Raw genomic sequence first — 144,179 nt, forward strand, 5'->3', positions numbered from 1 at the left:
AAACTCTGTAAAGAAAATTCCAATTAGCCTAATCAAACGTTTTTTCAGCGTCCACGTTTATCACTATTGTTTCGATTTTATTTTCTTCGTATATGATCCATTCGTATATTGTCTTGTGTCTGGTGTTGTCGTATAAAACCTGTCTGATCGTTACGTATCAGTATGGGTCGAAACTCCTCTAATCGTTTGGCCAAGATAGAGATAAATAATCCATAACCTACATTAAGAACGGATATTGTTCGAAATGACCCACATTTTATCTTGCCTTCTTTCGGTATAGCTGAGATTATCGCTTCGTTCCAACAAGGTGGTATCTGTGCCTTTTTTAAGAGCTCAGTTCAGTGCGGGGAGTAAAACTGGAATTAACTTATTTTTAAATTCTTTGTACCACTCTGCCGTATACCCATCTGATCCTATTGACTTGCTTAATTTAAGCCTACTAATTGCAGCTGTTAATTCAAGTTCAGTTATGTCAGCAGTCATCGTTCTATTTTGTTCTTCGCTTAAAATGGGTAACTCTAGAGAATTCAAGAAGGTGTCAGTTTGGGTTATGCTTCTCCCTGAAACTTTGGAATGTAGAGTATTGTAAAACACTTCAAAAGATTCTTGAATTTCACTTAGCTTTTTTTTTATCGTTTTCGTTCTTGGGTCCCTAATTCAATGAAATGTATTTTCTGCTATCTTTTTTTTCAGTGTCCATGCCAGTATTTTCATAGATTACGATCCACTTTCATAATGTCTGTGTTTCAGTTTTTCTGGATTTCTTGCGTAGCCATACCATTTTTTTCATTCCTAATTCGTTTAATTTCCCCTAATGTATCCTCTGCCAAATTCAATTTGTGTTTTTCTCTAGTTCCTTCAGCCTATTTTCTAATTCCTCTAATGCTTTATTCCTTATTTTTTTCTTATATGAAAATATTGCTATAATTTTCCCTCTTAAGATCGCCTTCAGAGTATCCCATAAAATGGGAGGTGAAACTTCTCCATTATCATTAATTGCTAAGTAGAGATCAATTTCATTTTAATTTGTTCCTTCAAGTACGGAACATTGGGTAGACTTGAATTTAGTTTCCAAATAGTATTCTTTGGTTGTCGGTCAAAATCAACAGATAAATATATAGATGTATGGTCACTTACATTTATTGTCCCAATTCCCGTGTACAGGTCGTGGGGCTCAGAGGGGAAAAAGACCTGCCCTGTCCCGAGTTTGTTGGCTACGTTGTCCGGAGCTTACAGCAATTGTCATTCAACTAGAGTCGAAAAAGTCCACCCAGCACCCGCTCTTACCTCTCCGATCCTCCCAGGCCTTTTATGTACTGCGAGCACGCGTAATATCCGGAGCCAACCCTGATGCCTGTGCATTTGATCAGTGCTTCAAGCGACAGCAAAAATTTAAATGCAGGGCTTTATGGGTAATCATTGTGCCATTAAAAGTTTCTGCAAGCATCGGTTCCATCTCCATACCTCAGTTTTTTTGTGTGTAGAAAACTCAGCAGCTTTTTTAGCGCAAAGCGGCTCCCATAAACAATACACTCAATATCAACAGGCATTTCATGCATCTAATGTCTAAATACAATCCACTTACAAATGCGGATATGAAACACGCAATTCTGCAGTTGCTGGAAAACAGCGACGCACACACACACAATGCTGAAGGAGTTCTGCAGTTCAGGCAGCAACTAAGCAGAGGAGTACACAGTCCAGACATGCTGAAGGGGCTCGGCCCAAATGCTGTCTATTTATTCCCCTTCACATTTGCTGCCTGATCTGCTGATTACCTGCAATATTTTGCAGAAATTAACCAATTAACCAATGTTGCTCATCTTTTATTCATAGCCACATCCTGCTGGTCTGGTTCCTCTTCCTCCTCCTTGTAACCTCCAGACTCCATCTCTTTCTGGAGCCCCAAAGCCCTGATTGGTTCTGACTCTGCTCCATCGAGGATTTACTCGCTAGTCTGCTGTCAGACTTGAGAGATGCATTGCAACAACACAGCTGTCTGAGGCACAGTCCTTTGAAATGAGTGAAAGTAGTTTAAGGTGCTTGAAGTGGTAGAGGCAGATACAATAGCGTCTTTTAAGAGAATTGTAGATAGGTTCATGGAACTTAGAAAATTAGAGGGCTCTACGGTAGGGTAATTCTAGGCAGTTTCTAGAGTAGGGTACATGGTAGGTACAACATCGTGGGCCGAAGGGCCTGTAATTTGCTGCAGATTTCTATAGTTCTATGAAAATCAAGGGAAATCTCTTCTCCCACGGAGTAGTGACTATTTGCAACAGGGAGTGTGAGAGATAAACGGCAGAGATACACTTTAAAATACTGATATGGAACAGAAACATGGGCTGGGACCAGATGGATTGAGTGGCCTCTCTAGTGTACATTGTGAGTGTAGTAGAGAGTGAGCGTATCATTAAACACCAGTCGAGTTTAAGGCTAACATCAGCAGAACAAACTCCATCAATGCTCAGTGACCAGGGTTCAGTCCTGGGTGCGATGAGCAGCCGCAAGAACTGCAGAATCTGACAGTAACAGTCCCTCATGAACCTGCAGCTGCCTTCAGTCACCGTGATGGTTAAACATTTAACACGGAGCTGATTGGAACTTCCTCCCTGATGTGAAGTTGCTGGTGTTGCCGTAGCTGGGAAGATTGAGTAAATCTCTTTGCTCACTCCGGACAGAAATGTGGCCTCTATTTATTGTGAACTCACCGGAGCATCACAAGGTGGGTTAACTGAATGAGTCTCTTTGCACTCAGGGAGCAGGTGAACGGCCGCTTCCCAGTGCGAAGCTGTTTGTGTATCTGCGATGGCCGATTGAATCCCTTCCAAAATGAGAGCCAGTGAATGACGTCACACTGCTATCAACGCCATGGGATATTTCAGGTTTTTTCACTTATTGATTTCAGCGTGCTGTGTGTGTCGGAATGCCTGTATCTATTCAGTAAATCTAATTTGCATGTTTATCCTGTGATATTATATCCGGACGGGATCATGTATCGCCCTATCTCTAATAACGGATCGGTAGCAATGCAATTGTTTGACTCCGACTCTAAAACTGGATCAGATTTGTATTGATTGTCCTCTATAGTATCTTTCATGATCGTCTCTTAAAGCAGGATTTTGGTGAATGCTGCTTGCCACTTGATGGCGCTGTGTCAGCAATCAAACGGCATATTCTGCTTCAGAGCCCGAGAGAGGCACAACACTTCGTCTTGAGTTTGTGACTCTTTTAATGTGCATTTTTTGTTATTTCTGTGTCAACCGCCTGTTCCTATATTGACACAAGGAACTACGCAGTTTCTGGGAAGAGGTCTCCAGCTTTGAGCCTGACGTTGGACGCTTTCCTCCTTTGCTCACATCGTGGGGATCTCATCCATGGACGATTATGCTGATCTATTGGCTAACTCTTTCTTCTATAGCAGTGTTTCCCAGCCCTAGTGCCGCAAGTCAAGGCGAAATGCCGAGCACCCTCGTTGCTTATCCCCAACGACGTCTGTTAGGCTGGTTCAGTCGGACGAGATCGCCAAGTGTCAGACCCGTTGTGACGACGAATGCTCAAGGCCTGCAGTGCGATGCTTCTTCCTTTATTCCAGTGCCACATCCTTTTTGGAAGTACCTGCTCTACTAACGGTCGATCAGGTCTGATACCGCAAGTTAGAGGCAGCATTGCCCCGCCAGGAATCTCGAATGCCCCCCACCCCCGGCGAGTGCTATTTGCTCCTAAAGCCATCTTAGGACACGTAACTGCCCCCAGAGGGGATCACTGTTCCATTGTGATAATTTCTTCATCTTTCTGGGTTGAGCTTTCATTTCAGTTCAGAATAGCACACGCTCACATCGTGTTGAATCCTGCTTTTGTTGATGCAAATACATCCTTAGAAGAGTTACTGAGTGGGGCAGAGGAAATGCAACTTCCCCAACACTGAGTGTGTGCAGCTCCCTCAACATCTTGCTCCTTCCTCTCTCCATAGTGCGCTCACCAAATCTGTCAGTCCCTTTCTCCCTACCCCCACCCTCCTCTCAATCCTCAGCACACATTCCTCTCTGCTTCTCTCCTCCATCTACTCTCACTCTCCCTTTCCTGCTCTCCACTCTTATCTTATTAATACCTCTCCCACTTCCTCACCTCCCTCTCTTACTCTGCTCACCCCAACTTCCTCTCACACTCACTTCTCTACTCCACTTTCTGTCTACAAACCACACCCCACCTTTACAGACCGACCCGGATCCTCAGTCCATGTTCACTCCATAATAGCACCTTTCAATGTGCAACGGTGACATCGGAACTTACTGGCACTTGGAGTTGGATGAAACAGAGGAGGGAAAGGAAGAGACAGAGAGATAGAGGAAGAGGGAGAAGGAGAGAAGGGACAGTGGGAAAGTGAGAGGTGGAGGGAGAGATAGAGAGAGTGGGGGGGGAGAGAGAGAGAGAAGAGAGAACAGGCTGAGTGGTGGTATTGAAAGAGAGGGAGAGAGAATCGAGAGACAGTAGGAGTGTTAGCGAGACAGACTGAGGAGAGATGAGAGGGAAGTGGCAGAGGCAAGAAACAGGGGAGAGAGATGGTGGCGACAACCAGTGAGGGGAGAGAATGGCGGGGAGATGGATGTGGGTGAGAAATAAACAAGGAGCGAGTGAGGGGGCAGAAGGAGGCGTGGGAGAGAATGACTGAGGAGAGAGATTGGAGGGAATACTGGAGGGAAGAGAGATAGAGAGTTAAACTGGGATAGAAACCAGGGATTGAGCCGCTGGAGATATACGAGGGAAAGGGGCGGGCCTTTTGATATCTCTTGTTGATCAGTGAGAGAGAAACTGACAGGGATCGAAAAGGGCCACTCATTTTAAATGGAGACATATGGAATTTTCTAAAATTCTAAATCTTCCATGTAAATTCCTTTAGAATCAATGAAGTGTCTATCTATCTGAGTGTAGGCGGGTGGCTGGGTACATTTGAGCTGGAGATACAGGGGGAAGGGCACAGAAGCATAGATCAGACACGGCCATGCTGAATAAACATGATATCGTAAGACTTCCTCCTCATCTGAATTGATTTCCCTGTAGTCTGAGGGTGTATCCCTGGACCTGGGCTCCGTATTATGGGAAACATCCTCTCCGTATCCTCTCTGTCTCGGCTTTACAGTATTTGGGAACCCCGCTCCCGCAACTCTACACCCCGCCCATAATTCTAAACTTCAGCGGGAACAGGCACAGAGACATCAAATACCATGAACTGGTGTCTTGTTAAGCAGCTTCAGGTGCAGCACCTTGTTCAAATCCATCTGAAAATCCAAACAAACAACACACACCACCTTCCTCATTTCACCAAAGAATTCCAACAGATCTGTCAGGGAAGATTTCTCCTGAGGAAAACCATGCCAACTTTAGCCGTACAGGGGAGGATTTAAAAGGACTGTCAAGGAACAGAATCACTGGCAGGGTCCAGCTGGCCAGAGTTGACTCTCTACTGTTCACTAGGTGTGTTAGAAATTCACTTAAGTACCAGAGACAGAGTTTAAAATAAACTGATTTATTTGTTTCAGATTCAGAATATTAAACACCAGTCCCATTAAAGGTGAAATAAGAAACTCCTCCCATTCCCAGTGACCAGGGTGCAGAACTGGGTGTGGTGAGCAGCAGCAATAATTGCAGAGTTCAGCACCGACAGTCACTCTCGAAATTGCATTCAGCAACGGTGACGGACAAATATCCAGCATGCACTCATTGAAACTTTCTCCCCAGTGTGAACCCGGTAGTGTGTCACAAGTGTAACATGCTGCAAGGTTTCACTGCTCATGTAATGGCCTCTCTGTAATGTTTCACTGCTCATGTAATGGCCTCTCTGTAATGTTTCACTGCTGAGGTAATGGTTTCTCTGTAGCAGCAATGTTTATGTTATGACCAGACTTATGGGTTATGGAGTGCGGGGCTATCCGATGATAGAAACGTTCTTTCTTGTGAGTCTGGAAGAGGGAATTTGTGGCCTTTCGCGAGGGAGAGATGAGAAGACGCGAATGGAGAGTGCAGGCCATTTTTCTTTGTTTACTTTACTAACCCTATAGTCAAAGTAAGAATTATAAAGCTCAATAGTTTAATCGGATACTGTGTACTGTTTGTTATTTCAGGGAATTGATTTGTAACAGGGGACACATCACACAGCATCCACCCAAACGAGATTTCTCTAGTTTGGCCGGGCTGGGGGGCTATCACCCCCTATAATAAGCTGCTAACCGAAGCAAGAGTTACATAAGCCGAGATGACCGAGTGAATCGCTACCCACATTCACAGCAGGTGAACGGCTACTCTCCAGTGTGAACTCGCTGATGTACCTTCAGTTTAGATGAGCAAGGGAATCCCTTCCCACAGTCTGAGCAGATGAATGGCCACTCCCCATTGTGAACTGACTGGTGTACCAGTAGGTCAGATGACCAAGTGAATCCCTTCCCACAGTCTGAGCAGGTGAACGGCCACTCGCCAGTGTGAAATCGCTGATGTACCTTCAGTATAGATGACCGAGTGAATCCCTTCCCACAGTCTGAGCAGGTGAACGGCCTCTCTCCAGTGTGAACTCGCTGATGTACCTTCAGTTGGGATGAGCAAGTGAATCCCTTCCCACAGTCTGAGCAGGTGAATGGCCTCTCCCCAGTGTGAACTCGCTGATGTACCGTCAGGTCAGATGAGTAAGTGAATCCCTTCCCACAGTCTGAGCAGGTGAATGGCCTCTCTCCAGTGTGAACTCGCTGATGTACCATCAGCTGAGATGAGCAAGGGAATCCCTTCCCACAGTCTGAGCAGGTGAATGGCCTCTTGCCAGTGTGAACTTGCTGGTGTACCTTAAGGTTAGATGAGCAAATGAATCTCTCCCCGCAGTCCGAGCAGGTGAACGGCCGCTCCCTTGTGTGAACTCGATGGTGAGCTATTAGGTAAGACGACCGAATGAATCCCTTCCCACAGTCTGAGCAGGTGAATGGCCTCTCACCAGTGTGAACTTGCTGATGTGTCTTCAGGTTAGATGAGCAAATGAATCCCTTCCCACAGTCTGAGCAGGTGAATGGCCTCTCCCCAGTGTGAACTCGCTGATGTACCTTCAGTTGAGATGACCGAGTGAATCCCTTCCCACAGTCCGAGCAGGTGAATGGCCTCTCTCCAGTGTGAACTCGCTGGTGTACCATTAGGTCAGATGACCGAATGAATCCCTTTCCACAGTCTGAGCAGGTGAATGGCCTCTCTCCAGTGTGAACTCGCTGATGTACCTTCAGTTGGGATGAGCAAGTGAATCCCTTCCCACAGTCCAAGCAGGTGAATGGCCTCTCTCCAGTGTGAACTGACTTGTGTACCAGTAGTTTAGATGACCGAGTGAATCCCTTTCCACAGTCTAAGCAGGTGAACGGCCTCTCCCCAGTGTGAACTCGCTGATGTACCTTCAGTTGAGATGACTGAGTGAATCCCTTCCCACAGTCAGAGCAGGTGAACGGCCTCTCCCCAGTGTGAACTCGCAGATGAGCCATTAGGTCAGATAAGCAAGTGAATCCCGTCCCACAGTCTGAGCAGGTGAATGGCCTCTCCCCGTTGTGAACTCACTGGTGAGCCATTATGTCAGATGACAGAGTGAATTTTTCCCCACAAATTCAGCAGATGACCAACTTCTGCCCAGTGTGAACTGACTGGTGTGTCCATAAGTGGGAAGACCGACTGAATCCCTTCTCACACACAGAACAGGTGAATGGCCTTGTCCCAGTGTGAACTTGCTGATGTACCTTCAGTTGAGATGTCCGAATGAATCCATTCCCACTGTCTGAGCAGGTGAATGGGATCCCCCATGTAAAATAACAGGCGTGCCAGTCCGTCAAATGATCGAGTGAATCCCTCCCCACAGTCTGAGTAGGAAGGAAGATGAAGTGATCCCTTGCACCACTTCTTAAATATCTGGTCAGAGACAGCAAAACTGGCGTGTTCTGTTTGCGATTCCAGTAGACAAATTCCTCATCATTTTCAACCTGTAAAAAGATTTACAAAATCCATCAATGGGTGTAGGACAACATTTCAGATGAGATCACTTGACTCGTCAAGGTGTGATATGGCTTCACACTATTACAGTGAGGTTCAACCCAAGTTGGAGAGAGAAATCATCTTCTAATTGGGCACCTCTGGAATGACCCTCAAATTCTCTGATGCTCCTCCTGTCTCTATGAGAATGGGGCATTTCTGCCATCTTCAATCTGTGACCTGGCTCAGTTTGACTCTCTCCATTGGTATTATTCCCTGTTCCCACTGAGCTGTATGGGTTCCTGACCCCACAGTAACTGAAACACTCTCACACAAATAGCCAGCAGTGCATTCCACACACCCACCACTCTCTGTGTGAAAAACTTACGCCTGACATCCCCTCAGTATAAATTTCCAACCACCTTAAAACTATACCCCTCGTGTTAGCCATTTTAGACCTGGGAAAAAGCCTCTGGCTATCCACAGGATCAATGCCCCTCATCATCTTATACACCTAAAATATGCTCTAAACATAAACAAGGGAATCATACATTGCTTTGAGGTTTTATTAGAAGTATACAAAATTATTAGGGTACAGATAGGGTAAATGCAAGCAGCATTTTCCACTGAGGTTGGATGCGATGATAACCAGAGATCATGGGTAAGTGGGGAAGGTGAAAATTTAATGGGAGCATGTGGAATAGCTCTTTGCTAAAATGGTTGTGAGAGTGTGGAGAGAGATGCCAGCACAAGTTGTGAATATGAGCTCAGTTTCAGCATTTAAAAGAAGTCTGGATGGGAGCCTGGATGGTAGGGGTATGGAGGGTGAGGGTCCTGGTGCAGGTAGTTGCATTAGACAGCTTAAATGCTTTTTCAGCATTGACTACATGGGCCAAATGGCCTGTTTCTGTACTGAACTTGTCCATGATTCTATGACAGAAAAGCTGGCCAAACTTGTTTGGAAGGGAAAAGGTAGGAGTGACAACGGAGCAGCAATGGCTGGAGTTTCTGGGAGCAATTCGGGAGCTGAGTGATCGATACATCCCAAAGAAGGGGAAGCACTGGAAAGGCAGGACACAACTGTGGCTAAAATGAGAAGCCAAAGCCAACATAAAAGCCAAAGAGAGGGCAAACAAAAGAGCAAAAATGATTGGAAGCTTTTAGAAACCAACAGCAGATTACTAGAAAAAAGTCAGATGAGCTCAGTGCGTGGAATCATGATATTGTAGTCATTAATGAGTCTTGGTAGCACCCAACAGTCTGAGGCATTTAGAGGAACAAAATATCTGGGACCGCAATATCTCTTGAAAACCCAGGTTCTCTGCACCAGTTACCTTTCAACTTTTCTTTTGGCAGACACATACAAACTGTACACCCTCAAAATTTCACTTCTGAAGGCCTCCCACTTACCAAGTACTCCTTTGCCAGAAAACAGCCTGTCCCAAACCACACTTGTCAGATCCTTTATGATAACATTAAAATTGACCTTTCTCCAATTTAGAATCTCAACTCATGATCCAGATCTCTCTTTTTCCATATTTACTTTGAATCTCATGGGATTATGATCACTAATTGCTGTCACCATATAACCATATAACCATATAACAATCACAGCACGGAAACAGGCCATTCCGGCCCTCCTAGTCCATGCCGAACTCTTAATCTCACCTAGTCCCACCTACCCGCACTCAGCCCATAACCCTCCACTCCTTTCCTGTCCATATACCTATCCAATTTTACCTTAAATGACTCAACTGAACTGGCCTCTACTACTTCTACAGGAAGCTCATTCCACACAGCTATCACTCTCTGAGTAAAGAAATACCCCCTCGTGTTTCCCTTAAACTTTTGCCCCCTAACTCTCAAATCATGTCCTCTCGTTTGAATCTCCCCTACTCTCAATGGAAACAGCCTATTCACGTCAACTCTATCTATCCCTCTCAACATTTTAAATACCTCGATCAAATCCCCCCTCAACCTTCTACGCTCCAATGAATAGAGACCTAACTTGTTCAACCTTTCTCTGTAACTTAAGTGCTGAAACCCAGGTAACATCCTAGTAAATCGTCTCTGCACTCTCTCTAATTTATTGATATCTTTCCTATAATTCGGTGACCAGAACTGTACACAATATTCCAAATTTGGCCTTACCAATGCCTTGTACAATTTTAACATTACATCCCAACTTCTGTACTCAATGCTCTGATTTATAAAGGCCAGCATTCCAAAAGCCTTCTTCACCACCCTATCTACATGAGACTCCACCTTCAGGGAACTATGCACTGTTATTCCTAGATCTCTCTGTTCCACTGCATTCCTCAATGCCCTACCATTTACCCTGTATGTTCTATTTGGATTATTCCTGCCAAAATGTAGAACCTCACACTTCTCAGCATTAAACTCCATCTGCCAACGTTCAGCCCATTCTTCTAACCGGCATAAATCTCCCTGCAAGCTTTGAAAACCCACCTCATTATCCACAACACCTCCTACCTTAGTATCATCAGCATACTTACTAATCCAATTTACCACCCCATCATCCAGATCATTTATGTATATTTCAAACAACATTGGGCCCAAAACAGATCCCTGAGGCACCCCGCTAGTCACCGGCCTCCATCCCGATAAACAATTATCCACCACTACTCTCTGGCATCTCCCATCTAGCCACTGTTGAATCCATTTTATTACTCCAGCATTAATACCTAACGACTGAACCTTCTTAACTAACCTTCCATGTGGAACTTTGTCAAAGGCCTTGCTGAAGTCCATATAGACTACATCCACTGCCTTACCCTCGTCAACATTCCTCGTAACTACTTCAAAAAATTCAATAAGGTTTGTCAAACATGACCTTCCACGCACAAATCCATGCTGGCTACTCCTAATCAGATCCTGTCTATCCAGATAATTATAAATACTATCTCTAAGAATACTTTCCATGAATTTACCCACCACTGATGTCAAACTGACAGGTCTATAATTGCCAGGCCTACTTCTAGAACCCTTTTTAAACAATGGAACCACATGAGCAATATGCCAATCCTCCGGCACAATCCCCGTTTCTAATGTCATCTGAAAGATCTCCGTCAGAGCTCCTGCTACCTCTACACCAACTTCCCTCAAGGTCCTGGGGAATATCCGGTCAGGACCCGGAGATTTATCCACTTTTAAATTTCTTAAAAGCGCCAGTACTTCCACCTCTTTAATTGTCATAGGTTCCATAACTTCCTTACTTGTTTCCCACACCTTACACCATTCAATATCCTTCTCCTTAGTGAATACCAAAGAGAAGAAATCATTCAAAATCTCTCCCATCTCCCTCGGCTCCACACATAGCTGACCACCCTGATTCTCTAAGGGACCAATTTTATCCCTCACTATCCTCTTGCTTTTAATATAACTGTAGAAGCCTTTCGGATTTACTTCCACCTTATTTGCCAAACCAAACTCGTAACTTCTTTTAGCTTTTCTAATCTCTTTCTTAAGTTTCCTTTTACATTCTTTATATTCCTCGAGCAATTCCTTTACTCCATGCTGCCTATATCTATTGTTGACAACCCTCTTCTTCCGAACCAAGTTTCTAATATCCCTTGAAAACCATGGCGCTTTCAAACCTTTAACCTTTCCTTTCAACCGAACAGGAACATAAAGATTCTGTACCCTCATAATTTCACCCTTAAATGACCTCCATTTCTCTATTACATCCTTCCCATAAAACAACCTGACCCAATCCACTCTCTCTAAATCCCTGCGCATCTCCTCAAAGTTGGCCTTTCTCCAATCAAAAATCTCAACTCTAGGTCCAGTCCTGTCCTTCTCCATAATTATATTGAAGCTAATGCTATTGTGATCACTGGACCCGAAGTGCTCCCCAACACATACATCTGTCAGCTGACCTATCGCATTCCCTAATAGCAGATCCAACACTGCCCCATCTCTAGTCGGTACTTCTATGTATTGTTGCAAAAAACTATCCTGCACACATTTCACAAACTCTAAACCATCCAGCCCTTTTACAGAATGAGCTTCCCAATCTATGTGTGGAAAATTAAAATCTTCCACAATCACCACCTTGTGTTTACTACAAATATCTGCTATCTCCTTACACATTTGCTCTTCCAACTCACGCTCCCCATTAGGTGGCCTATAATACACTCCTATCAGTGTTACTACACCTTTCCCATTCCTCAATTCCACCCAAATAGCCTCCCTAGAGGAGCTCTGTAATCTATCCTTTCAAAGCACCGCCATAAGATTTTCTCGGACAAGCAATGCAACACCTCCTCCTCTGGCCCCTCCTACTCTATCACACCTGAAGCAACTAAATCCAGGACTATTTAGTTGCCAATCACACGCTTCCTGCAACCATGTTTCACTAATAGCTACAACATCATAATTTCAGGTATCAATCCACACTTTAAGCTCATCCACCTTTCTTACAATGCTCCTAGCATTAAAATAGATACATTTAAGATACTCTCCACCTCCTCCTCTCTTTTCATCCCTAGCAATGCATTCAAATTTTATTATCCTTTTCTTTCTTCTCCCCTACAACTTCGGGCTGAGCGCATCCCTTCTCCATCACCTGCCTTTCCTCCCTCACACAGTCTACTTACTTGCTCTACTGGTGAACTAACCTCCTCTCTCATAGTTTCCTCAAATTGATTTCCGCCCCCCCCATCTTACTAGTTTAAAGTCTGCCCTGTAGCCCTAGCAAACCTCCCCGCTAGGATATTGGTCCCCCCAGGATTCAAGTGTAACCCGTCCTTCTTGAACAGGTCACGCCTGCCCCAGAAGAGGTCCCAATGATCCAGAAACTTGAATCCCTGCCCCCTGCTCCAATCCCTCAACCACGCATTCATCCTCCACCTAATTCCATTCCTACTCTCACTGTCACGTGGCACAGGCAGTAATCCCGAGATTACTACCTTTGCGGTCCTTCTTCTTAACTGCCTTCCTAACTCCCTATACTCTCGTTTCAGGACCTCTTCCCCTTTCCTACCTATGTCATTGGTACCTACATGTACCACAACCTCTGGCTCCTCACCCTCCCACTTCAGGTTATCTTGGACGCGATCAGAAAACCAGGACACCAGCCCTGGATCATTTCCTAACAGCTTATTGCACACTTCTACATCGGGAAATCTATTCACTGATTAAGGGCACGTTTGACAAACTCTACCTCATCTAGTCCTTTTGCAGCATGGGAGTCCCAGACAATATCTGGAAAGTTAAAATCACTTACTGAATCAACTTCTGTTTCTTGGCATGGTCTGCGACCTCTCTGGAAATTTGTTCCTCTAAATCCCTCAGACTGTTGGGTGTAAGCAAGTCCCAGTAATGGCTACAATATCATAATTCCCTGTCCTGAGCTTATCTGGCTTTCCTACGATGCTTCTTGCATTGTGATATACACAGCTCAGCACATTCATCACACCATGCTCAACCATTTGATTGCTGACTCTGTCTGAGGTCTGAACAACATCTCACTGGTGTCAAGAAAACAAACTCTCCCTCATTGGCACAAAAAAAAGGAGCAGATTGTGGATTACAGGAGAAATGGAGAAAAGCTAGCCCCTATTTACATCAATGGATCTGAGGTTGAGAGGGTAAATAGCTTTTAGATCCTCAGCACAAACATCACCAAGGATCTCATATTGTCTGTATATACCGGCTGTGTTGTGAAAAGAGTATAGCAACCCCTTTTTCACCTCAGATGGTTGAAGAAGTTTCGTATGGGCCTCAAATCCTAAGAGCTTTCTGCAGGGAGACAATTGAGAGCATCCTGACTGGCTGCATCACTGCCTGGTATCTGAACTTTACTTCCCTTAATCACAGGAACCTGCAGAGAGTGGTGCAGACAGCCCAGCACATCTGTAGATGTGAACTTCCCATGATTCAGGACATTTACAGATATAGGTGTTTAAAAGTGGCCCAAAGTATATTGAGGACCCAATTCACCACAACCACAAACTGATCCAGCTGCTACCATCCAGGAAACGGCACCACAGCAAAAGGACCAACAGGCTCCGGGACATCATCTTCTACCAGGCCATCAGACTGATTAATTCATGCTAATATAATTGCATTTCGATGTTATATTGACTGTCCTATGTACAAATGATTTATTAGAAATTACCATAACTTACACATTGCACATTTAGATGGAGATGTAACGTAAATATTTCTACTCCTCATGTTTATGAAGGATGTACGTAATAAAGTCAATTCAATTCAATTCACCCTCTCCACTATCTGTTCTGTCACTCTGGCTCCAATACCCCCTACAACTTATTTTAACCACATCACCTCTCCCCCCACACTAGCTCTAGCAAGCTTTAACACTAGGATATTAGTCCCCTTCTTGTTCCATTCCCATAACAAACAAATCCCCTAACACCCCCTTTGACTTTCCACTGCCAGGTAATCCCCCCCAACAGTTTCTAAAGTGGTCTACCTGGTGTTGTGTGGGATGGCCACAAGAGTACTCTGCGACGGCTCTTTAACCTCATTCCCCTTCGTAACTGTCACCCAGTTTCCTGTGTCCTGCACCTTGGGAGTAACTCACGTCTCTTCATGTCACTCACATCTATCACCCCGTCCGACTCCCAGCTGGTCCAGAATTCATTCATTTCAAGTTCCAACTCCTTAAAGTGCAGGGTTACAAGCTGCATTTGAATGCACATCTTGTGTGAGGGCATCAGGGACACTGGAGGTCTCCCCACCTTCCCACCAATGTTCCCTCTAATTTGTAATGACCAGTGTGCACATAAATCATGTATTGTGCATATGTGACAACATGTGCACAGTGATTTTTATATAGTGAGGTATTCATTTTCACAGCTAGCAAATCACTGTCGATAAGGACTTTGATCTCCTCTTTGTGTGGGAGTTCATCTGCACTCTCACACAAACTACGTAGCAAGACTGTAACAGGTAATGAAGGATTTTCTCACCAAAGCTTTTGCATGTTGTCCGTAAGTGGTTTGTTTGCTAAATTACCCTTTAAAAAGTCAGAGTTCCAAATATCCCTCCACTTCTTCCCACTTGTAAACTCTACAGCAACTTTTGCATCACCACAATACACACAGGTAACATAAGTTTCTATAATGGACATAAATATTTACTGTGAACTCTCCTGAGGAATTAAGGATATATTAAAAAAAAACATTTTGAACCTATGTAATCTCTGGCTAAAAGAATATTTGGGACTGAATAGGAGTTTTTGAACTGAAGTAAACTCTGTTTTCAGTGGTTTGCTAAGACAGGCTCATTACCAGTTCTCTGCGGCTTGCAGAGAGACACACTGAGAGATGATAATATTATACATTGTACCCTCGTTAGCTGATAACATTATGCATTCTATCCTCATTAGTTGATAACATTATACATCTACCCTCGTTAGTTGATAACATTATACATTCTACCCTCATTAGCTGATAAAATTATACATTGTACCCTCGTTTGTGTAAAAGGAGGAGGACTCGCTGATTAGGACAGGAATGAACACATCTGTAATTAAGTCAGGGCCTTGCAAAGGTAACAACTGAAATGGACTGGACAGTACATCCATCTGTAATTAAAACCTTCATTTAGTGAACTCTCTTATCTAAGTAATTAAGTTTTGCGCCTACAGACTTGGTGGGCATACCAGTTCAAATAACATCTTGCAATAGTAATGTAGGGGCTTACTATGTATAAATACATGGCTGTAACCTGACTAAGTCAGTCCACTTGTCAGATGGTGGCAGTGCTTACGTGCCTTCCCTTTGACAACTGGGTCTCAAACTCCTACAGGAGAATGCGCAATAAACTGTGGTGACGATAAGAAGCTGGTCTCCCAAGTTTTATTCAGATTCCACTTTAACGTTTAGCATCACGAACAGGATCCCAAAATAGGGAGTGCCAAGCAGATGGGCTGACTAAGCGGCTGGACCACTCTGGGGATGGCGGAGACTGAGTCCAATTGGTATTTTACTTTTTGTTAGGTCCTTTCAAGGTAGGGACCCTCGCCCAAGGCTGATTATGTACCTTGATAGGATTGGGAAAGAATCTGTTGGGAGACTCGTATAAGGTAGGCCCCATAAAGAAAAGAAAAACCAGCACAGTTTGCTCAGTGTGTCCGCAGTACTATACAAATGTTTAATGCGACCACGCAAGACTTATTCGGTCTCTGCCGCATGATTCTCTCAGCTGATGAGGGGTGGAAATGGAAGGCAGAACTGAGATATCAAAACCTATCAGGAGTTACATAATGAGAATGAACAGACAGACCAGATCATTCAAGCCTTGGAAAGGGCTCTCCAGCAACCTGTAAACATCACTAAAGTACTTCAATGCAAACCTAAGCCTGGGGAAACAGGACCACACTATCGGGAGCGATTTCTGGCCTGCTACGGCACTTTCACTGAAAACCAAGTCTTTACTGATGGGAATCTGTTCCCCCCAGTTTATTGTCTTACTGCTGCAATGCGCACCAACTAAGTTAGCCAACATGATTAAAACAAATAAAATGGATTGGCCTGACAATGACTGAAATCGAATGTGATGAGCTTTGACATATTATTGGGACCCTACATTCGCATCCCGATCAAACCCAAAGGGAACTAATATTAAAGGTGAATATGTTCGGTGGGAAAAAAGACATGAGTGTGCTATATCTGGGGATAAGAAATGAGAACAAAAACCGACCTAGGGACAGGTGGGGACAGCAACCTGTTTAGAAATTGGCAATCAAGGATGCTTCCTACCGTGAGTACCACCCCTCAGGAACAGCCCAATGCAATGTTGCAAGTTGCTGAAATTCCCCTTCTGTTTCTGATTGATATGGGGGCATCCACAACCTCTCTCGGAAAAGGATTCCAGCTATCAGACGTTACAATCACCATGTCTGGGTTCGAAGGGACGGAGCATATGTATTCACGTACCCAGCCACTGCAGGTGGAATTCCAGGGGACCCAGTGTGAGGTTTCATTGACAGTCACCACCAGTCGGGGGTGCAATCCAGCAGAGAGAGACTTGCTCTGTCTGTTGGAAGTTGAGATAGTCTGCGTGGACAAGAGTATCACTCTGGGACTAGTGAACAACCGACAACATCCCCACTTTCTGAACACCAAGTGGTGGGCACTTAATCTGGACTCCACTGCGTTTGAACCCCTTCTGCCAGCGGGCGACCCTCATGTGACTCTGTGCTATGCATTCCTTGAGGGACAGAAGTTCCCAGTCACAAAGATTGGAGATTAAAGGAAGAGAGGGCAGTGCATTACTGGCCGAAGTTCCGGATTTCCTTTGGCGACAGATAGGACTGGTGGTTCCCCATACCACCGTGAGGGTTTGCCCTGGGTTCAAGCCAAACAGCCTGGGTTCCTTGCCTACATTTTGATGTAACAAGCCTCCAGCAATGAGGGAGACTGGCAAAACTTGGTCGCGGGCCAACTCAAATACTGGAAGGACTCTGATCCAAAGGCGGGACATCTGGTAAGACACTCTTTTAATATTGACCGAACCTTAGATGTTGTACTCCGTCTCTGGGCAACTTCAGGCCATGAAGTTGGCCTCACCAACTGCTCCCCCTGTCTGGATCACCATGAAAGAAGGACAGACTCTCCCAGCCATTCCGCAATACGCCCTCAAGCCCGAGGCAACGTTTCATGAGGATGGAAGCTCTGTTGTGGATCCAGTAGGAAAACAATATTCTGACTATGCGATAGTGATGGACAGTGAAGTAATTGAGCAGGCCTCTTTTGAAGCAGCTGTCTCCACCCTGAAGGCTGAGCTGTTTGCTTTGACTCGTGCCTGTATCCCAGCAACAGACTAAAGTGCGAACGTTTACACAGACTCCCCTTATGCATTTGGAGTTGAACATGACTACGGGGCTCTCTGGGAACAGGGGGATTTCTGAATTCTTCTGGCCACCCCATTAGTAATGTCACCTTTGTAAACAACTTACTCACTGTTCTACAGCTACCTCGAGTTTTGGGTATTATTAAATGTGCGGCCCACACCCACATGTCTGACCGGGTCACTAAAGGCAATGCTTTAGCAGATAAGACAGCGAAAAGTGCGGCACAATCCTTGGTAGTTGTAGTCCCCTCGGGTTCCCATCAAGCAATCCTCCATGACTTAAGCAGAATGGGTTTGCAGACATACAGGAGGTACGTACTTTTCAGGGGGATGTCTCTGAGGAGGAGCGCAAACTGTGGTCCCAGATGGGGTGCCAGAAAGACCCTGACCTTGGTTTTAAGATTACCCCAGCTGGACAGGTTTGTGTTCCTACACAGTTTTTACCAATATTGGTCAATTATGTACATAATTGTACACACCTGGGAAAGGAAGGAATGGTTGGTAACCTGTACCCTGCACTCCGGGTACGACTCCCTTGACAGGTGGACAAGTTGATTTTACTGAGTTGCCTAGAGTACATTGCTATAGATACTGCTTAGTTATTATAGATGTGTTTAGTAGATGGATTGAAGCTATTCCAAATACCAATAATAGCGCTATGACTGCTGTGAAGGTATTAGTACGGGATATAATTCTCAGGTATGGCCTGCCAGAGATGCTGAGCTCTGACAATGGCCCACACTTTGTGGTGAAAGTAAACGAAGGGGTATGTAATCAACTAGCTATCAAGCAATAGTTCCACTGTCTACACCACCCACGGGCCACTGGCATAGTGGAAAGAGTCAATGGTACTCTGAAGAGGAAATTGGCCAAACTAACAGTGGAGACTGGGCTCACTTGGTTGAAGGTCCTGCCGTTAGCCCTAATCCACATGAGGGTTACCCCACAGGGGTAAGCAAGGTTATCACCAGCTGAAATCATTTATGGATGGCCCATGAGGACACCCTGTGGACCTAGACCATTGCTCCCAGAAAGTCTACCAGCAAAATTGGATATGCATAACCCCGGAGAAGAGATGGGGAAATATATATGTCAACTAAAAAAGATTTTCCAAGCATTACGTTCACAGGTATGACAGGCTTACAAGGAAGAGAACTACCCCGCAGAGAAGAGTGACTATCCCACCATAGAACCTGGGAATTTTGTCCTGAACAAGAACTGGGATCGAGGAAAACTCAGACCTCGGTGAAGAGGAACATATCAGGTGTTACTGACCACTTCCACGGCTGTGAGACTGAAGGGGCAATCTCGGTGGATACATTGAACAGACTACAAATGTGTTACTGAAGGAACTAAGTAGAAGGACCATCTCAGACTAAATGAAAATGTATTGGTTGATAGTGTGTGACGAACCTCTACGTTGCTTGCCGTGGACTGTCATTTTAAGAGAGAGTGCCTGAGTGATGTCAGCCGCTGGCTTTCTCAGCTCTTGTTTGATTCTTACTGAGAGAGAGAGAGGGGCAGAACTATTTGACTATGCAGCATGTTTACACTTGCTGGTAGCTTGTGTTTACATAGCTCGTAGTTTGTTTTATTTAAGCAAGGACAGTCAGAGACAGACAGTCAGACGAAGAGAAAGAAAGGAGATGGAAGGTTCGAAACAAAGGACCTAGTGGCCAAAGGTCACTGTTTGAACTCTCCTGTGCCCACAAGAGCGGGTTGATTATTGATCCGGCGTATACCGAATGTGTGATTGTCAATTTGTTTGATCCACTGGAGTGGATCTGTTGGTTTGGAAGTATCCTGTGAAGACCACTTGTACTAACCCTTGCCTGGGGGTGGTAATTCACTTGAAGAGGGTACCCTTGTGACAAATCACTTTTGGTGATAATTCCTACAATCCGTATGTGGATTTTGATGGAGTATCCCGTGGCCACCACTTTTGTTAACCCTTAGCTGGATTCGGGTGTGTTATGTGGTAACCACTTGTGAGAGGGGATATTCTGTGGAAATCACTGTTGGTAATTTGTGTGTTGGATCTGGCTTGGGAGTACCTTGTGGAATCTGCCTGGGTGGTAGTTCCTTTTGAAGACGGTACCCCTGTCATAAGCTACTTTTGGTGATAATTCGTATGTGGATTTGGAATGACAATGAATATGACCTACGGTGAATGTTATTTTGTTTTACCAGCGTGGAATTGTAGAATTCGATGTAATTGCCTTCTCTCGACATTCACCCTGGATTACAAATTTTTCTCTCTCATCATTGATTTCGTGAATAAACTGAACTTTCATACTTTACCATCTCAAGTCTTTAAGCTTGGTATTGCCTGAGCTCAGTGGTTTGGGGGTTATATTTACACATATGTATACTCATAACACCATTAATTTTTGATTATTTTGCTTGTTGTTATATTATAAGTAGATACTAATAAAGATAGTGGTTTTAACATCAAAACCAGACTCCAGGTGTGGTCTATGGCTGCTGGTTTATTTAAACCATTACGGGTACGTAACAGTGGTGTTCGTGTTTATGTCTTTGAGAGGGATTACCTCAGCATCCAGGGGTCCCCATGTTAACACCTTTCTGTCTCTCTGTCTCACCTATGCCAAACCGGTAGAACTAGGGTCTTGCTGGGTTTGTGCCGAAATTCTGTAGCATGGTAAAACTATGATTCCAATGTCAGTAATTCCGTTCAACCAGAGTGAGGAACTCTCAGCCTGGGCTTTCTCAAATCAGGGAAGAGAAGTGAGGAACTGTGATCCAGTCAGAGATGACTGTGACTGTCAGTGTTTTGAGGGATGGTATCTCAGGCCCACACCAAATGGAGGTTCCTTTACTGGGAAACATGCATCCTGACCATACTTGCAGGTGCCCAACAGCGAAGAGGAATAACTGAGACTGAGCGATTTTGGAAGATCACTTTTCTGTCCTATGGAGTAGCCAGGAATTCATGAGAAATAATTAATTTGGCTACAGCACTTGAGGAGCCGGACACAATACTGCAGAGGCCCTGACAGAAACACAGGCCCAAGTAACAGAAATATCCACTGAAATGATTGCAATCCAGCAAACTGTCGTACAGAATCGTATGGCTTTAGATTTTATCCTCGCTGAGAAAGGGGAACCTGTGCTATTATTGACACAGAATGTAGCACCTATATCCCTGATGATTCTAACATTACATCCCTCTCCAAGCACACTGCCAAGGAGATTGACAGCATCAAGAAAGTAGGGCAGGATTTACACCGGTTCACTGAAGGGTCGAAATGCTGGTCTTTGAAGGACTGTTCGGTAATATGTGGGGCATGATATTGCATTATGGTCCAATAGTTGTGCATATCATTGTTATAATTACTGTTGTACACTGATAAATCAATGCTATACTCGGTTGCTTTCTCTGTAAAAAATTACCGTTTTGTTGATCATGTAATGATCAAAAGGAGGGAATGATAAAGTATGTAAAAGTGTTAATAGTTTGTTAAAAAAAAGCAACCTGTTTTTCTGAAAGAGACTGCTAGTGATCAACAGATGTGCTAAGCCATGCTGAGCCATATTTCTGCTTGAGGGTAGCTGTCTACGGTTTCTAGATGCTTATCTACTTGTGCATTCACGTGTAGAGATAGGACAGCTTCAGTCTGTTCTGTGTGTGTAAGCCATTATGACTGTTTTGTAAATTGTCTTTAGGGGCTGTCATGTATTAAATAACTTTGGCTCCAGCCTGTCTTGTGTGGGGGATATCTGGATGGATATATCTGTGGTGTAAGGGAAATTGTTAGTCAGTTAGTGGAAAGGTAGGAGCAGTGAAAAACTGTCCCTGTTTGAGCGACTAACTGAGTAAGCCCCGGGTGCTTAGAATAAAGTGTTTGTACTTATACGGTCTCTGAGTGACTTTATCCGGATTCAACTTCTACACAATGGGAGTGGTTTTAAAGGGGTGGGTTGCTGGAAGCATGTTACCAGACCTGGAGTGATTGCAACTCCGTCTGACAGAGGCATAACTGGTTCTTCTGAGCACATTCAGTCTCACACCAACTATTTCCTAACTTCCTTTGTACAGGTATGTAATATCTAAAGGACCAGTGTTTGAGTAAATCAGACTCACCAAACTTTCTCCTGACTAAATCACTGGAATCCGCAAGTCTGTTGGGTCCTCTCCAATTGATGCTCTCAATCCTTTGGTTGGTTCACTTGTTGGTGGTCCCTCGTCTTCAGTCGTGGTTTGCTTCCAGTTGGGGTTTTTCTTCCAATAAATCCCTCACCGCAGGTCTAACTTTAACATGAATGATAATGAAGCACATTAACAGTAAAAAGAAACAAACATTTCTGCTTAATTTCTGCTAAGAACAAAACTAAGATGGAAACATCCTCTCCATGTGCACTGTATCCAGGGTTTTCAGCATTTGGTAGGTTTACTTAACCATACATCCCTCCACCACCCCCACTGTCCCTCTGAACTCCATTGAGTACAGGTCCAGAACCAACAAATGCTTCTCATACATAAAGCTGATTATTCCTGAGATTATTCATGTAAACCTTGTTAGCAACAACTGTACTGAATACATTTCCAGGAATAAGAGACAAATTGATACCAGGATAATTTACAGGGAAAAGTTGTGGTTTCTTCACTGTTCTACCATCACAGAGTGAGCCATTTCCTTTTCCAGATTAAAACAGATCCATTTCAGGAAATATAAACCATTCCAGGGTGAATGTAATAAAAAGAAACTGGAATTACCAGAAACACTCAGCAGGTAAGGAACAGCTATGGGCATAAGAACAACTTTACAATTCAGGCTAATAGCGTTTTGTCAGAATGGCTTCAAACATTTTCAGTTTTTAGTGCAGATGTCCAGCAACTTGAGTTTCTGTTTGATTCCCACTGCCTGACAGCTTGATCCAGGCAGCTTGGTCCCCAAGGGCATTTTACTTGGATCTAAAACTGAGATATCCAAACTTACAGACTCACACAGCTGAACCTGCCACTTACCCACCCTGAGAGTCTCACACATCATCAGCACATCTCAGACTGGGTAGTGCAATCCGGGATTTCCCCACAACCAATGTCCAGCTTCTCGAGATATCTTCTTCATTGCAGAAGGACGAGCATCCAGCTCCATCTGTAGAAGCACTAACCAAAGTCAAAGCCAAAACACCGACAGTTCCATATGCCTGGAATGCCGATCGCAGGATTATAGCCCAAGCACCAACTCTCCCAGTACTCCTTGCTGCCAGTAAAATGCTGTAGGGTGTCAGCCCATCACTGTTCATAAACTAGCACCTCCACACCAATGCACAACAGAACTGGGACCTGATGACCCTCCGTCATTCCAGCTAACAAAAACCGATTCTGGAAATAACTCAGCAAGGCCAAAGGTGCAAAAGAACACTTCACAATGAAAAAAAGTTTAGAAGAAAGATTGCTGATATATAACATTGCGGAGGTGGGATACAGGGTGGACCGAGGTTGACCCAGATGGTTGATGTATATCACTGAAGTGGGGGTGATGAGACTGGACAGAGGCTGAACAAGATAGGCAGGGAATGACCAGATGGAACCAGGTGGGAGAAGGGATCAAGGACAATCAGTGATGATCCTCCAGCAATACACAGATAGTGAATGAATAGTACATACTACTGTATAAAAAGATTCTAAAATGACAAAGTTAGAACAAAACAAACAACAAGAACTTTGGCATTTACACTTTGACCCTCACCAAATTTTTATCAACACACCATAGAAAGTTTCCCATCCAGACACTTCACGCTCTGCATCGTAACTGCTCTGCCTGTGACTGTGAGGAACTGCAGAGACCTTTGGATACAGATCAGCACATCACAGAAACCACTTTCCCCCCCTAGGCTTCCCAGTCCCTTGGTAAAGCAGGCAGTGAAATCAAAGATCACACAACATGGGACATTTTCCTTTCTCACCCACCCCAGTTCGGGAGAAGACACAACAGCCATAAATCTCAAGGACAAATGTGAGGCATTTTGAGGAAAGTTAAAGAGACTTCGTGGTCAACATCAGACATCCCAACACAACATGGCGAAAGCATCACCACCCATCCAGGGACTATGCGCACACACCACGTGATCTTATGTCACAAAGCAGAGGGCAGGCCGGCTCTGCGGTAAACAGCTTCACGTGACATTTTGGTGGGTCTTCAATTTCAAATCTGCAGGAATAGACAGTCTTGACTCCCGGTTTGGATCATTCAATGCAGATGAAGAGAAGTCTACACATTTTTAATGAGGCCAGGTAACTGGGTACTAAATGAGCAATTAGCCCTCAGTTCGGGGCTCATGGCTGAAACCAGATCTCCCCGCTCTGGATCGGTCTCAATACTCCAAGGGGAAAGTGATATCATCGGCCCACTGACAGCGATCCCGACCCCTGGCTCCCCGGCCCCGGAGGCATGGACACTTCCCCAATCCTGAAGACAATCCACTTGAACACTGAGCGAAAAGGAAAAAAAACACCAATCATCCGGAGACACAGCATGCGTGAAGTGATTGTTACATCTGCGGTTGAAAGGGAGAGGCAAATGGTAGAGTCTACCATCACTGCTGACAGAGCACTCCAGCTACCCACCACTCTGTGGAAAGAAACAAACTTGTCTCTCACATCTCCTCTCATGTTAACTGTATCAGACATTTCAACCCCCAGGAAAAACATAACGTCTGTCTACTCTATCTATTCCTCTCATAATCTTATAAATGTCCATCCAGTCTCACCTCAGCCTGCGTCGCTCTGAGAAAAAAAAAGTTTGTCCAACCTCTCATTATACCTCACACACTCTAATGTCGACAATATCCTGGTAAACCACTTTTACACCCTCTTCTATTATTCTGACATTTCACATTCTTAAAATAAAGCAGTGATCCCAACTGATCTAAGACAGGGAATGTTTTCTAGAATTAAATGTCAGGAATTGTGAAAAACTGAGTTTAAATGTATTTGGCTACAGTGTATGTAAACTTCTGACTTCAACTGTAGCCACTAATATGAAAAAAAGAAAATTTGCCAGTGTATCAAGCAGATAAATGGCAGATTTTCTGTTCTCATGGATGAATCAACAAGCATTAATAGATTATTTGAAATGTGAAAGTGACAAGGCAGGTGATCCCCATTTTATGATTTTAGATCTAATTGAACTGCCTGATCAGAAAGCTGAAACTATTGCTGAGCATCTATTGAACTGTCTCATTAACCATGGGTTTGATGACTCTTACTTGAAACAGAACCTTGTAGCATTTGCTAGTGATGGGGTGAGCATAATGCATAGTGTTAAATCTGGTGTTGCTACAATTCTCAAGGAACATTACCGTGATGTGACAATTTGGCACTATCTTAATCACAGATTAGAACTTGCAGTAGGTGATCCAGTTAGAAAAGTTCACGGAATAAATCATTTTCAATCATTTACAGACAATTAGTACTCTGTTCACAGTAGATTACCTCTGAACTCTCTGAATGTGCCTCTCAGAATCAGAATCAGGTTTATTATCACCAGCATGTGTCATGAAATTTGTTATCTTTGCAGCAGCATTTCAATGCAATGCATAATACAGAAGAAAAAAAACACAATAAAATAATAAAAATAAATAACTATATTAATTACAGTATACATATATACTTGCTCATCGTGATTTTTATAAATGACCTGGATGAGGAAGTGGAGGGATGGGTTAGTAAATTTGCTGATGACACAAAGGTTGGAGGTGTTGTGGATATTGTTGAGGGCTGTTAGAGGTTACAGTGGGATATAGTCAAGATGCAAAACTGGGCTAAGAAGTGGCAAATGGAGTTCAACCCAGATAAGTGTGAAGTGATTCATTTTGTTAAGTCAAACATGATGGCAGAATATAGCATTAATGGTAAGACTCGGCAGTGCGGAGCATCAGAGGGATCTTGGGATCTGAGTCCATAGGACACTCAAAGCTGCTAAGCAGGTTGACACTGTAGTTAAGGTGGCGTACAGTGCATTGACCTTCATCAATCATGGGACTGAATTCAGTAGCTGAGAGGTAAAGTCACAGCTATATAGGACCCTGCTCACACCCCACTGTGCTCAGTTCTGGTCGCCTCACTACAGGAATGACATGGAACCTTAGAAAGTGTGCAGAGGAGACTTACAAGGATGTTGCCTGGATTGGGGAGCATGCCTTATGGAAATAGGTTCAGTGAACTCAGCCTTTTCTCCTTGGAGTGACAGAAGATGAGACGTGACCTGACAGAGGTGCATAGATAGTAAGTGGTATTGATCATGTGGATACTCAGAGGCTTTTCCCCAGGGCTGAAATGGTTGCCACAAGAGGACACAGGTTTAAGGTGCTGGGGAGTAGGTAGAGAGGAGATGTCAGGGGTAAGTTTTTTTTTACTCAGAGAGTGGTGAGTATGTGGAATGGGCTGCCAGCAACGGTGCTGGAGGCAGATACGATAGGGTTTTTTTAAGAGACATTTGGATAGGTACATAGACACATCAGAGAAAAATAGAAAACAAACTAGCTTGGAAAAATAGAGGGCTATGGGTAAGCTGAGTAATTTCTAAGGTCGGGACATGTTGGCACAACTTTGTGGGCCAAAGGGCCTATATTGTGCTGTAGGTTTTCTATGTTTCTATGAATAGAGTAAATATCGTGCAAGAAACAGAAATACTATATATTTTAAAAGTGAGTTAGTGTTTCTGGGTTCAATGTCCATTTAGCAACTGGATGGCAGAGAAGAAGAATCAGTTCTTGAATTACTGAGTGTGCGCGTTCAGGCTTCCGAACCTCCCTATCTGATGGTAACATTGAGAAAAGGGCATTCCTTGGGTACTGGAGGTCCTTGATAATGGACGCTGCCTTTCTGAGACACTGCTTATAATCCTCTGGTAATCTTATAAACGTCTACCCAGTCTCACCCCAGCCGGCACGGCTCCAGAGAAAACAACACAATCTTGTCCAACCTCTCGTTATAGTTCAGGTCCTCTAATCCAGGCAGTATCCTGGTAAACCTCTTCTGTGCCCTCTCCAAAGCCCCGACATCCTTCCGAGAATGAGGGCGACCAGAACTGTCAGAAACACTCCAGATGTGTTCTAACTAGTTTTATAAAGCTGCGACACTACTTCCCGACTTTTGAACTCAATGCTTCAACTACTAAAGACAACCACGCTATTTGCCTTCTTAACCACCCGATCAATCTGTGCAGTCTCTTTCAGGGAGCGATAAACTTGGAGTCTGAGATCCCTCTGATTATCAACACTGTTCAGCGTTTTGCATTTAACAGTATACTGTCTCATACATTCGACCTACCGAGCTGCCAAGATGATCATCACTAATCAAATGTCACAGTTCTCCCAGATCCTGCTGAATTTATTGCCAAGTGCACAAGTACGGGTAGGTACAGGCACAGAGAAACACTGACTTGCAGCAGCATCACAGGCAAGTACATTCAGATAACACACGCGACATAAATTATACAATTCTCCCTCAGTGTCAATATAGAAACATGTTTAACGTCATCCTGCTAACAGGACCGGAACAACAGGGGCTGAGCGGCGACTCATCTCAGACGGTTCGGTGTGAAGGTCTCACAACCCGGACCGACCCCGGCAGATTCTGTGAAGGAAGCGAGGCGAGGCCGCCAGTTCGGGAAAGTTCATCCCCTCCCTCTCCCTCTTCACCGATCACCTTGAGTTTCTCTGTCTCTTCCTCACTCGCACCTTTTATTGTCAGGTCCTGCCGAAGGGTTTCGGCCGGTAACGTCGACCGTACTCTTTTCCTAGATGCTGCCCGGCCTGCTGAGTTCCCCCAGCATTTTGTGCGCGTTTCTCGCATTTCCAGAATCTGCAGATTTTCTCTTGTTTGAGTTCGGGAAAGTTAACTCACCACCCACCGTCAGACCTCTCCGCTCAGAACCGGCTTCAATACTCACCGAAAGGAAATTGTTGGTGTTGCCCCGCAGAGAATAATCCGTCCCAGCTCCCCGCCCCAGGAGGGAAGACCCCTCCCGATACCGATCCCACCGCCGGCCCGCTTCCACAAAGGACGAAAAACAACAGGGCCCATCTCGGACTGAGCATGCGCGATGCGAAACAGGCGTCATGAGGCAGTGGGCGGGACATCCCAGCCAAACCTGCAGATGCTACGGATCTGCGATAAACTGGATCACGTGACGGTGGAGCGCCTCCCACGTGACCCGGAGTCTTCGCTCCTCGCCCCTCACACGCTGCCGGACCCACCGCCGCCTTTCCCACATTATTTCAATATTTCCCTATATAATTTCCATATTTACACCAGATATGTATTTAGTTTTTCCCTCCATATCTTCTCCGATCCATTTCCCTCCACCCCCAGGTCACAGAGTTCTTATAGTTAGAGTTTCGATTCCCATCTCGGTCAGACACACAATTCACACCACACAGGAAATTTGCTGGTTTCATTTAAATCAGCCTATGTTTATAAACACTAATTTCTATTCACATTCCTCTGGCCTCACTGGATAGGAACACTGAGACATCAAGTGAGAAACAGGTGGGACTTTCAGCCCCTCTAACCATCAACAAGATGAAGGCTGTTCACCCATCACAGTTACATGTTTCTGCCAGATCCTCATTTCCTCGATCCCTTCAGTCTCCACACATCTGCCGGCCTCTGCTTTATGTGAGGACGATCACCGAGTCTTCACTGCCCTCTGTGGTGGGGATTTACAGACATTCACCACCCGTGGAATGGAGACATTTCCCCTCATCTCAGTCCCGGACAGTCTACTCCCTTTTCAGAGACTGGGATCCCTGGTTAAACCGGTAATAATGTTGTGCATTTCAATGTGTTCACCTCTCAGTCCTCGATTCTCTAAATGAAAGGGTTATCGCATTTGATCTTTCTTCATATGATGACCCCACCACTCCAGGGATCAGTCTGGTGAATCTTCATTGCACTCTCTATAATAAATACTCTCTAACCTCTTTGTAAATCCTCTATGGAATTAATTTTCATCTTCTGCAGCCCGGTGTTGCCCCAACCACTCACCTCCCACCCCTGTCACTATTTCCACCTTCTCACCTCCCCCTCACCTGGATCCACCTCTCACTCCCCAGCTCGTGCCCCATCCCAACCCCTCACCTCTTTTCTCTGAAAATTTCCCGTCCACTCTCAGTCCAGAGGGAGGGTCTCGGCCTGAAATGTTGACGGTCCATTTCCCTCCACAGATGCTGCCCGACCCACTGAGTTCCTCCGGCAGTTTGTTCTTTGGTCTGTATAACCCGTGTTAGTATGGGGAGCGGGATTTTACACCGTATTCCAGAGACAATCTCAACAAAACACAAATTGTCACTTTGCCTCGGACCATTGGCCCCGCTTGCAGGGCAACAGTCTGCCGGTGTTTGCCCCCAGCGCCCTCTGCTTGCCACCACCGTGGGCTCAGACATTTCCACAGATGAGCCCGTCCTGTCCCCACCGGGACAAACATCCTGTCCGCCCCCTCTCACACCATCTTCATCCTTTCAATAAAATATCCCTCTTCCTCCCTGGGGAACCGGCATCAAACTGACGGGTCGAGCGGTCTTCTCCTACCTCTGAGCGATACATCAGTTTCCGGCCGCAGGAGACGCTTCACAAACGCCCCAAATTCCCTCGGAGGGAAATGGAGACAAATCAGTAAACGGGAAGATCGAACCGGAGTGGGAGACGATGTCAACGGGGGTAACGCCCATTGCGCTGGTCCGCCTCCTCTATTGGATGTAACCAGTGATTGACAGTCCTGCGCACCAATGGCAAAAGCGCAGCACCTGAAGCGTTTGTTGTCTGCGGTGGGGAGTGGTCACGCGATTAGCAGACCAGCCGTTGAACCGACCAGGCTCGAGCACAGCAGCGCGTGGGTGACGTAAGGCGCGTGGGGTGGGGGGGGGGGGGCTGTGTGACGTCACCTGCGGGACCGGTCGTATTTAAAAACATCTTAATGCACGTGAGCAGTGATTTTTTTACTGGAAGGATAAATCGCTATTCATGCCTTCAAGTTGGAGCTACGCAGTGGAATATTTCTTTTCAACCCTGAGACTGTCAAGTTCATCAACACCAGCCATCGCTATTCTGCCATCACCCCTGCTAGTGTCCCCTTCCAATCAACATTGGTGAACTCTTCTCCCGTGTCTCCATAGTTCCCCTCACTGTACTAATACTGATGCATTTTGTACCTTTCCCCTCTCGAAGTGCAGGGTGAATTCTAACCTATTGTGATCACTGCGTCCACATGTTTCCTTTCCCAGAGACTTCCTAATCAAATTTGCTTCTTTGCACAAAACCCAATCCAGAATTATCTTTACTCTAATGTGCACAATTACAAGCTATTCCAAAAGCATCTCACAGATATTTCCAAACTCCCTCTCTAGAGATCAATCCGATTTTCATTATCAACCTCCACCCATCCCGCTCGTGAACTGTTTGTCCCACTCCCATCGGGGGTGGTTGGGGGGTGGGGGTGAGGGTAGACTACGCAGCATCCTCACCAGAACAACCAGACTCTGGGACAGCTACTTTTCCCAAGCAGTTAAATACCCCTAACCCCTATCTCGGGAGTGATATCCTTCCACATGACCAAACACCTCTACTTTATAATTTTCTGTCTTTCATCTTATTTGCAGGCATCCTATGCCGAGAGTCACTTTATGGCCATAAAATCAATCCATGCACATTATATAAGCTGTGGATATATGTTTTCACTATCATGTTTTTGTACTGCATTGGAGACGGAGTAAGAATTATTTCCATCTCATTTAGACTTGTCTTCTGGAAATGGAATTAAACAAACTTGAATCTTGAATAAACATTTCAGCAGGCTGCTGCGTCACATTTCCGTCTCTCAGCGTTATTGAGGCAGAGCGCCACCTGGTGACAATGGAGTCCACAAATCGGGGGTCCTGTTACAGCGGGAAATCACCACCAGGTGGAAGTGTTGTCCTCAAAAGGGAGAGGTTTACAGCGATAAGGAGGGGTGTTGGGGCTGGAAGCCAACTCTGCAAGTGGATGAAGTGGTATATCTGCCCCAAACAATTCCCCCCCATCATTAGTCACCGTCCCGAACGGTCCTTGCACATGAAGCAACTTTTCAACATCGTGCCTGTTGGGGTCATCCACTGTTTCCAGTTTTCCAGTTGTGGCCTACTCGACATCAGTGAGACCCGATGTAGTCTCTGCATTCTGCACTCTGTCCCGATGAGATTCGGCAGATGTTGGAGATGCAGAGTAGCATACACAAAATGTTGGAGGAAGACAGGAGGTCAGGTAGCTTCTATAGAGAGGATAAAGCAAAACAGAGATTTCCTGCCGAGACCCTTCATCGGGACTGGAAGTGAAGAGAAGCCGGAATAAGATGGCGCGGGGAGTGGAAAGAGTCCAAGCTGGTAGATGATCGGTGAAGGCAGATAAGAGTGAAAGTGAGTGGGTGGGGGAGATGGGAGATGAAGTGAGACGTTGTGAGGTGGTAGTTGGAAAATCAAAGGGCTGAAAAGAAGGAATCTGATATGATAGGAGAGCGGACCATGGGAAAAAAATTGAAGTAAAAGAGGAACCAGAGGGAGACGATCCGCAGTGGAGAAGAGAGAAGTGGGGAGACAGAATGGAGGAGACGGGCGTATGGGTTGATGAAAAGAAAAGGTGGAGGTAGAAATTAAAGATATCGATGTTCATGCCATCGGGTTGTAAACTACCCGGATGTAATATGAGGTGTTGCTCCTCCAACCTGAGGGTGCACACATCGAGTTAGTTAAACAGGAAGAGAGAGTGGATTAATAATTTTCCCCTGGGATCCCTATTAAATCAACACTCTCTCACCTTAAATCGGTGCCCTCTGGTTGTTGATTCCAGAAAAGTGGGGAAAAGGACTGCGCACATTCCCCATTTCTGTACACTCATAGTTTGGAACACCTGAATAATGTCAGCCTCAATCTCCTGCACTTGAAGGTGTTGATGCACCATCAATAACTCTCGGAGACGTGAGGCGAGATATAGGCTTTTATTAGCTGGAACAAGCAGCAAATGACCACCACCCTACATCCTGGAGACTGAGGCCGGGGCTGTGTCTCCAATCGCCTTTATACCGGAGTCCGTGGGAGGAGCAGTCAGCAGTGGGGGCGTGTCCAGACAGGTAAATGTAGTTCACCACAGGTGTGAAATCCCAACCTGCCAAACCTCTCTCCAGAACTCAGCCCCTCGAGTAAATCGACACTGTACTCACTGCTTGACGTCCTCTCTCCGAAAGCAGCACGACCAACAATAACCTTACCCTAATGCAACCTTACTAGCCTCTTCTCTTCTTCAGACCATGAGATATGAGACAGAGGCTGCTCAGCCATTCCTTTGGGTCCAATTGATCATCTCTCTCAATCCCAATCTCCCGTCTTCTCCCCATAATCTTTGCACATCCATTTAAAATACACTCAATGACTTGGCCTCTACTCCGTCCGTGGCAATGAATTCCAAAGATTTACCAGTCCCTAACTGAAGAAATTCCTCCTCATCTCTGCTCTCAGCGGATGCCCTGTATATTGAGGCCGTGGCCTCTGGTCGCAGACTCACACAGTATAGGAAACATCTTCTTCATAGCCACTCTGTCGAGGCCTTTGAATATTAAACAGGTTTCAATGAGATCCCCTCTCTTTCTTCTGGACCAGAGAGTACAGGGTCAAAGCCATCTAACGCTGCTCTTACGTTAACCCTTTCATTCCTAGAATCATTCTCGTGAACTTTCTCTGGACCCGCTCCAATACAAGCACATCTTTTTCTCAGATAGGAGGTCGGAAACTGCTCACAATACACCAAGAGCGATCTGACCAATACGTTATAAAGCTACAGTATCACGTCCTTGCTCTTACATGCTGATATTACAGTTGTCATCCTAACTCCTGCTCAAGGACTCCGAAGTCTCTATACACGTCTGATTTTTGAATTTTCTCCATTTTTTTCCCTACGCCCTTATTCCTTCTACCAGATGTCCATGACCGAACACTTGCATACACTGTATGTCATCTGCTACTTCGTTGCCTGTTCTCCAAACCTATCGAAGACCTGCTGCAGACACTCACTTTGCTCTAAACTACCTGTCCCGGACCTAACTTTGCATCAACTGCCAAGTTCGTCACCAAGGTATCAAGTCCGTCATCAATATCATTCATAATTAGCATGAAAAGTTGCGGTCTCAATACTGACCCATAGGGAACATCATTAGTTACCAGCAGCAAAACAGAATTCTCCACATTATTCTGACTCTTTCTCCCTTGTCAGTCAGCCGACGTTCGATCCAGACAAGCATCTTTCCCGTAATTCCATGAGCTGTGATCTTGTTAAGCAGCCTCACGAGCAGCACCTTAGAAGCATAGAAAACCTGCTACAAAATGCAGGCCCTTCGGCCCACAAAGCTGTGCTGAACATGTCCTTACCCTAGAACTAGCTAGGCTTACCTATAGTCCTCTATTTTTTTTTAGCTTCATGTACATATCCAGGAGACACTTAAAAGACCCTATCGTCTCTACCTCAACCTCCGTCGCTGGCAGCCCATTCCACTCACTCACTACTCTCTGCATAAAAAAAAACTTACCCCGATATCTTCTCTGTACCTACTTCCAAACACCTTAAAACTGGGCCCTCTCGTGTTAACCAATTCAGCCCTGGGACAAACCCTCTGTCTGTCCACACGATCAATGCCTCTCATCATCTTATACAACTCTATCAGGTCACTTCTCATCCTCCGTCACTCCAAGGAGAAAAGGCTGATTCTACTCAAACTACTCTCATAAGGCATGCTCCCCAATCCAGGCAACACGACTTGTATATCCCCTCTGCACCCTTTCAATGGTTTCCATATCCTTCTTGTAATGAAGCGACCGGAATTTAGTAAATAACTCCAAGTGGGGTCTCACCAGGACCCTATATATCTACAACATTACCTCTCGGCTTTTAAACTCAATCCCACGGAAAGCCAATACACCGTACGCCTTCTTAACCACAGGGTCAACCTGCGTGGCAGCTTTGAGTGTCCAATGGACTCGGATTCCAAGATCCCTCTGATCCTCCACACTGCCATGAGTCTCACTATTAATGCTATATTCTGCCATCATATTTGACCTGATAAAATGAACAACCTCACACTTATCTGGGTTGAACTCTATTTGCCACTTCTCAGCACAGTTTGGCATCCTCGCAAAAACCCGCTGTAACCTCTGACAGCCCCCCACACTATCCACAACACCCCGAACTTTGCATCATCAGCAAAATTACTGTCCCATCCCTCCACTTCCTCATCCAGGTCATTTATAAAAACCACAAAGCGTAGGGGTCTGAGAGCAGATCCCTGAAGCACACCACAGGTCACCGACATCCATGCAGAATATGACTCGTCTACAACTACTCTTTGCCTCTGTGGCCAAGCCAGTTCTGGATGCACAAAGCAATGTCCCCTTGGATCCCATGCCTCCTTATATTCTCAATAAGCCTTGCATAGGGTATCTTGTTAAAGATGATCTGAAAATTGGAGCAAACAACAGCCTCTGCCTCTGCTTTATCTATCCTGCCTGTTATTTCCTCAAAGTATTCCAAGAGATTTGTCCGACACGATTTCCTGTAAAAGCATCATGCTGACTTTGTCCTACTTCAACATGCATCTGCAATTACAGTTTCCAAAAAACTCACCCTTAATACACTCGAACATATTCCTGACCACTGAGGTCAGACTAACTGTACTATAATTTTCATTCTTCTGCCTCCCTCTCTTCTTAAAGAGTGGGGTGATATTTGCAACTTTTTAGTCCGCCAGAACCGTTCCAAAATCTAGCGATTTTTCATAGATCATTACTCACTACTTTAAGAGAAAACTTAGTGCTGTCCAGTAGGAAGTTGTTGGAACTCGGCAGATTAATGCTTTGGCTCTGACTAGATTGGCCGAGTGGCATTTCCCTGTGTTGTAGTGTTCTATGACTCCAATGCCTTCACAATTTCTTCAGCTACCTCTTTCTGAACCCTGGGGTGTTCACCTACTGGTCCAGGATTCTTATCTACCTTCAGGCCTTTCAGCTTCAAAACACGTAAAAGCATGTATCCCCACTTCTGCCCCAGGTACTCCTAAATGTTTGGCATTTATGTAATAAATTCAATGACACAATTGTAGTAAGTGATTTCAATCTGCAGGAGAATAGGGAAAGTCAGATCTCAAGAGAGGGAATGTATTGAATGCTTAAAAAATGGCTTTTTAGAGCAGCTGATGGTTGAGGCTATTCGAGGAACTGCTATCTTACATAGGGTTTTGTGTAATAACACAGATATTATTAGGGAGGTTAATGTAAAGGAAACTAGAAGGCAGTGATCATAATATGGTTGAATTCCTACTGCAATTTGTGAGGGAGAAGCATAGGTCACATGTGTTGTATCGCAATGGAATAAAGGGAATTATAGAGGCATGAGAGAGGTGATTCCCCAAGTGGATTGGAGAAGGATACTGGTGGGGATGATACCAAAGCAGAAATGGCTGACATTACTGGGAATAGTTCATAATGTACCGGATAGATATGTCCCGCAGAAGTAGTTCTCAAACAGTGGGGCTAGGCTACGGTGGCTGACAATATAAGTTAAGGACTGTGTAAAACCCAAGGAAAGTGCATATAAGGTAGCAAAAGTGAATAGGAAGTTCGATATTTGGATAGCTTTTAAAATCCAACAACAAGCAACTAAAGGAAAAACTATATGAAGGGGAAAGGTGAAATTCTGACAGAAACTAGACAATAATATAAACTATTATAAAAATGCAAAAGTGAGGCGAGAGTTGATATTGGACCACTGGAAAATGATGCTCATGGGGTACAAATGAGAAAGAGATGGTAGATGAACTTGACAGGTACTTTGCATCCGACTTCTCTGTGGAAGACACCGCCAGTGTGCCAGAGATCCGTGAGTGTCAGGGAGGAAGAGTGAGTGCCATTGCGATTACAAAGGAAAACGTGCTAGGCAAACTCAGGTTCTTAAAGTGGATAAGTCACCTGGACCAGACGGACTACATCCCAGAGTCCTGAGACAGGTTGCTGAAGAGCTAACAGATTCATTGGTCATGACCTGTCAAGAATCATTTGTTTCTGGTGAGGTCCCGGAGGAAAGGAAGATTGCAAATGTCAATCCTCTCTTTGAGAAGGGATGAAGGCAAAAGAAAGCTAGTTATAGTCCAGTTAGCCTAACTTCAGTGGCTGGGAAAGCGTTTGAGTCTATTACAACAGATGATGTTTCGGGGTACTCGGAGAGTAATGATAAAATAAGTCAAAGCCAGCACAGCTTCTGTACAGGGAAATCTTGCCTGAAAAATCTGTTAGAGTTCTTGGAGGAAGTCATAATCAGGATGGACAAACAAGAGGCAGTGGATGTAATTTACTTGGACTTTCAGAAGGCATCTGATAATGTGTCACATATGAGACTGCTTAAAGGATAAAAATCAGAAGAAATGCTGGTGTGGATAGAGGAATGGTTGACAGCCAAGAGGTGGCAAGTCGGAAGAAAAGTTGCCTTTTCTGGATGGCTAACAGTGACTAGTGGTCTTTAGGGGTCAGTAATCGGTCAGCTACTTTTCCCATTGTTAGTCAGTGATTTGGATAATGGAACTGATGGCTTTGTGGGAAGTTTGTGGATGATTCAAAGATAGGTGGAGGTGTTGGTAGTGCTGGGGAAGCAATTCGATTGCAGCAGGACACAGACAAATTTGAAGAATGGGCAAAAAAGTGGAAGATGGAATACAATTTTAGGAAATGTACGATAATGCATTTTGGCAAAGGAACAATAGTGAACTATTATCTGATCAGGGAGAAGGTTCAAACAACAGAAGTACAGAAGTATATATGAGTCCTCAGGTAAGACTCGCAGAAGGTTAATTTACAGGTTGAGCCTGTGGTAAAGAAGGCAAATGCAATGCTGGCATTTATTTAAAGTAGAATCTATAAGCAAGAAGATAATGCTGGTACTTTATAAGACACTACTTAGGCTGCACTGAAAGTATTTGGGACCCATATCTCAGAAAATGCGTGTTGTTATTGGAGAGAGTCCAGAGGATGCTCAAGAAGATGATTCCGGGAATGAAGGGGTTAAGATATGAGGAGCGTTTGCCAGCCTTGGGCCTGTACTCCTGCACTGACCTATGTTTAATAAATGTGGGTGGTGGGGAGAGGGGTGTTAAATCTCACAGAAATTCACCGAATTTGGAAAGGTGTAGATAGTGTGGTTGAGGAGAGGACTTCTCATATGGTGGGGGTAGCCATAACAGAAGGCACAGCCTCAAAACTCAGGAGCAACCTTTTCGAGTAGTTAAGGAGGATTTTATTTAGTCAGAGTAGTGAATCTGTGGAATTCTCTGAAATAGACAGCGGCGGGAGCCAAACTGTGGGTACATTTAAGGCAGAAGCTAATAGTTTGCTGATCAGTCAGGGCATTACAGGACATGCTGAGGAGGAAGGTGCGTGCGGTTGAGTGAGAACCGGGATCAGCCATGATAGAACGCTGGAGCAGACTCGATGGGGCTGAATGGCCTAATTCTGCTCCAATGTCTTATGGTCTTATACTGCTAGTGTCTTACACAGTGAAGACTTTCACAAAATACCTGTTACGTTTGGCCGCTATTTCTTTGCTCTATTACCAAATCACCAGCATCATCTTCCAGTGGTACAATATCAACTCTTGCCTCTCTTTTACTCTTTATATATCTAAACAACTTTTGATACTTGATATTATGGTTCACTTACCTTAATTTTTCATCTTGTCTCTCCCGTGTGTGTTTTTTTAAGTTGTCTCCTGTTGGTTATGTAAAAGCTTTAAAATCGTCGAACTTCCCACTATTTTCTTGCAATATTATATGACCCCACTTTTTCTTTTATTTCTTTCAAATTCTGTGGATGCTGGAAATCCAAGCGACACAAACACAAAATGCTGCAGGAACCTCGGAGGCCAGGCAGCATATATGGGAAATGGTAAACAGTCGATGTTTCGCACCGAGACTCTTCATCAGGTCGGGGTGGTGGTGTGGGGAGATGAGACGTCAGAGGAAGCAGAGTGGGGGAGAAAGGGGTGGAAGAAGTGGTAGGCGATAGGTGAAACTGGGAGAGGAGGATTAGTGAAGGAAAAAAAAACTTCTTAGGATATAATTTCCTTAACGATTCTCGGAAGTTCATTGCTGATGCCTCCACATCTCTTCAGCCACAACTTTCAGTTGTCTGGGGTGTACATCATCTGGTCCAGTGACCTATTTACCTTCAGACAATCTCTGTTTCCCAAGAACCTTCTCCCGAGAACTTTACAATTCTGACCACTGACAACTGTGACTTCCATATTCCTGCCAGTGTCTTCGATAGGAGTGATTTATAATACTTATTCGGTTCACCTGCCATCACTTTGTACCCCCACCCCATTACTACCTCTCCAGCATTATCTTTCAGAGGTCTGATATCCACTTCCGCCTCTCTTTTACACTATATGTACCTGAAGAAAAATGTGGAAACCTCTTTAATATTAATGGCTAGCTCACCTATGTATTCCATCTTTTCCTTCTTTAATTATTTTAGTTGCATTCTGTTTGTTTTTAAAAGCTTCCCAATCCTCTAACTGCCAAGTAATGTTTGCTCTAAGCCCTCTGGTTGGGTTTTATGTTGTCTTTGACATCTGTTATGAGCCATGGTTTTCACACCTTACCTTTAGAATACCATTTCTTTTACCAAGATCCTTCTTCGTTGATACCCACATATCTGGAGAATTAACAAGCAAAGACAATAGAAAGTAGTGCAAAATCAGGAAAACCTTTGCCAAAATTTAGTTCAAGGCTGAAACCTGTCAAACAGAGCTCAATAATTAACAAATACAACAAAGGCAATAAACACTTCCATCAATACCAACATTGACTTTTTAATGAAAATATCGCTCTCATTTCATCAGTAAAATTTACAGAGATAAATAAGAAATGACAACATTAGAGAACTCTATTTACACTCAGACCCACGTAAGATTAAACTACCTTGGACAAAAGGAGGAAGAGGAAAAACAAACGAAAAAAAAAATCACACAACAGTCAGATAAAACTTCTGTAGCCTTCTGGTAAGCCTCAGGCTCGCTCAGCTCACTTTCTTCTAGGAGGAGCAGTCTTTGCCCCTGCCAAGGTGTGTAATCGAGTGTGTGTGGATGCTGTGTGATGTACCCCACACTGCAAAATAACAGACAGTACACCATATGCAATTAAATAATTACACTTTATAAGTACTTCTGGGTGATGGGTTAGTAGAAATAAATGCAATAAAGGCACCAAGACAGTAACTCTATCAGTTCTGTGCACAAATAATTCGTTGCTCATGAATCAGGTATCTTTTCCTCCAGACGATGTCCTCCAAACTCCACCGACCCTCGAATGGGACCACCCTTAGATGTCGACCAAAATGCTCCACACAAGTCTGTCCTTGTCCCCTCTCCTCACTAAAGACCCTGGGCCTCGGACTGCCACTTGGGGTGGGTTCAGTCAGCCAGCTTACAGAATTTCTCGGGTCGTGTCTCCTCCCTCTGTCTCCACTGTGCCTTCTGACCAAAGCCTGCGAAAAACAATAGCTTTCACACGCAAGAAAGAATTACATCTATTCAGTTGCTTAGCAACGGCAATCCAAAGTCAAGTAATCTATGGTTAAAACCCAAATATGCTGCTATAGAGAACCCTTTACATCAGCACTTAATATTACAAAGAAGCCATTTTATTAGCCATAGCAGTTAACATGAAAAAGAAACCCCTTACACTTCTAACTATATACTTTCATCAGAAATGAACAGGATTCAACGCTCCTTGTGTGTATATGCAATTGCAATCAGAAATACAGACCAGAAAACTTAAATGAGAGTCTAACTCAGAAAAATAAATTATCAATATGAAAGAAAACATTAACCAGTGGAATGAGTATGACCCTCCAAGGGAGACATCTCAACGATCTGAGCAGACGAGGTGGTGACGAGGAAGCATCGAGCACCTGACTGAGATTTGGAGACCTCTTCCCAGAAACAGAGGGATTCCTTGCAGAAATACAGGACAAGGTGGTTAACAAAACAAATAAAAAAATCAGAAATACATACAATACAAACAAACAAGGCAGCAAGTGCAGAAAATGCCATGAGAAACCAGACACAATCTAACACATTCCAGGATCCTGCAGCAGTTTAACTCAATCGGATTACTTATGCAGGTACAATCAAGTGGCATATATCATTCACCAAAATCTTGCTTTAAAATATAAACTCATGAATCACAACCATAACTTCATTAAGGCTCCATAAATTCAAGCCTGATCTAGTTAGGGACAGAATCTCACAATTTGTATGATCATCAATAAGTTAATACAGATAGGATAATCTACAGTAACCACCCGGATATAATATTAAAGGATAAACAAGCAGCAACAACTCCCTCAATGGATATAACCATTCTGAACACATACATCTGCCTCGACCAACGGGGCATCTCACCACAGACATTGTTTGTGTTGTTAGTCTGACAACCAAATTATTTTCCATCAATCAGCTTCCAAATGTTGCTAGTCTATCATTTGTTGCCACGCCTTGCTGCTGAATCCTTTCTGCTCATCATACGTTCTTACCCCGACCATCATCCAGAGCCCCAAATTCGGCCCTGAGTGGACCCGCCTGTGGTTTCTCATCCTGCTCCATTGAACATCCAACTAATGGTTTCCTATTCTGCTTTCAGTCTCTAGAGGACAATGGTGTTTTCTAACAACCCTTTAGAAGCAGGGAAAATGACCCATAATATTGAAATGAACCCTGATTAAGGAGGTTAACTCCCAATGTCATTTTTCCTCAGCCCAGAGATTTGAGGAGCGAAGAACATCTCAGACAGAACTGCAGTCATCTCGACTTCTTCAGTCTACAGAAAATTCAAGGGAAACCTCTTCACCCACAGAGTGGTGACTGTTTGGAACCCATCACCACAGGGAGAGCAAGAGGGGAACAACAGGGGAGGATTTAAAAGGACTGTCATGGAACAGAATCACTGGCCGGGTCCAGCAGGCCTGAGTGCACTAGTTGTGTTATAAATTCACTAAGTACCAAAGACAGAGTTTAAAATAGAACTGATTTATTTGTCATAGATACAGAACAATAGAACACTACCTCACAGTACAGGCCCTTCAGCCCTGCGATGTTGTGCCCACCCATATAATCCCCTAAAAAAAGTACTAAACCCACACCACCCTGTAACCCTCTATTTTTCTTTCATCCATGTGGCTGTCCAAGAGGCTCTGAAAAACCACTAATATTTTATCCTCCACAAGTCATACCTGGCACCCACAACCCTCTGTATAAAAAAACTTACCCCTGATGTCTCCCCTAAGCTTCCCTCCTTAACTTTGTACATATGCCCTCTGGTGTTTGCTATTCAGATCCTGGCTATCCACCCTATCTATGCCTCTTGTAATCTTGTAGACCTCTATCAAGTCCCCTCTCATTCTTCTACGCTTCAAAGAGAAAAGTCCCAGCTCTGATAATCTCACCTTATAAAACTTGTTTTCCAATCCAGGCAACATCCTGGTAAATCTCCTCTGCACCCTCTGCATAGCGTCCACATTCTTCCTATAATAAGGTTACCAGAATTGATCACAACACTCTAAGTGTGGTCTCACCAGAGATTTGTAGAGTTGCAACATGAGCTCTCTACTCTTGAACTCAATCCCGTTATTAATAAAGCCTAGCATCCCATAGGCCTTTGTAATCTCCGTATCAACCTGTGCAGCGACCTTGAGGGATGTATGGATTTGAAACCCAAGGCCCCTTTTTCCATCCACACTCTTAAGTAACCGACCACTAACCCTGTATTCAGCCTTCTATTTTGTCCTTCCAAAATGCATCACCTCACACTGATCCGGATTGAAGTCCATCTGCCACTTTTCTGCCCACCTCTATATCCTGCCTATATCCTCTTGTAACCTTCAACAACCTACAGCTCCATACACAACTCCTCCAATCTTCATGTCATCTGCAATCTTGCTCACCCATCCTTCCACCTCTTCATCCATGTCATTTATAAAAATCACAAAAGCAAGGGTCCCAGGACAGATAACTGCAGTACTCCACTAGTCACCAACCTCCAGGCAGAATACTTTCCTTTTACTACTACACTCTACTTTCTTCCTTTAAGCCAATTTTTATTCAAACAAATAAGTTTCCATTGATCCCATGCCTCTTGACTTTCTGGATGAGTCTCTTGTGAGGCTCCTGTCAAATGCCTTACTAAAATCCATGTAGACCACATCTTCCATGCTACCCTCATCAATTTCTTTTGTTCCCTCTTCAAAAAACTCAATTAGGCTCATGGGGCAAGATCTTTCCTTCACAAAGCCATGTTGACTATCCTTGAGTAGACTGTACTTCTCCAAATACTCATAGATCCTACCCTTAAGAATCCTTTCCAATAGTTTGCAGACCACGAACATAAGATTCACTGGTCTATAGTTCCAGGATTCTCCCTATTACCTTTTTCAAACATGGGTACTACATTTGCCATTCACCAATCCTCCAGCACCTCCCCTGCAGCCAAAGAGGATTCAAAGAGCAAAGCTACTGCTCCAGCAATCTCTTCTCTCACTTCCCACAGCAACCTGGGGTATATCATGTCCGCAGTCCTGGGGATTTATCAATCTTGATGTTCTTAAGAAGATCCAACACTTCTTCTTCCTTAATGTCCACATTGTCCAGCACACAGGCTTGTTCTATTTCAACCTCAGCCTGACCAACATCATTTTCACTTGTGAATACTGAAGCAAAGTATTCACTTAGGACCTCCCCAACCTCCTCCGCCTCCAGGCACATGTTGACATCTTTATCCTTTATTGACCCCACCTTCATTCTTGTCATCTTTCTGTTCTTGATATATGGATAGAACACATTGGGGTTCTCCTTAATCCTACATGTCAAGGTCTTCTCATGCCCCCTTTGAGCTCTCCTAAGTCCGTTCTTACTCTCCTTCCTGGCTACCTTAAATTTCTCATGAGCCCCTCCTGCTTCCTGCTCCACATATCTAACATATGCTTCCTTCTTCCTCGATGTGTTGCCTCACGTGTTTCATCAGCCACGGTTCCCCTTTCCTACCATTTTTCCTTGCCTCAGTGGGACATACCTATCCTGACCCAGCACAAGTGTTCCCTAAACTTCCTTCACATTACTTCTGTGCTTTCACCTTTGTACATCAGTTTCCAATTTACTCTCGCTAGTTCCTGCCTCATCCCTTCATAGTTAGCCCTTCCCCAGTTAAGCACTTTCCCATTTTGTCTGTTTTCACCCTTTTCCATAGCTATGCTAAAGCTAAGGGAGTTGAGGTCACTCTCACCAAAATGCTTCCCCACCAAGAGGTCTGTCACCTGACCAGGTCCATTACCCAGAACTAGATCCAATATAGCCTCTCCTCTCATCAGCCAGTCCACATACTGTGTCAGGAATCCTTCTTGAACACACCTGACAAATTCAGCCCCATCTATCCCCCTTGCATTCAGGAGGTGCCAGTCAATATGAGGGAAGTTGAAATCACCCATAACTACCACCCTGTCTTTCCTGCACCATTCTAAAATCTGCCTCCTTATCTGCTCCTCGCTGTCCCAAGGGCAATTTGGGAGCCTACAGACTACTCCCAGCACACGTGATTGATCCTTTCCTATTTCTGACTTCCACCCAGACCGACACAGTGGATACTTCCTCTCCATTTCTATAGCCATGATACTATCCCTGACCCCTGATAGTAGCCATGATACCAGCAATGCTACTCACCTCCCCCTTTGCTACCTCCTATCCTATTCCTTTTAAAACACCTAAACCCCGGTACCTGCATCAGCCAAGTTTCAGCAACAGCCACAACGTCATAGATCCACGTACTGATCCATGCTCTAAGTTCATTCCGTTTATTCCTAATACTCCTAGCATTGAAATACACAAATTTCAACCCCTCTGTGGCTACATTTATGTTTTATCGCCTGCCTGTCCTTCCTCACCAACTCAGAACACACAGCATCATGCCCTTGTCCTTCTACTCTAAACTCTACACTCACATTCTGATCCCCCCCCCCCCCCCCGCCAAACTAGTTTAAACCCTCCCCAACAGCTCTAACAAACTTGGCCGCCAGGTCCCTTTCCAGTTCATGTGCAGCCCGTCCTTTTTGTACAGGTCAGACCTTTCCCAGAAGAGATCCCAAAGTTCCAGAAATCTGAACTCCTGCCTAAAGCATCTACTCTTCAGTCACACATTCATCTGCCGTGACTTCCTGTTCCTACCCTCTCTGTCTCATGGCACAAGTAGCAATCCTGAGATTACCACCCCTGAGGTCCTGCTTTTTAACTTTTTTCCTAACTCCTATATATGTCATTGGTCCCCACATGGACCACGACATCTGGCTGCTCACCCCCTTTCCTGAGAATGCTGAGAACTCGATCCAAGATATCGCAGACCCTGGCACCAAGGAGGCAACAGACCATCCGGGATTCTCAATCTTTCCCACAGGACCTCTTATCTGTCCCGCAAACTATCGAATCCCCGATCACTACTGCTCTCCACTTATCACTCCTTCCTTTCTGAGCTGAGGGTCCAGTTGCGGTGCCAGAGACCCGACCACTACAACTTGTCCCTGGTAGGTCACTCCCAACTGTATCCAAAATGGTATACTTATTATTGATGGGAACGGCCACAGGGGTGCTCTGCTCTTTCTGTCTATCCTCCTTCCCTCTCCTGACAGTTAACCAGTTACCTGCCTCCTGACTTTTAGGGATGATTGCCTCCCTGAAACTCTGATCTGCTGCAGCTCCAGTTCCCTAACTCGGTTTGACAAGAGCCACAGCTGGATGCACTTCTCTCAGGTGTAGTCATCAGAGACAATTGCACTGTCCCTGACTTCCCACATTCTACAATCGGAGCACTGGACTGCCTTATCTACTGCCTCCATTACCAACTCCAAAGATAATGAAATTAATTAAAGAAACCTACCCGGCCTTACCTTACTGGGATCAAACTCGTCCTCCCCCTCTGCTCGCCAAAACCTCTCGAGCCAAAGCCTCATAGCTCCACTCCTTCACTGGCCGCTCTCCACTCCAGTCCATATTAAATTCAAGTCCCATTAAAGGTGAATATGCAGCAGAAATTCCTCCCATGCACAGTGACCAGGGTGATAACTGGGTGTGGTGAGCAGCAGCAATAATTACAGAGTTCAGCACCGACAGTTACTCTCAAAATAGTGTTCAGCAACAGTGATGGATAAATATCCAGCGAACAGCTTATTGAAACCTTCTCCATGGTATTGTGTCACAAGTGTAACATGTTGCAAGGTTTCACTGCTCTTGTAATGGCCTCTCTGCAATGTTTCACTGCTGAGGTAATGATTTCTCTGCAGCAGCAATGTTAAGGTTATGACCAGAGATAACAGGGTTTTGGAGTTCGGGGCTATCTGATGAGAGAAATGTTGTTCTTTCTTGTCAGTCTGGAAGATAGGTTTTCGTGATCTTTTGCCACGGAGAGATGAGAAGACACGAATGGAGACAGTGGGCCCTTTTTCTTTGTTTTTAGTTTACTTCACTAACCATATAGTCAAAGTAAGAATTATAAAACTTAATCATTTAATCACATTTTGTGTACTGTTTGTTATTTCATGTTACTGATTTGTAACATCAAGCAGCATCCACCCAAACAAGATTTCTTAAGTTTGGGCGGGCTGGGAGGCTATCACCCCCTATATTAAGCTGCTAGCTGAAGCAAGAGTTACACAGGGGTTCAATGACTGAGTGAATCCCTTCCACAATCACAGCAGGTGAACGGCCTCTCCCCACTGTGAACACAATGATGCACATTTGGTTGAATTGGCTGAGAGAATCTCTTCCCGCAGTCGGAGCACGTGAATGGCTGCTCCCCACAGTACCTCGCTGGTGTGTCATTAGGGTGGATGACTGAGTAAATCACTTCCTGCAGTCTGAGCAGTGAATGGCCTCACTCCAGTGTGAAATTTCTGATGTACCTTCAGTTGGGATGACTGAGTGAATCCCTTCCCGCAGTTTGAGCAGGTGAACGGCCGCTCCCCAGTGTGAACTCGTCTATGTACCTTCAGTTTGGATGACTGAGTGAATCCCTTCCCACAGTCTGGGCAGGTGAATGGCCTCTCCCCAGTGTGAATTCGCTGGTGTACCTTCAGTTCGGATGACTGAGTGTATCGCTTCCCACAGTTTGAGCATGTGAACGGCCTTTCTCCAGTGTGAACACGCTGATGTAGCTTCAGTTCGGATGAGCAAGTGAATCCCTTCCCACAGTCTGAGCAGGTGAATGGCCGCTCGCCAGTGTGAACTGACTGGTGTCTCAGTAGGTGAGATGATTTAGTGAATCCCTTCCCACAGTCCGAGCAGGTGAACGGCCTCTCTCCAGTGTGAACTCGCTGATGTACCTTCAGTTCAGATGACTGAGTGAATCCCTTCCCACAGTCTGAGCAGGTGAACGGCCGCTCCCCAGTGTGAACTCGCCTATGTATCTTCAATTTGGATGAGCAAGTGAATCCCTTCCCACAGTCTGAGCAGGTGAACGGCCTCTCCCCAGTATGAACTCGCTGGTGTACCTTCAGTTCTGATGACTGAGTGAATCCCATCCCGCAGTTTGAGCAGGTGAACGGCCTTTCTCCAGTGTGAACTCGCTGATGAACTTTCAGTTCAGATGAGCAAGTGAATCCCTTCCCACAGTCTGAGCAGGTGAACGGCCTCTCCCCAGTGTGAACTCGCTGGTGTACCTTCAGTCTAGAAGAGCAAGTGAATCCCTTCCCACAGTCTGAGCAGGTGAATGGCCTCTCCCCAGTGTGAACTGACTGGTGTCTCAGTAGGTAAGATGATTTGGTGAATCCCTTCCCACAATCTGAGCAGACGAACGGCCTCTCTCCAGTGTGAACTCGCTGGTGCACTTTCAGTTTAGATGAGCAAGTGAATCCCTTCCCACAGTCTGAGCAGGTGAACGGCCGCTCGCCAGTGTGAACTAACTGGTGTCTCAGTAGGTGAAATGATTTGATGAATCCCTTCCCACAGTCTGAGCAGATGAACGGCCTCTCTCCAGTGTGAACTCGCTGGTGCACTTTCAGTTTAGATGAGCAAGTGAATCCCTTCCCACAGTCTGAGCAGGTGAACGGCCTCTCTCCAGTGTGAATTCGCTGGTGCACCTTCAGTTTAGATGAGCAAATGAATCCCTTCCCACACACTGAGCAGGTGAATGGCCTCTCTCCAGTGTGAACTCGCTGATGTACCTTCAGTGTGGATGACTGAGTGAATCCCTTTCCACAGTCTGTGCAGGTGAATGGCCTCTCTCCAGTGTGAACTCGCTGGTGTACCTTCAGTTCAGATGACTGAGTAAATCCCATCCCACATTTTGAGCAGGTAAACGGTCTCTCTCCAGTGTGAACTGACTGGTGTCTCAGTAGGTGAGATGATTTAGAGAATCCCTTCCCACAGTCTGAGCAGGTGAACGGCCTCTCTCCAGTGTGAACTCGCTGATGGACCTTCAGGTTAGATGAGCAGGTGAATCCCTTCCCACATTCAGAGCAGGTGAATGGCCGTTCCCCAATGAGAACTCGCTGGTGAGCCATTAGGCCAAGTAACCGAGTGAATCCTTCCCCACAAGTTCAGCAGATGACCAGCCTCTGCCCAGTGTGAACTGACTGGTGTGTCCACAGGTGGGATGACCAACTGAATGCCTTCTCAGCCACAGAACAGATGAATGGCCTTGCCCAGCATGAACTTTCTGATGTACATTCAGTTGAAATGACCGAGTGAATCCCTCCCCACAGTCTGAGCAGGAAGGTTGATCCAGTGAATCCCTTCCTCCTCTTCTTAAGTATCTGGACAGAGACCGCAAAACTGGCATGCTAGGTTCAAACTTCCCATAGACAAATTCCTTGTCATTTTTAACCTGTAATCATATTTACAAAATCCATCAGTGGGTGTAGGACAACATTTCAGATGAGATCACTAGAGTTGTGAAGGTGTGATCTTGCATCACACTGTTAACAGTGAAGTTCAATCCAAATTGGAGAGAGAATTCATTTTTAACTCGGCACAGTGCTGGTATCTGGAATGACCAACAAATTCTCTGATGCTCTTCCTGTCTCTATAAGAATGGGGCATTTCTGTCATCTCCAATCTGTGACCTGGCTCAGTTTGACTCTCTCTATTTGTATTATTCCTTGTTCCCACTGAGCTGCCTGGGTGCCTGGCCCCACAATAACTGAAACACTCTCACACAAATAGCCGGTAGTGCATTTCACGCACCCACCACTCTCTCAGTAAAAAACATACCCTTGACATCCCTTCGGTATCTATTTCCAAGCACCTTAAAACTATGGCCCCTTGAGTTCGCCATTTCAGTGCTCAGAAGAAACCTCTGGCTATCCACATGATCAATGCCCCTCATCATATACATCTAAAAAAAAGGCTCTAAACATAAATAAGGAAATTATACATTGCTTTCAGGATTTGTTTGAAGTCTACAAAATTATGGGCGTATAGATAGGGTAAATGCAAGCAGCTTTTTCCACTGAGGTTGAGTGGGATGACAACCAGAGGTCATGGGTAAATGGGGAAGGTGAAAATTTAAAGGGAACATGTGGAAAAGCTCTTTACTGAAATGGTCGTGAGAGTATGGAATGGGATGCCAGCACAAGTGGTGAATATGAGCTCAATTTCACCATTTAAAAGACGTTTGGATGGGAGCCTGGATGGTAGGGGTATGGAGGGTGATGGACCCGGTGCAGGTAGTTGCATTAGACAGATTATATATTTGTTCCGCATTGCAAGATGGGCTAAATCACCTGTTTCTGTACTGAATTTCTCCATGTTTCTATGACAGAGAATCTGGACAAACTTGTTTGGAAAACTGTTTTGAAGGGAAAATTGGTAGGAGTGACAATGCAGCAGCAGTGGCTGGTGTTCTGGTAGCAATTCGGGAGATGAGTGATCGATACATCCCAAAGAAGTGGAAGCATTGGAGAGGCCGGAGGACACAACCGTGGCTGAAATGAGAAGTCAAAGCAACATAAAGGCCAAAGAGAGGGCAAACAAAAGAGCAAAAACTATTGGGAAGCTTTTAGAAACCAACAGAAGTCGACTAAATAGAAAGTCAGATGAACTGAGGGCTTGGAATTATGATATTGTAGTCATTAATGAGTCTTGGTAGCACTCAACAGTCTGAGGCATTTAGGGAACAAAATATCCGGGGCCTCAATATCTCTTGAAAACCCAGGTTCCCTGCACCAGATACCTTTCAACTTCTATTTTGGCAGGCACATACAAACTCCACACACTCAAAATTTCCACTTCTGAAGGCCTCCCACTTACAAGTACTCCTTTGCCAGGAAACAGCCTGTCCCAAACCACACTTGTCAGATCCTTTCTGTTACCATCAAAATTGACCTTTCTCCAATTTAGAATCTCAACCTGTGCTCCAGACCTGTCTTTTTCCATAGTTACTTTGAATCTCATGGCAATATGATCACTAATTGCTGTCACCAGCCCTGGATCATTTCCTAACAGCTTATTGCACACTTCTACGTCGGGAAATCAACATACTGGCTAAGGGCACATTTGACAAACTCTACCCCATCGAGTCCTTTTACAGTGTGGGAGTCCCAGTCAATATATGGAAAGTTAAAATCACTTACTGAATCAACCTTTGTTTTTTGGCATGGTCTGCAATCTCTCTAGAAATTTGTTCATCTAAATCCCTCAGACTGTTGGGTGCAACCAAGTCCCAATAATGGCTACAATATAATAATTCCCTGTCCTGAGCTCATCTGGCTTTCCTACGATGCTTCTTGCATTGTGATATACACAGCTCAGCACAATCATCGCACCATGCTCAGCCACTTGATTGCTGACTCTGTCAGAGGTCTGAACAACATCTGACTGGTGTCAAGAAAACAAACTCTCCATCATTGTCACAAAAACAAAGCAGCTGATTGTGGATGACAGGAGGAATGGAGACAGGCTAACCCCTATTGACATCAATTGATCTGGGATTGAGAGGGTGAACAGCTTTAAGTTCCTCGGCATAAACATCACCAAGGATCTCACATTGTCTGTACATACCGACTGTGTTGTGAAAAGAGCACAACAGACCTCTTTCACCTCAGATGGTTGAAGAACTTTGGGATGGGGCCTCAAATCCTAAGAACTATCTACAGGAACAGAATTGAGAGCATCCTGACTGGCTGCATCACTGCCTGGTATGGGAACTGTACTTCTTTTAATCTCAGGACCCTGCAGAGAGTGGTGCAAACAGCCCAGTGCATCTGTAGATGTGAGCTTGCCACTATTCAGGAAATTTACAGAGACAGGTGTGTAAAAGGGGCCCAAAGGATACTGGGGACCCAATTCATCACAACCACAAACTGTTCCTGCTGCAACCATCCAGGAAATGGTACCACAGCAAAAGGATCTACAGGCTCCGGGACATCATCTTCAACCAGGCGATCAGACTGATTAATTCATGCTGATGCGATTGCATTTCTGTGTTATGTTGACTATCCTATGTACAAACTATTTATTATAAATTACTATAAATTATACATTCCACATTTAGAAGGAGATGTAAAGTATCATAAAGATTTCTACTCCTCATGTATATGAAAGATGTATGTGAGAAAGTCAATTCAATTCAATTCACCCTCTCCACTATCTGTTCTGTCATTCTGGCTCCCATTCCCCCTACAACTTATTTTAACCACATCACCCTCCTCCCCTACACTAGCACTAGCAACCTTACCACTGGGATATTAGTCCCCTCTTGTTCTGTTCCTGTAACTAACAAATCCTATATCAACCCTTTGACTTTCCTCTGCCAAGTTATTCCCCTGCAACAGTTTCTAATGTGGTCCACCTGCTGTTGTGTGGGACAGCAACAAGAGTTTTCTGCAATGGCTATTTAACATAATTCCTCTTCCTAACTCTCACCCAGTTTCTTGTGTCCTGCAACTTGGGTGCAACTCACCTCTCTTCCCGTCATATCTGTCATCCCCTCCATCTCCTGGATGATCTGGAATTCATCCATTTCAAGTTCCTACTCCTTAAAGTGCAGGGCTACAAGCTGCAGCTGGATGCACACCTTGTAGGTGAGGGCATCAGGGACACTAGAGGTCTCCCACCTTTTCACCAATGACCACACTAATTTTTAATGACCAGTGTGCACATAATTCTTGTACTGTGCATTTTCAACCCAGTGACAACATGTGCACAGTGAATTTTATATAGAGACGTATTCATTTTAACAACTAGCACATAACTGTCGACAAGAACTTTGATCTCCTCTTGGTATGATCAAGTTCATCTGCACTCTCACGAAACCTATGTAGCAGGCCTGTAACAGGTAATGAAGGATTTTCTCACCAGAGCTTCCGCACACTGTCCATATGTGGTTGTCTTGCTAAATAATGCTTTAAAAAGTCAAATTTCCAAATATCACTCCACTTCTTCCCATTTGTAAAGTTTCCAGCAACCTTTGCATCACCACAATACGCACAAGTAGTACAAGTTTCTATATTGGACATAAGTATTTCTCCTGAAACCTCCTAAGGAATTCAGGATATATTAAAAAAAATCATTTTGAACCTATGTAACCTCTGGCTAAAAGAATAATTGGGACTGAATAGGATTTTTTCAACTGAAATAAACTCCCGACTTCTCTGGCTAGCTAATGCAGGCTCATTACCAGTTCTCTGCGGCTTTCAGAGAGACACACTGAGAGATGATATTATACATTGTACCCTCATTTGAGTAAAGGGAGGAGGACAGGAATGAACATCTGTCTGTAATTATGTCAGGGCCTTGCAAAGGTAATAACTGATAAGGACTGGAAAGTACATCCATCTGTAATTAAAACCTTGATTTAGCGAACTCTCTTATCTCAGCAAACATGAGGAAATCTGCAGATGCTGGAATTTCAAGCAACACACACAAAATGCTGGTGGAACGCAACAGGCCAGGCAGCATCTATAGGAAGAAGCAATGTTGATGTTTCCAGCCGAGACCCTTCGTCAGGACTAACTGAAAGAAAAGATAGTAAGAGATTTGAAAGTAGTGGGGGGAGGGGGAAATGTGAAATGATGAGAGAAGACTGGACGGGGTGGGATTAAGTTAAGAGCTGGAAACGTGATTGGCGAAAGGGATACAGAGCTGGAGCAGGGAAAGGATCATGGGACAGGAGGCCTCGGGAGAACAAAAGCAGGAAGGGACATGGAGAACAGGCAGAGTGATGGGAAGAGAGAGGAAAAAAAGGGAGGGGGGAAATAAATAAATCAGGGATAAGGTGGAGAGGCATTAACAGAAGTTAGAGGTCAATGTTCATGCCATCAGGTTGGAGGCTACCCAGACGGTATATAAGGTGTTGTTCCTCCAACCTGACTGTGGCTTCATTTTTACAGTAGAGGCCATGGAAATGGGAATATCAGAATGGGAATGGGACAGGGAATTAAAATGTGTGGCCATTGGGAGATCCTGCTTTCTCTGGCTGACAAAGTGTAGGTATTCAGCGAAACTGTCTCCCAGTCTGCGTCGGGTCTCACCAATATATAAAAGGCCGCACCTGGAGCACCAGAAGCAATATACCACTCCAGCTGACCCACAGGTGAACTGTTGCCTCAGCTGGAAGGACTGCTTGTGACCCTGAATGGTGGTGAGGGAGGAAGTATAAGGGCAGGTACAGCACTTGTACCACTTACAAGGATAATTTCCAGGAGAGAGATTGGTGGGAAGGGATTGGGGGTGGGGGAACAAGTGGACAAGGGAGTCTCATTGGCAGTGATCCCTGTGGAAAGCAAAAAGAGGCAGAGGGAATGATGTGCTTGATAGTGGGATTCCGTTGGAGGTAGTGGAAGTTACGGAGAATTATACAGTGGGAATTTCCATTTTGTAGCATATGAAGTAAGTCGCCTTCCTAGCAGCTCTCTCTTTTAATATATTTTATATCCCACTAACAGATCCCTTTTAGCTTTGATAATTTATTACTTCTACTGAAGGATCTATTACTTCTATTGAAGGATTTACGACTGAATTACAATGGCCGAAAAAAATTGTTCTGGTATTGAACTGAGATGCGGCAAAACTTCTCCTGAAATGGAGCAAACGGAACAAACCAAGAAAACGGAGGAATCTGTTACATTAGCAGGAATATTTTCTTCAATACAAGACATGAAATCATAATTCAGATTGCTTAATATTAAAATTGATCATCTGGCCAGTTCAAATGAGAAGCTTGAAAAAGCTATTTCTACGATTCAAGAATCTGAAAAATTTGGACTCTCAGCTTCTAACACTTCAGCAGACTACAACACGAATTGAGAACGAGCATGATTTATTTAAGCAAACTATTAAAGAACAAGGAGTGGTGATATCTTCGATGGAAAAGAAAATCAATGAAGTTACCTCTGAACTATCCAAAACAAAGAAAAGAATGGTTGATTTAGATAGTAGAGGGCATCAAGGTAATTTGCAAATTCTGGGACTGCCTGAAAATACTGAAGCAGGTGATCTGTTAAAATTTGTCTCAGATATGTTGTACTCACTTTTTAATGTGATCCTCAAAGCTAGCCCCTTAATAGACATCCCCTTAATGGTGGATATGTTGTATGCTCTGCCCCAGAAGGCAGTGGAGGCTAAGTCTCTGGATGCATTCAAGTTAGAGTTAGATAGAGCTCCTATAGATAGAGGGGTCAAGGGATATGGGGAGACAGCAGGAATGGGGTACTGATTGTGCATGATCAGCCATGATCACAGTGAATGGGGGTGCTAGCTAGAAGGGCCGAATGGCCTACTCCTGCACCTACTCTCTATTGTCTATTGACAGAGCCCACAGATTTCCATTTTCTCGGCGTTCATCCGAATTACGTCCTCAACCAGTTGTACTTTCTTTGCATTATTATACGACTAAAGAAGCTATTCTTCAAGAAGCCAGAAAGAAGCAGAAATTAATCTTTAATTCAACACAGATTCATATAGTCGAAGTCTATCCTCCTGAAATCTTTGCTGAAAGAAGGAAATATCGAGAAGTTATGAGTGAAATGTATAGATTTATACCGATCCCTTCGCTTTCCAGCAAAGCTGCTAATTTTTCCTGAAAAATCTCAGTCACTGAGAATCTACTCTCCTCAGGAGGGATGGGAGTACATTAAAAATCTTAAAGTTAAGCCTACTGAATAAAATATTAAAGTCATTCCAATTATTCAATATGCAATTTTGAAGTATTTGCTGTATGTTGTTTATGGATCTTCTGAGTTAAGTACATTCTATACCTTTTCAGTCTTTGGTATGGGACATGGCTGATCTACTTTTTTTTACCTTATTAGTAATTAGTACATATGTAACTGTTTTGTAGGGTACCTTTATAGTATTGTACACTAATGGTTTCTGTAGGACCTGTTGTGTATTATTTTTTTAATTTATTTTATTTGTGTCAATACTTATAGCTTTAGGTCTGTTATATATATACTCATTTACTTTACTTTTTCGAAAGAAAGAATAATGTTTGTAATATTATTTGATCAAATTTATTCTCTTTTTTTGAATATGTGTTTAAGCTACTTTAGCTGATTCTAAGATGGCCGTTGTTGATTATGTTTTTATTACTATTAGACATAACATTATAGTAGTTGAATTCTGCTTGTGCCTTTTATTATGACTATTTCCTGTGGGATCCTTGCTTTATTTTAATATACAGAGCTGCAAGATGGAGAACAGGGTCAAGGGTTATTAGTTAGCAGGGGACCAACCTGTCGGTCTCTTAGTTCTTATCTTTTGGAAGGCGGGTGTGGGCGGGGTCTATTAGAGTAGGATTTTTTTCCTTAATTGGGCAGTTCTTTTGATGGATTTCTCTTTTGAAAATGCATCATTCCTTCTGGTTATACCCGCGCATTCTGGTTTAATCTGCACTTGTGTAACATTTCTTTTATATATTAAATTCAATTTTAAACATGGATGTTAATAAAATCAATATAATATCTTGGAATTGGAACGGTGTCAATCACCCCATTAAGCGTAAAAAGAATAAGAAATTAAAAACTCTTAATGCAGATATTATTTTTGCGCAAGAAAATCATATACGAAAACAGGATGAGGACAGCTTTTTCCGCTTTTGGAAAGCGCCTTTGTTCCACTCGCTATCTAATTGTAAAATAACAGGCGTTTCTATATTTCTTAGCCCCAAAATCCCTTTTGTACACCTCAATACTACTACTGATTTGATTGCAAGATATTTAATTGTTACTGGTTTATTATGCGAGCAAAAGGTAGCTCTGGTGCGTGTATATGCACCTAATGTACAAAGTGTAGACAATTCTGATTTTTTAAAGAAACTTTTTTCTGAGTTACCGAATCTCAATGAATATAAATAGATCATGGGTGGTGACTTTAATTGTTGTTTAAATCCAGCGACTGACAGGTCATCAACCAATCCGTTGCTTCCTAATAAAGCGGCAGCTTGTATTAACTCTTTTTTATTAGAATATGCCCTCGTCGATATTTGGAGATATAAACACCCCAATGATAAAGATTTCTCTATTTCTCACACATTCAGATAGATAGATAGATAGATAGATACTTTATTCATCCCCATGGGGAAATTCAACTTTTTTTCCAATGTCCCATACACTTGTTGTAGCAAAACTAATTACATACAATACTTAACTCAGTAAAAAATATGATATGCATCTAAATCACTATCTCAAAAAGCATTAATAATAGCTTTTAAAAAGTTCTTAAGTCCTGGCGGTAGAATTGTAAAGCCTAATGGCATTGGGGAGTATTGACCTCTTCATCCTGTCTGAGGAGCATTGCATCGATAGTAACCTGTCGCTGAAACTGCTTCTCTGTCTCTGGATGGTGCTATGTAGAGGATGTTCAGAGTTATCCATAATTGACCGTAGCCTACTCAGCGCCCTTCGCTCAGCTACCGATGTTAAACCCTCCAGTACTTTGCCCACGACAGAGCCCGCCTTCCTTACCAGCTTATTAAGACGTGAGGCGTCCCTCTTCTTAATGCTTCCTCCCCAACACGCCACCACAAAGAAGAGGGCGCTCTCCACAACTGACCTATAGAACATCTTCAGCATCTCACTACAGACATTGAATGACGCCAACCTTCTTAGGAAGTACAGTTGACTCTGTGCCTTCCTGCACAAGGCATCTGTGTTGGCAGTCCAGTCTAGCTTCTCGTCTAACTGTACTCCCAGGTACTTGTAGGTCTTAACCTGCTCCACACATTCTCCATTAATGATCACTGGCTCCATATGAGGTATTCATCACAAGTATTCTTGAATTCATTACTTTTTCTTCGCTACAAGTCTGTTAAATTCCGTTGTTGAATGTGCGTATGACATCATTGTGCTCTCAGATCATGCGCCTTTAATGTTAACCCTTAAGCTTTCCGATAGATTCTTGAAAATCTCACAGTGGAGATTGAATCCCGAATTGGTTCAGGATCCAGCTTTTGTTAATTTTATTAAGGAGCAAATTTCAATATTTTCTGAATTTAATACAACTGAAGGAATGTCAACTCTGGTTCTATGGGACATGCTGAAATCTTTTCCTAGGGGACAGATAATCTCATATTCAGCAGCCTTGAGAAAGAAAACCAAAGCGGAATTGTCAGAGTTTGTTAATAAAATTAAACAGACAGATAAAGCGTGTTCAGTTAAACCTACTGAAGACCTATATAAAGAAAGGGTCGAACTTCAATCACAGTATGATTTGCTTCTGACTTTTTACATTGAACAGCAAATTTTTAAATCTAAAAATTTATTTCATATTCATGGGGAAAAATCTGTTTTAGCGGGTCAGTTAAAGGCCGAGATGGTCAGAAGACAGACTCTAAAAATTCATCGTCCAGATAGAACAGAAACTTTAGATCCTTATGAAATTAACAAGTTATTTATGGACTTCTATTCTAATCTTTATAAATCTGAATTCTCCGATAGCACTATTATTATGAATAGATTGTTGCAAAGGTTAAACATACCTCAAATTTTGATTCAAGATGTTGATATGTTAGATGCACCTTTTTAACAAGAGGAGATAGCCAAGGCTATATCCTTTATGCAATTAGATAAAGCTCTGGGACAAGATGGTTATACGGTAGAATTTTAAAAGACTTTTCATGAAATGCTCATACCACATCTTCATCAAACGTTTACTGATTCTACATCCTCTGGGAACCTTCCTAAAGCTTTCTATGATTTCATTGATTCCAAAAAAAGGAAAAGACCCAGTGGATTGTGCATCCTATAGACCTATTTTTTTTACTGAATGCAGATTTTAAACTTTTCTCTAAGATTCTAACAAATAGGCTTGAGAATATCCTGCCTAATGTTATCTCAAATGATCAAACAGGATTTATAAAAAATAGGTACTCACATTTTAATATTCGAAGATTGTTCAATATCATTTATTCTCCCTCAGCCAAAGAATCTGAATGTATTGTATCTTTGGATGCAGAGAAAGCCTTTGATAGGGTGGAGTGGCCTTCTCTATTTCATGTTTTGAAGAGGTTTAATTTTGGTCCAGGATTTATTTCCAGAATTAAATTGATTTGACAGGCCCCGGTAGTTGCGGTTATAACTAATAATCAAAAGTCTCCTTATTATAGATTATATAGAGGTACCCGTCAGGGTTATCCCCTCAGTCCTTTATTATTTAATTTTGGTTTTAGAACCACTTGCTATTGCTCTTGGGGATTCTAATTCTGTGCAGGGTATTAGGAGAGGGGATAAATTACATAGGGTTTTGTTATACACAGATTATTTATTAGTTTACATTTGAAATCCTAGGAAATCTATTCCTTTTATGTTATCTATATTTACGGAATTTGGTATCTTTTCTGGATATAAACTTAATTTACATAAAAGTGAATTATTTCCCATTAAAAATTATTCTGATTATTATGATCAAATACCTTTAATATTGCCAAAAACCATTTCACTTACCTTGGTATCAAAATTACTAAAAATTTTAAAGACCTATATAAGTATAATTTCTCCCTTTTAGTGGAATATACGCAACAGGTGCTTTCTAAATGGTCACCTATGTCGATGTCATTGATAAGTTGGATAAATGTTATAAAAATGGTTATTCTACCAACATTTTAATATATATTTCAAGCAGTTCCGTCCTTCATTCCAAAAAACATTTTTTGATAAAATAGATTCTCTGATTTCTTTTTATGTTTGGAATAATAAAAGCTCTAGAGTGAGTAAACTTTTATTGCAAAAACCAAGAAGAGATGGAGGACTGGCCTTAACAAACTTTAGATATTCATTATATTACTTTTTGGATTTATGATATAGATGACCAAGTTCGCCCTTCATGGTTGCAGTTGGAGGAAAAGTCAGTAACGGGGTTTTCGTTAGCTTGTTTATTAGGAGCTCCCCTTCCGTTTTTGTTCTCCAGAATAGGTAGACGAGCTCTCAACGCTATTGTTAAACATACTCTAAAATTTGGTTTCAGTTTCTTAGATTTTTTGAATTAAATTATTTTATACTTTCTAGTAATATTTATTCTAATTTCTTTTTTAAACCATCAACTTTGGATAAGGATTTTTTAACGGAAAGTTAAGGGAATAAAAACTATTTTAGATTGTTTTTTACAGGACTGTTTAATCTCCTTTTCACAGTTAATGGATAAAGATGATATGTCTAATACACATTTTTTCAGATACTTACAGGTTAGGAATTTTTTACGTGATTTCTTACCGAATTACCCTCTGGCCTGCTCATTAAATTTGGCATGCTATTTTTCAGCTTAAACCTTTTCAAAAACGATTAATAGCTATCATTTATAAACAGTTAATGAGTGCTCGCGTGTCACCTAATGATAGGGTTCAACGCATCTGGGAAGTAGAACTTCAACATTCACTTTCAATCAATGGAGTAAAATTTATTATCTATTCAATAATTCATCTATCTGTGCAAGCCGCAGCTTAATTCAGTTTAAGATAGTACACAGGGCCTATTTATGCAAAGGTAAATTGGTGCATATTTTTCCTAATATAAGCCCTATTTGTGACAGATGTAACACAGAAGTGGCTACTCTAACTCGTATGTTTTGGTCATGTGTAAGCTTCAACAATTTTTGGAGGGATGTGTTTGGAATATTATCTAAAGTTATAGATGTGGATGTTCAACCTAATCCACTTACTGTAATTTTTGGGATTATTCCAGAGGAAGCAAGCAAAGTGTTATAGCCTTTTCAACTTTACTGGCTAGGAGAGCTATCTTGCTATATTGGAAAGAATCTAATCCACCTACTGTTTTTTATTGGCTCTCCTCCATTATGTTGTGCCTAAGCTTGGAGAAAATTAGAAGCCAGACATTTGATATATCCTTTAATTTTGAACAAGTCTGGCAACCCTTTATTCAATACTTCCACATGATTGATTGATCGATTTATTTATTTATTTATCTATCTATCTATCTTTGTTCTCTTTTAGGAAAATCCTTATCCTCGAAGCATCGGAGGATGTTTTTTTTCGTTTTCTTTTTTAATTTTTTTTTATCCTCAATTGGACTGCTCAATGTTCCTTTTTCTTTCTCATTTTTTTTTTTGTTTAGTTAGTCTTTTTTTTCATTTTATTAAATAAAATTTCCAATCTTTTTTTATGATTGCTATGAGGAGTTGTAGTTTTTTTTTTGGACTATGTTGTTGTTGTTTTTGTTCGTCCTTCGGAGTCGAAGATGACCACGACTTCTGTCAGGTGGAGGGTTTGTGACTGTGGATCCGGAGGTGACTGATGAGGCCAATCCGGGCCCTGAAAGCTCACCCACATGTGGGGCACATGAGGGTAGGTGCTGCAGTGGAAGCGGAGGTAGCTCGAGCCTTGCGCGTGGTGCGTTTCCTCTGAGCCTCTGCGGTGCGTCTGATTTCTGCTGCATACACACTTTTAGTGGTCCTGCTCCACCAGGTTGGGCGGTCCACAGCCAGCGATTTCCAGCTACCGAGATTGATTTTGAGGTCTTTGAGCGAGACTTTGTCTTTGAAACGTTTCTTCTGCCTTCCACCTGAGCGCTTGCCCTGGCTTAGCTCACCATACAGCAGCTGTTTTGGTAGCCGACTGTCAGAAATCCTGACGACATGGCCAGCCCATCTGGCTTGGGCTTTCTGTAGGAGGGTGTAGACACTGTGGGTGCTAGCCCGCTCAAGGACCTCCGCGTCTGGGACTTTGTCCTGCGATCGTACGTGGAGAAGTGGTTCTCACCACCCTCCTCTATGCCAGCGAGACCTGGACTATCTACAGCACACAGTTCAACCACTTCCACTTGAGCTGCCTCCGCAGACTTCTCCACGTACGATGGCAGGACAAAAGTTTTTTGACTATATTTTATATCTAAGAGCATAACATTTTACCTATCTGATTTTGACATTATATACTTCCTGCTTTTTTTATTGTTGTTTATATGTCATTTATATTATCTGTTTGTGAAACTCCTCCTCTGATTTGTATATTCTTTATTTGAAAATCAATAAAAAGATTGAAAATTGAAATGAATTATATGTTGGACCCAGAGGCTGGTGGGGTGGTAGGTGAGGACAAGGGGAACCCTATCTGGAGTGGGGTGGCAGGAGGATGGGTTAAGGGCAGATGTGTGGGAAGCGAGAGAGATGTGTTTGAGAGCAGAGTTGAAGGTGGAAGAAGGGACGCCCCAATGTTTAAAAAAGGAAGACATCTCCTTTGACCTCGAATGAAAAGCCTCATCGGGAGAGCAGATGTGGTGGAGATGGAGGAATTGCAAGAAGGGGATGGCATTTTTGAAAGAGACAGGGTGGGAAGAGGAATAGTCCAGGTGACTGTGAGAGTCAGTGGACTTACTTATATCTTACTTATATCAGTAGATAAGCCGTCTCCAGAGATGGAGACAGAAAGATCAAGAAAGGGTAGGGAGGTGTCGGAAATGGACCAGGTAAATTTGAGGGCAGGGTGAAAGTTGGAGGCAAAGTTAATGAGGTCAATGAGCTCAGCATGCGTGTAGGAGGCAGCACCAATGCAGTCGTCCATGTAGCGAAGGAAAAGAGGGGGATGGATACCCGTATAGACTTGGAACATGGACTGCCTCACAAAGCCAACAAAAAGGCAGGCATAACTGGGACCCATATGGGTGCCCATGGCTACACCCTTGGTTTGGAAGAAGTGGGAGGAGCCAAAGGAGAAATTATTAAGAGTAAGAACTAATTCCTCTAGATGGAGGAGAGTGGTGGTAGAGGGTAATTAGCTAGGTCTGGAATCCGAAAAGAAGCGGAGAGCTTTGAGACCTTCCTGGTGGGGGATGGGGGTATATAGGGACTGGACGTCCAGGGTGAAAATAAGGTGGTGGGGGCCAGGGAACATAAAATCATTGAAAAAATTCAAAGTGTTGAGAAGTGTCACGAACATAGGTGGGAAGGGATTGAACAAAGAGGGATAAAACAGTGTCAAGGTATGCAGAACTGTGTTTAGTGGGGCAGGAGCAAGCTGAGACAATGGGTCTACCTGGACAGGTAGGTTTGTGGATCTTGGGTATGAGGTAGAAACGGGAAGTTCGGGGTGTGTGAACTATGAGGTTGGTGGCAGTGAATGGGAGATCCCCAGAGCTGATAATGTTGGTGATTGTGTGGGAGACAGTGGACTGGTGCTCTTTCATAGGGTCATGATTGAGGGGTAAATAAGAGGAGGTATAAGTTTTATTAAGTCGGCAGGAGGCCGTATCGGGCAAATTTATCAATTGAGTAGGTGGTGCCGGCTGAGTAAATTTATTAAGTGGGCAGGAGGTGCCAGCTGGGTGAATCACTTAGAGAACTTGGGTCAATTGCAGTCGATTGATACAAGTGGGCTGGGAGCAGCTCTACACAATATGAGTGAGAGTTTTCCAGACAAGGAAAAAGATTTGCGAATGTTGAGTGCAGCGCTGAATAAGAAATTGGGGAACCAAATGTGGCCACTGGGGGTGGGGGTGGGGGAACCTGGGATATTATCTCCTGAGAACAAGCAGTAAATTTGATAAGGCAAAAGAACTGTGGAAAGAAGTGGAAATTGTTGAAAAGGGAATGGAAGGAAAAGACAGACGTAAAGTGGAACAGTATATTATTAGCAAGTTGGAGGAATAATGCATGTGAAAAAGGGATATAAGTATGTACTGCAGATGAAACACCAAAAGGCTGGGAGGTGGTAAAGGTGGAACGCGAATGGATGGATGGGCGCCGAAAACGAGAGCAGGAAAAACAACATAAGCAATCCAAGGCTGGCCTAGATAGGAGAGAAGTGCAGGAATGTCAGCGTAATAAGCTGGTAAGGAAGGCGGGCTCTGTCGTGGGCAAAGTACTGGAGAGTATAACATCGGTAGCTGAGCGAAGGGCGCTGAGTAGGCTACGGTCAATTATGGAAAACCCTGAACATCCTCTACATAGCACCATACAGAGACAGAGAAGCAGTTTCAGCGACAGGTTGCTATCGATGCAATGCTCCTCAGACAGGATGAAGAGGTCAATACTCCCCAATGCCATTAGGCTTTACAATTCAACCGCCAGGAGTAAGATATGTTAAGTGCCGGGGTTGATTGTATTTAATGTATTTAAGTAAACTACTTAAGAACTTTTTAAAAGCTATTATTAATGCTTTTTGAGAGAGTGATTTAGATGCATATCATATTTTTACTGAGTTAAGTATTGTATGTAATTAGTTTTGCTACAACAAGTGTATGGGACATTGGAAAAAATGTTGAATTTCCCCATGGGGATGAATAAAGTATCTATCTATCTATCTATCTATCTATCTATCTATCTATCTATCTAAAGTTCAAAGTGATAGGGAAACAAGGGATCCCGAACCCATGTCTGGCATACCAACCCTGTTTGAGGACAGTGTCAATGATGAGGAGTGGGCACCTACCGTACCCCACCCCCCACCTTACCAGAGGCCAAGTGCACCCAGTGCTCCTGAACCCCAATCCTCCCAATACTCCGATACGGTGGGTGCTCGGGTAAAACACTAGCGGCAGGGAAGGAGAGATCTCGATACTCTGAGATCCAGAAAGGGAACACTGAGGATTATTCTGAGACAGGGAGGGAAGAATCCAATAAAACCCCAGATTAATGGCTCCACAAAGACATTTGCCCATCCAAATGCTGCCCAATCCATGAGCAGGAGGAGGGACAGCCCTCAGTGATTCCTGTGTATGCACCCTGGAATCCTTAAGAAATGATAATGATCATGAACCAGGCCCCATAAAGAAAAGAAAAACCAGCACAGTTTGCTCAGTGTGTTCACAGCACTATACAAATGTTTAACACAACCACACAAGATTTATTCGGTCTCTGCTGCATGATTCTCTCAGCTGTTGAGGGGTGGAAATGGAAGGCTGAATTCAGATACCAAACCTATCAGGAGTTACAGGCGGGAAACCATAATGAGAATGAACAGACAGACCAGATCATTCAAGCCTTGGAAAGGGCTTTCTAGCAACCTGGAAACATCACTCAAGTACTTGAATGCAAACCTAAGCATGGGGAATCAGGACCAGACTATTGGGAGAGATTTGTGGCCTGCTAGGGCCCTTTCACAGGAGACCAAGCCTTAAAAAATGGGAATCTGTCCCCCCAGTTTAATGTCTTACTGTTCCAATACTTACCAACTAAGTTAGCCAACATGATTAAAACAAATAATATGGATTGGCCTGACAAAGACTGAAATAGAATGCGACGAGCTTTGACATATTATTGAGACTCGGCTTTCGAAACCTGATCAACCCTGAAGGGAACTAATATTAAAGGTGAATATGTTCAGCGGGAAGAAGGACGCGAGTGGGCTATATCTGGGGATCAGAAATGGGAACAAAAACCTATCAAGGAACAGGTGGGGACAACAACCCGTTTAGAAATTGACAAACAAAAGATGCTTCCTACCTTGAGTACCACCCCTCAGGAGGAGCCCAATGTAATATTGCAAGTTACTGGAATTCCTGTTCCATTTATGATTGATATGCGGGCAACCACAACCACTCTCGATCAGGAAATAGTACTGGAAAAGGGATTTCAGCTATCAGACGCCACAATCACTCTGTTTGGGTTTGAATGAATGGAATGTACGTATTCATGTATCCAGCCACTGCAGGTGGAATTCCAAGGGGAACCAGTGTGAGGTTTCATTTACAGTTACCACCAGTCGGGAGTGTAATCTAACAGGGAGAGGCTTACACTGTCCGTTGGAAGTCGAGATTCTATGCACAGATGAGGGTATCACCCTGGGACTAGTGAACAACCAACAGCTTCCCCTGTTTCCGAGCCCCCCCCGCCCCCCCAGTGGTGGGCACTTAATCTGAATTCCACTGTATTTGAACCACTCCTGCCAGCAGCCAACTCTGATGTGACTCTGTGCTATGACACTACGGGGTGCTCCACTGAGGAAAGCCAGTATTATGCACCCCTCGAGGGACAGAAATTCCCAGTCACGGTGATTGGTGAGGTTAAAAGAAGAAAGGGCAGTGCATTACTGGCTGAAGTTCCGGATTTCCTTTGGCGACAGATAGGACCGGTCATTCCCCATACTCCTGTTAGGGTTTGCCCTGGGTTCAAGCCAAAGAGCCTACAGTTCCTTGCCTACACCCTGATGAATCAAGCCTCCAGTACCAAGGGAGACTGGCAACACTCGGCCACGGGCCAACTCTGATACTGAGGTGAAGACGGGACATCTGGCAAGACATTATTTTAATATTGACCGAATCTAGGACGTTGTACCCCATCTCTGGGGAATTTCAGGCCATGAAGTTGGCCGCACCAACTGACCCACTGTCCGGATCACCGTGAAAGAAGGACAGACTCTCCCATCCATTCCACAATACACCCTCAAGCCCGAGGCGACATTTTATGAGGATGGAAGCTCGAAAATAATATTTTGGCTATGCAATAGTGACGAGCAGTGAGATAGTTGAGCAGGTCTCTTTTGAAGCAGCTGTCTCCGCCCAGAAGGCTGAGCTGTTTGCTCTGACTCGTGCCTGTATCCCGGCAACAGACAAAAGTGCCAACATTTACACAGACTCCCGTTATGCATTTGAAGTTGTACATGACTACGGGGCTCTCTGGGAACATGGGTATTCCTGACTTCCTCTGGCCACCCCATTAGTAATGCCACCTTTGAAACAACTTTCTCACCGCTCTAGGGCTACCTCAAGTTCTGACTATTATTAAATGTGCAGCCCATACCCGCAAGTCCGACCGGGTCAACAAAGACAATGCTTTAGCAGATAAGACAGCGAAAATTGCAGCACAATCAAGTGAAGTCAAGTCAAGTCACTTTATTGTCATTTTGCCCATAATTGCTGGTACAGTACATAGTAAAAATGAGACAACGTTTTTCATGACTATGGTGTTGCATGACATAGTACAAAAACTAGACTGAACTAAGTAAAAAACAACACAGAGAGAAAAAAAAAACAACTACACTAGACTACAGACTTACCCAGGACTGCATAAAGTGCACAAAACAGAGCAGGCATTACAATAAATATTAAACAGGACAAGGGCAGTAAGGTGTCAGTCCAGGCTCTGGGTATCGAGGAGTCTGATAGCTTGGGGGAAGAAACTATTACATAGTCTAGTCGTGAGAGTCCAAATGCTTCGCTGCCTTTTCCCAGATGGCAGGAGGGAAAAGAGTTCATATGAGGGGTGTGTGGGGTCCTTCATAATGCTGTTTGCTTTGCAGATGCAGCGTGTCATGTAAATGTCTGTGGCGGGAAGAGAGACCCCGATGATCCTCTCAGCTGACCTCACTATCCGCTGCAGGGTCTTGCTATCCGAGATGGTGCAACTTCTGAACCAGGCAGTGATGCAGTTTCTCGGGATGCTCTCCATACAACCCCGGAGAATGTGATGAGGATGAGGGGTGGGAGATGGACTTTCCTCAGCCTTCGCAGAAAGTAGAGACGTTGCTGTGCTTTCTTTGCTATGGAGCTGGTTTTGAGAGACCAGGTGAGATTCTCCTTCAGGTGAACACCAAGAAATTTTGTGCTCTTAACAATCTTTACCGAGGAGCCGTCGATGTTCAGTGGGGAGTGGTCACTCTGTGCTCTCCTGCAGTCAACAACCATCTCTTTTGTTTTGTTCACATTAGGAGACAGGTTGTTGGCTCTGCACCAGTCCGTTAGCTGCTGCACCTCCTCAATGTAAGCTGACTCATCGTTCTTGTTAGTCGTAGTCCCCTCGGGTTCTAGTCAAGAAACCCTCTGTGACTTAAGCAGAATGGGTTTGCCAGACATGCAGGAGGTACGTACTTTTCAGGGGAACGCCTCTGAGCAGCAGCGCAAACTGTGGTCCCAGGCGGGGTGCCAGAAAGACCCTGACCTAGGTTTTTGGATCGCCCCAGCGGTACAGGTTTGTGTTCCAACATAGTTCTTACCAATATTGTTTGATTATATACGTAACTGTATGCATCTGGGAAAGGAGGGACTGAGTGGTAACCTGTACCCTGCACACCGGGTACGATTCCTTTGACAGGTGGACCTTCTTCAGGACTACAACTTGATTTTGTTGTATTGCCTAGACTACATTGCGATAGATACTGCTTAGTTATTATAGATGGATTGAAGCTATTCCAAATACCAATAATACTGCTATGACTGTTGTGAAGGTATTATTACATGAGATAATTCCCAGGTATGGCCAGCCAGAGATGCTGAGCTCTGACAATGGCCCACACTTTGTGTTGAAAGTGAACAAAGAGGTATGTAAGAAACTAGCTATCAAGCAACAATTCTACTGTGTACACCACCCACGGGCTGCTGGCATAGTGGAAAGAGCCAATGGCACTCTGAAGACCCAACTGGCCAAACTAATGCTGGAGACTGGAGCAACACACACAAAATGCTGGTGGAACACAGCAGTCCAGGCAGCATCTATAAGGAGAAGGACTTTCGATGTTACGGGCCAAGACCCTTCGTCAGGACTTGTAGAGACTGGACGCACTTGGTTGGAGGTCCTACCGTTAGCCCTATTCTACATGAGGGTTACCCCATTGGGGAAAACAGGGATGGCACTAGCTGAAATCATTTATGGATGGGCCATGAGGCCAACCTGGGGACCAAGACCTTGTGTACCATTGCTCCTAGAAAGTCTACCAGTAAAATTGGATATGCAAACGCTAAGGGAAGAGATGGGGAAATATATATGCCAATTAACCAAAATTTTCCAAGCATTACATTCACAGGTACAACAGGCGTACAAGGAAGAGAACTACCCCGCAGAGAGGAGTGACTGTCCCACGACAGAACCTGGGACTTTTGTCCTAATTAAGAAATGGGATTGAGGGAAACTTGGACCTCGGTGAAGAGGACCACCTCAGGTGATACTGACCGCTCCCATGGCTGTGAAATTGAAGGGCAATCTCAGTCGATACAGCAAACAGACTGCAAACGTGTTACTGAAGGAACTGAGTAGTTGGACTCTCTCGGACTAAAGTAAAATCTATTGGTTGCTAGTGGAGAGTGATGAACCCCTAGTTTACTTGCCATGGACTGTCATTTTAAGAGAGAGTGCCTGAGTGACGTCAGTCACCGGCTTTCTCGGCTCCTGTTTGATTCTTACAGAGAGAGGGAGGGGCGGAACTATTTGACAATGCAGCGTGTTTACACTTGCTCTACACAGCTCACAGTTTGTTTTATTTAAGCAAACACGGTCATAGACCCACAGTCGGATGGAGAGAAAGATGATAGAAGGTTCGAAACAAAGAACCTAGTGGCCAAAGGTCACTGTTTGGACTCTCCTGTGCCCACAAGGGGCGGTTGATTATTGATCCAGCATATACCGAATGTGTGATTGTCACTTTGTTTGATCCACTGGAGTGGATCTTTAGGTTTGGCAGTGTCCTGTGAAGACCACTTGTGCTAACCCTTGGCTGGGGGTGGTAATTCACTTGAAGAGGGTACCCCTGTGACAAATCACTGTTGGTGATAATTCGTATAATCCATATGCAGATTTTGATGGAGTATCCCGTGGCAACCACTTTTGTTAACCCTTAGCTGGATTCGGGAGTATTATGTGGTAACCACTTGTGAGAAAGGTATTCTGTGGAAATCACTGTCGGTAATACTTTGTGTGTTAGATCTGGATTGGGAGAACCTTGTGGAATCTACCTGTATGTTCACCCTTGCCTGGGTGGTAGTTCCCTTTGAAGACGGTACTGCTGTGATAAGCTACTTTTGATGATAATTCATATGTGGATTTGGAATGACGATGGATAAGAACTACGGCAACTGTTATCCTGTTTTACCACTGTGGAATTTATGGAATTTGATGTAATTACCTCTCTCGACAGTCACCTTGGATTACAAATATCTCTCTCTCATCATTGATTCCGTGGATGAACTGAACTTTCATACCTTACCATCTCAAGACTTTAAGCTTGGTATCCCCTGAGCTCAATGGTTTGGGAGTTTTATTTACACATATGCACACTCATAACACTGTTAATTTTTGATTATTTTGCTTAAGTTGTTATATTATAAGTAGATACTAATAAAGTTAGTGGTTTTAACAACAAAACCAGAATCCGGGTCTGGTCTATTGCTACCGTAATAGGTCATTTAAAATGTTACGGGTACATAACTGTGGTGTTTGTGTATACTTCTTTGAGAGGGCTCACCCCAGCATTCAGGGTCCCCATGTTAACACCTTTCTATCTCTCTGTCACACCTATGCCAAAGAAGTTGATCTAGGGGCTGGGCGGGGTTTATGATGAGATTCTGCAGCATGGTGAAATTATGATTCCAATGTCAGTAATCCCGCTCAACCAGAGGAGGAACTCTCAGACTAGGCTTTCTCAAATAACACCTTGGGAAGTGAGGTGAGGAACTGTGATTCAGTCAGAGATGATTGTGGCTGTCAGTGTTCTGAGGGATGGTATCTCAGGCCCCCACCAAGCGGAACTTCCTAGACTGGGAAACATGCATCCTGACCATACTTGCAGGAATTCATGAGAGATAATCAATTTGGCTACAGCACTTGAGGAGCTGGCCACAATACTGCAGGGGCCCTGGCAGAAACACAGGCCCAAGTAACTGAAATATCTCCTGAAATGATTGCAATCCAGCAAACAGTCCTACAGAATCATATGGCTTTAGATTTTATCCTAGCTGAGAAAGGGGGAACCTGTGCTATTATTGACAGAGAATGCTGCACCTATATCCCTGATGAGTCTACTAACATTACATCCCTCTCCGAGAACATTGCCAAGGAGACTGGCAACATCAAGAAATTAGTGGCAGATTTACACAGGTCCACCGAAGGGTTGAAATGGTGGTCTTGGAGGCCCTGTTCGGTAATATGTGGGGCATTATATTGCATTATGGCCTAATAGTTGTACATATCATTGTTATAATTACAGATGTTCGCTCTTTTTAGCCGCTGATGTCAAAGTTGCTTTCGGTTGCTTTCTCTGTAAAAAGTTACTGCTTAATGATCATGTAATGATCAAAAGGAGGGAATGATAATGTATGTAAAAGGGTTAACACTTGGTTAAACAATAGCAGCCTGGTTTCTGAATGAAACTGCTGATGATCAACCGATGATCTAATACATGTTGAGCCATATTTCTTCTTGAGGGCAGATAGCTAGGGTTTCCAGATACTTATCTCCTTGTGCACTCATGCATAGAGATAGGACAGCTTCAGTCTGTTCTGTGTGTGTAAGCCATTATGACTATTTTGTAATTTGTCTTTAGGGGCAGTCATGTAGTAAATAACTTTGTCTCCAGCCTGTCTTGTGTGGAGGGTATCTGGATGGATATATCTGTGGTGTAGGGGGAACTGTAGTCAGTTAGTAGATTGGGTGGGAATAGTCATAGACTGTTCCTGTTAGAGCGACTAGCTGAATAAGCCCCGGGTGCTTGGAGTAAAAAGTTTGTAGTTATACGGTTTCTGAGTGACTTTATCCAGATTCGACTTCCTCACAATGGGAGTGGTTTTAAAGGGCTGGGCTGCTGAAAGCACGTTACAAGACCTGGAGAGATTGTAAATGGGTCTGACAGAGGCATAACTGGTTCGTCTGGGCACATTCAGTCTCACTCCAAATATTTCCTACCCGGGAAACAGGTTTGTAATGTCTAAAGTACCAGTGACTGAGTAAATGAGACTCACCAAACTTTCTCCTGACTGAATCAAATGTGACTCCGAGTCAGATGGGTTCTCTCCAGTTGGTACTCTCAGTCCTTGGGCTGGTTCACTTGTTGCTGCTCCCTCGTCTTCAGTCGTGGTTTGCTTCCATTTGGGGTTTTCTTCCAATAAACCGCTCACTAGAGGTCTAACTTTGACCAGAGAGATAATAAAGCAGATTAACAATAAAAAGGAGAAGCAAACATTTCTGCTTAATGTTACTAAGAACAAAACTCACTGAAATTTAAATGTTGAAGACAGATATAATGATCTCAGTAAACAATTTTTTTTATTGTCCCTCACACGTCACTAAACGATATGGGTAAGAAAGAGCCATCATTCAGTCAGGAGCAGAATTATGTGATTCGATCCACCTGCTCTGCTCCACCATTTAATCATGGCTGATTTTCATTCCAACACCATATTCCTGCCTTCCTCCTGTAACCCTGAAGCTACTTAGCAATCAATATATTAATATCTGTCATAAACATACCCAAATGGCAGCCTCAACCAACCTCTATGGCAACAAATTCCACAGATCAAACATCTTTTGGCCAAAAATGTTTTTTCTCATTTCAGTTTTAAAGGGAAGCATCTTTATTCTGAAACTGTGCTGCCAGATCACCAACTCTCCGTCCAATGGAAACATCCTCTCCATGTCCACGGTATCCAGGCTTTTCAGCATTCGGTAGGTTTACTTATCCATACATCTCTCCACCACCCCCACCATCCCTCTGAACTCTATTGAACACAGGTCCAGACCTATCAAATGCTCCTCATACATAAAGCTGAACATTACTGAGATTATTCCTGTAAACCTTGTTAGCAACAAATGTACTGAACACATTTCCAGGAATAAGAGATAAATTGGTACCAGGATAATTTATAGGGAAAGCTGCAGTTTCTTTGCTGTTCTACTATCACAGAATGAGCCATTTCCATTCCCAGGTTAATTTCAGGAAATATAAGCCATTCCAGGGTGAATGTAATAAATAGAAACTGGAATTACCAGAAATGCTCAGCAGGTAAGGAACAGCTGCGGGGAGAGGAACAAATTTTACAATTCAGGCTAATAATGTTTCGTCAGAATGACTTCAAACATTTTCAGTTTTTAGTGCAGATTTCTAGCAACTTGAGATTCTGCCTGATCTGATGTCCACCGAGTGACAGACAGGTAACAGTGGGGGGGGGGGGGGGGGCTGGTGTGGAATTTAGAAACACATTTTGAACACCAAACTCACGGGTCTATTTCTACTATTGCAAACATGGAACAGCCCATTTACTCATAGCCTCTTCCTGTGAGGATGGAATTGGAACTCATCCTCTCCTCAGATTAGCAGTCATTGCTTCCAAAGGAACTCCAGAAAACAGTATCTGATCCTAGACCAGAAATACTCGCTCAACACCTCATCAGCTGAAGCAGCTTGATCCCCGGGTCCATTTTACCTGGATGAAAAGCTGTGATATCCCAGGACCAAAGCACACAGAGTCACGCAGCTTAATTTGCCACTCACCGACCCTGATAGTCTCACACATCATCCACAAATCTCACACTGAGTAGTGCAATCTAGGATTTCCCCATAACCAATATCCAGCTACTCAAAATGTCTGCTTCATTGCAGAAAGATGACCATCCATCCCCATCTGTATAAGCACTAACCAAAGTCAAAACCAAAACACTGACAGTTCAATTTGCCTGGTATGTAGATCACAGGATCGCAGATGCCTTGTGCAGGAAGGCACAGAGTCGACTGTACTTCCTAAGAAGGTTGGCGTCATTCAATGTCTGTAGTGAGATGCTGAAGATGTTCTATAGGTCAGTTGTGGAGAGCGCCCTCTTCTTTGTGGTGGCGTGTTGGGGAGGAAGCATTAAGAAGAGGGACGCCTCACGTCTTAATAAGCTGGTAAGGAAGGCGGGCTCTGTCGTGGGCAAAGTACTGGAGAGTTTAACATCGGTAGCTGAGCGAAGGGCGCTGAGTAGGGTACGGTCAATTATGGATAACTCTGAACATCCTCTACATAGCACCATCCAGAGACAGAGAAGCAGTTTCAGCGACAGGTTACTATCGATGCAATGCTCCTCAGACAGGATGAAGAGGTCAGTACTCCCCAATGCCATTAGGCTTTACAATTCAAACGCCAGGACTTAAGAACTTTTTAAAAGCTATTATTAATGCTTTTTGAGATAGTGATTTAGATGCATATCATATTTTTTTACTGAGTTAAGTATTGTATGTAATTAGTTTTGCTACAACAAGTGTATGGGACATTGGAAAAAAGTTGAATTTCCCCATGGGGATGAATAAAGTATCTATCTATCTATCTATCTATCTATCTATCTATAGCCCAAATACCAACTCTCCCAGTACTCTTTGCTGACAGTAATATGATAAGGTATGTCAGCCAGTCACAGTTCAGAAACTAGCACCTCCACACCAATGCACAACAGAACTGGTACCTGATGACCCTCCGGCATTCTAGCTAACAAAATTTCATTTTGGAAATAACCCAGCGAGGACACAGGTGTAAAAGAATACTTCACAATGAAGACAAAGGTGAGAAGAAGGATTGCTGATATATAGCTTTGCAGAGGTGTGATACAGGGTGGACCAAGTTGACCCAGATGGTTCATGCACATCACTGAAGCTGGGCGGGGGGTGCGGGGGGAGAGAGACCGGACAAGAGGTTGAACAAGATGGCAGGGAATGAGCAGATGGAAGCAGGTAGAGAGGAGATCAAGGACAATCAATGATAGTTCTCCGGCAATACACAGATACTGAATTAATAGTACACGCTACTGTATAAAGCATCCTAAAATGACAAAGTTTCAACAGGCAACAAGAACTTTGGCATTTTCACTTTGACCCTCACCAAATTTTTATCAGCACACCATAGAAAGTTTCCCACCTGGACACTTCACGCTTTGCATGGTAACTGCTCTGCCTGTGACTGTGAGGAACTGCAGAGACCTTTGGATAGAGGTCAGCACATCACAGAAACCATTCTCCCCCCCCCCTAGACTTCCCAGTCCCTCGGTAAAGCGGGCAGTGAAATCAAAGATCTCCACACCCAGTGTTGTTCTCCTTTCTCATCCACCCCAATCTGGGAGGAGACAACAGCCATAAAGCGCAAGGACAAATGCAAGGAGCCTCAGGAAGTGAGGCGATTTGGGGGAAGTTAAAGGGACTCAGTGCCCAACATCAGATTCCTCAACACAACACGGAGGAAGCATCACCACTCATCCAGAGACTGCGCACCCACACCACAAAGCATATCTGCAGTAAACAGACTCACATGACCTGTTGGCAGGACTCCAATTTCAATTCTGCAGAACTAGACAGCCTGGAATCTGGATCATTCAATGCAGATTAAGTAAAGTCAACACATTTTTGATGAGCCCAGATAATTGGAAAATAAATGAGTAATTGGCCCTCAGTTCGGGACTCACAGCCAACATCAGATCTCCCCGCTCGGGATCTGTCTCAATGCTCACCGATGGGAAAGTGAAACCTTTGGCCCACAAACAGTGCTCCTGACACGGGCTCCCTGACCCAGGAGGCGAGAACACTTTCCCATCCTGCAGATGATCCACTTCAGCACTGAGCAGAATGGAAAATACCACCCATCTGGAGACTGTGAGCATGTTTAAAGAGATTGCTGCATCATCCAGAGGGCGGGGCCTCTGAAACAGATGTGCAGATGCTGCCCATCTATGGTTAAATGGGAGGAGCAAATGAGATCACAAGACCGGTGGGGTCTCCCACACCAGGCACTCCAGCTACCCACCACTCTGTGGAAAGAGACAAACTTGCCACTTACATCTCCTCACACCTTAAATGTATTAAACAGTTCAACCCCCAGGAAAAATATATCGTCTATTGACTCAGAAGCAGAATCAGGTTTATTATCACTGGCCTGTGTCATGAAATTTTTTAACTTTGCAGCAGCAGTTCAATACAATACATAATATAGAACAAAAAGAAACAAAATAAAATAAATAACTAAATCAATTACAGTGTACATATATCTGGGACCCTTGCTCATCATGATTTTTATAAATGACCTGGATGAGGAAGTGAAGGGATGGGTTAGTAAATTTGCTGATGACACAAAGGTTGGAGGTGTTGTGGATAGTGTGGAGGGCTGTCAGAGGTTACAGCAGGGCACTGATAGGATGCAAAACTGGGCTGAGAAATGGCAGATGGAGTTGAACTCCGGTAAGTATGAAGTGATTCATTTTGTTAGGTCAAACATGATGGCAGAATATAGCATTAATGGTAAGACACTTGGCAGTATGGAGGATCAGAGGGATCTTGAGGTCTGAGTCCACAGGACATTCAAAGCTGCTATGCAGGTTGACTCAGTGGTTAAGAAGGTGTACGGTGCATTGACCTTCATTAGTCATGGGATTGAGTTTAGGAGCCGAGAGGTAATGTTGCAGCTATATAGGACCCTGGTCACACCCCACTGTGCTCAATTCTGGTCACCTCACTACAGGAAGAATGTGGAACCCTTCGAAATGGGAGATTTATAATGCTGTTGCCTGGATTGGGGAGCATGCCTTATGAGAATAGGTTGAGTGAACTCGGCTTTTTCTCCTTGCAGCGATGGAGGATGAGAGGTGACCTGATAGAGGTGTACAAGATGATGACAGGCATTGATCATGTGGATAGTCAGAGGCTTCTTCCCAGGTCTGAAATGGTTGCCACAAGAGGACACAGGTTTAAGGTGCTGGAGAGTAGGTACAGAGGAGACTTACAGTCAGGGGTAAGTTTTTCCCTCAGAGAGTGGTGACTGCATGGAATTGGCTGTCGGTAACGGTGGTGGAGGTGGGTATGATTGAGTATTTAAGAGACTTTTGGATAGATACCTGGAGACACTACAGATAAACTAGCTTAGAAAACTAGAGGCTATGGGTAACCTTAGTCATTTCTAAGGTCGGGACAAGTCAGCACAACTTTTTGGCCAAAGGGCATGTAATGTGCTGTAGGTTTTCTATGTTTCTATGAATAAATTAAAAATCGTGCAAACAACAGAAATATTATATATTTAAAAACTGACTCATGTTCAAGGGTTCATTGTCCATTTAGCCATTGGATGGCAGAGGGGAAGAAACTGTTCCTGAATTACTGAGTGTGTGCCTTCAGGCTTCTGTGCCTCCCCATCTGATGGTAACATTGTGAAACAGGCTTGCCCTGGGTGCTGTAGCTCCTTAATAATGGACGCTGCCTTTCTGAGACGCTGCTTCTAATGCTCTGATAATCTTCTAAACGTCTATCTAATCTCACCCCAGCCTGCGCCGCTCTGGAGAAAACAACACAATTTTATCCAACCTCTTGTTACAGCTCATGCCCTCTAGTCCAGGCAATATCCTGGTAAACCTCTTCTGGGCCCTCTCCAAAGCCCCGACATCCTTCCGAGAATGAGGGCGAACAGAATGGAATGAAACACTCCAGATGTGGTCTAACTAGTTTTATAAAGCTGCAACACAACTTCCCGACTTTTGAACTCAATGTATTAACTGATAAAGACAGCCACGCCATTTGCCTTCTTAACCACCCGATCAATCTGTGCAGTCTCTTTCAGGAGCGGAGCGATGAACCTGGAGTCTGAGATCCCTCTGATCATCAGCACTGTTCAGGGTTTTGCATTTAACAGTGTACTGTCTCATACATTCGACCTACCGAGCTGCCAAGATGATCATCGCTAATCAAATCTCACTGAGTTCTCTCAGGTCCTACTGAATTTGTTGCCAAGTGCACAAGTACGGGAAGGTATAAACTGAGAGAAACACTGACTTGTAACAGCATCACAGGCAAGTACATTCAGATAACACACGGAACATAAATTATACGATTCTCTGTCAGTAACAATATAGAAATATGTTTTACGTCATCCTGCTAACAGGACCAGAACAACAGGGGCTGAGCGGCGGCTCATCTCAGACGGTTCTGTGTGAAGGACTCACAAACCGGACCGACCCCGGCAGTTTCTATGAAGGAAGCGAGGCGAGGCCGCCAGTTCGGGAAAGTTCATTCCCCCCCCCCCCCGCCCCCTTCAGGTTTCACCGATCACTTTGCGTTTCTCTCTCCCTTCCCCACCCCCACCTTTTATTCTCCAGTCCTGCCGAAGGGTTTCGGCCCGTAACGCCAACTGTACTCTTTTCCTAGATGCTGCGTGGCCTGCTGATTTCCAGCATTTCATGCGCGTTGCTCTCAATTCCATCATCTGCAGATTTTCTCCTGCTGGAGTTCGGGAGAGTTAACTCACTACCCAACGTCAGACCACTCCGCTCGGGACCGGCATCAATACTCACCGGAGGGAAATTGTTGGTGTTGCCCCGCAGAGAATAATCCGTCCCGGCTCCTCGCCCCAGGAGGGAAGACCCCTCCCGATCCCGATCCCTCCGCCGACCCGCTTCCGCAAAGGACGAAAAAACAACGGGGCCCATCCAGGACTGAGCATGCGCGATCTGTAATAGCGTCATCAGGCAGTGGGCGGGGCTTCGGAAACAAACCCACTGGTGCCGCCGATCCGTGGTAAAAACGGGTTCACATGACGGTGGAGGGTCTCCCACGTGACCCGGAGACTCCGGTTCTCGCCCCTCACATGCTGCCCGACCCACCGCAGCATTTCCCACATCATTTCATTATTTCCCTGTATTATTTTCATATGTACACTTGATACGTATTTAGTTTTTTTTCCCTCCATATCTTCTCCGATCCCTTTCCCTCCACCCCCAGGTCACAGAGTTCTCTGAGCTAAAGTTTCGATTCCCATCCCGGGCAGACACACAATTCAGACCACACAGGAAAAGTGCTGGTTTCATTAAAATCTGTCCATGTTTATAAACACTAATTTCTATTCACATTCCTCCGGCCTCAGTGGACAGGAACACTGAAACATCAAGTGAGAAACAGGTAGGCCATTCAGCCCCTCTAACCATCAACAAGATGGCGGCTGCTCTCCCATCTCTGCCACGTTTCTGCCTGATCCTCATTTCCTCGATCCCTTCAGTCTCGACATAACGCCAGCCTCTGTTTTATGTGAGGACAATCACTGAGTCTTCACCGCCCTCTGTGGTGGGGATTTACAAACATTCACCACCCTCGGAGTGGAGACATTTCCCCTTATCTCAGTCCCGGTCAGTCCACACCCCTTTTTCAGAGACTGGGATCCCTCGTTCAACCGGTAATGATGTTGTGCATTTCAATGTGTTCACCTCTCAGTCCTCGATTCTCTAGTCTAAATGAAAAGGTTATCACATTTGATCTTTCTTCATATGATGACCCCACCACTCCACGGATCAGTCTGGTGAATCTTCATTGCAATCTCTATAACAAATACTCTCTAACCTCTTTGTTAATCCTCTATGGAATTAATTTCCATCTTCTGCATCCCTGTGTTGCCAACTCCCAATCACTCAACTCCCACCCCTGTCACTATTTCCACCTTCCCACCTCCCCCCTGACCTGGATCCACTTCTCACTCCCCAGCTCTTGCCCCATCCCCACCCCTCACCTCTTTTTTCTGACTATTTCCCGTCCACTCGCAGTCCAGAGGGAGGGTCTCGGCCAGAAATGTTGACGGTCCATTTCCTTCCACAGATGCTGCCCGACCCATTGAGTTCCTATGGCAGATTGTTCTTAGGTCTATATAACCCGTGTTAGTATGGGGAGCGGGATTTTACACCATAATCCTGGTAAAAGCTCAACAAATCCCAAATAATTGTGACTTTGCCCAGACCATTGGCCCCACTTGCAGGTCAACGGTCTGCCGGCATTTGCCCCCAATGTGGTGAATCCCTCTGCTCGCCACCACCGTGGGCTCAGACGTTTCCACAGATGAGCCCCTCCTGTCCCCACCGGGACAAACATCCTGTCCGCCCCCTCTCACACCATCTTTATCCTTTCAATAAAATCCCCCCTCTCCCTCCCTCCCAGGGGAACCGGCATCAAACCGACGGACCGAGCGGTCTCCTCCTACCTCTCAGCGATACATCAGACTCCGTCCGCAGGAGACGCTTCACAAACTCCCCAACCTCCCTCGGAGGGAAATGGAAGTAAATCAAAAAGCGGAACATTTACTTGGAGGTTTATTCGGCTCAGATAGACAGTTCGGGGCCGGTGTGGCTGACGGAATCAGCGTGGGTAACGCCCTCTCCGCTGCTCCGGCTCCTCTATTGTGTGTAAACAGTCACTGACATCACTTCGCACCAACCGAAATCGAGTAGCTCCCGAAGCTTCTGCTGAAAGCGGTGGGGGAGGGGCTGGTCGCGTGATTAGTGGTTCAGCTGTTAAACCGATAAAGCTCGAACACGGCAGGGCGCGGGTGACGTAAGACACCGCGCACGTGAGGGCAGATCCCGGTGTGGAGACCCCATCTGTGACGTCAGGCGCGTAGGGGCGAACTGTGTGACGTCACATGTGGGCGAGCGTTCGTATTTAAAAGCACCTTAAAAGCAACCTAATCACCTACTCCTGAGGGTCAGTACCATTGCTGACTCTGAGTTTACCACCGTCAAATGCCAGGAGCGACATAGTAATCAGAAAGTCTCTAGTCGTAGCCGTGTAAGTAAAATGTGATCTCAGTACGTGTGTGGCGCATGCTCAGAATGCGAAGGAGACAGACAAACTGAGCCAAGTCACAGACTGATGAAGGGGAGGAATGATCCATTTTGATACAGAGAGGGAAGCAGAGAGTTTGATCGTGTGCCTGATGCCGGAACTGTAGCCAGTTAGAAGATGAAGTCTTGTTCCTGCAAATTGTTTTGAACTGTGACAGTGTTTTTATCAGAAGGCACCATGGAGACTAAAATTATCTGAGTTGAAATGTTGTACTTCTCCTCTTGACATTCTTTGTAAACATTTAACAGTGTAGAAAAGGCAAAAGATTTGTGTATGGGAATCACAAACACAACAGCACGTTAGTTCCGTTGTACCTGCCTGTTCACCAGCGCTTGAATGCCACCGATCCTTGAATGTGGAGGCGGAGATGCTGGAGAAGACAGCGCTCCACTCGCTACGAGGAGAGCCCAATCACGTGTCCATGTCCGTCATCTGATTGGATACATTGCCATGACGTTCATAGCAGTGTGACGTCATTCACTGGCTCTCATTTTGGAAGGGATTCAGTCGGCCATCGCAATTACACCAGCAGCTTCGCATTGGGAAGCGGCCGTTCACCTGCTCCGGGTGTGCGAAGAGACTCATTCAGTTAACCCACCTTGTGATGCTCCGGTGAGTTTACAATAAATAGAGGTCACGTTTCTGTCCGGAGTGAGCAAAGAGATTTACTCAGTCATCCCAGCTGCGGCAACACCAGCAACTTCACATCAGGGAGGATGTTCTAATCAGCTCCGTGTTAAATGTTTAACCATCACGGTGACTGAAGGCAGCTGCAGGATCATGAGGGACTGTTACTGTCAGATTCTGCAGTTCTTGCGGCTGCTCATCGCACCCAGGCCTGAACCCTGGTCACTGAGCATTGGAGGAGTCTGTTCTGCTGATGTTAGCCTTAAACTAAACTGAGGTTTAATGTTGTGAAAGATAAATTAGTTTTGTATCAAATCCCGTCTCCGCTTCTCACAATGTACACGAGAGAGGCCACTCAGCCCATCTGGTCCCTGCCCATGTTTCTGTTCCATATCAGTATTTTAAAATTTATCTCTGCCGTTTACTTCTCACTCTCCCTGTTGCAAAGAGTCACTACTCCGTGGGAGAAGAGATTTCCCTCGAATTTCATAGAATCATAGAAATCTGCAGCAAATCTGACAATGTTGTGCCGGCCATGTAACCGATTCTAGAAACTTGCCTAGAATTACCCTACCGCAGAGCCCTCTAATTTTCTAAGTTCCATGAACCTATCTCAGATTCTCTTAAAAGACCCTATTGTATCTGCCTCGACCACCGTCGCTGGCAGAGCATCCCACATGCACACCGCTCTCTGTGTAAAAAAAAGATACCTCTGACATCTGCCTTGACCTACTTCCAAGCACCTTAAGCTATGCCCCCTGGAGTTAGCCATCTCAGTCCTGAGAAAAGGCTTCTGACTATTCACACGATCAATCCCTCTCATCATCTTATTCACCGTATGAATTTCCTGCATGATTTTCCCTGGGCTAATTAACACGAAGAGCTCACTGAGTATTTTACCTTTCCCAGGGCTCTGGACTAAGGTGGTTAAACTCCTTCTTCCCTGCTCTTTGCAAAGTTTTGGTCATTTTCACTCATTTCAAAGGACTGGACCTCAGACAGCTGGGTTGTTACAATACAACTCCAAAGTCTGACCGCAAACGAGCGAGTGAATCTTCGATGGAGCAGAGTCAAAAACCAAAGAGTTGCCAGCACCAGTCAGGGTTTTGTGTCTCTGGAAAGAGATGGGGTCTGGAGGTAACGAGCAGGAGGAGGAAGAGTAACGAGACCAGCAGGATGTGGATATGAATGAAAGATGAGAAACAAATGGAAACTGGTTAATTGAAAAACAAAATGGTTAATTTCTACAAAATATTGCAGGTAATCAGCAGGTCAGGCAGTAAATGTGGAGAGGAATAAATAGGCTGCATTTAAGCCGACCCCCTTCAGCATGCCTAGACTGTGTACTCCTCTGCTTAGTTGCTGCCTGAACTGCAGAGTTCCTTCAGCATTGTGTGTGTGTGCGCCCCTTTTTTCCAGCAACTGCAGAATCTCTTGTATTTCATATCTGCATTTGTAAGCGGGTTGTAGTTTGACATTAGATACACGAAATGCTTGTTGAAATTGAGTGTATTGTTTATGGGAGCCGCTTTGCGTTAAAAAAGCTGCTGAGTTTTCTACACACAAATACATGACTGGGGTATGGACATGGAACTGGAGCTTGCAGAAACTTTTAATGGCAGCATGATTACCCATAAAGCCGTGCGTTTAAAATTTCGCTGATCTTGAAGCACCGATCAAATCCGCAGGCGTCAGGGTTGCCGCTGTCTCCGATAATTACGCATGCGCGCAGTACACGAAAGGCCTCTGGAGGATCGGAGAGGTAAGAAAGGAAGCAGGGTGGGCTCTTTCGACTATAATTGAGTGACAGTTGCTGAAAGCTCCGGACACCGTGGCCCACAAACTCGGGACAGGCCAGGTTTTTTCCCTCTCTCTCAGCCCCACAGTCCCTACACGGGCCCCTGGGAGCATTCGGCTGATGAGGGAATGGGAACCGATGGATCTCTCAGACACAGCTGAGTTCCAGCTATCTAAATGCAAGGATTGGGAACTCGGAGATAGGGCACAACAATCTTTTACATCACCAGTTGAGAAAATCACCTTTGTTCTACTTCCAATCACAAACAAGAGAAAATCTGCAGATGCTGGAAATGCAAGCAACACACACAAGATGCCGGAGGAACTCAGCATTAGTACTCTTTTCCATAGATGCTGCCTGGCCTGCTGAATTCCCCCAGCATTTTGTGTGCGTTGCTTGTTCTACCTCCTCTTGTTCTGGACTTTTCTGCCTGTGAGAACAGGTTTTGACCCATTCTTTCTGGGTACATAATGGTATCAAACATCTTTGTCCTGGGCAACAAGTAGCTTTCACATCACAAATGTGCCAGACTCCAGTGAGACAGACTACTGTCCTTCCCTTCATATTCCTTGGCATTGTCATTAATGAGTTCACCACTGTCAGTCACCTGGGGACGGGCTCACGGGAAATATTTATGTACAATACAGAAACTGGTGTTATCTGTGTGTATTGTGGCGATGCAAAAGTTGCTGGAGAATTTGCAAGTGGGAAGAAGGAGAGCGATATTTGGAAATCTGACTTTGTAAGGCATCATTTAGCAAGAAAATCACATACAGTGACATGCAAAAGTTTGGGCAACTGTGGTCAAAATTTCTGATACCGTGAATAGCTAAGCGAGTAAAAGATTACCTGATTTCCAAAAGGAAGAAAGTTAAAGATCACACATTCTTTAATATCTTAAGCAAGATTACTTTTTTTTAATTTCCAACTTTTACAGTTTCAAAGTAACAGAAAAGGAAAAGGGCCCGAAGCAAATGTTTGGGCACCCTGCATGGTCAGTACTTAGTAACACCCCCTTTGGCAAGTATCACTGCTTGTAAATGCTTTTTGTAGCCAGCTAAGAGTCTTTCAATTCTTGTTCGGGGGATTTTCGCCCATTCTTCAATGTCTCTAGTTCTGTGAGATCCTTGGGCCATCTTGCATGCACTGCTCTTTTGAGGTCTATCCACAGATTTTCAATGATCTGGGGACTGTGAGGGCCATGGCAAAACCTTCAGCTTGCGCCTCTTAAGGTAGTCCATTGTGGATTTTGAGGTGTGTTTAGGATCATTATCCTGTTGCAGAAGCCATCCTGTTTTCATCTTCAGCTTTTTTACAGATGGTGTGATGTTTGCTTCCAGAATTTGCTGTTATTTAATTGAATTCATTCTTCCCTCTACCAGTGAAATGTTCCCTATGCCACTGGCTGCAACACAAGCCTAAAGCATGTTCGATTCACCTCCTTACTTAACAGATGGAGCAGTGTTCTTTTCATGAAATTCGGCACTTTTTGGCTCAAAACATTCCTTCGCTTATTGCGGCCAGAAAGTTCTATTTTAACTTCATTAGTTCATATGACTTGTTTCCAAAATGCATCAGGTTTGTTTAGCTGTTCCTTTGCAAACTTCTGATGCTGAATTTTGTGGTGTGGACGCAGGAAAGCTTTTCTTCTGATGACTCTTCCATGAAGGTCATATTTGTGCAGGTGTCGCTGCACAGTAGAACAGTGCACCACCACTCCAGAGCCTGCTAAATCGTCCCTGAAGGTCTTTTGCCGTCAAACGGGTGTTTTGATTTGCCTTTCTCGCAATCCTACAAACAGTTCGCTCGGAAAGATTTCTTGGTCTTCCAGACTTCAACTTGACCTTCACCCTTCCTGTTAACTGTCATTTCTTAATTACATTACAAACTGAAAACACGTTACTGTCTTCTAATAGCCTTCTCCTGCTTTGTGAGCATTATTTATTTTAATTTTCAGAGTGCTAGGGACATGGTTTGAGGTTTCAGGGTATTTATAAAGCTTTGAAATTTGCATCACCTGGTGTTCCTTCTGCACTACATACCTCTATCCCTTTGTCACATGCATTATACCTCCAACTTGCTAATAATGTGCTGTTCCACTTTGCCTTATCCTTCCGTTCCCTTTCCAACAATTTCCACTTCTTTCCAAAGTTCTTTTTTCCATATCAAATTTACTGCTCGTTCTCATGAGGTAATATCCCAAGCTCCCCCCCAGTGGCCAGATTTTGTTCCCCAATTTCTTATTCAGCGCTGCACTCAACATTCACAAATCTTTTTCCTTGTCTGGAAAACTCTCACATATATTATTTAGGGCTGCTCCCGGACCACTTGTATCAATCGACTGCAATTGACTGATGTTCTCTAAGTAATTACCTGGCACAAAGCCTCCTGCTCAATTAACAATCAGATAAATTTACCTGACTGGCACCTCCTGCCCGCTTAGTAAAATGTACCCGGTACCGCCTCCTGCTCAGTTAATCAAATTTGCCTACCTTATACCGGTCTCCCGACAGTTTTTTCCCCGATCCCGTCAAGGTATGTGATTAGCCTTCGGCGAGGTACTGTTCCTCCAAAGAACTAACAGTGAGCGACAACATGTAAAATATCTATTGGGCACCCGGTCGGTCTCCGCAGTCCCCAGAGTGGTCCAGCCGCTTACTCAGCCCGTCTGCTTGAACTGTCGGGAGACCGGTATAAGGTAGGCAAATTTGATTAACTGAGCAGGAGGCGGTACCGGGTACATTTTACTAAGTGGGCAGGAGGTGCCAGTCAGGTAAATTTATCTGATTGTTAATTGAGCAGGAGGCTTTGTGCCAGGTAATTACTTAGAGAACATCAGTTTTGATTTGGTATCCTGTTCGTGACACCAAATGTTAAAGTTGAATCTGAATAAAACCCGGGAGACCAGCTTCTTATCGTCACCATGGTTTATTGTGCATTCTCCTGTAGGAGTTTGAGACCCAGTTGTCAAAGGGAAGGCACGTAAGCACTGCCACCATATGACAAGTGGACTGACTCAGTCAGGTTACAGCCATGTATTTATACATAGTAAGCCCCATACATTACTATTTCAGGATGTTTTTTGAACTGGTTCACCCAACAGGTATGTTGGTGCAAAATGTAATTACAGTCACCCCTCCTTATCCGCGAACTCGGCATCCGCGAACTCAACCAACTACGAATCGCAAAAACCCAGAAGTCCTCTTCCAGCACTTGTTGCTCGAGTATGTGCAGACTTTTTTTTCTTGTCATTATTCCCAAAACAATGCAGTATAATAATCACTTTACATAGCATTTACGTTGTATTAGGTATGATAAATTATCTACAGATGATTTAAAATATATGGGAGGATGTGCTTAGGTTATCATGGATCAGGATCGAAAATAATCGGAATTTCTCTTACTTAGTAAGTCGGAACAGGTACACCCAGTATTATTTAGTGTCAGTTAGTCAATTTAGACAGTTATTTAGTGTCTTAAAATATGGTATATATTCTACCTTTCTATGCATATAAAAAACACTTAAGAACGTATATTTTAGATCGTGTATAAGAACACTGGGCTCAGGAACAGAAGTTCTTGGGACTCGGGAGAGATGGCTCCTGAATGTGCTCTCCACCGTGTCGGGTTGATGCAGAGGATCAAAAACCCAAAACCCCAAAACCCAATAATTAAACCATTGTGTTGCTTAGTAATGATTGTAGCTTTCATCGGGGTAGTCTTTCTCACCTTATTCTTTAAAATTGTTCCGATCATTGACCGACGTAGCCTAACGCATTTCCAATGACCGATGGTGTTTCACCTCTTTCAGATCGCTTTATTATTTCCACTGTTTGTGATTATTTTTGCGAACAGAAACACTGCCAATTCGGATCACTACCGCCGGGTCCTAATGTCCACCGTACAGACACAGGTTAAATAAGGTCTAGGGTTCCGCTGGGTCCTAAGGTCCACTGCATTGAGACAGGTTGTATAAGGGACTTGAGAATCTGTGAATTTTGGTATCCACGAGGGGTCCTGGAACCAATCCCCTGCGGATTAGGAGGGCCGACTGTACTTAGATAAGAGTTTGCTCAATCAAGGGTCTAATTACAGATGGATGTACTGTCCAGTCCTTATCATTTATTCCCTTTGCAAGGACCTGACTTAACTACAGACATGTTCATTCCTGTCCTTATCAGTGAGTCCTCCCTTTCCCCAGATAAACGAGGGTACGATGTATTATTTATCAATTCTCCCTTTACTCAAACGAGGGTACAATATAAAATGTTATCAACTAATGAGACTACAATGTATAATGTTATCTGCTCTCAGTGTGTCTCTGTAAGCCGCAGATAATTAGTAGTGAGCCTGTCTTAGCTAACTGCTGAAAACAGAGTTTACTTCAGTTCAAACATCCCTGTTCAGTCCCAATTAATCTTTTAGCTAGAGGTTACATAGGTTCAAAATATTTGTTTTTATATATCCTCAATTCCTCAGGAGAGTTGCGGGGAAATATTTATGTCCAATATAGAAACTGGTGATACCTGTGTCTTTTCTGGTGATGCAAAAGTTGCTGGAGAATTTGCAAGTGGGAAGAAGTGGAGTGATATTTGGAAATCTGACTTTTTTTTAAGGGTAATTTAGCAAGCAAACCACATATGGACAATATACAAAAGCTCTGGTGAGAAAATCCTTCAGTACCCATTACAGGCCTGTTACATAGGCTGTGTGAGGATGCAGATGATCTCGATCTAACCCAAAGGAGATCAAAGTTCTTACCTACAGTGATCTGCTGGCTGATAAAATGAATACCTCTCTATATAAAATTCACTGTGCACATGTTGTCACTGGGTAAAAAAATGCGCAGTACTAGAATTATGTGCACACTGTTCATTACAAATTAAAGGGGACATTGGTGGGAAGGTGGGGAGACCTCCAGTGTCCCTGATGCCCTCACCTACAAGATGTGCATCCAGCTGCAGCTTGTAACCCTGCAGTTTAAGGAGTTGGAACCTGAAATGGATGAATTCTGGATCATCCAGGAGTTGGAGGGGTTGATAGTTATGACATGAAGAAAGGTGAGTTACACCCAAGGTGCAGGACACAGGAAACTGGGTGAGAGTCAGGAAGGGGAAATGTGGTTAAATAGCCATCACAGAGTACTGTAATGGCCATGCCACACAACAACAGGTGGAGCACTTTAAAACTTTTGGGGGGGATTACCTGGCAGAGGAAAGTAAAGGGGTGATAGGGGATTGGTTAGTTAGGGGAACAGAACAAGAGGGGATGAATATCCTCGTGGTAAGGATTGCTAGAGCTAGTGTGGGGGGAGAAGGTGATGTGGTTAATAAGTTATAGAGGGAACAGGAGCCAGACTGACAGAACAGATAGTGGAGAGGGTGAATTGAATTGTATTGACTTTATTACATAAATTCTTCATATACATGAGGAGTAGAAATCTTTATGTTCCGTCTCTGTCTTATAGATAGATAGATAGATAGATACTTTATTCATCCCCATGGGGAAATTCAACTTTTTTTCCAATGTCCCATACACGTGTTGTAGCAAAACTAATTACATAGAATACTTAACTCAGTAAAAAATATGATATGCATCTAAATCACTATCTCAAAAAGCATTCATAATAGCTTTTTAAAAGTTCTTAAGTCCTGGCGGTTGAATTGTAAAGCCTAATGGCATTGGGGAGTATTGACCTCTTCATCCTGTCTGAGGAGCATTGCATCGATAGTAACCTGTCGCTGAAACTGCTTCTCTGTCTCTGGATGGTGCTATGTAGAGGATGTTCAGAGTTATCCATAATTGACCGTAGCCTACTCAGCGCCCTTCGCTCAGCTACCGATGTTAAACTCTCCAGCACTTTGCCCACGACAGAGCCCGCCTTCCTTACCAGCTTATTAAGACGTGAGGCATCCCTCTTCTTAATGCTTCCTCCCCAACACGCCACCACAAAGAAGAGGGCGCTCTCCACAACTGACCTATAGAACATCTTCAGCATCTCACTACAGACATTGAATGACGCCAACCTTCTAAGGAAGTACAGTCGACTCTGTGCCTTCCTGCACAAGGCATCTGTGTTGGCAGTCCAGTCTAGCTTCTCGTCTAACTGTACTCCCAGATACTTGTAGGTCTTAACCTGCTCCACACATTCTCCATTAATGATCACTGGCTCCATATGAGGCCTAGATATTGTGCAATGTGTAAATTTATATTAATTTATAATAAATAGTTTGTACATAGGACAGTCAATATAGCATAGAAATCAATCAATTAGTCTGATGGCCTGGTGGAAGATAATGTCCTAGTGCCTGTTGGTCCTTTTCCTATGGGACCATTTCCTGGACGGTAGCAGTTCGAACGGTTTGTAGTTGTGGTGAATTGGGTCCCAAATATCCTTTGGGCCTTTTTTACACACCGATCTCTGTAAATGTCCTGAATCATGGGAAGTTCATGTCTACAGATATGCTGGGCTGTCCGCACCACTCTCTGCAGGTTCCTGCGATTAAGGGAAGTACAGTTCCTGTACCAGACAGTGATGCAGGCAGTAAGGGTGCTCTCAACTTCTTCAACCATCTGAGGTGGAAGAGGTGCTTTTATGCTTTTTTTCTCAACACAGCTGGTATGTACAGACCACGTGAGATCCTTGGTGATGTTTATACCACGGAACTTAAAGCTGTTCACCCTCTCGACCCCAGATCCATTGATGGCAAAAGCGTACCCTGTCTTCATTCTTTCTGTTGTCCACAATCAGCTCCTTTGTTTTGTGGCAATGAGGGAGAGATTGTTTTCTTGACACCAGTCAGATGTTGTTCAGACCCCAGACAGAGTCAGCAATCAAGTGGCTGAGCATGGTGCGATGAATGTGCTGAGCTGTGTATATCACAATGCAAGAAGCATGGTAGGAAAGCCAGATGTGCTCAGGACAGGGAATTATGATATTGTAGCCATTACTGGAACTTGGTTGCACCCAACAGTCTGAGGGATTTAGAGGAATAAATTTGTAGAGAGATCGCAGAACATGCCAAGAAACAAAGGTTGATTCAGTAAGTGATTTTGACTTTCCATATATTGACTGGGACTCCCATAGTGTAAACGGATTAGATGGGGTAAAGTTTGTCAAATGTGCCCTTAATCAGTGCATAGAATTCCCTATGTAGAAGTGTACAATTAGCTGTTAGGAACTGATTCAGGGCTGGTGACAGATTAGTGATCATAATGACATGAAATTGAAAATAAAGATGGAAAAAGAGAGGTCTGGACCATGGGCTGAGATTCTAAATTGGAGAAAGGTCAGTTTTGATGGTATCACAAAGGATCTGACAAGTGTGGCTTGGGACAGGCTGTTTTCTGGCAAAGGAGTACTTGGTAAGTGGGAGGCCTTCAGAAGTGAAATTTTGAGTGTATGGAGTTTGCATGTGTCTGTCAAAATAAATATTGAAAGGAACCTGGTGCAGGGAACCTTGCTTTTCAAGAGATATTGAAGGCCCGGATATTTTGTTCCTCTAAATGCCTCAGACTGTTGGGTGCTACCAAGACTCATTAATGACTACAATATCATGATTCCACGCACTGAGCTCATCTGACTTTTTTTTACTCATCTTCTGTTAGTTTCCAAAAGCTTCCCAATAGTTTTTGCTCTTTTGTTTGCCCTCTCTTTGGCTTTTATGTTGGCTTTGGCATCTCATTTCAGCCACGGTTGTGTCCTCCTGCCTTTCCAATGCTTCCACTTCTTTGGGATGTATCGATCACTCATTTCCCGAATTGCTCCCAGAAACTCCAGCCATTGCTGCTCCGTTGTCACTCCTACCTTTCCCCTTACAAGTTTGGCCATCTTCTCTGTCATAGAAACATGGAGAAGTTCAGTACAGAAACAGGCTATTTAGCCCATCTTGCCAATGTCAAAAAAAATAAATAAATTGTCGAATGCAAGTATCTACACCGGGACCATCGCCCTCCATAACCCTACCATCCAGGCTCCCATCCAAATTGCTTTGAAATGGTGAAACCGAGCTCATATTCACCACGTGCTGGCATCTCATTCCACACTCTCACAACTATTTCAGTGAAGAGCTTTTCCACACACTCCCGTTAAATTTTCACCTTCGCCACTTACCCATCACTTGGGTTGAACTTCACTGTAACAGTGTGATGCCAGATCACACCTTGAGAACCCAAGTGCTCTCGTCTGAAATGTTGTCCTTCACACATTGATGGATTTTGTAAATCATTTTACAGGTTAAAAATGACAAGGAATTTGTCTACGGGAATCTTGAACAGAACACGCCGGTTTTGCTGTCTCTATCCAGATATTTAAGAAGAGGAGCAAAGGATTTATTCAACCATCCTTCTGCTCAGACTGTGTGGAGGGATTCACTCGTTCACCTGACCGACTGGCACGCCCGTCATTTTACCGAAGGGAAAGGCCGTTCACCTGCTCAGTCTGTGGGAATGGTTTCACTCGGTCATCTCAACTGAAGGGTCATCAGCAAGTTCACACTGGGACAAGGCCATACACCTGTTCTGTGTGTGAGAAGGGATTCAGTCGGTCAACCCACCTGTGGACACAACAGTTAGTTCACACTGGCCAGAGGTTGGGCTTCTGCTGAATTTGTGGGGAAGGATTCACTCGGTCAACTGACCTAATGGCTCACCAGCGAGTTCACACTGGAGAGAGGCCATTCACCTGTTCAGACTGTGAGAAGGAATTCACTCAGTCATCCCAACTGAGGGTACATCAGCGAGTTCACACTGGGGTGAGGCCATTCATCTGCTCAGACTGCGGGAAGGGATTCACTTGTCCATCTGAACTGAAGATACATCAGCGAGTTCACACTGGAGAGAGGTCATTCACCTGCTCAGACTGTGGGAAGGGATTCACATTGTCATCTCAATTACTGAGACACCAGTTAGTTCACACTGGAGAGAGGTCGTTCACCTGCTCAGTCTTTGGGCAGGGATTCACTCAGTCATCGCAACTGAAGGTACATCAGCGAGTTCACACTGGAGAGAGGCCATTCACCTGCTCAGACTGTGGGAAGGGATTCTCTCAGTCATCTAAACTGAAGGTACATCAGCGAGTTCACACTGGGGAGAGGCCATTCACCTGCTCAGACTGTGGGAAGAGATCCACTCAGTCATCTAACCTTATGTAACTCTCGTTTCGGTTAGCATCTTAATATTGGGGGTGATAGCCCCCACCCCCCCCCCCCCCCCAGTCCGGCCAAACTTAAGAAATCTCGTCTGGCTGGATGCTGCATGATGTGTCCCCTGTTACAGATCAGTACCCCGAAATAACAAATGGTACACAATATGCGATTAAACGGTTGAGCTTTATAAATCTTACTTTGACTTTAGGGTTAGTAAAGAAAATGAAAATAAAAGAAACTGGGCCCAATCTCTCCATTCACATCTTCTCATCTCTCGCTTGCAAACCACAAAAATCTCTCTTCCAGACTCACAAGAAAGAACAACATTTCTGTCATTGGATAGCCCCACACTCCAAAACCCTGTTGCCTCTAGTCGTAACCTAAACATTGCTGCTACAGAGAAACCATTACCTCAGCAGTGAAACATTACAGAGAGGCCATTACATGAGCAGTGAAACCTTGCAGCATGTTACACTTGTGACACACTACCGTGTTCACACTGGGGAGAAAGTTTCAATGAGCTGCATGCTGGAAATTTGCAGCTCCGGTGTACAGCATTCTTTATAGTAATTTTTATCTCATTTACATTTCGGTTTTATTAGCATGCCCAATCAATTTTTAATTGCTTATCATCTATTCATTAACTAATCAATCGCTCTTGCCTAGCTCTCGGTGTGCCACCATTATTTCTCTCCAGTTCGCATTGGGGCCCTATTCCTGGCCAAGGCTATTTTTCCAGACAACCTCCCTCACATTACAATTCCTACTCGTACCATCCTGTCCGCCACCGTTAGCTCTTACTAAACAAAGGCTGAGTATAATACATGGAGTACATTTCAGCTAATTAGTGCTGCTAGCTAAACAGGTGTTCTGTAATTGCCACAGTATGCAGCTAAGAGAGTATAAAGTATCTAGTTAAAACAACACATAGCAACATGTGTCTAGTAAAATAATACATAGTAATATTCAGTACCTAGAAGTGATTACATAGTATAGTAAATAGCTAGTACATAGTGATTATATTTCAGGTATATATAATGATTATGTCAGGTATATTTCTCAATATAATCCCCCTTTTGAGACCCACAGGGTCTCACACAGAAAGAGAGCACTCAGAGGCCGTGCACAAAAGCCAAAATAAAGTCCAGCATTTTAATCCCAAATTTGGGTCAACTACAATTTCCGTACTCGGAGCTCAAAATGATCTCTCTCTGTTACCCTAGGCTGCTGAGCCAAAAACCTGTCCCTCCGTAGCTGAGACAGGAAAAAGGACTCAGACACCTTTACAGACTAGTGTCCACATCATTAACACCCTCCAGTCCATCTGATGCATCGCGCAGACTGTAACAGTACATCATCAGTTTTTCTCCATGTCTGGGGCCAGATTCAACAATTTCCAGGAGCATCGGGAATTGTTTTGCTGTCGCACGCACTATCAAAGTCTTGAGACATGGAAGAAAACAGCACAACTTATCAATACAACACCTGCAGCTATTGCCATTTTGGTCAGCCACGCACCCCATCCCTCTAGTCTGCTTTCTAACCAGTTTGCCCATAACTCCTCTGCCCCCCTCCTTGGGACTTCCAGTCCTGTCTGTGCTGTTGCTTAAATCTACTCTGTCCCTGATAGGGCATCTGTGGAAATGCTCCTCCGAAGACAGTCATTATTGGCATGGGGTTTTCTGGCCCTTGACTGACAGAATGGCCGGTTGCTCCATCTAATGGTGTAATGGCTGTACTCACACTGGTGGTGGCTGGCAGCATCTTATTGCTTTTTTCTTTTTCTTTCTTTTTCAGTTCTTCGAGCTGCATTTGCAATAGCTTTCGCTGCACCTCTTCTGTCTGCTCAGCCAGCTTTCATTTGTCTCTCCGATATTTCTCCACCGCGAGGACTACGTGATCGCTGAATGCTTCTGGGGTCAGCGACGACAGCCCAACTACTTCCGCCAATTTAGACTTGACCAGTGGAGGCATTGCATCCAGAATGCTCTGTCGGAACCGGGAGTTCAGAAAGAAATTATTTTCCACCTATTGCTCAGTCTCCAATCTCCATTTTTTCAAGTGGTTTTCTACAAAGGCTGCTGGGTTTTCAGTGTCTCCCAGTGGTTCCCCATTTAAGGATTTGGGATCCACTCTGGGCGGATAAAGCTTCCTGAGGGCCTGCCATACCCTCTGCCTCACTGGATCAAAATTGGTCCCATCAGTCTGTGGGCTGTCCACATTCTATAAGCCAGCCATTTCCATCAGTTCTTTTAGCTTGGAAGTTCCCATCAACCTTATCAGCAGTGCCTTCAAATCTCCCATAGCCAACAATCGTCCCGTTGTTTCCTCCTCAAAGGCTCTAATCCACTTTCTTCCCCCCCCCCCCGTGCAGACTAGGCAGAGTATTTTTCAGCCCTTCCAGGTCCTGGGATCCCTAAGGTATATACTGTACTTGTCCTGATCCTTTTACCAGCAATGGCAGAATATCCTTTCCCCCGTTCCATGTAATCAAGCTTCCTTCCGCACTTGGTTCTTCATCTATTGCTGACCCTATTTCTACTGGCTGCCACTCATGCCTCCTTGGGGTATACCTTCTGCCTTGCTCCTTCTCTCCTCTAGTCCCCTCTTCCATCTCCAATATCTGTCTCTGTTCTCTCTCGTGCTTCCTCCAAAGCTTTCTCGTCTCCTACCTTCCTCCATCTTCCTCTCAGCTCACTCCGTTCTTGCCGTCTAGATGATTCCTGTTCTCTTCTAGTCTGTCCGTCTCTACAGTATAACCGATACTCCTCATAATCCCTCTTCTCTTTCAGCTGCTGTAGCCTTTCCACTTCTCTTTCCATCTCCCTTCTTTCCTGTTCCATCCTTAACTTTTCTCCCTCTATCTCGTTCCTCAGCACCTCTCTCACCCTCTCATATTTCCTTCTTTCCTCCTCAGGGTCCCGGACCTCTACTTCCCCCTGCAGGCTTACTGTTCCTGATATCATGGGGCACTGCTTGGGTGTTCCCTTCTCATAATAGGGAGGGGGTCTTTCTACTTCTTTCAGATTCGGGTATGGAGCTGAAGCCGGGTTCCTGTTAGGCTTTTCCTCTCCCCCACCCGACTGTTTTTCCTGTTCCCTGTTGTCTTTTTCGTTTATTATCAATATCCTGCCTGTCTTTCTCAATCTCTCTCCCTCCATCCTAAAAGGTTTCAGTACTTCCATCTCCTGCTCTCTCCTTTCCTCCCTTTTCTTGGACATATCGTTTGGTTTATGATTTTTAATTAGAGCTTCCATCTCTTCACACAAGCTTACATCGAATGTCCCTTCTTTTGGCCATTTCCTGCGCAGGTTTTTGGTTCTTTTTCCCATTTCTCTGAAATTGCAATAATCTCACCTCTACTTACCGGGAATTTCTTGCACAGTATGTATACTGCTGTTCTTTTTTCTTCCGCCATGTTATTCTCTTCTTCTCTTAGGTATTATTTCTTTAAAAAAATCTCACAGTTCAAATACCTCCCCGATCCTATCTCCACGCCTGGCCCTACAGTGTTCAAGCAATTTATCAAATTCTCCTTACCTTGTATTCCGTTCTGTCCGAGCAGCCCTCAACCTAGGGCAGTACTCACAGAAGTTTCTCTTCACTCTCCCTGCCCGTTCAACCCGTTCAGTATCCACAGGGATTAACCAACACCACGTGGAATTTTCTTCACTCTCCCTGCCCGTTCAGCCCTTCATTTCATACGAAGCAGTATCCACAGGGATTTTCTCTATTTTTCCTTTCCCTGCCCGTTCAGCCCTTCGCTTTGCGCGAAGCGGTATCCACAGGATCTTACCAACACCACGTGGAATTTTCTTTACTCAACTTCTTATTACCTTATTCGTACTTACCCCCACTGCAGTGTTCTCGATCAATCCTCTGAGCCTCCTGTTAAACCCCCAATTCTGCCAGATTCTTTGGATCGGAGAGACCCTTCGGAAGTTAGTACACATCTCTGAGTCCCCAAGACCCCCAAAACCAACAGAATTTTTGTCCAAATTGTCGCAAAAAGAGCTTATATTTTTTCTGGGTGCACCCGTAATTCTGTTAGCTCTGTGAGGGGTCTCGAGGGACTGGGAAGCGGCATCAACCCGCCGAATCCTTTTCTCGGGTCTCTTTCCAAACCTGTTAGCGACGCCAATTTTGTCGTGGTTACTTGAAATGACCAGGAGACGCAGACAATTCTTCGAGAAGTTTAAACCTTTATTTGCAAACAAAGGCTGAGGCAATCAATGAACTTATCACCGAAAGCCCACCGAGCTCCGGTGTTCAGCATTCTTTATAGTAATTTCTTATCTCAATTACATTTTCGGTTTTATCAGCATACCCAATAAATTTTTAGTTGTGTATCATCTATACATTATCTAATTTAAGGCTCTTGCCTCGCTGTCGGTGCGCCACCAGTATTTCTTACCGGTTCACATCTTGGGGCCTCATTCCTGGCCACAGTTCTTCCTCAGTCAGCTTCCCCCAACCTCCCTCACTTCACATTTCGTGTTCATACCATCCTGTCTGCCACCGTTATCTCTTCATAAGCCATGCTGTTGTATAATATATGGAGTACATTTCAGTTAATTAGTGCTGCTAATGCTAAACAGGTGTTCTTTGACTGCCACGGTATGTAGCTTAGAGAATACAAGTTATCTAGTAAAACAATGCATAGCGAAATGCGTCTAGTAAAATAATACATAGTAATATTCAGTACATAGCAGTGATTACATAGTATAGTAAAGACACAGAATGAAACAGCATTAGAATTGGCCGAGAGCACCTCGCAATTGAGAAATGAGCGTGCTTGTCTGTCTCCAGACAGCAGGTTTGACCAGTTTTAGCTGAAAAATGAAAAATAATGATAATAATGCGAATTATCGAGAGTGAATGCAGGAGATTCAACATACAGATGCTCGGATGGGAATTTATTAGAAATCAGAAAGTGAGATGACAGTCCTTCCATTATGAAAAATAATCATCGCGGTGGGGGGGGGGGGCGGTTCCATTGAAATGTGGACACTTATCAACCCAATGTATGAATTCTGTAGTGTTCAGCACTTCGCCATGACAGGTTTGTCTAATGTGAAAGAACAGTGCAACGATTACTGTAAGTTCCAGCAGACTGCTAACTCTCTATTTCGTTTCATTCTTATGCAAAAGAGTAAAGTAGTGAATGCGAGGCATTTCCGCCGATTTGACTTGAACCTCCTCAGAATCGGACCCGCTCTATATTGTCGAAAGGGCGTAGCGGTGACGAGAGCGGAAATATGGTGAATACAAGTAAAAGTCAGGTTAGTTATTAGAAGGAAGTGGACGTTAAGTTTAGTGGGCTGTTCCTGTGCTGTGACTCTCTCGGGCTCGAAACTATTTTCATTTCTCACCGCTGCTACGTTATCCGATGATCGCCAGTTTTGTAGTTTCAAATGGATGACACTGCGACCATCGTTGAGAAGAACTTAGCTATTTTGTTTATTAACGAGTTGAAATGTTGATATGAATGGACATTTCGCTGCCCTGATGAACTGCTCTCTGAACTTGGACTGTGTTACTGCATAAATAAACGTGTTTGTGCAGCAATTTAATATCATCAGCATGAATCCAGATTGATCAGCTATATATTCCGAATTTAATTATTTCGATTCAATCCAGTACTGGTGTTATACAAAAAATCGGCAACCATCACTGACCACAAGATGATGAAGCTTCCGGAGATGGTGAGCAGTAAGATCAGAGACCTCCTCCTGCTCTCCATCTCCGGATCACTTCCGTTCTCCGCCTTGCTGTGACCCCTCAGCCCCTTCCGGATACGACTAGTCACTAAAACGTGTCTCACTGTCAGACCATTGAACAGTAATATAACAAGAACGGGAGTAATGGCGTTAGAACGGCAGAAAACCATCTGTATCCCACCCACCCGTGATCGGTAAAGTAAGCAGACTTTATAATACAGTCCCAGGGTACATCGTCAATCACTTTGACTGGATGAAATATAAAGATGTAGGGTATATTTTTAAAGAATTGGAACACGCCGGTTGTTGTCACAACCACAGCCGCAGTTTTCCCGGTGCAATACTTTGCTTTGCGCTTCTGGCAACAAATGGCGACAAACCGATCAAAGGTAAAAGTGACAGTGAACCAGACAGAACAGCCCGTGGCTGCTATTCCCACCGCAAAGATCACACTGCATACGGGGGTGATGTCCAGGAATGTCCCGGGGAAGTAAACGATACGGATCTGCCAAAGTATGACCTGGAAGATGATGGTTAGTAGGTCCGCCGTTGCCATCGCCACCAGATAGCGAGTGGTGCAGGTGGAGAGGCCGCATTTACCCCTGGACAGGATCACAATCGCCACTAAATCCACTGGGGGAACAGTAAAAATAATTAGTTAATTATTCTCTCGCCGCTCGCTATGTCTCAGTGCGGAGTAAATGGACACCAATCAAACTGTGCAGATAGCTCACTTCAGGCGATTTAAAATGTGTAAAGCGCGAGTCTCAAATCTCTGAAAGTGTGATGCTGTGTGAAATTATACGACACTCAGGACCGGAAAAGGACCAGTGCTTGAGAAGGACGCTTTGTCAACTGATCACCGAGGGCGCTCTAGAGAAATCTATATAAATCTCCTACCATCAGGTTTTTCACTGATGTATAAAGCCTGGATACCTCCACAATCTTATCAGCAATGGTGATTGCTGCATCCCCGTCACCTGCGTTCTGGCACTCTCTGCATACAGCGAATACCCGCTCGCTCCGCCTCTGTACATTTACAAAGTTGAATATTCAAAACAAAGTTATTTTCCCCGCTCGCATGCCTTCGTCTCCTCTTCGACTTCCCTTATGTTACCCACCTACACAGCTGGCTTCTTTTAAATTTCATTAATACTTTTGGACGAATTCGTACACAATACGTCGATGTCCCCGGTCAGAAAGATCTTATTTTCGTATTTAAAGATACTGCCTGATCCCTGAGCGTTTCAGGTACTGTGCACGTTGACACTGAAAGCTTCCATATTCCGAAGCAAAGGCAATCTACGTACTTCAATGAATTTGAGTCCTTTAGGGGTTGCTCCAGTTTACTGCAGCACAGTTCTAAATGTTTCGATGCTTGTTGTTCCAAAGTGGAGAATTACAAGAACCTCGCCCCGTTGTACCTCGATCGTACACCACCATGTGCGTTCTCCACTCCCCGTTCACTTCACTGACAACACGGACGTGGAAACAAAACGACACCTATTTGAATTTTCGAAACTCCCGATGGTTCAGAATATAACTCATCAGTGATGTCTACCACACGGCTGAATCTCACCGGCGTTTCGCATCCCAAATTCCCTTCAAAAATTGAATCAATTTCTTAAAACGCTGCACAATACATTAAAATTTGACTTTAAATCATTGTTTACTGTTGACACGTAAAAACACCAAGTAACCCGTAAAGATACCGAGAGCACTGGATTATCGGTGTTTACTCTGACAGTGGCTTATCGTTGATAAATCAAAGTTGCCTGCCATGAATCTAGAAAAAAAAAGTGACTCTATCTCCCCCGTCTCCCACTTTCAAATTCCAGTGTACATTCAGCTGAGACCACCGTTTATCCGCAGGGATCTTCTGAACGAACACAGAGTTTTGTCACAATGTCTGCAGCGCATTCTCTGATACACGGCATCACAACGTTGTCGGTGACTGAATGCGTCCAAAGACAGTGGACACAGAATTGCAAATCTTGGTTTTCCTATGTTCTTACCAGGAGCTCCAATAACTGCAATAATCATGTAATATATCTTCCTCACAATGTAGAATGTTTCAAGCATACTGTGTCAGATTCACCCTGCTCCCAGCTGCAGCGATCTCGCTAAAGAAACTCTGAGCCGATGAATCTCCACGCTCAATCATTTATACCCGCTCCAGAACACCGAATACTCAAAACTGCACAAAGCTGACGTGTCTTCCAACAACTGGATTAAAAATAAACATGATGTCAAGTAAATTCCCAATTGTGATGAGGTATGCACAGCTTGTCGTGAAATTGCAAAATCTCAAAGACAAAGAGATGACGACTCGAGAAGTCAGTGAATGGTGTTGCGAAACACTCTCAGGCTCAACTCCCGGTCTCACGGTGGTGAATGTTTTCTTGTCCATTCCTCGGCTCCATAGAATTTGTCATCATAGTCCTATGCTATACTGTCACTGGGCAGTCACTGCCCGGTTTCACTCCGGTAGCTTTGTCGGTTGCAGATCTTGGAATAGAAATATATTTGTCAATGCTGTCTGTAGGCTACTGTAAGATAGTGGGAAGCCTTAAACTAGCAAAGCGTTCAGGCTGACGAAGATACTGAACGCATGTAAAATGTTAATCTAATGAATTGTTACACACACACAAGATGTTGCAGGAACTCAGCAGATCAGGCAACATCTATAGTTATGAAAACCCTGTCCGAAACCTCTTCAAAATTAAGGCTCCAACGATCCCCTCAGCTCCATCACCAAAAAGCAGGACTTCCCAGTAGCCAGCCATTTCAATTTCTATCTCAAATCTTGTTCCGACATGTCGCTCCATGGCGTCCTCTTCTGCCACTCTCACGTTGGGGGAGTAACCGCTTACGTCTTGGCAACGATCAATATAATGGCATGAAGATGAATATCTCTATCTTCCCGTTTTCCCCCTCTCAATTTCTCTCTCCTTCATTCCCCCACTCTGGCCATATTCTCTTCTCCTGACCAACTTATCACCTCTACTTACTGCCCCTTTCTCCCATGATCTTCTCTCCTACTGGACTCGTTCATCTCCAGCTCTATGCTTTTTCACATTATCCGCAGCCATTTATTTCGTCCGTCTACTGCATCCACTTGGCTCCAAGTAACACCGTGTAGATTGTCCTCCTCTCCTCCGCAACCCCTTTATTTTCCAGTGGAAAGGTTGCGATCCGAAATACCGATTGCTCATTCATTTCCATAGACGCTACCTAACTTGCTTTCATCCTGCATTTTGTATGCACATCAAATTGGTGCAGTACCTCGCAGCGCAAACCTGCTCCCTTCAAAGTTCCCACCAGTATTTCAATCATTGTATACATGACCATTGAATTCATGCAATGGTCAGAGTATCTACATTCCTTACATTTGTACCAACAATGACTGTGTCAGATACGCTACATCGGTTGCGTTGTTGATAGTGAGGTACATAGTGGCATACACTTACTTGATAGATTTAAACTGCGCTTCTGCTCTAAATCTATAGCGATATTGTATATTCAGACTTTTTTGTTGTTTTTGCCGTGACGTGCTACTTGGAGGTATTTATGTACTGAATGGAGTGAACTGAATAAAAGATAAGAGCGTTTCAAGTGCCAGATACTCCTGGCGGTAATAAGCCTAAGGGTCGTCAGTTATGCTGTGAAATTGATCAACCTATCAATAGTCATCGAAGAGTACGTAATGGTAAATATTGAGGTACATGGCGATTGCTTTCATTGGATGAATATGGTCGGGAAATTGGCTAAGAGTGATGGGGTTTTCTGGCGCTCATTTAGAGAAGGACAAGGAAATGGGATTACAAACATGAATGAAGGATGGATAGTGTGTAGTTCAATACATTCCGAAACCACGCCTTCACTTACGGGAGAGGTCATGATGCAGTGATCTATTATTCTGGTCTGATTAGAGCATGGTGACTTTTAGATGTGATTGCAGAGAAACCGATGCAGAAGGGTTTCACCGGGAAGTTGCCGAACATGGAACATTTCAGATATCAGCGGACAATTTATCATTCGCTTCTGGAAACGGAGGAGGAAGAGGTGCTTCATAAAGAAGTTCAAAAAATATTAGGGACTTACAGGTGTTCGTAGTGGTTAACTATTTCTCCATATGTGGCGTATCTAATAATAAGGAATAGGTTTATTGGAAGTGGAAGTATTATCGTACTTTAGGGGAAGGTGTTGATTGCCTTCTGATGTCGGGATTTGACGCAGCAATTTAGTTATAACACGGCGAAGCAGGCTACTGAACTTTAGTTCTCAATGATGTCTCTTTTACATTAGAATAAAAACAACCGTGTTTGGGTGCTCGGCCTCCGGAATACTTGCGAAAGGTTCACGTGGATATTCCTGTGTTCTCTGCTAAAGCTTATACCACTGACCTTAGGACAATTTCCCCTGTCTATGGCCTTCTCCACTGGCATCGTGAGGCAGAGCATGAACATCATCCACGTGACCGAAGTGCAAAGATTGGGTACAAACATCGATGTATTTTGTTCTTACACCGGCTGAACTGCTCTCTCGTTTCTTCTATGGTGATGTTCATGTCCCTTTCTCACATCTGTTTAAGAATATCCACCCCTGAGTAAGAATATCTAATCTTGAGTTGTTCTTGTTCACTGATTTGTACTTTATAGTTCTTTCTGGACTGCTTTTTCTGTCTGTCCGACTCTGTGTGTGTGTGTTTCTATCTATCTATCTATCCGTCTGTCAGGCTGCCTGTTTCTTTGTCTGCTTCTCCCTCTAACTATATTTCATTCACCTGCTGTTGTGTCAGATATTGCGAATTTGATGGAGCGGAATTCACAAGGAGATTACGAATGAGAAGCAGTTTTGGAATTTTGGAAATGATTATTTTCTCAATCTTACTGGGCCGATGCCCACAAGATTGAAACGCTGTGACATGCAAATGACGTCAGTTTGCCATTCGAATATTACTTCGACGGCATTTATAAAGGCCGACTGAATGTCATGATCCGGTAGCCAACAAGTCGGTAGAGTTTAATCTCTCACTTTTTGTCCCAGATTTAACAGCATTGATGATATATTGTTGGACGGACCAAGAGTACAAAAGATAACTGAAGTTTCACGAGATCTGGCTGAGAAAACAAAGCACTGTCAGCCGATAATCAACTAAAATGAAAACTCAAGTCCGCAGGCCTAAAGACAAGCACGCCACGACTGAACATACAAAGGAACAATGTAAAAAGGAAGATTCAAGAGGGGATGAACATTAATGTAATGAAGATACAGTTCAAACCAGGGAAAAGTTCCAGTGTCATTTTCCCCAACATAACAACGACTGCAATCCAAGTTTCTGTACTCCTGTTCCCCGGAGTATGCTTAGATGCCGCTGTTACGTTTGGATTCAGACGGCCAATTATTGTCTGCCACCTTCGTTCATGGAAAGTCTGTACTTATAGGTCATCTACTGAGTACTCAGAGCTCAATTGTGAGAGACATTAATCTGTACAGGGGTTCTCCACCACCTGTAGCTCTCTGCGTACATCCACAAGACCATAAGGCTCCCCATTTCATACCTCCCGATATCTCTATCTCCCCATCCGGTGCAGTAGCACCCCACCCACCGAGCACTCCCCCCACCCCATACCAGACAGTGATGCAGCCTGTCAGAGCTCTCTCCACGGTACATCGAGAGCAGATTTTGATTGTGTTCCTTGATATACCAAATCTCTTCAACTCCTAATTAAGTACAGCCGTTATCTTGCCTTCTTTGCAACTGCATCGATATGTTGGGACAAGGTTACGTCCTCAGAGATATTGCTTGCTCTCTCTACTTCCGATCCCTCCATGAGGATTATTATGTATTCCTTCGTATTATCCTTCCTGAAATACAGAATAAGTTCATTCGTCTTAATGTCGTTCAGTGTAAGGTTGTTGCTGCGACGCTACTCAACTAGTTGGCATATTTCGCTCCAGTGTGCCCGCTAGGGTCCATCTGCGATTCTACCAAATATATTTGCATCATCGATAGATTTATAGTTGTTATTTGACAAGCACATTTGATGTATCGATATGTAGATGGAGGTAAGGAGGATTGAGGGATATGGACATGGTAGGATGGAGAGATTAGAGTTTGAGTGTTTTTGATTTGCTTTCTGGTTGATATGGCAATACATTGTGGGCCGAAAGCCCTTCTCACGTATAGTTCTATGATCTGTGCTCCATGTTATATGAATTTCTTCTTTTTTTTCTTTCTAGATAGTTAAAACCACGTGTTTGCAGCTCTAGGCTCTAGTGACGCAATCGCTTAGTGCGCGGTACTCATACGGCTGTACACGGCGGAGAAATGCCGAGGCTGTGATTTCGAGCCTCACCTAGAGCACTCATGATCTTAATGCTTGCAACGCCCAGGTGACTGGGCGCTCTCAAGCTGAACATTCAACTGAAATGTTGCATTTGATTTTGTGCTTGTGAGACACTGTGCTTATTATTTTTTATTTAACTTCGCAGTGATACCTCTTTGATTTTGATCTGGGCAAGAGAGCATGAGTTTACAAGCGTCGCAGTATATCCCCGCTTATTCACTACAAGACATGTGCCCATATTGTTGCAAGCATTTTCCGTCTTTGGTACAACACGCGTAGCCCCACGTCCCGTTGTTGAACTTATCTGAATAAGTGGTTTCTTTGTTGAGTCAAGGCATCACGTGTCCCCCATATTTCTGTCTTCTCAATTCAATTAATAGAATAGTGAAGTAACGAGCCCGACCTTTCCTGAAGCCATACTTCAGAAAACGCTCTAACTGCACTTCGCCTTGGTTCGTTCTGCTGTCGATTAAACTCAATGTTTACTTGCATCGGCGAATAGTTTCAGGCACACGCCTGAAATATTAATCGTAGCCTCAATACCGTAAATGGTATCGACATGTCATTACCTCTGTCCCTCTCTCAACATGAAGCTATATTTCAGGACAAATTTATAAATTAATTCTCACATGTCGCGTGGTCACCAACCTCTGTTAAATACATGACACCTCCCCTGATTCTACTGGTATGCTGAACTTCTGTTTCCAATGGTAAGATCTTTCCGGCTACAATGCGATCACTCCACTGCGACATCAGAGCTGATCGACTTGCCGCTCCGTTCCTGAAGGTTATTGTTACCGATATAATTTTCGTTCACAATAGGTCGTTTAATTGGCCGTTAATGTTTTGGTCTTGTTGCAATCCGCCGGATCAGATTGGAACATGATCATTAATGAAGTATCAGTCTGATGGTAAGTCTAGTGCTGGTGCGGACTCGGTGGGACGATTGGCCGTAATTCATTACTCTACAGCCGGCATCATCTCACAAGTATGTCTGGCTTGAAACGCATTCTGTTGTCTATAAATGTATCGGCACATGGTTCAGTCACTCACTTCAATTAATTTATAATCTGATGTGAAGAGAACGTCCGAGAGTGACAGGGTGAGAAATCTTAAAGGCATTGCTGAAATGAGCACATGAGCCGGGGCGCCACCCTGAGGAGACTGCTGGAATTGAGACTAATGAAGATGTTTTTATTCCTTGCTTTATAGATCCAACATAGTTCAGTTACCTGTTACATGTCGCGCCCTGACCAACATGAAATTGTTAATGCATATCATTGTATATCGCGCATAATTTTAATACTTGATATTGAAAGCGGAACGGAACGGTTGGCAACATTTAGTTCTTATTGCTGTACTTCAGAGAACGGTGGGATGCCTCGGGTCTTTGCTCAATAGCACAGTTTCTGTAGTGTAGTAGTTATCACGTTCGCTTCACACGCGAAAGGTTCCCAGTTCAATCCTGGGCAGAATCATTCTTCGGGATGAAATTGAGACTCAACTTTTCAGTTCGTGTTCAAGTTTACTGTCATGGGCATCCAAGGTGTAAATGTCATGAACGATCGCTTTCCTAGCAGCAGCACGTAGTATTTCAAACCTGACAAATGTAGATTAAATAAATAAGAAAGAATAAATATGATATTTAATTTTCAGGAGAAAATAAACAGATTTGAACAAATGGATATTTATGGATGATCCGGGCTGCGTTATCGGAGAATTAGCATTTCGAAGCTGTTGTCGCAGAGCTGAGGATGCGTTATGGTTTCAACCGAGCACAGACAAACAGAAAAGCTTCAGCACAAAGCAGGCGCTTCGGCCCGCAATGCTGTTCCGAACATGTACGCACTTTACGCAAATTACCAAGCGTTACCATAGCTCTCTATCTTCTAAGCTCCATGTACCTCTCCAGTAGACTCTTAAAAGACCCTATCGTAGCTGCCTCCACCATCCCCGCCGGCAGCCCATTCCACGGACTCACTACTCACTGCGTAAAATCTTACCCCTGACATCTCTTCCGTACCTACTTCCAAGCACTTAAAACTCTGCCCTCTCGTGCTAGTCATTTCAGCCCTGGAAATAAAAAGACTCTGACTATCCTCACAATCAATGCCCCTCATCATCTTATACACCTCTAATCCTCCGTCGCTCCAAGGAGAAAAGGCCGTGTTCACTCAACCTGTTCTCATAAGGCATGCTCCCCAATCCAGGACTTCTATAGCTCCCACATTCTTCCTGTAATGACGTGGCCAGAACTGAGTACAGTCCTCCAAGTGGGGTCTGACCACGGTCCTATAAAGTTGTAACGTTATGTCCCGGCTCCAAAACACAATCCCATTTTTAAGCGGAGATTGACAGGTTCTTGATTATAAACCCTGTCAAAGGTGACGGAGATACGGCAGGGGAAAGGCATTGAGAGGGATAATATATCAACTATAATGGAACGGACGGAATGGCCTGGTTCTGCCCCAATATCTTCTGGTATTATGGCCAAATTTATTAAGATTATTAGAACTCCCAGTTTTGAATTATTATTCATAACTCCCAGCCAAGCCCTCTGTCTTTCGTGTGACAAAAGATGTAGGCTCTGAATTCTTAAAAGTGATAGCTTCGGTATATCAGCCTCCAGATAAACCTATCACGATCAGCACCGGATTCGAACTCACGCGTGCAAAGTACAATGGATTAACAGTCTATCGCCTTAACCTCTCGGCCACCTCGTCTGCTCTTCAACCGTTTGTGTTTTATTTTTCTAAGTTTATTTCCGATCACTTGCAATCCCCGCTTATGTTTCACACATTTGTTTTCATATTCCAGTTCTGTTTTCCTTGGCTGCCATGGTTACCAGAATTCCTAGGCACGGATAAGGATAATTTCACGATATGCACCAACCACAGGAGAAAGGAACTAACTTTGAAAGGCACATCGGACGCTCTGATCGTGCTGCGTTAGAAGTATTGATTCCGTGCAGTGTACACCCGTGAAACCTGTGAGTATTTTTAGTTGTGCAATGAGCAGTGGGCAGCTGTGCAAATGTCTTCGGTCCATTTTTAAAAGGTTTATATTCAAACACAAATGCATTGTAAAATATGCCAAATTTTCCATGAATCAAGCATTTTAAAATGGAAGTATAAAAAACGACATTTAAATATTCTTTGTTAGATTGACTTAACTGTGCTAATTATATCCTTCACATACAGTATATGTACAACTAGATAGTCAATAAATGATAGAAATACAATTGTGTCAGCATCAATTAAGCAGTCAGATGTCCTGGTGGAAGATGCTGTCCTGGAGTCTGTTGGTCCTGCCTTTTCTGCTGCGTTGCCGTTCCCGGATCGAAGATGATGGAATAGTTTGTGATTGGAGTGACTCTGACCCTTTTTACACACTGCTCTCTGTAACTGTCCTGAATTGTGAGAAGTACAAATGTATACATGTGCTGCGGTGTCCGCAGCGCTCTCTGCAGCGTTCTGCGATCGAGGGTAGTACAGTTCCCAAAAACAGGCAGTGATGCAGCCAGTCAGTATTCTCCCAATTGTGATTCTATTGAAATTTCATTGGATTCGGGGGCACAAGCCAAATTTTTTCAACCGTTTGAGGTAAAAGATGCCCACAGCCGGTATGTACAGACCACGTGAGATCCTCGGTGATGCTTATGCCGAGCAACTTAAAACTGATAACCCTCTCAACACCGGGCACGTTGATGTCAGTAGGCAGAGCATGTCATTTGCTTAGTCCAGCTGAAAATACATTTATTAGCATGTTTATTTTAATTAAGTTGTGGTATTTTACAAAATTAATTAAACTGAAACTTTAAAAATTTGCCTGATTGCAAAAACGTGGCTTTGCACCTAACACAGCGTAACTGCAGCCCGGAATAATAATAATAATAATAATAATAATAATAATAATAATAATAATAATAATAATAATAATAATAATAATAATAATAATAATAATAATAATAATAATAATAATAATAACAACAACAACAACAATACTTTATTGATCCTGAATGGGAAATTCTTTCGTTACAGCAGCAACTTTTATAAACACACTTATCAGCGTGCAGTCTTAACTAATGATAACTTACAGGATAATAAATAAACAATAATAAAGTAAAATAATATAAAATAACAATGTAAGAAATGAGAAAAACAGAGACTATTGAACTATGATGTATTCTCCTGTCGCACAGGGATGAACTGTTGTATATCTTTATTGCATTTGTTAGGAAATATTTTTTACAAAAATCCTTGTGGCAACAGTGCTGAATATTCTGTTGGAAAGAATGTTTTGCTCTTTATTCTGTAGGTCATGGAGAGGACGTGCCAGATTGTCCGGAATGTATAAGAGTTTGTTCAGTGAACTCCTCTCTACCCACCTCCTCTTGTAACAAACACGCTGGGCTGCATCCTAAACACAGACCTTCGCGCGACGAACTTAGAGCTGAGTCAATCTTCTCACCCAATGAAGCAAACATTAAAAGATTTTCAACACACAGGCACCGTTACAGACATCTTTGAAACTGTTTCGTTGTGAAATATGTATTTCTGGCTTTCATGTGTAGCCACACATTGCTAGTCACCTGTGAAGCACAGACCGTTAGAGTGGGAGCCCACAGCTCACAGGGCCAAAGCAACTGCAGAAAGCGTCTACTAGCGATTTATGATCCCCGGCAATTTTTCCTGACGACATCCAAAATAAATAGCTGCCCTGCCCATCCTACCGCCTTTCGGAAGCAGTTATGTGAAAAACAGCAGCAGTCATTCCGCAAAAGTGTTCCTTTCACTGATCCATTTGTTTTTCCACTGCTGACAGAGTTAGTTGGTTAAGTGACTTTTCACTGTTTATTTTAGCTCCGAACGTTTTAGTGTGCAGTGCTTTTATCTTAACCGATGTCTTTTCAGGGGAATTGGAAAGATCAGATCGAATCCACTGGTATTCCCAGTGACGAGTTAACCATCGCAGGCACTGCTGCATTTCCGGTTTTGTTGGCCATCGCTGGTTACCAACATTTTCAGCAGATTTGAAAATAACTTGTTGCGGGGCGGTCGGCAGCACGGGGTTTGAATCTACCTTGGTCTGGGACAGTGATTCTCCTACTTCAGTCAGGGTATGAAGCTTAGGCATTGCGATTTTACGATGCAGACCAAGAAGACGCTGCTGCGACCGCATTGGTAATATTTCCTGTTGAGTGCCGCCGGCACTGTCTGATTTCCAGCATCTTCAGACTTTGCCCTGTTTGCAATATTGCGTTCGGGTTTAGTTGCCTTTGAACAGGGAAGGTGCCAACAAGATGGAACATATGCATTGAAGATCATCGAAGATGAAGACGGGACTCGAGGGACGTATTCCTCAGGCTGGATCTTCTTGCACTGGTAAGGTCGGAGAGGCGTCTTATATTATGTCGAGAGATAACGCGCTTAATCGTTTCCCCAGGGATGGCGAATTTAGTTGTATAGGGCATATATTAATGACGAGAGGGAAAGGATGTCAGGGGAACTGAAGAGTTAACCTTTTCTGCCGTTGTCTAAAATGACCTGCCAAGAACTTAGCTCAGTCACTTCGATCAACAGCATTTAGAGAGCACAGGAAAGTTACATCGACTAAAGGGATCTGCGGATACCAAAACGCTGTAGAGGTACATTGGCCAAGCCCAGCTAAATGAGACGATGCAAGCTGACAATCCTGTTCGGTATTGACCATTTGCGCTTTCCCGTGCTGTGTGTCTCTGTGATTTTTTGACTTCATGAATCTACATATAGTACGAAAACCTGTCACCGGGCTTGGATAGAAACCTGTATCGATAGCCGGTTCTGCTTACAGTCAATTTACTCAGCGGTGAGAAAGCCACCTTTGTCAAACAATACACGTCTAGGGTCGGTATGATGTGGCTCTCACCAAAGCGGAAAGTTGAGTTGAGACAATGGAACGGTGGGTTAGTTGATGAAACGCCGATTGAGAGAATGCTGAGTAAATGCTGCCGAGACACAATTATCCGTAGGCATGAAATAACAGATCACAGTAGCAGGCAGCCGTCGATCCCAGGGGATCACGTGTTTGCTCGTCTGGTGGACTATGTCCTCTCCATGGTTCAAGACTGGGCGGGAGTTTTGAGGAAACGGCTGTTTGCCCACGTCTCTGGTGCAGTCTAAAGGAAGAGAAGCGCCAATGCAGCCTGGCACGACTATCATCGCAGAGGTTACCAGAGTGAATTTTAAACAAAATCAAACTGCCTTTGGGATCCCGGCTGCAGATTTCATCCTCGAGGTTTACTCCGGAAGCCTTTTCCCCGGGTGACGATGGCCGCAAGTCAGCGGAGACTGAAAAACAGTTTTGCTTGTCTACGGCGGGCTGCCGTCCGAGACTGACGATCCCCACCCGCTGGAGTAACAGATGGTACATCCATTCGTTTATAAATAAACTGCATTTACTAATTTCAGCTTCATCAAACAGTTATTATGAAGAAAAGAACATAAAATAATAAAAACAGAAAAGGCGCCATTGTAATTAAGCCAGTTTAAATGTGCATATTGCTGGAGCTTCTATCTTACAAAACCTGGGTGTGTCCGAAACTCACGGCGCCGACCTCTCATCCCTATTCACCGGTGGAACTTCCCATCTTGAACTCCTTCGACTTGCGAACTACCGCTTGCAATCGCACCTTCCAGTCGGATGGAATCCGACGGCCATCTCTCCCGATCTCCTCCCTGCGGTTCCTGCCACACCAAAAAAAAAGACCTCGATGCTCAACGATGTCCGACGTGAAACTTTCTCCTCTCATATTTCGCTAAAACACCAGGGCAGTACATTATTCCCCCGCCCCCGAAAAAAGTAGTCATTTTGTGTTGACTTTGCAATTGACTGAATCATTGTTAACAACGTAATAAAAATCTTAACTAGGACATTATAACTAGAATATGCCGTTTCTTCAAACCGACTCAGAGCCAGTACTTTGTGTTATTCACTGGATATGAAACGTTTCCAGAAGTGATCAAGTGTGGCGTCAGTATATCATACCAAAACGATTGTGAAGGGTTAATAGGAGCCGCATGAACAATGAATGATCGTTGCCGAACACATTAGGTTTTGGCCTCTGGTTGCCAAGTATTACAACAGGTTTGACAGGCAACCACACTGACGTTGTCGTATCTTAACCTGATTGTCCCATATGGTGATTAATTTGTGGAATTTGCATTATCCCAACCAGTGTTGAATGCCGCCAATAGATAAGGGAATTGTTTGAATTTACTTTCTTTTAACTTACTCAAGTTACACATTTTAATGTATCCTATACTTTTCATGTTGCGCTTCTCGATAAAAGAAGACATTTACTGAAGTTAAGTTCAGAATTGTGGTCATACGGAAAGTTGTGTGAGGGTTTGTTGTTGGTTGTACATAAATCATTAAGGGATACAGAAGAAACCGCACGTACTATCGAGGGAGCACCACTCCAGAGGAATTGAATGTTTAACGAAACACGAAGGACAACGAAGGAAAACTTTCAGCGGTGAGGGTCTGGAATTGACTGCATGGATGGTCGTGGAGGACGATCGACAGCATTGTCCCATGGGACTTCTTTAAACACACAATAATCGTGCTCTCTACAATGAGAAAGGGCAAAGGAAATATATAAAATGTTTACTGCGGAGCTTGTTTGGCTTGACAAGAGTTGAGCCCTTTGCATTCTGAACGTAATAGCGGTTCTTGTGTTCTGTCCAGACTATACCCAGATTTACATGGTGGCTCAGTAATGGAGTTAGGTCCGGGTTACATTATTGTGAACCGCAAGGTCGGATGCTACTGTCTGCAAACCCAAACATTTGTAGAAGTAGAAAATAAATCCTAAGCAACTATAGACTGCTTTGGGGAGAAAGCCTAAATACAGCCACATTTAATGCACCAAGTTACAATAAAATATATATTATTTTAACTTGATGCACTAGGTACTCACGACGAGAGAATTTGATTGCACCATTGAAATTACGGTTGGGACAAAACAGATTGCTCCACTCAGTTGTGCTCATCGACTTGCGGACTGATCAAGAACGTCAGTTGGGATAGAGAGCAGATCCCTTTTGATATTCCAGTACGACAATATGAAGACAGGATATGTACTGTTGGAGTGATGTGGATGGATACTAAGTCTCTAATCTAAAACTTCGGAAACAATACGGATCTCCGAAGCAAGCAGAAGCACATATATACAAAATTATTTAGGGTTTGTAACCACAGGAATTTTGGAAGAAATTGCATCCACTAATGATTCGCCCATATGGTCAGTTCAATGAAAGTTGTAGAGTCACCGGAGATGACTAAGAATAGAATCGAGTTATTCTTTTACAACATCTACTGTAGTCAAGAGTCCAGAGACAAGGATTAGACAGTGTATTTTAGCAAAGCGGTTTACTTTACTGGATATAAGTAATGATTTAGTTTTGTTGCATTGAAAAGTGAGTGTTAACATACATTTGTTTTCACTTGGCAAGGACAACACCATACATGGAACGGTCTGCTGTAATGATTTCACAGTTCCCCGACCATTTTCCACGAATGGTTTGCAAATGGACTGAATGCTCTTTCGTCTCCCCAGTGTTTACTTCAATATGTAGATGATCTCTTCGTACAAAGACCCGAGAGGAGCATTATGAAATACTTGAGAAACTACAATAACTCTTACAGGAGATGGGATTGAAGAGGAACCATGAAAATACTCAAGTAATGCAGCAGCAGGTTGGTGACCTGGGAGTGCTCATAACCTGGGGAGACGAGAGATTGATAAACAGGGTGTGGATGCTGTGGTAAAACCACCTCTACTCACTGGCGTGAAGCGATTGAAGTAGTTTCTCAGTTTGGCGGAGTATAGCAGCGACCACGAATCGGAAAGATCAGATCTCAATCTGCCCATTTCCGAAGTTTAATGGACATTCGGGTAAGTACAGGAATTGAAAGGGTTTACAAAGTTATTGGTGAACTGAAGGAAAAGGAGAGCAACTCCAATAGACATCTCATTCATTATGAACAAAATGATCCAAAGTGTGTTTTTGTATGTATAACTACCAAATAGAAAGAAGGATTTCATACTGTCTGCAAAGTATTTGAAACAGTACATTTGCCTCCAATCCATGGGGCAGCGTCCTATCGACAAACAAAGGTCACAAACTTCACGAGGTATGACCATCCAGCTTTTCCAGACCGGAATTGCACGGAGAGTAAATTCAGACATCTGGCTTCGTCGTTTGGACCTCAGAGAAAATGTACCGAAGGAGGACATAGCATTTTTACCACAGAAGCCAGAATCAATGCGCATGAGAGGATTCGTCCCTCCATAGTCATTGGAATCAAATACTATCAAATTAATTTCTTTGAAGAATTCGTTTGCCTTCCTATAGAGAATGGCCAAGCTGCGACGTTTTCAGCGCAGAAAGGCTTAGCGAATAGTCAGGCACGCCTGTCAGATCCGCAACACCTGTGGAAGAGCTGCAACTCCGCAACAAGTGTGGGAAACATTGAGAAAGGACCAGCATTTGATTATTTAGTTTGTTCGCACTCCAATGAAGACTCAGGCTGACAGTGTTCTCACCCTGCTAACGGGTCCTGGATGCAAAAATAAATGACCCCCGAAAGACTTAGAAGATGAGCCCTGTAAGGATTCTTACGTTTTGGCCGCCAACTACGTAAAAAACAATAATAATTCAAACGGTCACTGGCTTCGCACTGACATTATTTACATCTAATCCGATTTTTAATCTCAGTTCTGAATCGCAAAAAGAGACACATTCTAGACAGATTGACTAAACGTCATTTTGAACCGCTAACTCTTCATGGATCTCGATTAGACACCCCAGCCCTCATAGACGGAACAGAAGAAGAGCCAGTGAGCAATTTCAAGCCCCAGGCTGGCAATTTCTCCGAGTTTCTATCCTGGGCCCAACATAGGGATGACGCTGTAAAGACGGCAGAACAGCAGTTATATTTCATGAGGTGTTTCGGGAGATTTGGTATGGCACACACTCGCACGTTTCTGCAGATACACCGGGGAGAACATTCTAACCGGCTGTATTGTCGTATGGAATGCGGGAGCGGGGTGTTGGGGTTGGGGAGAAGTGTATCACTACACAGAACTGAAATAAGATGCGGAGAGTTGTACGCTGCACTGCTCCATAGCCTCTAAAGAATAGAGGACAACTTCGAGAACGATGCCTCAGAAAGCCGGCGTCTCTCGTTAAACACCCACATCACCCAGGACATGCCCTGTTCACATTTCTACCACCTGGATGCACTTAGCGGAGCCCGAAGGCAAACACTTAGAAATACAGGAACAGCTTTGTCCTCTTCACTATTTAATATCTGAATGGACATTGAAAACAACGAACGCTACCTGATGACATTTTATACTTTATTTAAATGTATAACTATATATTTACTTTATATATAGTTTATTTATGTTCACTTTATTAATTCAGTTTCTCTACTATAATGTATTAAGCTGTACTGCTGTCACAAAGTCAAAAAGAAAGTCACGGTGTATATCAGTGATATTAAAACTAATTCAGATTATAATCTGATGCGGACATATATTCTGTGTACTGCAGTGTGCAGCGTGGAATTAAAATGGTTAATTGAATCTGCCCCTCCCGCTAACGTTGTTATTTGGATAAAATTAAGCGCAGTCTCCCTGGGGCTAATTTGACTCCTTGGAGTGTCTGAAACAAATGAGTTCTTCATCAGCGATTCATTGACGTTAATAAAAGCAGCTGCTCCGCCTCTGACAGACACTAAAATCTGCAGAGGATGGAGAGCAGAAATCACAGCCTGACGGTAATCAATTCCACCATTCTGTCAGCGGATCTGAAGCTGATGAATGATACAGAAACGGAGAGAGAACTGAGAAAAGTCGATTTTAATGTTCAATGGATGGGAAAAGATGTGTTCTGGGCATTTACCGAGCTTACGGAACATTATGGCAGTTTACCACTCGAAGATCGGATTGTTTTGCTACTTAAGGGTATCCAGCCAATCTACTTCGCTTTCCTTGCTATTATTGCGGTTCCTGGTAAGTTTTGTTTTTATTGAACTATTCCTGATGCAAGTCATGTTGAGCTTTACACACAGTTCAATTTTACTCCACTCTCCCTGCCATTGTGCCTTTCCGTCTGCACTTATGTATAATTACTAATATGTCATTATTATATCTTTATTTATACTCCCGACGATATATTTCGGTTCAAATAACCCTGTCTGAAAGAGCTGAGTTTTTTTTTGTTTTTTTTTGTTTTGTAATCGAATGAGAACTAACTAACTGGGCTAGGTTTTACAAAGGAATAAACACTTGGAAGCTTCTTTGCATACTACAAAGCTCTGCAGCCAGTTAAATGATCGCCTTATTTAGTTAATGCTAGTAAATTAATTAAGTCCACTCTGTATTGAAATTTTGGTGTAACCTCTTTCCTTTTTTGATGTCTTAATGATCCGAGGACTAAACGATCCAGACCTACTTCTCAAAATCAAACACGTTGCACATTAACAATTACAAGCTTTCTGATATTTTTCTAAATGTTCCCGTTATTTATCCCAATACTCTTTCATAAAATGACATATTTTTCTCTCCTACTTCCATTCTGGCTTATGTTCTCGATTCCGTATCTCCGCCCTCCGAGAGCTGTGCATTCGCAATAAGGTATCCAATTTGCAACTTCGGTTTTCCTGCCGTTTTCCCATCAGAATACATTTTCATGAGATGATATTCCAGGAAGTGCCTGCTGAAGCAGGGATATTGATTGGGTGCCAACTCCTCGAATCAGACGTGTAGCCTGTCCAGCTTAGTTCTGAGAATTTGCTTTCAATCAACTCTCTGTAAATTCAGCCGCAGGATTTATTGGATTGTGCTTCTTAAACACAATGGAGCCCTCGACAGGCAGCGATTAACATAACACACTTCATTCCATTGGCCAACTTACTTCCTTTCTATTAATTACCATTTTGGTCACCACACCGTCTCGTTTTTTTTTTTCCCGGATGTTAAGTTTTAATAAGTCTTTCTATTCGGAAGATCGTCCAATTTAAAAAAAAATCGCTCTTGTCTTTAATTCGACAGCTGTTACTGTAAGTATTCATGCTAGTAAATTCTATCCCCGAGAGAACGTCTGCATTAATCTCTGCAATTATATAGGAGACAGGGCGTCTAATCCTGCAGGGTCATTGTTGTTTTCAGGTTTTTTTTTGATATTTCATATCATTATTCATCAAACCCTATCTGACTGTTTCTATTGTTAATCCTGTCGCTTTCTACCTTTGTGAAAAAAAAATCTGCAAGTTCTTGCTTTCTGCCGGCTTGCCGCATTCTCCGAGGAGAAAGTGACAACTTATCCCTTTCAAATCGCCTTTCATTTGCCATGATTTCCTCTCCCTTTGCTCCTTTCTTGCTATGTGTCTATTTCTATTTTCGCCGTGTTGTTTTCTTAACCCTCCCTGTTCGCTGCCACATGCAGAACAAAACAAAACCGAGATGTTGCCCATTTGTCACGGGGCCCTTAGGGGGAAGATGAAGGTGCACGGTGTATTCTCACACCCCTGTACAATGAGAACAAAGACCCCATGCACGAAAATAGCGGAAATGTCAAAGATCGAATTGAAGATCTGGCTCTCTGTTCTATTCGAACGTCAGTGGCCTGTAAAGATGGGCAAAGTTTTTAGGAGGAGTTTACTAGTTTGAAAATAAGACCTGAACTTAGGTATTTATGAATTTATGAAAACATGAATTAACAATATTGTGTCAACAAGCTAAACTTGTTTTCACATATCGATGTCTATTTCCGTTCTTTCAGGCAATTTGCTGACCATTCTGATCCTGTCACGTGGAAAATGCGGTCTCTCCAAATGTGTCACTCTCTATTTGGTGGCTATGGCCGCGGCGGATTTAATTGTCGTCATCTTTGACCTGATACTGAGGCACATCCCGATGGTTTACTGGCGGCAATTTCACTTCCCCTGGCCAGTTCCGGTCTGTAATATTCACGCCGTTATCCTTTATGCAGCGACAGACTGCTCTGTCTGGTTCACAGTCTCGTTCACCTTCGACCGGTTTGTCGCCATCTGTTGTCAGAAGTTGAAATCCACATATTGTACTGAGAGAACGGTGGCTGTGGTTCTGGGAACAGTGACCGTCCTCAACTGCCTGAAGGATTTGTTTTGGTATTTTATGCTGACGGGTGAATATAACCTTCTTAGTGATCCCTGGATTTGTTGGGAAAGAGGTGGTGTTGTTGGCTCAACTCTTTGGGCAACGATTGAGTTCACTCATTATTTCCTCACCCCGGTCGCTCCTTTTTTTCTCATTCTCCTCTTCAACACTTTAACCGTAAAACAGATTTTAACAGCCAGCAGAGCTCGCAACAGACTTCGGGGTCAGAGCAGCGGGGAGAAGCCCAGAGACGCTGAGATGGAAAGTCGAAGAAAACCAATCATTTTACTCTTCGCCGTCTCTGGAAATTTCATCGTGTTGTGGGCGGTCTTCATGATCCACTCCATCTGGAATCGATTGTGGTGGCTGGGGTTTCGATCGATCGTTCCCCCTAATTTTGTGCAGAAGATGGGCTTCATCCTGCAGCACTTGAGTTGCTGCACGAACACGGCCCTCTACGCAGTAACCCAGAGGAAGTTCCGGGAGCAGCTGAAGAGTGTATTTATTTATCCTGTTACTCTAATTGTGACTTTCAAAAAGCGGTGAGAGGTGAGGGACATAGAGTAGCAGATTCTGAAATGAATATGTCTCCCTCTATGTCCTTCCCGTCCCAACGACTTTGTTCCTGTCCGCTTCTGACGCTTAGAGCGGCAATGAATGTCTTCCATCTCTCTCTGTACTTGGCTATCTTCTATACTAGGCCCTAGGTGTGTTTCAGAGCTCTCAATTCTACCCCTACAGTACTGCGCCAGGTAATCATTGGTCTACCGTGTGGCCCCCGTCCAGTCAGCGTTCCAATGAATGTCTGTGCTGACGATGGGGATTTGAGTCAATTCGGTTAATTACAACCGTTTAGTTTTGTATCCAGAGTGAATTGGTAAATTTTCTCGATGTCTCTGTATTATTTCCTTTCTAAGAAAAAAGTTGTTGTCATACTTCTTTCATTTTATAAAGAAAAATAAAGTAGCGTTATAAGTCATACATTAAAATGCAGGGTTTCGATTTCTATTTTGTCTATACTGGATTTTAACGCGGCTTCTAATCTTGCATCTCATGTCCTCTCTGCCCTTCAGTTTTTCTACTTCTACCTGTCCCTGATACACACACGTTCACAGATGCACAGGCACAGTCAGACTCAGGCAGATAGAAAGAGTGAACTAACACACATGAATGCACACACACGCACACACACACACACACACACACACACACACACACACACACACACACACACACACACACACACACACACACAGATGCTAACTAAGAGGCTCACACAAACACAGACACGCACACATGAACACTAATCGATTTTCCGGCTCAGCTGTCAAATTAGCGTTCCGCTTGTTTTGTATTATAACTGCCACTCTGGTGTACCATTGCTCCCAGGAGTAAAGCCGTCAATGATCATGGGAGATGGTTGGTAGCTTGTAATTAATCGAAGTAAAAACAATCGGGTTTGAATGCAGACTGAAATACGTAATCGAGCCGGTAGACGACGGACTATTCTCAGGGCATGGCAGTCCATTCATTTTTCATCGGATGGCGGGGGAAGTCATCAAGCACTTTGTTTATATGAGATGCTGTTAGTCGGCGTCATGCACCATGTCAGAATTCAGAGTGTATGTGTCAGTAGCCACAAATATGGGATAAAATTCAGAATGAATTGGAGTCAGAGATCAAGCACACCGGCTTTGATCTCAGCAGGTTGGAGGGTCAGTTGTTTTGAGTAACTTATTTATATTAAAGGACACTTTCTACATAATTATACCGCCATCTCCCGGTAAACACGCCTCTACTTTTGAAATATATTATCGGAGAGAAGGCTTGAAGCATGTGTTAGCTTCAAAAATCAGGGTGCGCTGGTATAACACAACAGCGTCAAACGCTGTCACACGCTTACAGGATTACAAGATATGCTTCGGTCACTTGTCAAACACGGGAGCAAGAACTAAGGGATTTCAGGTCAGTGTTCAACAAAGGCGTCCGTCATGGGGATCGGTTCTCAGAGAAAAGTGGCTTTGGAGGCAAATTAACATTCACAGCCCTCAACCTATGGTGGGGTCTGGGATCACGCGTATTAGGTCAGCTCTCAGTGTGTAGTGGGGTATTATCTTCACTTGGAGTCATATGACATGGTGATAGGTTCAGGCGATAGGTACATGTGTGCATCTATTCTCAGTGTGATCTCGGTCAGTGGTTACACATATGCAATCAGATAGCAGCGAGTAGTGTAGTTAGTGTTCGCAGACATCATGTCAAATATCATTAAATGGTGTGGCCAGAGGTCCGAATACAGCGTGTTCTGGCGTCCGGGGTCATACAATGGGGTTAGATAACAGGCTGCGGTAGCGTCAGTGTCACGTGTCCGAGTTTGCTCTCAGATTGTGGCTGTGTCAGGGGTCACGCACAATGTCACAAATCGGGGTGAATTTGGGTTGGTGGTATAAGCTCCCGGTTATCTCTGGGAGTGTGTTTCGGTCAGGCAACACCCACCGGGCTCAGATCTCAGGAAGCTCTAGGTCAGGTTTCACACATAGGAGTCAGTGTATTATAGTTTCCGAGCTGTCCAAGGTCGCTGCATTGATTGTATTGTGATCACAGTCACACATCCAAATCAGGGCTGAGGGCCTGGTGGGGTCAGCAGTCAACCACTTCTGTAAAATGAAAGGGTATGATAGAGTCTAACCTTCACATGTCAGGGTTAGGTCTCAGTAAACAGTGCTGTTTAGGATCAGATTCGTGGTGGCGTCTCAGTGTGTGGCTGAATAAGAGTTGTCCGATCTGAGTAATGAATGGATGATATGTCTGGATGCCATGACAATGAAGGGCTTTCCCTGTAACTTGGTACAAATGATAACAATAAGTCAAACATGAAGCACAATTTCACCCATCCCTCCATAATCCGGCTCGTCCCAAAGGCGTCGCTCTGTACATGACTCTTTTGTCCAATCCTCTTACCCCTCTGGCCTGCCTCTTACTTTTTATTCCTGCAAGTAGAGCAAGTGTCATAGCCCCTCATTCATCGCAATTCAGGACCACAACCCACCTTTGCAGGTCAGGTGACAGTGCACCGGAGAAACTATCGGGATCACCTTCTGTATCCAGTATTCCCTGTGCGGCCTTCTGTACATCGGAGAGATTCGACGTAGAACAGGGATTCGCCACAAAAAGCGAAATTTCCTAGTTCCAGTTTTACGAAAGGAAGGAGACCACACTCAAGTTGGTAGAAAATCACGTCATATTCCATCTAGATCGCCTGAACTGTGATTGCATTATGAATACATTGTTTCTAAATTATAATAATATCTCCGTCCACATTCAAACTTGTCCATTCCCACTTATTAGCCATGCTGATTTTCTCTTCTGCCCATCTCCTCTGCCTGGCGCCCATTCCAGTCCTATTTCTCATGCTTGATTTTTTTTCCTTCCTCGACTGATTCTCCCTTCTGCTCTTAATCGCTTCGTGTTATCACACCCAGATCTTTAATTTATCTCCCATCACCGAACTACCACCCCTACATCTGATGTCACCTATCACCCTCTGTCTTGTAAACTCTTTATTCATCCACTTCCCCCTCCCCATCTTCTTCGCCGATCCTTTTCAGTCCCGATGAAATTCTCGGCCCGACCTGTTTAGTGGGTTACTCCCCTCCGTAAATGCCGCCTGAGCTGTTGAGCTCGAGCAGCTTACTGCGTGTTATTCTCGATGAAACAAAAGAAACAAGGTGTGTGGTGTATCAATGTCCCTGTAATCTGATCAATCTCGATCACAACTCGCCTACACTTCGGCCGTTCGGGAAAACAGTTTTACAAAGTTTCCAGTGAAGTGAGGACCTTGATCTGATGAAAGACCCTTCAGCAATCTGCAATCCCTTGCTCACAATATCCTGGCAGTAAACTTCGCATGTCTTTCCCAGTTCAAAAAGACTTTATCAGCTGGCAGAAAGTATTCACTAGCACTAGGATATATTTCTGTACTCCAGGGCATGAAAATAAAGCGCACTGAAAATCGATCTGAAAGTTCATCCATCGTTCTTCTACAGGGTGGGTCTGTCTTCAAACTGCTTTTGTAATGGATATATCTGGAAGGAAGTGGGCATTGCTCAAACAATTCCGACAATAATATGTTCATTTTCCATTTCTGACCACCGAGACAGATTCTGCAACTGCTCAATCGACTCCGTGATGACCAAAATTGCAATGTTACCAATAAAATTATCTTTTTTTCCGTTGACCTTTTCGCTACACATATTTGTAATTAGTATGTACAATCAGATTCCGTAACTGTATGTTCAAATATTTCCCATATTCTTCAGATTTCTCTCGATGCTCCACCTGTGTTAACTCCAGTGTCACAGTCCCGACCGTTAATTCCCCATTTTCCCCCAATTTCCTTTGATAGCATTACACCTGGTTTTCATCAGGACCTGCAGTATTAGAACCTCGGCTTTGCACCGACCAGTTGCCAGAGCAATGGTTTTGCCACTGAGGTAATTAACGTTTCTCTGCCGCTTATGAGTTAAGAAAAGCATTGTCTCGCGCTTCCCTTTATACGCTTTGTGTCAAAATAAGCTCTGCCTGCATCCTGCTGTCCTGCACTCCCTCCTGTTTGTCATTCAACGCTCACGCCCGCGTCTGCATCCTAGCTCAGTCTCCGTGCCTGTGTCCTACGTTTGGGATCCTCTCGCTTGTTGCAACAGAACGTTCTGGCCACTATGGACCCAGCGGACACAAATACCCTTCGACAAGCCATCGCCAGCCAGGGTTCCCTGCGGAGACAGCACGATCATCATAACTTCCATAACGTCCCTACTTGTCTCCCTTACCTTACACAATTCAATGTCCTTCTCCTTAGGGAATACCGAAGGAAATAAATTGTTCAAAATCTCCCCTATCTCTTTTGGATCCACATATAGCTGTCCACTCTGTTTCTCTAAGGGACCAATTTTATTCCTCACTAAACTTTTGCAATTTAAATAACTGTAGAAAATCTTCGGATTTATTTCCACCTTACTTGCCAAAGCAACCTTGTATCTTCTTTTAGCTTTCTTAATTTCTTTCTTAAGATTCTTCTTACATTCTTTATATTCCTCGAAGACCTCATTTACTCCATGCTGCCTATATTTATTGTAGGTATCTCTCTTTTTTTCCGAACCAAGTTTCCAATATCCCTTGAAATCCATGCTTCTCTCAAACTTTTAACATTTCCTTTCAACCTAACAGGAACTTAAAGATTCTGTACCCTCAAAAATTCACCTTTAAATGATCTGCATTTCCCTATTACATCCTTCCCATAAAATACGTTGTCCCATTCCACTCCTTCTAAATACTTTCGCATCTCCTCAAAGTTATCCTTTCTGCAGTCAAAAATCTCAACCCTGGGTCCAGTCCTATCCTTCTCCATAATTATATTGAAACTAATGGCATTGTGATCATTGGATCCGAAGTGCTCCCCAACACATACGTCCGTCACGTGTCCTATCTCATTCCCTCACAGGAGATCCAACACTGTCCCTTCTCTAGTCGGTACCTCTATGCATTGCTGCAAAATAAATTATCCTGCACACAATTTACAAACTGCGAACCATCCAGCCCTTACACAGTATGGGCTTCCCTGTCTATGTGTGGAAAATTACGATCTCCCACTATCACAACCCTGTGCTTACTACAAATATCTGCTATCTCCTTACAAATTTGCTCCTCCAATTTACGCTTCCCATTACGTGGTCTATAATACACTCCTATAAATATTACTACACCTTTCCCATTCCTCAATTCCACCCAACTAGCTTCCGTAGACGAGCCCTCCAATCTATCCTGCCAGAGCACCGCTGTAATATTTTCTCTGACAAGCAAAGCAACACCTCCCCCTCTTGTCCCTCCGATTCTATCACACCTGAAGCAACGAAATTCAGGTTGTCAATTATACCTCTCCTGCAACCATGTTTTACTAATAGCTACAACATTATATTTCCAGATATCAATCTACAACCTAAGCTCATCCACCTTTGTTACGATGCTCCACACATTAAAATAAATGGATTTAAGAAATTCTCCACCTGTACCTCTCTGTTTGTCACTAATGGTGCAAACAACTTCACTATTTATTTTTCTTCTTTCTCCCATACATGTGCTCCTACACTCTGCTTCCCCTTCGCCATTGTATCCAATTTAAATTCACAAGAGCCTCTCAAGAAAACCTACCTGCAAAAATATTTTCCCCTCCAGTTCAGATGTAAATCGTCCCGCTGGAACAGGTCCCACCTTACCTGGAAAACTGCCCAGTTATCTATAAATCTGAAGCCCTCCCTCCTGCACCATGTCTTCAGCCACGTGTTGATCTGCGCTAACTTACTATTTCTAAACCCAGCTGCACATGGCACTAGTAGCAATCCTGAGATTACTATCCTGGAAGTCCTGTCCTTTAACTTGGCGCCTGACTGCTTAAACTCACTTTTCAGGACCTCATCTCTCTTCCTACCTACACCATTGGTCCCTACATGGACCACGACAACCGGCGGCTCTCCCTCTCTCTAGAGAATACTGAGAACTCGATCCGAGTTATCGCGGACCCTGGCACCAGCAAGGCAAAAGACCATCCGGGATTCTCGATCTCTTCCACATCTTATCTGTCCCCCTAACTATGAATCTCCTATCACTATTGCTCTCCTCTTTTCCTTCCTTCCCTTCTGAGCTGAGGGTTCAGTCTCAGTGTCAGAGACGCAACCACTGCAACTTGTTCCTGGTAGATCGGCCCCACCAACAGTATCCAAAACGGTATACTTATTATTGACGGGAACGGCCACAGGGGTGCTCTGCTCATTCAGTCTATCCCCCTTCCCTCTCCTGACAGTTACCCAACTACCTGTCTCCTGACTCCTAGGGGTGACTATCTCCCTAAAACTCCTGTCTATTTCTGCTTCTGCCTCCCGAATGATCCGAAGTTCAACCAGCTCCAGCTCTAGTTCCCTAACACGGTTTGTCAGGACCTGCAGCTGGATGCACCTTTTGCAGGTGTAGTCATCAAGGACAATGTTCTCGCCCTGACTTACTACATACTGCAAACGGAGCACTCGACTGCCCTAACTGCTTCGTCGATTACCCAGTCCTAAGCAAATTGGATCAATTAAAGGAGCTTACCTGGCCTTACCTGAATGGGAGCAAGCTCGTCCTCAGCCTCAGCCGGCCGAAGCCTCTAGAGCAAAAACCTTCCTACTCTGTCTCCCTCTACTCCGTCGCCCGCTCCATTAATCCCATGGAGTTCCGGACGTTAGCGGCCGACTCGGGGTGGAACGATGAGGCACTCCAAGGGGTATTTCGGATTGGTCTCAGCGACATGATGAAAGACGAGTTGGCGATCAGAGACGACACCGACAGCTTGGATTCCTTGATCTCCCTAGCCAGCAGGTTGGACAATCGTCTCGGAGAACGCCATAGACAAAGAACTGGGCGTCCAGCACCTTTGGCCGCTCCACCGCACACATTTCCGCCTCCCGCCGGAACAAGCGCCTCTCCTGCTCCTGCTCCTAGAGTAGCTTCCAGCCCGGCCGTTTGCACAGCCCCGGGAGAGGAAACCATGCAGCTGGGATGGAACCGCCTTTCCCCCACAGAACAACTACAGAGATTGAGAGTGGGTGAGTGTCTCTATTGCGGCCTGTCCGGCCACTTCGGTGTTACCTGTCCAGTTCGGACAGAAGGGAAGACTCACCAGTAGAGAGGGATACCCTGGTGAGCCAGACAACATACCCTTCCGTTTACTTAACCCGGATTCAGCATCAAACCTCTTTGCATTATAGCCAAGCGCACCTGCCTCTAGTAGCACCAGTGGACTCCGGCGCTGAGGGTAACCTTTTGGACAAAATCTTAGCTTTCTGGGCCGGAATTCCTCGTGAGACGTTGTACCCCCTGGAAACCCGGGCACTGGACGGTAGATTACTGGCCCGGGTCAGACACTGCACACCACCCATGTCTGTCCTTCTCTCCGGAAACCATCCTGAACAGGTACAATTCAATTTAATTTCCTCACCTCAAGCTCTCATAGCTCTTGGTTAGCCCTGGTTAAGTCGTCATAACCCCCACATTGACTGGTCCACCAGGAAGATAGACAGCTGGAGTTCATTCTGTCATTCCTCTTGTCTACAATCAGCTGCTTCCCCAGTGGAGGTCACAGCGACCTCGCCCGCCTCTGAACTCCACGACTTAACCAAAGTTCCAGTCGAGTATCACGATCTGGGAGAAGTGTTTAGCAAACAGATAAGGAAGCAATGGAGCCTTGCCTAAATGATTCTGTTGCGGCGGGCATTATCCGACACTTATCTGCCCCTGTAGGCGCAGGTTCTTCTTTGTGGGGAAGTAAGACGACTCACTGCGCCCCTGCCTTGACTACCGTGGCCTAAATAGCATCACCATAAATAATAAGTAACTACTGCCGCTTATCAACTCTGCTTTCGAACCTGTTCACGGAGGCGCCATTGTCTCTAAGTTGGACTTGCTGAGTGCCTGTCAGGATAACGGAGGGAGATGAATGGGCAGCAGCTTTTAACACACACAGCCGGTCATTTCGAATATCTGGCAATGTGTTCGGTCTCACCAATGCCCCCGCTGTCTTCCAAGCGCTGGTAAACGACGTTCTTAGGGACTTTATCAACCGTTTCGTTTTCGTTTATTTGGACGACATCTTAATCTTCTCACGTAATCTACAGGAACACACGCGCCATGTCCGCCAGGTTCTTCAGAGGCTTTCGGAGATCAAGCTATTCGTTAAGGCAGAGAAGTGCGAGTTCAATGTCACTTGTGTTAGTTTCCTGGGGTACATAATCGAGAGCGGGAAAGTGAGGGCGGATCCGAAATGATCCGGGCGGTGGCTGAGTGGCCAAAACTCACGACGCTGAAACAACACCAGCGATTTCTGTGGAAAGCCAACTTCTACCGGCGCTTGAAACAGTCCGTGAAACAGCCGACCTCCTTGATCAACACGTCTTCCGCCTTCATGGAATTCACTCTGACATTATTTCTGACCCGAGCCCCAACTCATCTCTCAAGTCTGGAGATCCTTTCGTCAATTACTGGGAGTCTCAATAATTCTGTCTTCCGGCTTCCATCCGCGGACTAACGGTAAAGTAGAACGAGCAAACCTGGCTTTGGAAGCTGCACTGCTCTGTATAACCGCCAACAACCCGTCTTCCTGGAGCACCCCTCTCACTCGTGCGGAGTACGCCCACAACTCCCTAGTCAGCACCGCCACCGTCATGTCGCCCTTCGATTGCTCCCTCGGTTAATAAACCCCTCTGTTTCCCGCATATGAAGAAGACATTGCTGTGCTTTCAGTTCAGGCCCATCTCCGTCGGTGCCGCAAGATCTGGAAGGATGCAGGCTCGGCCCTGCTCTGCTCAGCCAACCGTAGGCAGAGGATTGCCGATCGCCACGGAATTCCTGAACCCAATTATCGGCCAGGTAAGAAGGTTTGGCTCTCGTCAAAAGACATCTCCCTTAAGAATGAACTCAAGAAACTCGCTCCTCGTTACCTCGGACCATTCGAAATCGAGAGTGTAAACAAACCCTCGGTGGTCAGACTCAAACTGTTCAGATCGATGTACATTCATCCCATATTCCACGTCTCCCAATTGAAACTTGTGCCTCTCAGCACTTTGTGCCCTTCTGCGAGCTCTATTCACCCGCCCGGATCATTAACGACTACACAGCGTACACCGTCCAACGAATGCTGGACATGCCCCGCCGAGGCAGGGGTCTCCAATACCTGGTCGATTGGGAGGGATACGGCCCGGAGGAACGCTCCTGGATTCATCGCGCCTTCATCTTGGACCCTTCTTACATCCATGAATTCCATCGCGACCATCTGGACAAGGCTGCTGGCTCACCGGAAGGCTCCAGTTGAGAGTGGAGGGTGGGGTATAATATCGGTCCCGATCGTGTATTCATTATTTTATCCTAATTTCCTTTGATTGTGCCACGGTTCCGACCGGTAATTTTCCATTTGCTCCCAATTGTCTTTGATGACGACACACCTGGTTTCCAGCAGGATCTGCAGCATGAGAACCTCGGCGTTACAACCACTACTTGCCAGCTCGTTGGTTTCGCCTGTGTGGTAATTAATGTTTCCCGGCCGCTTAGGACTGTACGTTCTCGGTTTTGCTCCAGTATCGAGAATTGCCTGTGAACCTCAATCTCTTCCTGTCAAGATCAGTTTTCTAAGTTCCAGTCTAGTTCAGAGGTTTAACTATAAAACCCAGCCTCTCCGCGGCAAGGGAAGACTTCCGACGTTTTACTGCAGCACCGAGGTTTGTCTGCATAACTCGGTCTCTCCGTGCTAAGACGAGTTTTGTCCGCCGTTTCCCTCTCTACGCTTCGAGTCAAGATAAACTCTGTCCGTCTCCTGCCTTCCTGCTCTCCCTCTTGTTTGCCGTTCACGTCTGCATCCTAACTAAATCTCTGAGCCTGTGTCCTGCAGTTGGGTTCGCCTCATTATTGGCAACACACCGTGTCACTGAGACAATCCGAACTCCAACCTATCCCTTTGCCTTCAAGCCCATGGAATCAATCCTGTGCGATTTGCCAGCGCAATGTTACAACTCATGTCGATTTCATCGGGCACACTGTATGGAACATACAACCGTAAAACACAAGAACAAGCCTATCAGCCTACAAGATTTGCGCCGGAAACGATGCTGTTAATAATAATGCATTCTGCCTGCACAAAATCCACCAACTTACATTCCCGCACAGTGATATGCCTATCTAAACACCAACTGAACAACGCTATCATTATTACAGCCATGGAATTTGCCATGGAGCCTGTGCGCACTGAGTGGCGGCTGTAGAACGGGTTCGGCAATCATGCACTTTCCAAGCAAACAGTGTTTGATTGTGGTGGTATTTAACTTACTTCCTATCATTTCAGTCTTGTCCAGACTTAACCCAAAGCAGAACGACGACATTGCTCCCTGTTTACCGTTGCCCAGGCTCAGGGAAAGAAAGACTCCCGTTTACAATGACACTGTTTAAGATCAGTACTGATTTTCAGTTAAGCGACTGCAGGGGTCAGGAGTCTCCCCAACGAATACTGTACCTGCGCCAAGGTAGAGGGTTTTCCCGCACTACCAAGTACACAATCCGGCGAGGAGTCTCTCCATGTGAGGCGCCTGCACCAATCTCACAAGGGAAGATATCGGCGCAGGGGAATAAGCTTGTGAGGACGCGGAACACTTCTGGACTTCATATCCCAACAGCCCAGTGTAAACAGATACCCGCCAGCAAAATGGCGAGTTCTGACGGATCAGTTCTAACTGCAAGCATTTTACCCAACTGTATAATGCTACTAGCTTCTTTGCTTTGGGTGTCTCAGAACCATGAACTTCCGGCATTATTGAATCCGGAGAAGTAGGAAACTCAAGGTTATCCTCTGGCTGTAAAAGGCCATTCCCACTGAGCAGATGAGAGAATGCCGATATCATGCCTAGAATTGTCAGCCTTTGGCACGAGCAAGATCCATCTTCCCAAAACTCCTTCAACTTGTGCTGGAAGGCAACCATAGCGAGCATCTATCACATTGAACTGAACTACTGCTGCTCCTGGACTTCCCTGGTTATAACAACCAATGGATTAATACCCCTAAACGTCTCCACAAGGCGCCCTTCATGACACTCTCCAGTGCGGCGGTAACTAACTCATCTGCCCGTGAATCCTTTCTGTTGTTAGCTGCTAGTGTGGACTCCCCTGGCATTCCTGCTGAAAATGCCGACCTTCATGTGATCTTTATAAAGAACAAGGCGGCCTCTCTGTCTCGACACCGACCATCCGACTTTGCCATTGACATCTGACCCGATGCTTGTCCTTTTCGTAACTATTCCATCCATTGTCCCGAAATGGAGGCCATCGAAGAGTACATTTAGATGGCATATGGTTCCGGGTTTGTCTGCCGGCGAACCTCGGCAACATTCCCGGTCTTCTTTTTCTTCTGAATATTGATTATTGACCCTTCACCAGGATCATTTATTTATACAACATAATAATCTACAATATATGTGTCGTCACCAGGAACACGTCAAAAATTTCAGGAGATTCCCATGAAGATCATAGATAATATCTTTTATCTCAAGTCAGAGAAGTGTGAATTCTACAAGGAATAGGTGCTGTTTTACTGGGAAATATGCGCAAACCGTCCAGAGTTCAAGTCGACGCGGTTAAAGTGCAGTCAGTTACAGAGTGGCCCAAACCAACTACAGGAAAAGCAGATGCGGCGATCACATGGGGTTTGCAATACTTTACCCACAATTGATCAGAAATGTCAGTTCCATCGTGCCATTCTAAATGTACTCACTGTGTGCAACAATCTTGTAGACAAGTGAAGAAGGGCAGGAATTCTCTGAACCCCAGTGTCATAAAAGTCGGACTTGTGCCGTCCCTTCATCGTCGAGTTCAATCCACTGGAGCATTGGAGCTGTACTCCCCCATTTCACTTCAGCGAATAACTGGCTGCGCCATTATGTGTTAGCTTCCCGTCGCTTGACTCTCGCCGTGTTTAACTACGAATTCGAAAACCGAGAGCTTTTGTCTGTCAAACTGGGCCCGGAAGCACGGCAGCCCAAGCTGGAGGGGAGCAGAAGACATGTTTTTGTAATGAAAATATCTCAGTGTTCTCTCCTAATTTCGAATATCGTCAAGCACTTTGCGATGTCATCTTCAAGCCGTTTAATTTCACTCTCCCCTATCGATCCAGCAGTCCAAAAACTGTATGCAAATGCACAGGCATGTTCCTCTCTCCCCTGGTAGCATTTGGATAGCGAGTCTGCCGGGCCTCGTCTGTCAACACGCATTGCAGTTATTACTGCGTTATTCAGTCCATTCCCAGAACATGTGTTTGTATATCTGGCAAAGCTGAGTGCATATTTGGATATAAACACTATCATTAATTTCCTTTCCTCAGAGTGATCTAGGCCATGTATAACTCTGTGATGACCAGTTGCTTGAAAAGCTCTCGAGGATCGTCTTCGAGCACACATGTTCCCATATACGCAGCAATGTCTCTAAACTGCTCTTCCGCGAGCGGTGCGGTGTATGATACGTTCGTATTTAATTTGCTCACCCTGCGCTGTCCCCATCCCCACAGCTTTCTGATAATAACTAGATTTATGAATTGTGCAGATGGTAGTACCCTGGTGGGAATTCCACGAGAAATGGTGCTGTGTAGTTATCGTAACTGTATCAAGTAGCTTCATCTGTTAAATCATGGAAATCAATATCTCCATGTTCAGCTTCCTCCCGTGTTTAGATCCAAAAGCACTTTTTATTTTTCTCTGTGCTGCAAGTTGGTCTGCAACGTTTGAATCTGTTTTATACACTTTGCACGATCGCCTGTGTTGCTTTTCATTTCGATGCGGAATTCCGAATCACATTTATAGCCGTTTGTAAATCACTGCACTGTTTCCTTAAGTATTCCACTTCATCCTTCGCGACTTCGGCTGTGGCCTCTCAGTCACTTTTTATTTTAGTTAAGTTATTTCTCACACTTGAACCAAAAATGTTTCATGTGCATCAGGTCCAGAGCTCTCCACTGTGTAACCCTTTCTCTATAGGTCTCCACCTCATTTTGGATAACAGAAGGCAGATTAGATAATACAAAAAGGGAAGACAGTGGCCAGTGATGCTCCGCAAGGAAGGTATACACTTCAGTGCACCTTACAACTATGGCTCCACTCCGCAATTACAGTGTTCTGAAAGACCGACGGTACTTTGAACATCTTGCAACGCTTGAATATTTTATTGAATTACTGCTGACGATGAATGCAAAATTCTGAATTTCAGAATGGAACTGTACGCTATATAATCTGACCTCCCGTTTGCATATTACAGGGCTGATGCTACAATGATATCGAAACAAATATTTCCAGTCGAACCCTAACACTCAACATTTCAAAGACTTCAGCAGCCTCTGTTTGTGCTCCCCAAATCAACCAAGCTCCAAAAATGCGAATTCCGAATTCCGATTTCAAGTATACATGAATTTGTCATTATGCCAAATTATCTTTCAGCAGCGGGTTTGCCGTACCCGGAACAGACACACTAATATTGCGATCCCTTTAACCCTGATTCCACCTGGCCGATGTGGAATCCACGTCTCTCTCTGAAATCAGTACAAAAGCAGACAAATAAAAGAATACATTCTAAATACGCAGGTAAAGCAAAACACAAATAAGCACTTGCACATTTCTATCGTCAAAACCGTTACAGGTAACTGGCGTATGGAGAATATACAGTTAATTACCAGGGTGAAATTCCTTATCAAATATGCTAAAGGGCAAAGGGAAAGTAAATGCGGGTGATAGTCGCCCAGATACACTAACAGTTTCTGAAAGAAACCCACATTCTGAAATTCCCATCAGATCCTGGAAATACATTTCACTCAAAGAAACAGACATTTCGAGATAGTCATATCGTGTTGTGAAACAGAGGATTAATTCCAATATTCTCTCAAAACAAACCTAGCAAACACATGACTGCCTTCCGTTCATTCATGCACGAATTATCTCTCTTTATATTTCAAGTGAACTGATAAATGTCCAGTCCTTGTACAATATTTTACATTCTCAATGCATTCACACTTCAAACTATCACAGAAAATGACATAATTTTAAGTGTTGAACAATTCACAAATAATCTATAATTAGAATCATACAACATATAAGAAATCTTTTCGCGTCTAAAGCAAATGGACGCTGGAAGCTATGTATCGTCCGCAGATTAATATTCAGCCTATTTAAAAATAACGTCAGCGCGTTATCAAATCTCCAGCGGCGTCCACGTTCTCTCACCTCCAATCTCCGAACAAGGATAGGATTCAGTGTAAATGAAAATTTTGTTGAATAGTGTCAGGCTTAATAATCCTTGTTACTACCGCTGAATGAACAGATTTGGACCCAGTACTGGGAATTTGCCCCAAGAAAATCCGGTCCGCAAATACCGCCTTTATCTCCTTACTGATGGAGTGAACGTATATTCCTTTAGTGCGTTACCTCCCTTATAATCTCAGTCTTGCAGTTTCTTATGCACACGTTAAAACGTTTTACTAAATCTCAATGCCTCACTGTGTGTAAGGACAGAGGGATGAAACAATGTCATTGACTGTCCAGATTCGTCGCTTCTGCGAGACACTAAAATTCGTCACCATATATATCTGACTACTGACTCTAAATTGTCTCAAAATGATACTTATTCATTGTGGCCCTTGGAGCACCATTCATCGATCTGACGAAAATGTACTTGAGTGCTTGCCACTCCTCTGGTTACATGTGGTTAGAATGTCCAGTGAGATACTTTGTTCATACCCTGTAATAACTTAAGGGATTCTTCAATTCTTCACTTGCTGCCTTTTTTTCTTGTATTTTCTGCAAAGTCGTGTGTTAAGAATGTAATTCTGAGGCTTAAAAAGGCTGCTGTGTGCTATGACCTAATGATATGTTCCTACAGAAACATATTCAAATCAATGTCCTTGCAACAGCGGTACCTGGACCGTGTACTGCTGTCCGGTGATCAGCTGTCAGTAACAGCTCAGTATGATCATCCACAGGCACTAATGTCCCAACTCCCTGAGCAATATCCGTCAGACGCTTAAACACAAAGGAAGTAGTGCATGTTATATACTTATTTCAGTTTCCTTACTTTGCGATTTCTCTCTAGTCCCACATGGGAAAACCGCCAGGAATAGTATAGACTTCTTCGATTTGTATGCTGGCAAGAGACGTTTGGAACGAGGCAACCTGTCTTCGTCATAACCGTACGGAGCTGCGTCACCACATCCCTTCCTATTTCAAAAACACGCATTATTTCTCGCTGAATGGGCAAGATAGCCCTGCAGCTCTTCTAACTGCTTTGGGAACTTCTTCTAAACTTTAGTGTTATGTTTCTTTTCTAATATTGATTTAGGAATTACAATCATAATGTGTTTACATCAGTGCACATTTTTCCCAATCCTTCCACTTTGCTACAAGCTAAAATGATTCTTAACACTTACTCTTTTCTATAATAAGCTTTCTAAAACTGATTAAAATGCGTAATTTTCCACGCTCCTTGAATCCACTTGCCTTGTAAATTGTTAGGCTTCTCCTTAAGGTGAATATTTGCTCTTCAAGTCGGACAGATCCTCATGTGACGCATAATTGCTTCTTCTAATCATTCCCGTTGTGCTATGGTTTTGCTGCCCACTTTGACCCCAATCCTCAATTAAATATCCTTATGCTCTCGTTTAAATACCACACGTCACATCTTCCCGTAGGCAGTCATTCACATCTGTGTCATAGTTTGTTTGTTTGTTTGTATGTTTGTTTATTTATTTATTTACCTATTCATCCATTTATTTATTTACTTATCTATCTATCTATCTATCTATCTATCTATCTATCTATCTATCTATCTATCTATCTATCTATCTATCTATCTATCTATCTATCTATCTATCTATCTATTTATTCATTTTCATCCATGCCTCCATGACCAGCGTAGTCTACACAATGACCTTACGTATTTCTCCATCAGACTATTAAAAAAAAGTGAGGGTGTGATGTAATTATGGGTGACATTAATTTCCGAAATACTATGTCGGAGAACCCAGTGACTAATGGATAAGAAAAAAGCGTATTCGTTAGAACTTTAAATTATTGTTTTTTTTTTGACCCAGTATGTTCATACACCAGCAAGAGCAGAATCCTGTCTAAATTTGATATTCTGTAACAATCAGAGTAGTATTTTGAGTACATATGTTGCTGTGCCTTTAGGAACAAGTGATTATAACATTGTTAGTCTCAGTATTTTTGAGATAACGTATCAGTAAGGAACAAATCAAGTAAATCAATTTCGGGAAGGTAATGTTTGTGAAGATGCAGCTAAGACTTTGGAAGATGAACTGGAACGAATTGTTTAACATTGGGTCATTTAAGCAGCAATAGGGCCGAAAGTAATCCACACAGTGCAGGGAAAGTTCATAGCCAAGGTCAGGAGAAGCAATAAAAAACAATAGATCAATGTTCAAAGTTCAAAGTAAAATTTATTGTCAGAGTACACATATGACACTACACACAACCCTAAGATCTATTTCCTGTTGCTGTACATAGCAAATCTATAGAAGGTGAAATGGATGAATAAAGATATAAATAAAATATTGAATAAAAGACAGCTATATAAGGATTACAAAAACATATTAACGATCTTAACCGTAGGACATATGGAAATGTGAGAACTACAGTGAAGAGGGAAATTCATGTTGCCAAAAGACAGTTTGAGATGTATATAGTCGAAGTTAAACAGAAAGACATTTTATCAATAATTTAGTATTAAAGGAACTGCCATGGAACAACTTAAGTGTATTAAGAATAATAGTGAGGTGTTAAATTATGCTGAGAATGTCATAGCAGATACCGTTAACACATAGATTGCTGAAGCATTCACCTGTGAAGATGCCAGCAATATGCTAGCAGGTGTGGAGTGAAAAAAAAAGATATTTTAAGTGACTTACAGACTTTAACAAGTGAGGGCATCTTCAGTTGAAAATGCTGAAATTAATAAATCACCAGGGCCGGACAACAGATATCCAAGGTTACTTATAGAGGTCTGTGATTCTATATATAAACCCCAAATTTGTATTTTTGAGAAGTGTTTGACGACTGGGGAAATCCCTACGGAGTAGGAATTGGTTAAATTTGTCCCTGTCTATAAGAATGAGAAACACAAGCAATTGATGAGATCCAGCATGTTCGCAAAATGTCAGCATTGGCTCAGAAAGCAGAAATCGTGTTTTACTAATATGCTGAAGTTCTATGACAGAGAGAATTTATGTACACATTAGAGCGGTTGACATTTTTACCAAGACTTTGAGATGTTGTTAATTATCAAATTGCAGGAGGTAGGGAATCAGGGTAAGGTCTGCGATTGGGAGGAGAGTTGGCTGAAAAGCAGAAGAGAACGAGTTATTGTGAGAGGATCATTTTCACACATAGAAGATGTTTAAAGTAGGGTTCTGCAGGGATCAATTTTGGGACGCCTGCTGTTTTAACTTAAGATTAATATTTCTGTTAATCACATAAGAATTAAACTAGTAATGTTCGCTGATGACACTGAATTAGGGTGCTTCCAAATAACATCCAGGCAGCAGAATCGATGCAGTTAGATCGAAACAAAATCCAGATTGGAGCAGATAAACATTAGAACATTTAATGTGAGTAAATATAAAGTATTACATTTAGAAAAGTGCAAATATTAGACATAAATATACAATGGCGGGTCTTGAGTTATAGAGTTAATACTATGAGAATGATTTGGGAGCCGTGTTAGACTCATCACTATCAACATCTGGACAATTAAGAAGGCTGACAGAATGTTGGCCTGTACAATGCGCTCAGAGGAGTTCAATTTTAGAGAAGTTTATCTGTATCTGTATAATGCGCTTGTATGGACACACCATGAGTACTGTGTGCAATCTTGATCTCCATATTCTGTATGGGATATGAAGGCACTGGAGACAGTTCCGAGAAGGGAGACTAGAAGTATTCTACGTCTGTAGGGTATGAGCTCAGAAGAACGAATGAAGGAGCTAAGTTTTTTGGCCTAGGCAGAAATGTAATTCAAGGAGACATGATAGAGATCTTCAAAATTACTAAGCTATGTAACGAAGAGAGCTGCTACTTCAAAGTTAATCCTGCTTCAAAGGCACCGGGCCATAGGTGGAGACTGGCAAAAAAAAAAGAAAGTTCAGGTAAACATCAGGAAGCATTTCAGGTAAGGTCTGTACAAACAAAACCTATGGAATGGTTCTCGTCCGCGAAATCCTTTTTGCAAAGAGGATGGGAATGTGGTCGTTTGAGAAAACAGATTTCTAATAGAGTTTGGCCATTTTACAAGCCAAACATTTGGTGATTGTGGAGACAACAACAGTAAAGATGGAGAAAGGGGGATACAGACGCGCAAGGTGTGAAATACAAGTCAGAGCTGTTGTAGAAAATCAAAACCACTTGGAATGTCGGAAACATCCGCAGTGACAAAACAGGTTATAGCTCATGTTGCTTACAGTATGGAGCTCTCCTGCTAGAAAACACAAAGGAATACTTCATGGTCTCATGAATCCCGATTTCACTTGTTTCTGTCCTTCAATCCGCATCCGCCTGCATGGTTCTAGCAAGAGGAAATGTGAGACTGAGTAATAACATTACATCGTACGCTTGCGCGGTGTTCACAATTACTGTATGTTTTAGAAAATCGTGTGTTCCGTGACTGTTCGCCCGTCTCTATTCCTACGCTCTCTCTTTCTCTGTCTATTTTGTCTCTGTCTCTTTCCCTTCCTTGTGCAGGAAGGCACAGAGTCGACTGTACTTCCTTAGAAGGTTGGCGTCATTCAATGTTTGTAGTGAGATGCTGAAGATGTTCTATAGGTCAGTTGTGGAGAGCGCCCTCTTCTTTGTGGTGGCGTGTTGGGGAGGCAGCATTAAGAAGAGGGACGCCTCACGTCTTAATAAGCTGGTAAGGAAGGCGGGCTCTGTCGTGGGCAAAGTACTGGAGAGTATAACATCGGTAGCTGAGCGAAGGGCGCTGAGTAGGCTACGGTCAATTATGGAAAACCCTGAACATCCTCTACATAGCACCATCCAGAGACAGAGAAGCAGTTTCAGCGACAGGTTGCTATCGATGCAATGTTCCTCAGACAGGCTGAAGAGGTCAATACTCCCCAATGCCATTAGGCTTTACAATTCAACCGTCAGGAATAAGATATGTTAAAGTGCCGGGGTTTATTGTATTTAATGTATTTAAGTAAACTACTTAAGAACTTTTTAAAAGCTATTATTAATGCTTTTTGAGAGAGTGATTTAGATGCATATCATATTTTTACTGAGTTAAGTATTGTATGTAATTAGTTTGCCACAACAAGTGTATGGGACATTGGAAAAAAATGTTGAATTTCCCCATGGGGATGAATAAAGTATCTATCTGTCTATCTATCTATCTATCTATCTATCTATCTATCTATCTATCTATCTATCTATCTATCTATCTATCTATCTATCTATCTATCTATCTATCTATCTATTCCTTCTCTCTCTCTCTCTGTTTCCCTGACATGCGCCCCAACGATCACATTGATAATTGGTCTATATCTTAAAGCTTTATTAAAACGTGTTCCTGAGAAATAACTTCGAACAGGAAAGTTAAAGCAGTATCCTTGCAAACGTTCTGCCGGACATATCTAACGTTACAGAAAACTCTTATTATTAGTTTTGTTTTCTATTATTTTTTCTCAGCTCAAGATGGTAAACCCCAAGGTACGGCCAGAGCCAGGCATGCTCATTTCTCAATTGCTGAGAATTTCAGGACTATTCTGATAGTGTTAGTATTTTGACTTCTGGAGATTAGCGGAGAGAGTGTCAAAGAGTGTCCAGACTAATAGAGGAACGGAGAGAGGGGTAAAGAGTGACCAGACTAATAGAGGAACGGAGAAAGGGGTAAAGAGTGACCAGGTTAATGGAGGAACGGTGAGAGGGGTAAAGTGTGACCAGGATAATGGAGGAACTGAGAGAGTGTCAAAGAGTGACCAGGTTCTGTAATCCGAATAAAAAATATAACATGCACTACTTCCATTGTACCTCAGTATCTGATAAATATTGATTATGATATTGGGACATTACTGCCCGCGGATAATCATAGTGAGCTGTTACAGGCAACTGATTACCAGAGAGTAGTGCAATGTCACGGTATGGCAGAGGAAATGAAATTGACTGGACTGTGTTCCTATGCGAAGATATCAAAAGACCGCAACATAACAGTTTTTTAAAGTCTCAGAATTAATTTCGTAACATTCAACTTTTCCGGAAATACAAGGATAGAGGACTAAGGGAAGAATTAAAGAATCCGTTAAGTTACTTCTGAATGTTAGCAGAGGATGCCGCTGGACGTGCTAACCTAATGCAGTCATACGAGCGGCAAGCATAAAAACAAAAGAACTTAAGAAATAGGAACAGGGGTAGGGCGTTTGACCCATCGAGCCTGCTTCGCCATTTAATCAGTTCATGGCCAATCTGTCCATGGACTCATCTCCAACTAGCTGTCTTTTCCCCTTAACCCTTAATTCCCCTACATTGCTAAACTCTATCCGAACATGTCTTAACTATATTTCATGAGGTAGCCTGAGTTGTTCATTTGGGCAGAAAATTCTACTGATTCACCACGCTCTGGAAAAACATTTCCTCCTTATCTCTGTCCAAAATGTATATAGTGTATCTTGAGGTCATGTCTCCTAGTTCTGGTTTCATCTATCAGTGGAGACAACTTTCCTGCCTCTATCTTATCCATCCCTTTCATAGTTTTATATGTTTCTACGCCGTGTAACTCCAGGCCACGGCCTTAAAAGGTGCTCAGAAATAAATAAAGAAGAGATATTAAAGATAGAAATATAGCTGAATCAGAAGATGCCAGCAAACGACTCTCCGTTAGGCGACATCATCTAAGTTCCTCCCTCCCATTGTAAGGGAGGTAAAACACTAAAGGAATATACCTTCACTCCATCATTAAGGCAGTAAAGACCATAGTTCCGGTTGGGGGGGGTGGGGGGGGAACGTGTGGCCAAGGTACCAGTACTGTAAACGAATCTGTTACTTTAACGGTGGTGGTGGAGATTATTAAACCTCATAACATACAACAGATTGTTAATTTAATCTCAATCCTATCTTTGGTCAGTGATTGGAGGTGAGAAAACGTTTAAGGAGTTGGAGATTTGGAAACGTCGTGACGTCATATTTTAGAAATGTTGCATAATAATTTGTGGATGATACATAACTTCCAGTGTCCATTTGCTTTAGACTCGAAAGGATTTCTTAAATGTATGATTCTAATTATAGACTATTTGTTAACTGTTTAACACTTAAGGGCTCTGCGATAGTTTAACGTGGAAACACACTGAGAATGTAAAATATTGAACAAGATCTGGATATTTCTGAGTTCTGTTGAAAGAGAAACAGAGGTAATGCGTGCATGAAAGAACTGAAGGCAATCGTGTGATTGTTAAAATTGTAGTGAAAAGATGTTTGAATTAATCTTTTCTTTAACAAGAGGATCTCACTGTCTGCAAATGGCTGCTTCATTGGTTGAAATAAATATGCAGGAACACTCTATCAGAGACCACTTCCTTTTCCGAAATTGCATAAAGTCTCAGTGTACGTGGTCCGCAATCACCCACATCTTGTTTCCCTTTGTTCCTTAGATTTTTTTTTAAAGTATTTTCGCGCTAGGGTTTAACTGTTCATTCTATATACGACAGTTACCAGCGACAGGTTTGAAGGAAGGAACGCTGAAGCTTAGATTACTGTTTTGCCATGCCTGCGTATTCCGAGTGCGTTCTTGTGTTTGTTTGCTGTGGTATTGAATTCAGAGGGAGACACGGATTCCACACTGGGCATGGAAAATCAACGTGAAGTATATCGAGATATAACTGTATCTATTCCGGGTACGATAAAACCGCTGTTCAAAGGTAAATTGACATAAAACAAATTCTTGTTTACTTGAATTGGAAATTTGAAGTTCGATTTCTGGGAGGCTGGTTCATTTGGAAAGCAACAAAGGATGCTGCTGGATGTTTTGAAATGCTGATCTTCAGTTGCAGGGTTCATTGGAAAATAAAATGTTTCGATGTAACTGTACCATCTGCCTTTCATAAGTAAACATGATTTCTGTTTAGATAGCGTGCAGCTTCAATCCTGTACATATTGTAAACTAAGTATACGCGATTTCAGTTTCGATACCGTGCAGTTTCAGTCCGAATTTAGTAGTTTGCTTTCAAAATCAGCCCTAACACAGTAAATTATCAAGTCCTGCGGAAGGGTCAAACTAAAGCCTGTTACTCAGAACACTATTAGAACAGAGTCTATATAGTATACTAATGTAGTGTAAAATGTACTAATGATTATACTTTCCTTGCAGAACATCACTAGCCACTGTCCTCTGGGCAGAATACACTCACTGCGTCATTGGCCATCCTTGCTTAGCCAGTTCTCAATCTATGCAGTCAGGTTTCACTAGAACCCAGGCTAAATGATTTTTTCAAAGTGTACACCATAGGGACCCCAGTCTAATAGTTTACACAATTATTATACCCCATACCGATTCTTCTGCTACATCTGCCTGTTTTTAACTTATTCATGGATTTTTTTCTGGCTCATAAAGGACACAAAACCATGCTGACTTTCACCAACTAGAATATGTTTCTCCGTAAATTCCGTCCCTAACAAGACTCTCTAATAACTTGCCCACTACTAACCGAAGACTCACTGGCCTGTAATTCTCAAAACTCTCCCTATTATATTTCTTGAACAAAGAAACAACATTGGCCAATCTCCAATCCTCCCGTACTACTTCTGCGGCCAGTGATGAAGCAAATGTCATGTCCGAAAGCGCAGCAATATCTCCGCTCGCTTTCTCTAATTACCTGGATTGCATACCTTCTAGCGACGGGAAATGGTTTATATTCATGAGTTCCCAATTTACAGCTCGTAATTCTGAGCATCTCCATATCTGAGCTCACCTGCCTTGGTTTGCTGTATCCACATTCATCAAGATCTCACTCACTGGTGAATACCGAAGCAAAGTATCATAAAGTACTTTCGCTGCCTCCTTGCACTCCAGAGACATATTTCCTCTTTTATATCTTATCTCTCCCACTCTCTCTGTCGTCATCCTTCTGTTCTTCACCTACCTTAATGCGGGTCACCCATACCTTCTCATGTTCCATCTTAATTCTTCTGTCCATTTTTAAATCACCCCCGGCTCCATTGTGACTTTCCTTAGCCTTTCCTGATACTTCTTCCAAAACCCTTGGGTATATTTCTTTTTCAACTTGAAGAGCTGTTACATATCGCTTATCAACCAGGGTTACATTGCGAGCCATCCGATCACCGCCTCAATGAAACAAGCCAATGCTGAACCCCAATCAAGGGTTCAATTAACAATCTCCATATTTCCCTTGTGCATTTGAAGGAACAAATCGCTTCACTTATTCGGCTCCCACATGCCTACCGAATAGTATCAATAAAGAGCATTCCACATTTTCTGCTGCTATCCCAGTGTAAGGTATGTCGAATAGCTGTGCTCTATCGTTCTGAAATGCCGACACGCGGAGAGATCAGTTACCTGACCCATTTCACTCTCTAGTATTAGCACAAGATGGACTGTTCAATAGTCCGCCTGCCCTCTGCTTCCTGTACACAACTGAAAAATTCTGTCACATCTAAACCTTTTAAAGAGGAATTGCCGATGAAAATCAGTGTAGTTTAAGTTTCCTGTTACAACAGCCGTGTTAATAGTGTATAAGCACCTGTGCAAAATCTATCTCCCGATCTGTCACTCTCACTGTCTGCTGTTTTCGTTTTGTAATGCGATTTCTGTACAGAATACTCTCACACGTGTTTGTTTCCTTCTTAGTAGTGAGTTCTACACACAGTCTATTGACATACAACCCCAGCACAGCGTACCCCCCCCCAACTATCCTCAGCTGTGATACTATTCACAATTTCCCTGTGTTGAAAAGGCTTTCCCTGCATTCTCTTTTACTCGACTAAGCATTTTGAAACATCTGAGCCCCTTGAAGTCCGTAAATCATCCCTCCCCTTGAAATTAAATTGACTTTATTTCCTTCACATACATGAGGAATAAAAATCTTTCGGTCTCCGTCTAAATGTACAATGTGCAATCCTGGTAATTTATAATAAATTATGATAAATCGAACAGGTAATGTAACATAGAAGAACACTCAAATCAGCTCGAGTTAATCAGTTTGATGGCCTGGTGGATGAAGCTGTTTCGGAGTCTGTTGATCCTGGATTTTACGCTGCGGTAACGTTTCCCACATGAGAGTCAAATCGCTGTGATAGCTTGGAAGTTATTGATTTCAGGATGCCCAGGGACATGATTGCTTGAATTTATGACATATTTGCCAAACCTACAGATTTTTAAAACTGATTTATTCAAAAGCTCCGGAGAATTGCAATTGAAGTGGGTGTTATCTGCACACACGGCCATTTAACGTGAAAACATACTTCATTCCATTTTTCAGCTCTTGTCTGAATTTCCTCTGTGTCAGTGTATAGATGCAAGTATTGGTGCACATACTCAGAATTTGCAACATTGACCCAAATTGCTGTAGTATATATACCGGGGAACTGAAATATCTGTCCTGGTAAAAGAAATTTTCCACTTGCCATTTCAGGGAATGAGCTACATAGGGCATCCAAAACAATATGAAATTAGCTGATATTGCGAACAATAAAATCATCGATTTTCTGCGGTTTTCCAGCTCGGTATCTTTCTCTTTATCGCTGCTGTTCCGAAGCCCTCTGCGGACTCTATTTGCCGCAATTATATGTCTGACTGTTAACCCATTGAAGACAAGAATTAAGCCGATTGGTAGCAATGGTGTTAAAATGCTATCCAGTAATTCAACTCCTTTCCACACGGGTGAAGTAGCGTATTCATGTGTGTGGACGCAACGCCACGGTATGTTGTCAATGATGACGTAAGGGTCAAGAGCAAAGTAAAACGGGACACTTCTCCCGCAACTCACTATAACCACGGTCACCATGACCACCGTTGCTGTTCTCTCAGTGCAGTATCGTTCCCCGAGCTTTCGACAACATATTGCGATGAAACGATCGAAGGTAAAACTGACCGTAAACCATACAGAAAGATCCCTCGTCACAATATGAAATACAATTGTCAGAGCGCATACAGGAGTGATGAGCAGGTATCTGGAATAAACGTAGATATAATTGGTCTGTTCCACTAAAGCGACAACTATAACCACCATTATATCCGCTGCTGCCATTCCAACCAGGTAACGGGTGATGCATTTGGAGAGTCCGCATTTTCCCCGAGATAGGATCAAAATGGCTGTTAAATTAACTGCAAGAAATTTGGAGAGAAAGAAAAAAATCAACACAGAATTATCTTTAGACGCAAATGTCTGAATGAACACCATTTTTACATAGCAATGCAGAATATGATTTGTTTTTAATTTGGAAGTGAAAAGCAGAAATTCAATTTGTGCGGACTCTGTCCGTGCACTCCGGCTGGACAACAATTGACAGAATTAAGAGTGGGCTGGCAACATACTGACAGTTCAGAGCCGGGCATCTGATTTCCACGACTCATCACCGGTGAAGTTCGATCTCTCCATAAACAACACCATTTCCTTTGTTTGAGGTGAAATTGCTGAAGGGATTATTTCTAGAGAAATAATGAATTTCATGCATTTGTTATAATTTAGTGGTTTATGGAAGAACAGACCTGAGTGTTGATATTCGACTGGCCGGTAGGTTGAAACAGTTTCCGATCTGGAAAAGCAACCACTGTCGGTTCAGAAAGCCGAGCAAGGTGAAACTATGGAACTATGGCAATATCGGCACCGACGTAATTGACAAAAGAAATAAAAATCATCAGGTAGAAACAGTAGGGAAGCTGAATAACAAAACTATCAGATGCTTGAATCCTCAATTCTGGAAACACATCTCAGACAAAAGTAGCACCTGTGGTCAGTAGAAGTACAAACAGTACAGCGGAACTAAAGCAAGGAGACGACGGCACCATGCATAGAGTGACGAGCTCCAGTACCTTACCAGGGATAGCGATCGCTACAATTGTAGGATAGAAAATGCCCGCGATGTAGTAAATCGTTGGATATCCCATATTCCGTCAGAGGCAGCGTTCAGTTGTATGGGACATTCCAACTGCTCATATGGGCCGGTGATCGGTTTTACAGAGTTATATGCAACTCAGAGCAATTCCACTGAGGCAATTAGTGTGATTGTCACATCAGTCGCAAGAGGGACAACGAGCTACACAAACACTGACGTTAAAGTGTTTTTCTCACTCTGTCAGCGTGTCATGAATTCGTATCGCCAAGGGATGTGACAAGTTATTAAATTTTAAGCAAAAGATAATATGGACTCTATCAATGTGCTTTTCAAGAAATCTGACGTCAGCTGCTGAAATGGGACATTTACTGATCAGTGTTATCTCTAACATAGACAATCATCCTGAACAAACAACATGAAAAATCAACTTCAAACAGATTTATTTTGTCACATTCATCAGAGCACATTCGCTTCTGAGGTTGAGGGCCGGACATTAGACATTAGGTCGGCAGGTGAAATGGGGTACAATTTATTGAAGAGGAAAATGGGATCAGTTTTCCTGTCGCTTGCTCCAGACATGTTGAGTCATTTGATTGTTGAAGGTCACAGATACGATGACATGTATTACAATAAAACACGTTGTTTGTATGTTCTTCCGAATATATAAACGCGATCTAGATGATTATTTCAGGGACGATTGATAATAAAAGGTTACGCGCCCACACGAATTTAGCTGCGGCTTGTGGACGGTTTGATAAACGTTCTTATCTGGATTAGCAGAGAGTGGGTGGTTGATTCTGTGACTCTGACAAGTATACTGCAGGGATGGGTGTTCGGCCCATTGTTATTATAACTCTGAGTTGGCGACGTTCACTGCAACCGTGGTTGTTGTTCCGGACGCCGGATGTCTGGAGGAGCATCGCACACCAAAACATACTTCAGAGTGAAATATAATGAGGCGGGTTTCATTTTACTGAAGGCATCCAAACTGCTATCGACTTGATGAAGATTTATTTTACCGTAGGTGTGAAATATTCTCTCATAGTCTTGTTGCGTGGCATGTGTGGAAAGAAAGGATATTTTAAAAGGCTCATCACAGAACACCGTGAATTTTGGCCTGTTTTTTTCAAAGCAGTTTGAAAGTCAATATATGTGATTCAGTGGACTTCGTTATTATAGACCGGCCACAGATACATTTCGACAGGAATACTAGGAATTGCTAACATTTTCATTCACAAAAGGCATGAATTTTACAAGGTGAATGCGAAGCAATGGTATTCCTCAAGGCGGTAACCGAATCACCATTGGATCTCGCCAATGTGGGGGCTGCCACACAGAACGAACCCGACATAACCGTCTAATCTGGAAGGACTGATTGTTGTGAACAGTTGTTGGTGAAGGAGGAGGTGTAGATGCAGGTAGGGTGCTTGTAACGCTTGTAGGGATAAGTGTCAGGAAGGAAGTGAGTAGTGGATATGGGAGTGATGTGGACCTGCAGAAACAGCAGAAGGGGCTGTGGGCAGGGTAGGGAAATGGGATCTTCGTGAGATTGCGTTGAAGATGGCGGAAGTTATGGAGGACGAGAATCCCATGGTGTGTTAGGTAACAACATGAAGATCCTTCTTATCTCTTTCTAAAATGTTCCTCAGCAAAATTACACTGATAGTGATGATGCCCGGTGATCAGGGACCACACTGTCATTGAATATCAGAACATGGTGCTCAGCTCTTTATTAAGTAATGTCCACTCCGTTGCAGCAGATAAAAGGGCTGATAACCCCACAAATTACACACTGTTGAACCAAAACAATAAACGTGCAATCATTCGTGATACTTATAGTCCCGGGCATAGCAAGAGATGACTGACGTGTCGTGGACAGAATTTCCGTGCAACGCAGCGTCATGGGCCTGATTGATGTGATATACAGCTCTGTGGGAAGTGGTTTACAGTCAATGTACCAAAGAGTGACCGAAACTGCAGTGGAAAAGAAAACCAATAAACCTCGCATTTGTTGTTATATCCGTTCTGAT

General features: G+C 43.7%; 3 protein-coding genes and 1 non-coding gene across 7 annotated transcripts; 2 read left to right on the forward strand and 2 right to left on the reverse strand.

Annotated features, from left to right (window-relative positions):
- Positions 1 to 5,503: 5,503 nt before the first annotated feature.
- Positions 5,504 to 27,883, reverse strand: LOC140721036 (uncharacterized). Its single transcript, XM_073035915.1, has 3 exons — positions 27,750 to 27,883; positions 21,932 to 22,099; positions 5,504 to 7,991 (listed from the first exon to the last, which is right to left on the reverse strand). The coding sequence occupies exon 3, from the start codon at positions 7,500 to 7,502 to the stop codon at positions 6,294 to 6,296; it is 1,209 nt and encodes a 402-aa protein (XP_072892016.1). The 5' UTR covers positions 7,503 to 7,991; positions 21,932 to 22,099; positions 27,750 to 27,883; the 3' UTR covers positions 5,504 to 6,293.
- Positions 27,884 to 38,756: 10,873 nt separating this feature from the next.
- LOC140720989 (uncharacterized) lies at positions 38,757 to 76,464 on the reverse strand. 4 transcript variants are annotated; one of them, XM_073035854.1, is made up of 5 exons: positions 76,331 to 76,464; positions 70,000 to 70,166; positions 44,848 to 47,780; positions 39,751 to 39,874; positions 38,757 to 39,405 (listed from the first exon to the last, which is right to left on the reverse strand). In XM_073035854.1, the coding sequence occupies exon 3, from the start codon at positions 47,455 to 47,457 to the stop codon at positions 45,778 to 45,780; it is 1,680 nt and encodes a 559-aa protein (XP_072891955.1). In that variant the 5' UTR covers positions 47,458 to 47,780; positions 70,000 to 70,166; positions 76,331 to 76,464; the 3' UTR covers positions 38,757 to 39,405; positions 39,751 to 39,874; positions 44,848 to 45,777. The 4 variants fall into 4 exon arrangements, with proteins under 4 accessions (XP_072891955.1, XP_072891956.1, XP_072891952.1 ...); XM_073035855.1 differs by having other exon boundaries at positions 38,757 to 39,874; positions 70,000 to 70,162; XM_073035851.1 differs by having other exon boundaries at positions 38,757 to 39,874.
- A 27,226-nt stretch (positions 76,465 to 103,690) lies between these two features.
- Positions 103,691 to 103,763, forward strand: trnav-cac (transfer RNA valine (anticodon CAC)). The gene has a single exon. It is a non-coding gene; the product is annotated as a tRNA-Val (tRNA).
- A 9,322-nt stretch (positions 103,764 to 113,085) lies between these two features.
- Positions 113,086 to 116,020, forward strand: LOC140721012 (probable G-protein coupled receptor 139). The gene is made up of 2 exons (XM_073035876.1): positions 113,086 to 113,347; positions 115,119 to 116,020. Exons 1-2 carry the CDS (start codon positions 113,086 to 113,088, stop codon positions 116,018 to 116,020), a joined length of 1,164 nt encoding a protein of 387 aa, XP_072891977.1.
- The last annotated feature ends 28,159 nt before the right edge of the window (positions 116,021 to 144,179 follow it).

This window comes from Hemitrygon akajei, unplaced genomic scaffold (assembly GCF_048418815.1).
Source record: "Hemitrygon akajei unplaced genomic scaffold, sHemAka1.3 Scf000049, whole genome shotgun sequence".
Taxonomy (NCBI): domain Eukaryota; kingdom Metazoa; phylum Chordata; class Chondrichthyes; order Myliobatiformes; family Dasyatidae; genus Hemitrygon; species Hemitrygon akajei.

Coding starts and splice junctions, on each gene's coding strand:
- LOC140721036 (XM_073035915.1), bottom strand. CDS start 7,502: ATGGCTCATCTGCGAGTTCACACTGGGGAGAGGCCGTTCACCTGCTCT.
- LOC140720989 (XM_073035855.1), bottom strand. CDS start 47,457: ATGGCTCACCAGCGAGTTCTCATTGGGGAACGGCCATTCACCTGCTCT.
- LOC140721012 (XM_073035876.1), top strand. CDS start 113,086: ATGGAGAGCAGAAATCACAGCCTGACGGTAATCAATTCCACCATTCTG. Junction 113,348..115,118: donor TGCTATTATTGCGGTTCCTG/GTAAGTTTTGTT, acceptor CCGTTCTTTCAG/GCAATTTGCTGACCATTCTG.